Source organism: Macaca fascicularis, chromosome 6 (assembly GCF_037993035.2).
Source record: "Macaca fascicularis isolate 582-1 chromosome 6, T2T-MFA8v1.1".
Classification (NCBI taxonomy): Eukaryota; Metazoa; Chordata; class Mammalia; order Primates; family Cercopithecidae; genus Macaca; species Macaca fascicularis.
In genome coordinates this window covers 185,707,640-185,838,274 of record NC_088380.1, presented here as the reverse complement: position 1 = coordinate 185,838,274, position 130,635 = coordinate 185,707,640, and the positions used below count along the sequence as shown (strand labels likewise).

General features: G+C 44.1%; 3 protein-coding genes, 1 non-coding gene and 1 pseudogene across 52 annotated transcripts; 1 reads left to right on the top strand and 4 right to left on the bottom strand.

Moving 5' to 3' along the window:
* Window positions 1–10,534: 10,534 nt before the first annotated feature.
* ZNF454 (zinc finger protein 454) lies at window positions 10,535–37,245 on the bottom strand. Of its 8 annotated transcripts, none has more exons than XM_073994968.1 (5): window positions 36,993–37,245; window positions 35,663–35,802; window positions 30,470–30,596; window positions 29,968–30,057; window positions 10,535–12,544 (listed from the first exon to the last, which is right to left on the bottom strand). In XM_073994968.1, exons 2-5 carry the CDS (start codon window positions 35,693–35,695, stop codon window positions 11,214–11,216), a joined length of 1,581 nt encoding a protein of 526 aa, XP_073851069.1. In that variant the 5' UTR covers window positions 35,696–35,802; window positions 36,993–37,245; the 3' UTR covers window positions 10,535–11,213. The 8 variants fall into 8 exon arrangements, with proteins under 8 accessions (XP_073851069.1, XP_005558783.3, XP_005558782.3 ...); XM_005558726.5 differs by having other exon boundaries at window positions 35,663–35,799; XM_005558725.5 differs by having other exon boundaries at window positions 37,050–37,245.
* Window positions 37,246–44,434: 7,189 nt separating this feature from the next.
* ZFP2 (ZFP2 zinc finger protein) lies at window positions 44,435–96,590 on the bottom strand. 39 transcript variants are annotated; one of them, XM_073994930.1, is made up of 7 exons: window positions 94,853–96,590; window positions 93,311–93,430; window positions 91,224–91,389; window positions 78,490–78,583; window positions 64,694–64,829; window positions 64,292–64,387; window positions 44,435–46,686 (listed from the first exon to the last, which is right to left on the bottom strand). In XM_073994930.1, the coding sequence occupies exons 3-7, from the start codon at window positions 91,229–91,231 to the stop codon at window positions 45,224–45,226; spliced, it is 1,797 nt and encodes a 598-aa protein (XP_073851031.1). In that variant the 5' UTR covers window positions 91,232–91,389; window positions 93,311–93,430; window positions 94,853–96,590; the 3' UTR covers window positions 44,435–45,223. The 39 variants fall into 39 exon arrangements, with proteins under 39 accessions (XP_073851031.1, XP_073851032.1, XP_073851052.1 ...); XM_073994931.1 differs by having other exon boundaries at window positions 64,292–64,384; XM_073994951.1 differs by lacking the exons at window positions 91,224–91,389; window positions 93,311–93,430; window positions 94,853–96,590 and adding exons at window positions 59,183–59,325; window positions 81,231–81,315 and having other exon boundaries at window positions 64,292–64,546.
* Window positions 66,712–67,931, top strand: LOC102123961 (DCN1-like protein 3 pseudogene; annotated as a pseudogene).
* Window positions 90,869–115,143, bottom strand: ZNF354B (zinc finger protein 354B). 4 transcript variants are annotated; one of them, XM_073994928.1, is made up of 8 exons: window positions 114,975–115,143; window positions 114,050–114,132; window positions 112,464–112,554; window positions 108,668–108,794; window positions 107,888–107,983; window positions 94,853–96,657; window positions 93,311–93,430; window positions 90,869–91,401 (listed from the first exon to the last, which is right to left on the bottom strand). In XM_073994928.1, exons 4-6 carry the CDS (start codon window positions 108,699–108,701, stop codon window positions 95,075–95,077), a joined length of 1,713 nt encoding a protein of 570 aa, XP_073851029.1. In that variant the 5' UTR covers window positions 108,702–108,794; window positions 112,464–112,554; window positions 114,050–114,132; window positions 114,975–115,143; the 3' UTR covers window positions 90,869–91,401; window positions 93,311–93,430; window positions 94,853–95,074. The 4 variants fall into 4 exon arrangements, with proteins under 4 accessions (XP_073851029.1, XP_073851027.1, XP_073851028.1 ...); XM_073994926.1 differs by lacking the exon at window positions 112,464–112,554; XM_073994927.1 differs by lacking the exon at window positions 112,464–112,554 and having other exon boundaries at window positions 90,869–91,389.
* Window positions 94,181–94,344, bottom strand: LOC123574313 (U1 spliceosomal RNA). Its single transcript, XR_006699191.2, has one exon. It is a non-coding gene; the product is annotated as a U1 spliceosomal RNA (small nuclear RNA).
* Window positions 115,144–130,635: the final 15,492 nt, after the last annotated feature.

Below are 130,635 nucleotides of genomic sequence, written 5' to 3'. Positions count from 1 at the left end.
TGGTCTTGCTAATGAACTGTGAACTAATGGCCTGTGTGGTCTTGCTAATGAACTGTGAACTAATGCACTGTGTGGTCTTGCTAATGAACTGTGAACTAATGCACTGTGTGGTCTTGCTAATGAACTGTGAACTAATGAACTGTGTGGTCTTGCTAATGAACTGTGAACTAATGAACTGTGTGGTCTTGCTAATGAACTGTGAACTAATGAACTGTGTGGTCTTGCTAATGAACTGTGAACTAATGAACTGTGTGGTCTTGCTAATGAACTGTGAACTAATGAACTGTGTGGTCTTGCTAATGAACTGTGAACTAATGGCCTGTGTGGTCTTGCTAATGAACTGTGAACTAATGGCCTGTGTGGTCTTGCTAATGAACTGTGAACTAATGGCCTGTGTGGTCTTGCTAATGAACTGTGAACTAATGAACTGTGTGGTCTTGCTAATGAACTGTGAACTAATGGCCTGTGTGGTCTTGCTAATGAACTGTGAACTAATGGCCTGTGTGGTCTTGCTAATGAACTGTGAACTAATGGCCTGTGTGGTCTTGCTAATGAACTGTGAACTAATGCACTGTGTGGTCTTGCTAATGAACTGTGAACTAATGCACTGTGTGGTCTTGCTAATGAACTGTGAACTAATGAACTGTGTGGTCTTGCTAATGAACTGTGAACTAATGAACTGTGTGGTCTTGCTAATGAACTGTGAACTAATGGCCTGTGTGGTCTTGCTAATGAACTGTGAACTAATGGCCTGTGTGGTCTTGCTAATGAACTGTGAACTAATGAACTGTGTGGTCTTGCTAATGAACTGTGAACTAATGGCCTGTGTGGTCTTGCTAATGAACTGTGAACTAATGAACTGTGTGGTCTTGCTAATGAACTGTGAACTAATGAACTGTGTGGTCTTGCTAATGAACTGTGAACTAATGGCCTGTGTGGTCTTGCTAATGAACTGTGAACTAATGGCCTGTGTGGTCTTGCTAATGAACTGTGAACTAATGAACTGTGTGGTCTTGCTAATGAACTGTGAACTAATGAACTGTGTGGTCTTGCTAATGAACTGTGAACTAATGAACTGTGTGGTCTTGCTAATGAACTGTGAACTAATGGCCTGTGTGGTCTTGCTAATGAACTGTGAACTAATGAACTGTGTGGTCTTGCTAATGAACTGTGAACTAATGGCCTGTGTGGTCTTGCTAATGAACTGTGAACTAATGGCCTGTGTGGTCTTGCTAATGAACTGTGAACTAATGAACTGTGTGGTCTTGCTAATGAACTGTGAACTAATGGCCTGTGTGGTCTTGCTAATGAACTGTGAACTAATGAACTGTGTGGTCTTGCTAATGAACTGTGAACTAATGAACTGTGTGGTCTTGCTAATGAACTGTGAACTAATGAACTGTGTGGTCTTGCTAATGAACTGTGAACTAATGAACTGTGTGGTCTTGCTAATGAACTGTGAACTAATGAACTGTGTGGTCTTGCTAATGAACTGTGAACTAATGGCCTGTGTGGTCTTGCTAATGAACTGTGAACTAATGAACTGTGTGGTCTTGCTAATGAAGTGTGAACTAATGAACTGTGTGGTCTTGCTAATGAAGTGTGAACAAATGAACTGTGTGGTCTTGCTAATGAACTGTGAACAAATGAACTGTGTGGTCTTGCTAATGAACTGTGAACTAATGGCCTGTGTGGTCTTGCTAATGAACTGTGAACTAATGAACTGTGTGGTCTTGCTAATGAACTGTGAACTAATGAACTGTGTGGTCTTGCTAATGAACTGTGAACTAATGAACTGTGTGGTCTTGCTAATGAACTGTGAACTAATGAACTGTGTGGTCTTGCTAATGAACTGTGAACTAATGAACTGTGTGGTCTTGCTAATGAACTGTGAACTAATGAACTGTGTGGTCTTGCTAATGAACTGTGAACTAATGAACTGTGTGGTCTTGCTAATGAACTGTGAACTAATGAACTGTGTGGTCTTGCTAATGAACTGTGAACTAATGAACTGTGTGGTCTTGCTAATGAACTGTGAACTAATGGCCTGTGTGGTCTTGCTAATGAACTGTGAACTAATGGCCTGTGTGGTCTTGCTAATGAACTGTGAACTAATGGCCTGTGTGGTCTTGCTAATGAACTGTGAACTAATGAACTGTGTGGTCTTGCTAATGAACTGTGAACTAATGGCCTGTGTGGTCTTGCTAATGAACTGTGAACTAATGAACTGTGTGGTCTTGCTAATGAACTGTGAACTAATGAACTGTGTGGTCTTGCTAATGAACTGTGAACTAATGAACTGTGTGGTCTTGCTAATGAACTGTGAACTAATGAACTGTGTGGTCTTGCTAATGAACTGTGAACTAATGAACTGTGTGGTCTTGCTAATGAACTGTGAACTAATGGCCTGTGTGGTCTTGCTAATGAACTGTGAACTAATGGCCTGTGTGGTCTTGCTAATGAACTGTGAACTAATGGCCTGTGTGGTCTTGCTAATGAACTGTGAACTAATGGCCTGTGTGGTCTTGCTAATGAACTGTGAACTAATGGCCTGTGTGGTCTTGCTAATGAACTGTGAACTAATGAACTGTGTGGTCTTGCTAATGAACTGTGAACTAATGGCCTGTGTGGTCTTGCTAATGAACTGTGAACTAATGGCCTGTGTGGTCTTGCTAATGAACTGTGAACTAATGGCCTGTGTGGTCTTGCTAATGAACTGTGAACTAATGAACTGTGTGGTCTTGCTAATGAACTGTGAACTAATGAACTGTGTGGTCTTGCTAATGAACTGTGAACTAATGAACTGTGTGGTCTTGCTAATGAACTGTGAACTAATGAACTGTGTGGTCTTGCTAATGAACTGTGAACTAATGAACTGTGTGGTCTTGCTAATGAACTGTGAACTAATGGCCTGTGTGGTCTTGCTAATGAACTGTGAACTAATGGCCTGTGTGGTCTTGCTAATGAACTGTGAACTAATGGCCTGTGTGGTCTTGCTAATGAACTGTGAACTAATGGCCTGTGTGGTCTTGCTAATGAACTGTGAACTAATGGCCTGTGTGGTCTTGCTAATGAACTGTGAACTAATGGCCTGTGTGGTCTTGCTAATGAACTGTGAACTAATGGCCTGTGTGGTCTTGCTAATGAACTGTGAACTAATGAACTGTGTGGTCTTGCTAATGAACTGTGAACTAATGGCCTGTGTGGTCTTGCTAATGAACTGTGAACTAATGGCCTGTGTGGTCTTGCTAATGAACTGTGAACTAATGAACTGTGTGGTCTTGCTAATGAACTGTGAACTAATGGCCTGTGTGGTCTTGCTAATGAACTGTGAACTAATGAACTGTGTGGTCTTGCTAATGAACTGTGAACTAATGGCCTGTGTGGTCTTGCTAATGAACTGTGAACTAATGAACTGTGTGGTCTTGCTAATGAACTGTGAACTAATGGCCTGTGTGGTCTTGCTAATGAACTGTGAACTAATGGCCTGTGTGGTCTTGCTAATGAACTGTGAACTAATGAACTGTGTGGTCTTGCTAATGAACTGTGAACTAATGGCCTGTGTGGTCTTGCTAATGAACTGTGAACTAATGAACTGTGTGGTCTTGCTAATGAACTGTGAACTAATGAACTGTGTGGTCTTGCTAATGAACTGTGAACTAATGAACTGTGTGGTCTTGCTAATGAACTGTGAACTAATGAACTGTGTGGTCTTGCTAATGAACTGTGAACTAATGAACTGTGTGGTCTTTGCTGCTTCAGCTGACAGAAGAAAGGAAAGGAAGGCGAGGGGAGGGGAGGGGAGGGGAGGGAGAGAGAGGGAGAGAGAGAGGGAGGGGGTGAGGGGAGGGGAGGGGAAGGGAGAGACAGAGGTAGAGAGAGAAAAAGAAAGAGGAAGGAAGGAAGAAAGGGAGGGAGGGAAGAAAGAAGGAGAGAGGGAGGGAGAGAGGGAGGGAGAGAGGGAGGGAGAGAGGGAGGGAGAGAGGGAGGGAGGGAGGGAGGAAGGAGAGAGGGAAGGGAAGGGAAGGGAAGGGGAAGGGGAAGGGAAGGGGAAGGGAAGGGGAAGGGAAGGGGAAGGGGAAGGGGAAGGGGAAGGGGAAGGGGAGGAACTTCAGCCAGGTCTGCTTCAAGCCACCACTATCAGAAAGTCCTCTGGGTTTTATTCTCAAACTGCTGCCTTTCCAGGGAAACAGGTCCTCGGGGTCAGCACCCTGCATCTTCCCCCTGTTCCTGGTTCTCTCACCCCCACATGGCTCAGCCTCAGGCCTGGCCCAGAAAGTGTGGATCTGAGAAGGGGCTGAGCCGCCAAAGGCTGCAGCCTCAGCCTCAGCTGCGTCGGGCCTGGGGTCATCTGTGGTTTGCCTGCGTGGGACCTTTCCACATCCTGCCTTCTTTGGAGAAAGGCCCTGGGTGTTTCTTGTGGACCCCTCTCTCCCACTCTCGGCTCATGTGGTTGTGGACCCCTCTCTCCCACTCTCGGCTCATGTGGTTGTGGACCCCTCTCTCCCACTCTCCTCTCTCCCACTCTCGGCTCATGTGGTTGGGTGAACCCCACCTCCTTAGGCTCCAGGTGAGCACGTGGCCCCAGCCCTCCTCACCCACCAACCCCAGGCAGCGCCGACTTGTCCATTAGGGGCAGTAGGGACAGTGGCTGGGGCCCAGAGTGCCTCTAAGGGCTCATGGAAATGTTTTAAGTTCTCCCCAAATCAGAAGGAAAACATTTTGTCTTTATGCCAACACAGTTGTAAAATAGATGATAAAATGTGGTATAGCCATAAAATAGTTGTGAAATATATTGTGCATATACTTAAAATTTTTCTGTTTGTTATGTTTTAGCCAGGTGTGGTGGCTCACACCTGTAATCCCAGCACTTTGGGAGGCTAAGGTGGGCAGATCACTTGAGGTCAGGAGTTCGAGATCAGCCTGGACCGTATGGTGAAACCCCATCTCGACAAAAATACGAAAAATTAGCCAGGTGTGGTGGTGCATGCCTGTAATCCTACCTACTAGGTAGGCTGAGGCAAGATAATCACTTGAACTCGGGAGGCTGAGTTTGCAGTGAGCCAAGATTGCACCATTGCATTCCAGACTGGGTGACAGAGTGAGACTCCGTCTCAAAAAACAAACAAACAAAAAACCCTTTTGGCTGGGGACAGACAGAGCCTGCCCTTCCTGGGGCTGGCCAGTTCTTAAGCGACAGCGAAGACTGAGCTGGGCACGCTTTCGATACACAGCAACCAGCCAGAGCCGGGCCTCCTCTCTCAGTCCCACACACCCCAGGAGCGACATTCCTCTGCCTTCATCATCCCGGGGCCGAGCACCAGGCACCTAGGGAGCCCCTCTGCCCCCACTGTCCTTATAGCTTAGAGCCCACTGAAATTACACAAACGAGCCAGTCTAAACCATTCACCCTGCCCTGCCTTTCCCTCAGAAACCCAAAGAAAGGCTCTGGCTTCATGCTTCCCCCTACTCCCCGCCAACTCCTGTCTTCTGCCTCCTGAACACCCTGGTGCCTGGTCCACATGGCCCTGTGTGGCCTGGCCTGTCTCCTGTCTCTAGGAATAGTGAGTACATTTGTTATCCTGAGCCTCTCCTCTGCCTCTTTTGGCTCCATTTCATTGACTACCTCATAACAGAATACAAAACAGGATGGAAGTAACGGTTTCATGCAATTGTGAGGATTAAATGAAGGAATATATGTAAAGTTCTTACAATAGCATCTGGTACCAGGCATGCCCTCAGATGTGAACTGTTAGCCTCAGTGATGGGGGTACAGCTCTTGATATTCCACAGCATGAAGCCTCTGCTTTCGAGGAACACGTGGGGTTTCGATGGTCACTGTGGGGGGTTCAGGCCAGGCTGGCTACAGAGAGAAACACTTGGAATGCTTTGGGCCATGTATTAGTGTCATCTAATTAGATAACCAGGTGACAAAAATGCAACTTGTACATCTTAGAAACTGGGCACTTTTCTCATTTTATTTTCAGAAAGACACACTGATGAATAATTATTGTCAACATTTTTTTAAGGATAGTGATGTGGCTGAGGCAGATGGATCACGAGGTCAGGAGTTCAAGACCAGCCCGACCAACATGGTGAAACCCCGTCTCTACTAAAAATACAAAAATTAGCCGGGCGTGGTGGTGCGTGCCTGTAATCCCAGCTACTTGGGAGAATCGCTTGAACCCAGGAGGCAGAGGTTGCAGTCAGCCAAGATTGCGCCACTGCACTGCAGCCTGGGCCACAGAGTGAGACTCCATCAAAAAAAAAAAGAAAAGAAAGAAAAGAAGGAAAGAAGGAAGGAAGGAAGAAGAAAGAAAGCAAGAGAGAAAGCGAGAGAACGAGAAAGAAAGAAAGAAAGAAAGAAAGAAAGAAAGAAAGAAAGAAAGAAAGAAAGAAAGAAAGAAAGAAGAAAGAAAGAAAAGAAAAAGAAAGAAAGAAAGAAAGAAAGAAAGAAAAAGAAAGAAAGAAAGAAAGAAGAAAGAAAGAAAGAAAGAAAGAGAGAAAGAGAGAAAGGAAGGAAGGAAGGAAGGAAGGAAGGAAGGAGGGAGGGAAGGAAGGAAGGAAGGAAGGAAGGAAGGAAGGAAGGAAGGAGGGAAGGAAGGAAAGAAGGAAGGAAGGAGGGAAGGAAGGAAGAGAAAGAGAGAAAGAAAGAGAGAGAGTGGCATGTGGTACACAGGGTGGCAGATGGAACACGGGGAATATGAGTGCCACCCAGTGCTGGCACCTGCAGAGGATGACCATCAGCACCGCCAAGAGGTCCTTGAGTGATCAGAAACAACCAAGCTTGCATTCTTTTCCCTTCACAAACTGTTATAAAAATATTTAAATTGCCAAAAATATATTTAGCAGGCGTTGAGGTGTGCCAGGAAGCAGGGAGCCGTCCAACTGCAGGACAGAGGAAGGTGAGAGATGGAAGTCTCCATACTGTGCTGCTGACTAAGCCCGTGCTGTAGGGGAGGGTGGGGCAAAGTGCAAAGGAACAGGAAGGAAAGGAGAGGAATCAAACGGGGGGAGGCTATGGCGTTCTTGGATTCAGTTTGAATTACATTGTTTTCTCCACCAAAATCATTCAGTTTAAAGCAATTTTGTTCCAAGACTGAGACTCGGGCACAGTAACCTGGAAGGCTGAGTCTGCTGCAGGGACAAAGTGCTGTTCTAGAAGCAGTTAGTGAATATGGAGGAAGGTAACGTCTTAAGAGAGGCCACTGTCAAAACTGGGCAAACAGGCAGGCAGGGAGAAATAACCCAGACGACAAATCAGTCAGCTGGAGATGAGGGGCACCCAGCAGGAGATGGGCAGAGGAATCTGAAAGGGGAAATTTGAAGCAATTTTTTTTTTCTATAACGAGGAGGCAGTTTCAGTGGCTGTTCCCAGAAGCCCATAGAAATGAAGAACCTGTCAAAGTCTGGATGCTAATTCCCTCCTCAAACTGGGCAGAGTGGAGCTGGCACCGTGATGGCTCTCAGAAGGCTCCGAGATGGGAGAAGAGGCCAGGAGCTGCTTCCCAGGCTCTTACCTTTTTCTATGGCCCAGGTGAGGGGGCGGGGAGACTGGCCTCATGTGAAGGTCACGGTCGCGGTGTGTCAGAACAGTCTTGTGCACTGCATGAAGCAGGCGCAGGCTGGGCGTGTGAAGACGGAGCTGCTGAAGGTGGCACATCACCAGGTGGCCAAGGCTGTCCCTGAAGAGTCCCAAATCGTGGTCCTTCATCTTGCCACAGTTGGGTATGTCTGCGTGGCCATTAGGACTAGAAAAGCAAGGTATGAAATGAACTGCTTTTCCTAGGAAACACTGGCTGTTTGGGGATTAACCCAGCTGAAGGTGGGGTACGGAAAACTCCCTCTCAGTAGCTACTGAAATGTCTAACACTCCACAGATCAGCTGGTAGGAAAGACTGGCTGAAAAAGTCTTACTGCAGAGTCCTCAGAAATGCACTTTTAGGGGTTGAGCTGGGGCAGGTTAGAATGCCACATCATCCACGTGAGAAAAGTATGGCTAGGACCCAGGCAATGTCCACTCCCCTAGTTGAGAAGGCTACGTAGTGAGCTCATAATCCCACAGTATAATACAATAAAGCCACTGCCTGGCCAAGTACTAGTACCATAAATATATTCAAGTCAGCCTGGGCACATCTAATAGGCCAGTGACTTACTTTTTCCCTTCCTAGCCAGGGATAAGTGAACAGGCATCTCAGAGGACTAATTTCGTGAAAACCTAAGCCTGATGGCAGGTGAACTCAGGGAGAATGCAATGTCATCGCAGATGGGGGCCTTCAGGCTGCACTTAATGCTGCTGAATGCATAGTTCCTGGAGCCACGGCTGAGATGAATGAGATTCTTGATCTGGCTGCAGGCCTTGGCCCTGGCTCAACTGTAGGCACATACCAAGTACTGGTAGTTCTCATGCATTCATTAAAAATCAACCAACCAACCAACTCAGCTTAGAAACGTGCTTCTCAGAGATTCAAGGCAAGGGGGTAGTAGTTAAGACCTGGCACATTACATGGATAGGGGTGAAGGCAGACATCTGTAGCAGTGAACATGGTTTTTTCAGGTTTACTCTGGAATCTGAGGGTGTCAGCCGCGTGAAGCTGCAGATGAACTTCTGAGGGCATGGGACACAGGCAATCCCAAGAAACCTCTTGAAATACTGTTTCACATGCAGCTTAATAGGGGAGAAAGTCTGAGTTGCTGATCAGTTAACAGCAGATGCTGGCCCACAAAGGTGGCCTTTATTAGATGAAGGCTGAATTTAGATTACTTGGACTTTGAAGCTGCTGGAAGCTTCCAAGTCTGTGTTGCAACCCAGAGCCCACTGAGTTCTACCATGATATAGAATATCCTCTTCTGTAACATGGGGGTGAGGTGCTGCATTCTGAGGGGTCAGCAGGTTGCTTAACTTGAAGGACAGCACTTCCACAGACCAGGAACTTGCCACTTCACTTTCCAGAATAATTTGCTTGGCCTCCCATCTTCAATGCATGATATGTTCCAGCTTGCAGTGGTGCAGACTCCTCCATTCCTTGTGGTAGGGAAAGGGAGAGGGCCCCCAGAGGCTGTGTGTGTGTGTGTGTGTGTGTGTGTGTGTGTGTGTGTGTGTGTGTGTGATGGAGCACAGATGTTATTTATCTGTGTGATTTCTACTGAAAGCACTGAAGGATTAAAGACAGCGAAGGTGGCCGGGCACAGTGGCTCACACCTGTAATCCCAGCACTTTGGGAGGCCGAGGTGGGCGAATCACAAGGTCAGGAGTTTGAGACCAGCCTGGCTCACATAGTGAAACCCAATCTCTACTAAAAATACAAAAAATTAGTTGGGCATGGTGGTGGGTGCCTGTAGTCCCAGCTACTTGGGAGGCTGAGGCAGGAGAATCACTTGAACCCAGGAGGTGGAGGTTACAGTGAGCCGAGATCATGCCACTGCACTCCAGCCTGGGCGACAGTGCAAGACTCTGTCTCAAAAAAAAAAAAGATGGTAAAGGAACCATACCTGCAGGACTACTGTACCACTCAAACTTTTGAACATGGACATGGCCCTTGCCAGAGAATGTCAATGGAGCTAGTGACCTCTTCTTGACTCACGGAATTACTCAACATTTTTCTCACCACTGTCAGTATGAGTCTTTAAATAGTGGAAGGCCCAGATGGAGGAGAGGAAATGACCATTTCCAAATGCAAAAGCAGAAATTCAAAGTTGTCTGCTTTCCTATGAATATAGAATACCTCCAGAAACCTAGAAAAAGCAGGGGAAGGACCAGGATGCAGCAGTTTATCCCGGGAGCAGGAAATGTACTCTAATGCAGTGGACACAGTGGACTGTCCAGCTGGGGGAAGAGCGGGTCAGAGCATTCTGAGAACTGGCCTTGGGGCTTTCACCTCTTGTATCAATTGCACATAGGTAATGACAGAGGGAGGTGATTGGGAAAACTACAACTTAAGTGGGTGGGGTCATTGCACCTGAAGCTGAGCAAGTCCCTGACTGATGTGTAGAGTCACTAAGTACAGAAGAATTGGAGGGTGAAGGCGGCATAGGCAAAGCCCCTCCTTCAGGTACCATCCCAGGGTCAGTCAAGCTGAAGCCCAGAGGAAATGCGTAACTCAAGAATTTTGATCAAGTTGTGCCTTCTAGACAGAGATACCAAGTTCTGAAGGCTGGATTTGGGTGTGATATTCAAAATCATGGACTGTGACTGAGACCAGATCACCACGCTCCCCATGTGGGGCAGTGATAGGTGGCACCATGCAGACAGGAGTTGCTAAGTCAGAGAGGGTCATTTGGGGCAAATGAATCATCTCACAGGGATTCTACAGGGATTAAGCCAGCAGACACACAGACCAGAGAGATGTGACAAGGGATGGTTTGAAGCAGAAGGTGGGAAGCGTAATTTAAATAATTGGTGGTGGTGCATGGTGACTGTACTTTCTTTACACTGGGCGTCAGTGGTGCGGGTGAGGAGAGGACTAAGGTTTCCATTAAAGGTGGCAACTCTCTTATGGAAGAGAATCGAGTAGAGTGAAATGCTTGTAGGCCATTTTACCTTTTTGTTCCTTTGCTTTTCAACTTTAATTTTTACAATTCCACAGTTTCTCTAATAGTCAAAATGTAATTTGATAAACCAATTTTAATGCTGTTAATGAAGCTCCATTTTGGTTCTGATATTTGGTAATTCAGACAAATCAAACAGTACTGCTATTTGAAGCAGTATTAAATAATGAGGAGTTTGCCATTCTTCTTTTTCTTTTTTTTTTTTTTTTGAGATGGAGTCTCACTCTGTCACCCAAGCTGGAGTGCAGTGGTGTGCTCTCAGCTCACTGTAACCTCCACCTCCCGGGTTCACGCCATTCTCCTGCCTCAGCCTCCCTAGCAGCTGGGACTACAGGCACCTGCCACCACACCCAGCTGATTTTTAATATTTTTAGTAGAGAAGGGGTTTCACCATGTTAGCCAGGATGGTCTCGATCTCTTGACCTTGAGATCTGCCCACCTCGGCCTCCCAAAGTGCTGGGATTACAGGCGTGAGCCACCACACCTGGCTGAGTATTTGCCATTCTTAAGTGCCCAAACCCCATGACACTGTGAAAGTTGACCCTCAGTAAATAAAGTGACGATCTTGATGTAAGTTTTCATAGTTATCCTCTAGAATGGATTATCTTACATTCAATAATTAATCTACTCAGTCTCAAAGGTCTTCCAGACAAACTGTACTCATGTCACTTTTCTCCAATATGATGTCTCTGATGCTGAATGAGGTTTGCGGTCTGGTTAAACGCTTTCCCACATCTGTTGCATTTGTAGGGTTTCTCTCCTGTGTGAATCCTCTGATGTTGAGTAAGGTGGGTGCTTCGGATAAAGGCTTTCCCACAGATTTTACATGTGTACGGTTTTTCTCTGGTGTGAATTCTCTTGTGTTGGGTGAGGGCTGAATGGTCACTGAAGGCTTTTTCGCAGATGTTGCACATGTAAGGCTTCTCCCCGGTGTGAATCCTCTGATGCTGGGCTAGTGCCGATTGGTCCCTGAAGGCCTTCTCACACAAGCCACATCTGTACGGTTTCTCTCCAGTGTGGATTTTCCGATGTCGTGCAAAGGATGAATTATCCCTGAAAGCTTTCCCACATTCGTTACATTTGTAAGGTTTCTCTCCAGTATGAATTCTCTGATGTTCAGTAAGGGAAGAGTTCACCCTGAAGGCCTTCCCACATTCATTACATTCAAAGGGTTTCTCTCCAGTGTGGATTCTCTGATGCTGAAGAAAACTTGTGCTCTGATTAAAGGCTTTTCCACATTCGTTGCATTTATAGGGTTTCTCTCCACTATGGATATTCTGGTGTTTGGTAAGATGTGCCCTACACACAAAGGCTTTTTCACAAATGTTACATTTAAAAGGTTTCTCTCCAGTGTGTATTCTATGATGATGGGCAAGGTGTATATTTCGGATAAAAGCTTTTCCACATAAGTTGCATTCAAAAGGCTTCTCTCCAGTATGAATTTTCTGATGGTATGTAAGCGAGGAGCTCACTGAGAAGGCCTTGCCACATTCCTTACATTCATAGGGTTTCTCGCCGGTGTGAATTCTTTGGTGATGGATAAGGTGCGTACTCTGGTGAAAGGCTTTCCCACATTCTCTACATTCATATCTTTTCTCTTTCACATGAATTTTCTGATTTGGGTTTTTTCCAGTATGAATTTTCTGATGTTTATTAAGAGTTGAACTCTTAGAGAAGACTTTCCCACACTCACTACACTCAAAGGCATTTTTGCGAGGCTGGAATCCCTGACTTTGAGCACTGTGAGGAGATGAGCTCATAGTGCTGCCAGATTCATCCCATTCCTGTCCACCAATCCCAGACGGGGTGCTGGGGTGAGTGAGCACCGCTCGCTGCAAACTCATCTCCTGGCCTCCACACTGCCACCCCAGCAGGCTAGCACACTTCCAGTGACTGCTGCTGCGGAACCTTTCCTTCATTGTCCATTGGCCCAATTCTTCTTCAGGAATCGCCACCCTGAGGGTAGATTTCTTACTGGCAGGCAGAGTCATCCAGTCTGAAACACATCAAAAATAAAAATGTCCGTTTTACCCTAGTAAAGCATTTGGATGAGGTGAGATGATGAGCCTGCTCAGAATGCTAACAGGCAGGTTTCGAGTTTGAAGATTTTCTGAAGTAACAAGAAAGGACAGAAAAGAGGGGTGAACAGGGGACTATGGCAGAGGTTGACCTCATGTATAGTGTATGAGGCAGGAGAGCTTGGAAGCATGATCTTAGAAGTCACAGGCCTGGCTTAGAATTGAGTACAACACATATTTTCTTTGTGATAATAGGGAAGTTATTTGATTTTCTAAGCCTAAAACAAAAACAAAAACAAAAAATGGATAAAGACCACATGATGCTAACAGACAAGAAGAAAAGTGCCCTGTCCATTCAAATGAGATGGTTTTTAAAACAACACAGATGTGGCCTTAAGAAACCACTGAAAATAGCAGTGAACACTTGGTAGGAAAAAACCTTGACTCTAGAGTAAACTAAAATCAACATATAGGCTCATTTGAGCATTCAGATGAATAATAAAAAGCCAGGCTGCTGTACAGGCTGTGTGAAATGCTCATATCTACTAAAATAATAAGGACCTCCTATTGCTTGTGAGGAAGCAATGTCTCCAAACCCGGATGAATAACGTGACACCAGGGGAGGAAACTGTGCCATGAGACATTTTGTGGCAAAGTTATCTCAGGATAAACGCTGCAGCCGTAAGCACTGCTGGCAAGTATTCTCAGGGCAAACAGGAGAGGAGCTAAAATGTAATACTAAGGACTAGATTCTAAACACAGATGATGCAAAATTCATGAGAAATCCTATCAAGAACAAGCCATCCTTATTACCTCCTTTTCCCACTCACTCCAGAAAATCTTCTACAAAAAGGCACTCCTGGTATCTTTTTAGAATCAAAGAAACAAACTTCTTTACTTATTAGGAAAAGAAAGGTAAACAGGCATATTTCAAGACTAAAATCCTATTGAGCTCAGAATAATATATCCCTGTTCAAAACAAAGAATGGTCAAAGTTAAACATCAGTATTGCCAAATGTCAAAATGTTGAGGACTGACTTTCACTTCCGGCCCAAAGAGAGTAGCCCGTGGCAGACCAACATTTCTGCAGAAACAACTAGAAAATCTGAACTGAAAAAAGTTATCTGTCTGAAGGCATGAGATGTCACCCAGGCCGACTTTATAGTCTAATATTTGGGAGAGAATGAAAATATAGAGAGGGGATCCCAATACTCAGTGGCTTGTTACTCAAACATTTTATTGAATTCTTAAGGTTTACAGGGCAAAAGATTAAAGTTAAGCAGAAATCCAGAATTTTCCAGTCTTTCGGTACAACAGAACCGGGACCTTCCAAGGAGAGTCATGATAAACGTGAAGCTCTCAGCTGGGACTCCTGCCGGGCTACAAAACTAGCAGCACGGGCAAATGAGCAGTGACAAAGCTTTACAAATACTGTGACCAACCTCCAGCTATTCAGCCCTTGGCTGGAGGAGGATGGTTTACTTGCACTCTAGCTGCTCCTAGGGAAGTTAAATCTTCTCTGGAAGAACAACATCTAGAGCCTCTGCTCTCCCTCACACATGGTGTCAGGGACGCAATAAAAAAAGGCCGGCTGTGCTAAGAAATTGAATGAAGAGGGAAAAACAGACAATAGAAAAAGAACCTCAGAACACAGACACCAGAGTTATCAGATGTGAACCTTAAACAACTGCGATTCATGTGTTCAAGGAAACGGGAATGAGAATTACAACAAAGAATTGGAACAGAATAATCAAATGGAAATTCTAGAACTGAGAAATACAGTAACCGAAATGATGAATTCAGTATCTTTAACAAGATATCAAACACAGCAGAAGAGAGGAACAGTGAGCTACAAAAACACATAAGCAGAAAATATCCATAGTAACACACGGCTAAAAAGACAAACACTATTTAAAAAGAAAAAGGCTGAAAAATGAACTCTGAGAAGGGCTATAAACTCCAAGGGTAACTACAAAGAAAATTCACCTAGGCACTACTGAAAACCAAAGATTCACTTGAAAGTTGCTTGGAAAAAAAAATGATACATTACCTTTGAAAAAGCAAAATTAAGACTGGCAGTGTCTTAATGAAAACAATGGAACCCAGAAGACAATGAAGTAACATCTGAAGTGTTGAAAGAACCGAACTGTCGAGCTAGAATTCAACACACAGAGAAAATATCTCTAAAAATCAAGCATGAAGTAGATATTTCCATACAAACAAAAACAGAGATGGTGTCACCAGCAGATCTACATTAAAAGAAACACAGATGTGTTCCAGGTAGAAGAAAAATAATTCCAGGTGGAAATATGAAAATGTAAGAAGGCACGAAAAGCAATGGAAAAGTTAAATATGTGGATAAATAAAAATACAATTGATTATATGAGACAATAATTATAATGTCTTAATGGATTGCAAATATATGTGGAATTAAAATATATAGCAAAAATAAAGGTAGAAGGAAGAAAATGCTGTTAATTTTTTTTTTTTTTTTTTCTGAGACCGAGTCTCGCTCTGTTGCCCAGGCTGGAGTGCAGTGGTGATCTCAGCTCACTGCAACCTCTGCCTCCTGGATTCAAGTGATTCTCCTGCCTCAGCCTCCTGAGTAGCTGGGACTACAGGCGCACGCTGCCATGCCCAGCTAATTTTTTTTTTTTGTATTTTAGTAGAGACAGGGGTTCACTGTGTTGCCCAGGCTGGTTGCAAACTCCTGAGCTCACACAATCTGCCTGCCTTGACCTCCCAAAGTGCTGGGATTACAGGCATGAGCCACCGTGCCTGGCCAAAAATGGTGTTAATTTTTAAGATTGTACCACTGTCTGGGAATTATTAAAAGTAAAAATTTATTTTGGACAGTAATAAGCTGGTTTTATTTATTAGCATTAACAATAAAAGACTAAGTAAAGAAGGTTAATTAACAAACTAATACAGAGTAAAAATGGCACAATAAAAATATTTAATCCAATAGAAGGAAGGAAAAAAGGACAAGGGATTTAAAGCAAGTAAGTGAAATATAAAATAAATAATAGGATAGTAGATATAAAATCCCATACATAGTAACTTACCTAAGTTATTTTTAAAAACTAAGATTGTGGGCCAGGTGTGGTGGCTCTTGCCTGTAATCCCAGCACTTTGGGAGGCTGAGGCAGGCAGATCACGAGTTCAAGAGATCGAGACCATCCTGGCCAACATGGTGAAACCCCGTCTCTACTAAAAATACAAAAATTAGCTGGGTGTGGTGGCGGGTGCCTGTAATCCCAGCTACTCGGGAGGCTGAGGCAGAAGCATCGCTTGAACCTGGGAGGCAGAGGTTGCAGTGAGCTGAGATCATGCCACTGCATTCCAGCCTGGTGACAGAATGAGACTCCATCTCAAAAAAAAAAAAAAAAAAAGATTGTGAGACTGGATAAACAAATAAAACATAATTGAATATCACTTAGAAAAGAAATACCAAAAATATAGACACTGAAATAATAAAAGAATTAAAAAGGATATATCTTATAAAAGAAAGGTGCTATATCCATACTAATAACAGACAAATCACACAGTATTTGAGAAAATAGACTTTAAAGTATTTTATATAGACAAAAGGGTCAATTCTCCAGGAACATACAACAAATTTTCATTTGTATGCACACAACATAACTTTAAAAATGTATAAATGAAAAACAGAATAAAAAGGAAAAATAGATACAGCAATAATCACAGTGAAATATGTTCATATGGCACCCTCAATGATTCAGAAGTCAAACCATTAAAAAAAGGAATGGGCTGGCCAGGTGTGGTGGCTCACGCCTGTAATCCCAGCACTTTGGGAGGCCAAGGCAGGTGGATCACCTGAGGTCAGAAGTTTGAGACCAGCCTGACCAACAAGGAGAAACCCCACCTCTACTAAAAATACAAAATTAGCCAGGCGTGGTGGTGCATGCCTATAATCCCAACTACTCAGGAGGCTGAGGCAGGAGAATCACTTGAACCCAGGAGGTGGAAGTCGCGGTGAGCCAAGATCGTTCCATTGCACTCCAGCCTGGGCAACAAGAGTGAAACTACGTTTCAAAAAAAAAAAAAGAAAAGGAATGGGCTGGGCGTAATGGCTCATGCTTGTAATCCCAGTACTTTGGGAGGCCAAGGCAGGAGGACTACTTGAGTCTAGGAGTCCAAGACCTGCCTGGGCGATATGGTGAAACCTTATCTCTACAAAAAATTTTAAAAGTCAGCCAGGCGTGGTGATGTGTTCCTGTAGTCCCAGCTACTCAGGAGGCTGAGGCGGGAGGATCGCCTGAGCCCAGGAGTTCAAGGCTGCAGTAAACTATGATCACACCACTGCACTCCAGCCTGGGCAACAGAGCAAGAACTTGTCTCAAAAAAAAAAAAAAAAAAAAAAGAAAAGAAGAAAGAAAAGAAGAAAAAACAATAGTAAAAGAGAAAAAGGGGGCCAGGCGTTGTGGCTCACACCTGTAATCCCAGCACTTTGGGAGGCAGAGGCAGGTAGATCATGAGGTCAGGAGATCGAGACTATCCTGACTAACATGGTGAAAACCTGTCTCTACTAAAAATACAAAAAACTAGCCGGGCACGGTGGCGGCGACTGTAGTCTCAGCTACTCAGGAGGCTGAGGCAGGAGAATGGCGTGAACCCGGGAGGCGGAGCTTGCAGCGAGCTGAGATGACGTCACTGCACTCCAGCCTGGGTGACAGCGAGACTCTGTCTCAAAAAAAAAAAAAAAAAAAAATGGTCTCAACAACCCAATAAACACATTTGACTTCAAATTCTCAATTGTCCCCAATTAATCTACACTTTCAGCCCAATTCTTATCAAAATTCCAGCAGGAATTTTGTGAAAATTGAATAGCCAATTCTAAAATTCTAAGAGGAAAGGACAAAACTGGAGAATTTACATCAGCAAGTGTAAGGCTTATTATAATGCTAGAGTAATTAAAGCAATGTTGTGTTGGCACAAGATTAGATAGAAAGAATGAAAGACAATAGAGTCCACAACAAATGCGTACACAAACAGACCCATGGAACAGACTATAGAACCCAGAATCAGACCCACGGACATGCAGTCACCTCATATATGGCAGAGGTGACAGTGCAGTACGATGGGGGAAAGATGGGCTTTTCAGCAAATGATCCCGGGTCAACCGGACACCTCTACAGAAAACAATGAGTATCAATCTTCCATATAGACTGTAGACCTAAGTACTTAAGACAAAATACTGGAGCTACTACAGGAAAACAGATCTTCACGGGCTTAAGATGTCCTAAATAGAACACAGAAAGTGCTAACCATAGGCAGGAAAAGAAAAAGATCTCTGATGAATTCAGGTGTCTGAAAATTCAGAATTTGTATTTTTCAGATGGCGTCATTATCCAGAGTGGGAGACGCCATTTGCAATGCACATATATGACAGGATTCTACATTCTAATACCCAGGCCTGTAAGCCAGTAACAAAAGACCAGACAACAAAACAGAGAGTGGGCAAAGATGTATAGTTACTTTACAAGACAGGGCATCGAAATACTAAAAAGAAGAAGATCAACTTCAGTTATAACCATCCATCCTCTAGAATGGTAGAAAAAACATTGTAAAGATAATACTAAATGTATGAGAGATGATATGGAAACCCTGCATTTCGCTGGTAGGAGTATAAATTAGTATAACCACTTCGGAAAACCATGTGGTTATGTCTGTTAAAGTTTGCATATGCATAATCATAGTACTCCTAGCTATTTAATCAATGAAAACGTGTACCTAATATTTTCTAAAAGTTGCACAAGAAATGTTCATAATGGTACTATTTGTAATAGCTCTAAGCTAGAAATGAACCAAATGTCTAGCAACAGTAAAATGTACAAATAATGACAGGTTTATATGGCTAAACATTATACAGCAACGAGAATGAACCAACTATTGTTCCAAGTGACAACAAGGATGAATCTCAAACATACTGTTGAAAGCAAGAAACCAGACATGAAAGAGTACATACTGTATGATTTAAAGTTTACAAACAGGCACAACAAATCTGTCACCAGAGTAACTGTTACCTTTACGACAAAAGAAACTGCAAGGGGACTGGGTGGTTATAAGGGGTGCTGGTAATGTTATATTTCTTGATATGAGTGCTGACTATGCAGATATATTTAAACAGTAAGAATTCACTGAGTTGGACATTTATGATCTATGTACTTTTTGTATACAGATGTATACAGAAAACAGTTTCTGTATAAACTTCAAAAAAAGTTTGCTTTAAAAAATCTGGGAGATGGCTTTCAAAAATAATCAATAAAAACACCAGTTTCTAGCTTTCTTTTCTATCAGCTATTGGATACTGACATCTATTAAAACATAACGTCTATATATAAGAGAATACATGACTTAAAATATTTTTTGAGGGTAATTATTTGACTTTTTAAATATTTTATATTACATAATAACACTCATCTTCAAAAAGAGTTTATGAAGAGGGGCATCAAATGCATCCTCGTTTGACCACACTGAAAATTAATTGAGGTGTGAATTAATTCAGTTCAGTAAGACGGGACTTACTGGCACTGACCTAGCCTGCAGCACGAAAGAGCACTCTGCACTCTGGTGTGAGCAACTCAGGCACGCTCACTGGGGCCCAGGTCACTCCAGGGCAGGCTGAATTAAGGAGCCATATCCCTACCTGCACTGGTCCATATTAAAAAAAAAAAAAAAAAAAGATGGTGTTATAATACTTAATGTAGGGTTTGAAGTGGCATGCAAGTAATATGTTCCAAGCCTCCTTTATAATGTAGTCAAGAGGGTCACACCCAGGGAGGGACCAAACACTAGACCAATTCACTCCTCAATCACCCCAAGTTTCAAGAATTGGTCCCATCAATTTCATCTCGAAGTGGAAGTTAGGATGAATAAAATAAGAAAGATTGGGCCGGGCGTGGTGGCTCACACCTGTAATCCCAGCACTTTGGGAGGCTGAGGCAGGTGGATCACGAGGTCAAGAGATCGAGACCATCCTGGCCAACACAGTGAAACCCTGTCTCTACTAAAAACACAAAAATTAGCCGGGTGTAGTGGCAGGCACCTGTAGTCCCAGCTACTCGGGAGGCTGAGGCAGGAGAATGGCGTGAACCTGGGAGGCGGAGCTTGCAGTGAGCTGAGATCCGGCCACTGCACTCCAGCCTGGGCGACACAGCGAGACTCTGTCTCAAAAAAAATAAAATAAAATAAAATAAAAATAAATAAATAAAAATAAAGACTGCTTTAAGGTCAGTTTACCCTGCCCTTAGGTGCCCAGGTCCTCTTCCCAACTCAAGGGAACTGGGGGATTTGCCCTTTCTCAATGTGGCAAAAGACTAGAGGCTTGCTTTTTTTTTTTTTTTTTTTTTTTTTCAGGAGAGCAAAACAAAGTCGCTCTGGACTGAAGATGCTTGGGGTTGGAGAACTGTGTTGGAGCTGGAGAACTGTGTTGGGGCTGGAGAACTGTGTTGGGGCTGGAGAACTGTGTTGGGGCTGGAGAACTGTGTTGGGGCTGGAGAACTGTGTTGGGGCTGGAGAACTGTGTTGGGGCTGGAGAACTGTGTTGAAGACTGAAGCCCCACTTACCCAGAACTTCCAAAAAGGACATTAGTCTTCCCGCTGTCTAATTGGGTAGGCAATGAGGGATTACTAGCTAGCTGAGGAAAGCCTCTCACAAGAAAGAAATACCAAAAGCATCAAACAGAAAACTAGAGAAAATGGATCCAATGATGGGAGAAGAAAATGTTTTTGAAAATCATTCTCTTTAAATGTAAGATATTTTAGCTGTAAAACAGTAATAAGAGCTTATTTTTGAAAGAGGCAATATTCACAATATTCAGAGAAACAAGAGTTCTTGGAAATTAAAAATGATTAGAGAATTCAAAAACGAAATAGAGAGTTCCTTTTGTAAACAATTAGAAAACCAGAACAAAGTATGAAATGACTGTTTTAAGGTAAATGACAAATGGTGGTGGAGGACAGTGGTCCCTGAGAGAAGGGAAACAAGCTAGGTAAGACCTACGGATGCCCCAGTTTACTCCCTGGAGGCAGACTCCAGGTCACGGCACAGGACCCAAACAGAGCCCAGGGGTCTCGATAAATTGAGGGGACAGAGGTCAGGGTTTCAGAAGGCTGTGGCTACAGTCTGTGAGCCATCGAAGACAAGAAAGCCACAGAACCTGAATTTGCTGTTTAAAACTGTCCCACAAGTCTCTGCTCCTGGCCCAGAAGACTTCACTGGTTCTGCCAAATATTTAATAAAGAAATAACAGCATTTTGACACAAATTTTCCCAGAAAACAGAAGGAGAAATTTCCCAATTCATTTTGTAAGACTAATGTTACTCTGAGACCAGAGACAGAGAGGTTATAAGGAAAGGAAGCTATAGACTAATATCGCTCATGAATATCAATGCAAACTCTTTAACAAAATGTTCACAAATTCAATTCAGCAATACTTAAAAAGGATAAGTAAGTCAAAACTAAGTTATACTTGTCCCAGAAATACAACTTTGACTTGGTCCTTAAAAACCAATGTAATTCCTTTTATCAACGACAGCATCATCTTAAGGTTTGAGAAAAACGTTTGACAAAAATTTAGTATATTTTTGTGATAAAACTCTCACTTCAAACCAGAAATGGGCAGAAACTTCCTCAATCTGATGAAGAGCATCTACGAAAAGCCTAGTGCTAACATCATACTCAACGGTGAAAGGCTGAATGCTTTCCCACTAAGGGAAGAAGGCAAAGCCACCCCACTACAGCTGCTACTCAACTTTGTGCGGGAGGTCCTAACCAGTGCAATAAGAAACCAGATCCCATATACATAGCCATGGGAATACAAAATGGAATGGTCGCTTTGAAAATAGTTTCACAGTTTATGACAGAGTTAAACACACACTTAGTATACAACCAGCAATCCTACTCCTAGGCAACTACCCCAGTGAGAACATATGCCTACAAAAAAGCATGTCCACAGAAACTTACACAAGAATGTTCACAGTGGCTTTAGCCCAAAACGGAAAGCAACTCAAATCCTCACCAGTGATGAACGGACAAGCAAACCGTGGTACATCCATACAGTGGGAGGCTACTCAGCAACGGCAAGGAACTGCTGACATGTGAAACAACAGGAATGAACCTCAAAGACATCACGCCAGTGAAGAAGTCAGACAGAAAGAGCATGCACTGTGCAACTCCATTCACATGAAATCCTGGAGAGGGGCACTCGCAGTGGCAGTAAGTAGGTTAGTCACTGGCAGGAGCTGTGGGCAGGGGAGGGAATTAACAGCCAAGGAGTTAAGACAGAACTTTGGGGGATAAGAAAAATGTTATCGGCTGGGCGCAGTGGCTCACGCCTATAATCCCAGCACTTTGGGAGGCCGAGGCGGGTGGATCACGAGGTCAGGAGATCGAGACCATCCTGGCTAACACGGTGAAATCCCATCTCTACTAAAAATACAAAAAATTAGCTGGGCACAGTGGCGGGCACCTGTAGTCCCAGCTGCTGGGGAGGCTGAGGCAAGAGAATGGCGTGAACCCGGGAGGTGGAGCTTGCAGTGAGCCAAGATTGCATCACTGCACTCCAGCCTGGGCAACAGAGGGAGACTCCGTCTCAAAAAAAAAAAAAAAAAAAGAAAAAAGAAAAATGTTATTTTCCTTGACTTGGTGATGGGTACAAATTGTATAAATTTGTCGAAACTAATCAAATTTTACACTTCAAATTGGTGAATTTTATTCCATGTAATTGTAATTCGATGAAGCTGAGTAAGAATTATTTTTAAAAACCTCAGCAGAAGAGTTGGAAGACAAAGTTGTGGAAACCTGACAAAAAGCATGTACACAAAAGAGCATAAAAGATGAAAATTTCAATAATAAGAAAATTAGAGACCAGTCTAGGGTGTCCATTATTAGTATCAAGTATTCCGCAAAGAGAAAAAGAAAAAAAAACTGAAAGTGGAAATCAAACAATAATAGAGAAAATGTCCTAATGCCAATGGGCAGGAATTTTATTTTACTTATTTATTTTTATTTTTTGAGACGCAGCTTCACTCTGTTGCCCAACTGTTGTCCAGCCTGGCACTCCAGTCAGGCTGGAGTGCAGTGGTGCAATCTCAGCTCACTGCAACCACCGCCTCCCGGGTTCAAGCGATTCTTGTGCCTCAGCCTCCCGAGTAGCTGGGATTACAGGCTCCTGCCACCACACCCAGCTAATTTTTGTATTTTTAATAGAGATGGGGTTTCACCACATTGGCCAGGCTGGTGTCAAACTCCTGACTTCAAGTGATCCACCCGCCTCGGCCTCCCAAAGTGCTGGGATTATAGGTGTGAGCCACCATGCCTGGCTGGGTGGGAATTTTAGATGGAAAGTTTCACTAAATGCTCAGCCAAAGGCTCACCAATGCTTGGTGGATAAAAATAGATCCACGGCAGGGAACATCAGGAAATTTAAGATCACTGGAGTAAATGAGAAGATCTTGCAAGTTTTCAGAGAGGAAAAACAGGTTACAAATGATTAAGAAACAGAGCGATTTTGGATTTCTTTTTTTTTTTTTTTGAGACAGAATCTCACTTTGTCACCCAGGGTGGAGCGCAGTGGCGCGATCTCAGCTCACTGCAAGCTCCACCTCCCAGGTTTACGCCATTCTCCTGCCTCAGCCTCCCGAGTAGCTGTGATTACAGGCGCCGCCACCACGCCCGGCTAATTTTTTATATTTTTAGTAGAGACGGGGTTTCACCGTGTTAGCCAGGATGGTCTCGATCTCCTGACCTCGTGATCTGCCCATCTTGGCCTCCCAAAGTGCTGGGACTACAGGCGTGAGCCACCGAACCCGGCTGTGATTTTGGATTTCTTAACAGCAGCCTGAGGTCCAGAAAACAATGGAGTAAAGTGAAATTTCTGAAGGAAAATGATTCCCAGTGCTGAATTCTATCCAGTCAAATGATCCATAAAGTGTCAGGGAGAGAAAAAGACATCTACAGACAAGCTAATACGGTAGAAAACATGTATTTCCTCGCATTCTTCCTGAGGAAGCTACAAGGAGATGTGTGCCACCAAAAGGAGAGAGCAAACCATGAAAGAAGACACAGGACACAGTGAACAGCACAGTGAACGGCCCAGGATAGAAGGGGATTCTCAGGATGCCAGCTGGGCACCAGCTGCAGAAGGCCGAGCCGTCTAGAATGGAGGTCAGAAGGCTCCAGAAAAGATGAAGACAATGAGAGAAGGACTGAGATCAAATTAATGATCAATATAAACTCAACTAAGAACTAATGAACTCTAGGAATACGTTGCTTAGGAAAGCAGAAGTTGTCATAATTTCCTACACAGTTCAGTTATGACTAATGTTTAAGAATGTCAACACTGACTATTGACGAAGTCAAAGCTACACTACAACTGGGAGGACGGCGAATGGAAATCCAATAAGCAGGAGTTGTTGAAGGGGCCGGGGCCAAGTTTAAGCCTCACTTTGTATAGAAAGAATTCAATACATACTGTCTAAAACTGAAAAGTCAAGAGGTAGCAACACAAACATGTCACTTGGAGAAATGGAAGCAAATATATCAAATAATCAGCTAAAAAAAGAGAGAGTGGCTACTTCTAGAGAGGGCAAAAAGGGGAAGTGGGGGGAAGAGCCACCATTGTTCACTACAAACCTCATAGAGTTTCATTAAATGCCTGTATTACTTCAATTAAAAATAAATGCTTAAAAGAAAGAAAAAGGGGGAAAAACAGAATAAACTCCAAAAAGTTCAAGGAAACAGTGAAGAACAAAAATTAATAAAATAAATAAAAATAGAAAGGATCAGCAAAGTCACATGTTTATTCATTTAAAAGTCTATTAAAAAAGACAAACTTTTGACAACACACAGAAAAAAAAAAAAGAAAAAGGTAAAAATTATTAGAAATGAACTTATTCAGCAAATACATACTGAGACCTAGTATTGCCCAAGATACAAGAGCAAACAAGACAAAGTCCTTCCCTCATGGATCAAAGGGTAGAAAAGATGATTTAAACAGGACACAGAAAGCACTAAGAACAAATATCATAAAGACGAATACCGATATATTTTACTTCATCAGATAAGAACTTCTGTTCATAAAGAAAGAGACACGGTAAGCTATGGACTGGATAACGGACATTCACTGATTAACTGATAAAGCAGATTCCTAAATACAGACAGAGCTCCTATGAATGAATACAAAAAGAAACTGTCATAGAAAAATGGGCAAAGAATAGGAATGTGTAAGTCACAAAAAGTAAATAATCAGTAAGTATATGAAAAGCTGTTCAACCTCACTGGTAATGAAGGAAATGTAAATAAAAACCACAAGATACCATTTCTCAGGAATAAGACTAACAGAAGTTTTTAAAACTCTGATAGTTCCAAATTTGGGCAGGGATGTTAAGTAACAGTAATTTGCATCAACTGTTAGTATAATTTGGAACAACTAATTTGATGATCAATCTGCGAATATCTAGTAAAGTTGAAGGAGCATATACCCTTAAATCTAGTACCTCTACATCTATGAATACCCGCAAAGAAACTCCCAAACAAGGGCTGTGTATACATGATGTACAATATTCAAAATACATTTATTTTGGCCGGGCACGGTGGCTCACGCCTGTAATCCCAGCACTTTGGGAAGCTGAGGCGGGCGGATCAGGAGGTCAGGAGATCAGACCATCCTGGCTAACACAATGAAACTCCGTCTCTACTAAAAATACAAAAAATTAGCCGGGCGTGGTGGCGGGTGCCTGTAATCCCAGTTACTCAGGAGGCTGAGGCAGGAGAATGGTCTGAACCTGGGAGGCGGAGCTTGCAGTGAGCCGAGATTGCGCCACTGTACTCCAGCCTGGGTGACAGAGTGAGACTCCCTCTCAAAAAAAAAAAAAAAAAAAAAATTATTTTATAGTGAAACAAAGAAATGATAATGGTGTGTGTAGAAATTACATGTAAGAGCAATAAATAAGAAACAGCTCTTTAAGGCCAGGCGTGATGGCTCATGCCTGTAATCCCAGCACTTTGGGAGGCCGAGATGGGAGGATTACGAGGTCAGGAGATGGAGACCATCCTGGTCAACATGGTGAAACCCCATCTCTGCTAAAAATACAAAAATTAGCCGGGCGTGGTAGCACGCGCCTGTAATCCCAGCTACTCAGGAGGCTGAGGCAGAATTGCTTGAACCCAGGAGGCTGAGGTTGTAGTGAGCCAAGATCACGCCACTGCACTCCAGCCTGGGCGACAGAGTGAGACTCTGTCTCAAAAAAAAAAAAAGAAAAAAAAGAAATGGTTCTTTAAAAGAAATTCTAAGCAAATTTAAGAAAAAAAAGTTCAGATAAAATTGGAAATAAGAGGACATAATATACAATGTTAACATCATAGATAATACATAGTTGTAATCTAATACATTTTATAACTCAAAAAAGATAAAGCTAAACAGTAAAACATACAATTGATGTAGCAAAAATAAACCTCAACAGATTAATAAATAAGGAAGAAATTATAAAAGGTATTAGCTACTCCTCAATTAAGGAATCAGTTTTCTTTTTTATTTATTTATTTTTTTGAGACAGCGTCTCACTCTGTCGCCCAGGCTGGAGTGCAGTGGCTCCATCTCGGCTCACTGCAAGCTCCGCCTCCCGGGTTCACGCCATTCTCCTGCCTCAGCCTCCTGGGTAGCTGGGACACAGGCACCTGCCACCTCGCCCGGCTAGTTTTTTGTATTTTTAATAGAGATGAGGTTTCACTGTGTTAGCCAGGATGGTCTCAATCTCCTGACCTCATGATCCACCCGCATCAGCCTCCCAAAGTGCTAGGATTACAGGCGTGAGCCACTGCGCCTGGCCTTAAGGAATCAGTTTTCTGTACGTTTGGTGAGTAAACAATTTATATGTAATTAAAACAATTTTGGAGAAGGGAAGAAAGTGCAACACTTGAAGGGCTGGATGAGTCTCCTGCTGGCTTCATGCTAGCCCTGACTTGCCTCTTAATAGCAGCATTACGTCAGTCCAACTTCATTCAGCAGCTGAGGCTCCATTTTCTGCGAAGTGGAGTCAGTCATCCTTGCCTCACAGGTTGTAAGGATTAAAAGGGGAAGCGAACACAAATCCCTCCAAATTTCTCAGCAGGGTGCTGATCCACAGGTGCTCAAATGTCAGCTTTCTTCTCCCCTTCCCCTAGCTCATGGCACAGAGAATAGAAAAACTAAGAAGGAAAGGTATTTACCAAGGACTTTTTCTTAGTATGATTAAAAATAAGTGTCAGCCAGACACGGTGGCTCACACCTGTAATCCCAGAACTTTGGGAGGCTGAGGCTGGCGGATCACTTGAGCCCAGGAGTTCGAGACCAGCCTGGGCAACATACTGAGACCTTGTCTCCACACACACGAAAAGTGTGTATTCTAAACCATGACTAATTAGTGCAACAATGGAAAATTTCTAGATCAAATTCCTTGAAAACCTATTATCAGTGTTCTATGGTCTTTGATGTCTTAGCCAGTCATTAAGAAATGAAACAGAAGCCGGGCGCCGTGGCTCACGCCTGTAATCCCAGCACTTTGGGAGGCCGAGGTGGGTGAATCACGAGGTCAACAGATCAAGACCATCGTGGCCAAAAACATGGTGAAACCCCATCTCTACTAAAAATACAAAAATTAGCTGGGCATGGTGGTGCACACCTGTAATCCCAGCTACTTGGGAGGCTGAGGTAGGAGAATCGCTTGAACCCGGGAGGTAGTGGTTGCAGTGAACCGAGATCGTGCCACTGTACTCCAGCCTGGTGACAGAGCGAGACTCCATCTCAAACAACAACAACAACAAACAAACAAAAAGAAATGAAACAGAAATAAGAGAAAAAAACTAAAAATGAATCCAACAAATATTTTGAGAATGAATATGAATTAGGAAGTAACAATATGAACTAGGAACTGACAAGTGACAAGACTAGTTATTTGGAAATGACCAGCACTTCTTTACAGCAGAAACTCCCAGTGGACAAAAAACAAAATAGAAGATCTATTTTTTAAAAATATAACTTTATTAGGAGGCTGAGGCAGGAGATTGAAGTCCAGAGTTTGAGATCAGCCTGGGCAAAATACTAAAAAAAAAGACCAGGCACAGTGGCTCACACCTGTAATCCCAGCACTTTGGGAGGCTAAGGGGGGCGGATCACCTGAGGTCACGAGTTTGAGACCAGCCTGGCCAACATGACAAAACCTCATCTCTAGTAAAAATACAAAAAATTAGCTGGGCGAGATGGCGTGTGCCTGTAATCTCAGCTACTTGGGAGGCTGAGGCAGGAGAATCACTTGATCCTGGGAGACGGAGGTTGCAGTGAGCCGAGACTGCACCACTGCACTCCAGCCTGGGTGACATCTCAAATAAAATAAAAAATAAAAAATAAATAAAAAGTAGCCAGGCAGTGGTAGGCACCTATAGTCTCAGCTATTTAGGAGCCTGAGGCAAGAGAATCACTTGAGCCCAGGAGGTTCAGCGTTGCAGACAGCCATGATTACACCACTGCACTCCAGCCTGGTAACAGAAGGGGACTGTGTCTTAAAAAATATATATACACACATATAATTTATATAAATTATACATTAAATTTATTATTTAAATATAAATAAATTCACGGAATAATTTATATAAAATATATATTTAAATTTACATAAATTATATATACACATAAAATTTTAATAGGAAATGGAAAAGCTATAAAACTTTCTTGAGTCACAAATTAAGTCTTCTTTGATGTCTGACTGGCTAACTGCTAATCATCCTTCACAAACCAGCCTCAGTGCTGCATCTCCAGGAAACTCAGAAATCATGACTGTGGAAACAGAGTGTGGGGAGGGGCCCGGGTACACTCAACTGTCGCTGGCTGTACTTTCATGTCATCACCCACACCTGACTATGAAATCTCTGTAGGCACAAAAGTCTTCTTCACCTCCCTCCATACTCCTCTCTCAAGGGTGCAATGAAGAATCAGACTCCTTGAATCATGAATGAATGGATGATTGAATGATTTAGGTAAAAACAGTGATGCCAAGGTGGTAGAACTGTGGATGAATTTCTTTTAATTGCCTCCATTTTTGTTATAAGACTATTTGCATAATACAGAATAAAATATTTAAAATGCCTTAGTTTGGTAATGGAACATACAGATTCATAGATTATTCAGAATGCCATTGGATATATTTTAAAAAGTTTTTTGCCAAGTGAGTTTTAGAATTAAGATATTTAATTTCTGGCCAGGTGAGATGGTTCATGCCTGTAATCCCAGCACTCTGGGAGGCTGAGGTGGGTGGATCACTTGAGGTCAGGAATTCGAGACCAGCCTGGCCAACATGGTGGAACCCCATCTTTACTAAAAATACAAAAATTAGCCAGGCATGGTGGCGCAAGCCTGTAGTCCCAGCTACTCGGGAAGCTGAGGCAGGAGAATTGTTCGAACCCAAGCAGCAGAGGTTGCAGTGAGCTGAGATTGCACCACTGCACTCCAGCCTGGGCGACAGAGGGAGGCTCCGTCTCAAAAAAAAAAAAAGAAAAAAAAAAGAAATTTAATTTCCATAACAGATTGGGTTCTAGATATTCCAGGTACACAGTTATTTATTGTAGGATATAAATTCCTGCCTACTACACTGGGTTACTGTGGAAAATCTATAACAAAAGTTTTGTAAAAATACATGACACTCTGCAAAATGCTAGCTGATAGTGAAACGCTACAGTCTTGGGTAAGGCACTAAGCACTCTAGAATACTGGGGATTAAGGGAGCAAAACACATCACTGCCCTTAAGCCACCAGATACAATGAGCTCCTCAAGACAAGTAACCATCACCAAACTGTCATGTCTTTTGTCATGTCCCAGGCAACAAATCTGTGCTACTTACTAGGCCGGCAAAACGCAGAAGAGAAAGAATCCACGTGGGCAAACACATATGGAGGTAGCTGAGGAAAGTACAACGTGTAGCTGGAGGAGATACCTAGCAGGCACACGAACACTGGCTCCTAAGACCAGAAGCTGCCATGCTGTGGCTCCTCATGAGAGAGGGCAGGCACAGACTGCACTGTCAGATGCTGAACAGGACACCCAGGAATGGGCTGTGGGGAGAACTGCCCAGATGAAGTTGAGTCTTTTCTAGACCAGAGACTCTACTAATCTGTGCCAAAGAGGGAGAGAAGAAAAATCATTGCTGGGAGGGTCCAGGCCTGCTACATTTTGGCAGTGCAGGCTAGAACAAATGTAGTAACAAGGTATTAAGGTGAATAAAGGTGAAAGAGGCTCTTTTCTCAATTCACAGACTGGTGCATTTGCGAGCCTCACTGCCTTCCCTACGGAGCCTTCCCTGCCCAGCAGGGCTCCTCCCGGTGTCTCCCACACACATGATTCTTACCAAGACAGAAGCCTCCAGGGGTATCCTCTGGCATCCACACTTCCCTTTTTTCTAGCTGGGAAAACATATCTGGTTTGGGTCCTAAGAGTCCTGTTTTTAAGGGGAGACAAAAATAAACCACATCTGTTTATACAAGAGATAAAAATCATTGCAAAGACAAAGCCTGGTCCTCAGAACTTGCTGGAAAAGAGGACTTGATAGGAAAGCGCAGGGCCAGGTATGTTCCCAGTGGGAGGAAAAGACGACTGAGGCCTGACACAATCTGTTCCCATGTTCCTCTCCTTGCCAGAAAGAAAGCGTTTGACCCTAGTCACTTTTGAGGCATCCGCAGTGGACTCCAAAAGAGGCCTGTGCCCAGGACACCAAGGACAGGTAAGTATCAATAGCACCGTTGAAGACAGCGTCCTCAATTGGTCCAACCGAATCTTCTATATGGTGTCAATGGAAAGGTCCTAAAGAGATCCCCAAAAGTGAAGAGTAACCTTGCAGGGGTCCCACTTACCCAGTGAGACCAGGTTGCTGTAGTTCTCCAGCATCACGTCCCTGTACAGGGCCCTCTGGGCTGGGCTCAGCTGCCCCCACTCTTCCTGGGTGAAGAGTACAGCCACATCCTTGAAGGTCACCGATTCCTGCAACAGCAAATTCATTCTCCTTGACCAGGGGCTACCCATGCACATGGTTCTCTAGAAAAGAGACTGGCAGCCTCTAGAAGCTTGTGGAGATTTACAGGACTGCTGGCACACAGGGAGCTGGCGTTCTGTGGCAAGTTAGTCACTCTTCAGGGTCTCCTAGGGGCCTAGCTTTGGACTAGACGTTGCTCCCCACTCTGAAGAAACATATATGGTGGTGAAGATAGGCTTCCTCAGCACTGGGACTTCCAACTTGCCATCCATTCAGCCCAGAACATTTTCTCCATCTCCCTCACACCGCCTAGCCCTGCCTCTCCCCTCACCCCAGGGGACCAAATCCTATGCAGGTCTCAGCATAGACTGCTTGCTCAGCGCAGCCTTCCCTGACGGCTCCTGCAGTTGTCTATGAGGACCCATCAAGACACTGCCCCAATTTATTGTGATGTTTGGTTTACTCTGTCTCCCCCACGGGACTGTTAACTCCAAGATGTGGGCTGTCTGTCTCCACATCTCCTGGCCTTCCCCACATCTGGAACACGGCCCATGTACTCAACACCTATCTGCGGCTGCTCAGCAACTCCTGCTTTTCTTCAGGGTGTACATACACACAACACACACCCATACCCACACCCCCCCACAGAGACACACACACACACACACATACACACAACACACACCCATACACACACCCCCCCACAGAGACACACACACACATACACACACACACACAACACACACCCATACACACACCCCCCCACAGAGACACACACACACACACACATACACACAACACACACCCATACACACACACACCCATACCCACACCCCCCCACAGAGACACACACACACACACCCATACACACACATACCCATACCCACACTCCCCCACAGACACACACACCCCCATACCCTTCCACATACACACACACCCCCATACACACAACCCCCCCATACCCACACTCCCTCACAGAGACACACACACACACACACATACACACAACACACACCCATACACACACATACCCATACCCACACTCCCCCACAGAGACACACACACCCCATACCCTTCCACATACACACACACACACAACACACACCCATACACACAACACACACCCATACCCACACACATACCCATACCCACACCCCCCCACACACACACCCCATACCCTTCCACATACACACACACCCATACACACACATACCCATACCCACACTCCCCCACAGACACACACACCCCCATACCCTTCCACATACACACACACACAACACACACCCATACACACAACACACACCCATACCCACACCCCCCCACAGAGACACACACACACACACACACACACACATACCCATACCCACACTCCCCCACAGACACACACACACACACCCCCATACCCACACATACCCATACCCACACCCCCCCACAGAGACACACACACACACACACACCCATACACACACATACCCATACCCACACCCCCCCACAGAGACACACACACACACACACACCCATACACACACATACCCATACCCACACTCCCCCACAGACACACACACACACACACACACCCATACCCACACATACCCATACCCACACCCCCCCACAGAGACACACACACACACACACCCATACACACACATACCCATACCCACACCCCCCCACAGAGACACACACACACACACACATACACACAACACACACCCATACACACACCCCCCCACAGAGACACACACACACACATACACATACACACAACACACACCCATACACACACACACCCATACACACACCCCCCCACAGAGACACACACACACACACACATACACACACATACCCATACCCACACTCCCCCACAGACACACACACCCCCATACCCTTCCACATACACACACACACCCATACACACACATACCCATACCCACACTCCCCCACAGACACACACACACACACATATACACACAACACACACCCATACACACAACCCCCCCATACCCACACTCCCCCACAGACACACACACCCCCATACCCTTCCACATACACACACACAACACACACCCATACCCACACCCCCCCACAGAGACACACACACACACACACACACAACACACACCCATACACACAACACACACCCATACACACAACACACACCCATACCCACACCCCCCCACAGAGACACACACACACCCATTTCCTTCCACATACACACAAACACACATACACACAACACACACCCATACCCACACTCCCCCACAGAGACACACACCCACACCCTTCCACATACACACACACACACACAACACACACCCATACCCACAACACACACCCATACCCATACTCCCCCACAGAGACACACACACCCATACCCTTCCACACACACACACACACACCCATACCCACACTCCCCCAGAGACACACACACCCCCATACCCTTCCACATACACACACACACACATACACACAACACACACCCATACCCACACTCCCCCACAGAGACACACACCCACACCCTTCCACATACACAAACACACACACCCCCATGCCCACACTCCCCCAGAGACACACACACACCCACACCCTTCCACATACACACACACACAACACACACCCATACACACACACCCGAGACACATACACAAGCGTGCACACACACACCTACAAACACATACACACCCATACCCACACTCCCTACACACAAACACAAAGCACACACACACACCCCCATACCCCTCCACATACACACACAACACACACCCCCCACAACATTCACACACACACACAAGCGCACACACCCATATCCATACCCCCCCACATACAAACACACATAAACTCACACAGAGGCACACACAAACACAGAGACACACGTGCACACACACCCATATCCATACACCCACATACACACACAAACACCAACACACACAGACACACACAAGTGCACACACACATACACACAACACATACCCATACCCCCATATACAAACATAGAGACACACAGACACACAAACTCACATACAAAGACACACCCCTACACATCCCCCCACAGACCCTCAACACACACGACACACACGCAAGCACACACACACCCGAACACACCCAAACACATACACACACCCAAACACACACACACACACAAATACCCCCACACACCCTGTGACACACACCCTCAACAGACACACACACACACACGTGTGCATATGTGCATACACACATGGGTCCCATGGAACTAGTCATTCTACACAATAGGACCTTGTTCCTTCTGATTAGAACTAGTCCCTTTCATAGAAACTGTGAGATGGGGTCACAGAGGAAAGTCTCTGTCCTGACACACAGGTGTACCCGAAACCTGACCTAGCATGTAAAATCCAGTAGCTATTACAGCTCTTGTCTTCCCAGTTGGCTGAGAAGTTAAGGGAGCTGGTGTTCACTGAGAAAGAAGAGGTCAGCAGAAGCCCAGAGAAGGATCCAAAGGTCCGTGAGAAAGGACTCTCAGGTTATTGTAGACCCCACTTCCATAGTCAACATCCAGTTGTGTCTTTGCTTTTGCTTTTGAGGAAACACCTCCATATCTTTCCAATAAGTGCCTGCTTCTGCCTAAGGCAGTCTGAATTAGGTTTCTGTTACCTGCACCCAGATACTTGGCCCATGGCAGGCAGTCAAGAAACACTCTGATGGAAGCCATGAACCCATTTGTCAGGGACCATTTATCGTTCACTTTGTATTTGTAGCCCAGATCATAATTCCTGGCACATTTTACAGCTCTAACATATGTCTGTTGAATGGCAACAAAATTAAGGCAGCCTATAAACACAAGATAAATTGTATGACACCAACAGTGACTTTGAGGAAAAGGTTAGGGAAGGAAAATATCACAGCAGACTGGCACTGTGGGTGGAGACAGGTTTCACAGAAAAAGTGGTGCATGAGACAGGTCCCAAGTGACAAGTCAGAAGCCAAGAGGAGGGGAGCAGCCAGTGAGCTGTGCTATGTTGAACATGGCGCTCCCACCTAGCTGGTCATCCTTTCCAGTGATTCCTGCCACACATTCCAGTCCTTGGGGAGGTTTAAATGTGAAGGAATTAGAACAATTTAACCAAATCTATCAGAATGTATATGCCCAAATGAATGCTGTCTCCTTCAAAGCACAGTCCATATTCTTATTCTAAAGATGCTAGGACTGTTCAAGTGTTTTAGGAAATTATAGGACTTTTTGGAAGCATAGTCTTTTGAATAATTTCATTGGTAAAAAAGCCAAATTTCATAAAAGAAAAAGAGTCTAGTAAGTCACACCTCCTCAAAAAAGTGTTCCCACGATGCCCTTCTTTGAGCTCTGTGTGAGGTCCTGCCCTGATATGGTTTGGATGTATGTCCCTTCCAAATCTCCTATTGAAATGTGACCTCCAGTGTTGGAGGTGGGGCCTGGTGGGGGTGTTGGATCAAGGGGGTAGATCCCTCGTGAATGGCTTAGTGCCGTCCTCTTGGTGATGAGTGAATTCTCGCTCAGCTGGTTCACATGAGATCCAGTTGTTTGAGAGTCTAGGACCTCCCACTTCTCTCTCTTGCTCGCTCTCTCACCGTGTGATGCACCTGCTCCCCCTTCACCTTCTGCTATGATTGGAAGCTTTTAAAGGCCTCATCAGAAGTAGATGCTGACACCATGCTTCCTGTACAGCCTACAGAGCCGTGGGCCAATTAAAATTCTTTTCTTATCAATTACCCAGCCTCAGGTATTTCTTCAGAGTAAGGCAAAAAGGGACTAATACATGCCTTTACCACTTCAGACTCCTAATCTTACTTGCTAGTGAAAAGAGTACAGGTTTTGATTTCACAGGAACCTGGGTTCCAGTCTCAGCTGTGACATATATGTGACCTTTAGCAAGTTATACCCACACCCACCAGGATGAGCCAGATATGGGGTGAGGGTAGGGGGTGGGTGGTGGTTGGGGAGAGGCAACTGAGGTCAGTGTCTGGGTGGGACTGGATTGGGAGAAAAGCTCCTGATCTGAGGAAGGAAACATGCCACACTCTTCAAATCCAGAAAGCAATTTAGGGGGAAGAGACCCCCACTCACCTGGTCCATGGTTGGCAGGTGGCTGACAGCCATTCTTTCTTCTCCGATGAGCCCTCTTAGGGACAGGCAAAGTGCTATGGAAGCAGGTGTAGAGCTTCACACCTGCAGAACTCCTCAGGCTAGAAGGGTCTACACACCTGCTGTTAGGAGAGGACTGGGTCAAAAGCTCTCATACAGCAGTCCAGAGTGAGGCAGAGAGCGTTCACATCCTGGGAGGACACCAGGACCCCAGGCAGTGAGTGTTCTGGTTCCTGTTTGCTCCCCATTCTCTCTCCTATCATACACTGACTATTCCTTGCAGAAAGCCTGTTCCAGGCCCAGATCTCATGCCTTCCACCCATCCTCTGGTCTTTCCCTTCAGCCTCACTGGGCGATCTCAAGAGAATTTTTTTTTTTGAGACAGAGTCTCGCTCTGTCACCTAGGCTGGAGAGCAATGGCATGATCTTGGCTCACTGCAAGCTCCGCCTTCCGGGTTCAAGCGATTCTCCCGCCCCAGTCTCCTGAGTAGCTGGGATTACACGCACCCGCCACCACGCCCGATTAATTTTTATATTTTCAGTAGAGACCGGTATTTCACCATATTGGCCAGGCTGGTCTCGAACTGCTGACCTCAGGTGATCAGCTCGCCTCGGCCTCCCAAAGGGCTGGGATTACAGGCGTGAGCCACCGCACCCGGCCGAGAATTATCTCTTTAACAAGTTATTCAGCTCCAGAATCCACCAGGATGTACCCGAAAAGGTGGGAGCGATGGGCAGAGGCAACTGAGGGCAGAGTGTGGGTTCGATTGGATTGGAAGAGCGCTCCGCTCTCCCTCGGCGGCTTTGGAACAGCTGCCTTATCTGGGAGTGACAGGAGAAGAGGAAAAGGAGGGTCGTCGTCTTCCTCCTCAAAAAGGAGGCCAAGAAGGCTGGCTCTTCACTGTTGCAGCCTTTCAGGCAAACCCTTCTCTGGCCTCAGGGTTCTCACTCTCTGGGGCCCAGTTTGGGTGGCCTGGAGTCACAGGTGGGCAGAAGCGGCGTTTGTGTGAGTTGGGGGAGGGGAGAGGGAAGGGTCAGGAGCCCTAATCACACACAACCCCCTCCCGCCGCTGCCGCTTCGCCGGGTCCCTCGGGGGCTGCTGCACCGGCCGCCTCCGGCCTCGGAACCACGCCAGGCGCGTATCTACCACCTGAGCGGAAACCCGGGGCTTCTCAGAGTCCGCTCCAAGACACAGGCCAGAGGCCCTGGCTCCATCTCCTCCACAGGCACTCACAGACTCGACCCCAAGCCCAGGATGACCACCCCTGGCCGTCCTCCCTCTCTCTGTTTGGGATCAAATCTCAGACATACATTCCGGGAAGTTTGGGGCATTGGATCAGCGTCCTGCAGAAGGGACCACAACCGCACCTCCTCGGCTTTGCCTCCGCCCTTCTCCCCAGACGACCTCACGACCGCTCCCGCTCTCCCTCTGCGGCTTTGACCACCGTGCCTGGTCACCCCCGTGTCGCCCTTCGAGGAGCCTCTGCCGGCGGCGAGAGATCGCAAGCGCCACATCGCAGTCGGAACACAATGAGCTGGAGTCTGCAGCCGGGAGCTGAACTGCGCTTGCGCGTTGCCCTGGGAACCGTTGGGCCGAATTCCCACAAGTCTCAGGGCTGCTGCGGTTCCGCCGGCCAGACTCCACTTCCCAGAGGGAGAATCGGCGGAGACCGTGCTGCCTTGCGCTTGCGGGAACAGGGCCCCGCCCCCCGGCTTCAGGCGCGGAAACTACCTTTCCCAGAGGCCCCTTCGCGCCGACCTCGGCGCGCTCATCAGAATCTAGAACCTGGTGGATTCTGGAGCTGAATGAACTTACGGAATCGGTTCCGTTCCGTTCGCTTTAGAACCAGGTCTCTGCCTTGCACGAAGGCCCAGGAAGATGCAGACGAGCGAAAAGCTGCAGATGGGACAAGGGAGGTTAGTCCAGGGGAGCGACGCCCGATCGCCGACGAGAGAGGACGGGGAAGGTCCGGAAGACGGAGTAGGAGGCGACCGGGCGCGTTCCTGACGGGGACCGCGCGGAAAAGGCCTGGAAGGCGGCAGGTTTGCGCCTTGGCCTGGCAAGCGCCCGACGCTTCCAGCCTGGCCCCGCGGGCGGGCCAGTGCGTGCTGGGGTGGAGACGCCACAGCCGTTAACGCGTGTGCGGTGCGGGGGGACAGGATGTCGGGCAGGGATGTCCCGCTTGGCACCTCAGGACAGAGCCCATGGTGGCCGGCGGCCCCTGGAATGTTCGGGACGCAGAACACTTCGTGCCTGAGGACTTCTCAGAGGTGGGGAAGAGGGAGAGGAAGGAGCCTGGATACCAGGAAGTCTGCATCCTGGACAGCTGGGTGGTATTTAGAAGGTGGTATTTATTTTTGTTGACCATATTTTGCAGAGACTGGCAAGGATGAGATGATGCCTAAGAATATCCAACGGGAGATACTTGGTTGCTTTTGAATAGGTAATTTGCATGGCGCTCAGGAAGGAAAGATGAGAGGGTTTTAACTTTGTGGGTGGTGAAAAAAAATCAGGAACGTGACCCGTTTGTCACATTCGGAATCGTTGGCCACGTTTTAGGAAGCAGTGTCAGTGACTACAGCATTCTGTTTGGAGTTTTATTGAAGATTTCATTCTATAGACATTTTGGAGCACTTATGTGTCAAGTGCTTGGCAAGGCCAGGGGCAGCCCCTGTAGCAGTTCCCAGGGACCCCGTAAAACACCAGAGGGGATGTTGTGTGAGTATGGCTGGTAACCCTTCTCTCTCCCCTCCCTCGTGACTCCAGGTCACTCAAACTGGGCCCCGGAGAGTGAGAACCCAGAGTCCAGGGGCTGGAGAAATGGCTGTGAAACCCCTGCACTCATGGAGTTTTAATTGTACTAGAGGAGGGGTCAGACAAGTAGAAAATACTTATTGGATAGTGGTAACACTACTGTTAGGGGTCAGGGTGTGATGGGACGGAGAATTATTTCAAGCAGCAGTTTTGGAAGTTCTCTTTGAGGAGGTAACATCTGAACAGAGATGTGAATACAGTGAGGGAGGAAACGATGTGAACGTGTGGGTAAAGTGCCTTCTAAACGGAGGTAACAGAAATGCTGTCCAGAGAGAAGTGTGCTTGGTCAACTCCAGGCTTGGCAAGGTCAGTATGACTGGCGAGGGCCTAGTGAACAAGGAAGAGTGCGAGATGGTGTTGCAGGGGTAACTACAGGCCTTGAAGGAAGGAAATTTGGATTTATTCTGTGTGCCTGGAAATGAGTAGATTCGAAACTGAGTGACATGGCTGGGCACATTTTGATAGAAGCACCGGTCAGCTTCAAGGAGGGCAGACAGTGGTGGGGCTAGAGGGGATACAGAAAAACCAATGAGGCGGCGATGACCGCAGTCCACAATTACAAGTAGCCTCCCACAATTATATAACCTTTCTACAAGGCATTTGCTTTGAGAGCCTAATGATTCTAAGATACGGAAGGGTTCTGGGTGCTATGCTCAGGAGTTTGGATATTATTGTTTTCAGGAATATAATATGTATTGAGCACTAACTACATGTTGGGCAGGTTTTTTTGGGTTTTTTCTTGAGACACAGTTTCGTCTTGTTGCCCAGGCTGGAGTGCAATGGTGCAATCTTGGCTCACTGCAACCTCTGCCTCCCGGGTTCAAGCGATTCTCCTGCCTCAGCCTCCCCAGTAGCTGGGACTACAGGCGTGCACCACCACGCCTCACTCATTTTGTATTTTTAGTAGAGATGGGGTTTCTCCAGGTTGGTTAGGCTGGTCTTGATCTCCTGACCTCAGTTGATCCACCTGCATCGGCCTCCCAAAGTGCTGGGATTACAGGCATGAGCCACCGCGCCTGGCCATGTTGGGCACTTTTATAAGCACTTTACATTATCTAATGCAACCAAAAACTGAGGTTTGTCCTATTAATAAATGAGAAAACTGAGGCACTGATCTGTTAAGTGCCTTGCTCAGGTCCCATGTCCTTGGAACCAGGAGTCCTTCTCCTGTTGATGTTGGAAGGTTCAAAAGTGCTCTTATTACTTGTCACCCAGATGGCAAAGAACTGACATACAAAGGGCCAAGTCTTCCAGAACTGAAAACAGTAATAAAACCTTCATTTATCTGACCCGTTTGTCCTGGTGATGCTGTAGTCTGCTAGGAGTGCCCTTCCACAGGCAACTAAAACAAACAAAAACGCTATTCAAGCCGAAGAGCAGCAGTGACACCTGTGATACAATGCCTGACACACCCTTTGGCTTTAGCCAGGACTCACACACTATATTGTTCTGAGCGTTCACTGAGGAAGGCCCCGCTTCTGTCAAGGATTCTCATTAGGAACCAGTCTCCTCAGAGAAAGGAGGTGAAAATGTGGTCTGGAGAACCCCCTTCCCTTCTGCTCTATTAACTATGGATATGCAAATGAACACTTACATTTGACCAAGACCTGCATCACCAGACTGCTTCCTCTTCCCCAGGACAGTGGCTACTAGCCAGTAATTCCTGGGGTCCGTTTGCTAAGCCCTGTTAGGACCTTTGCAGTGTGATATAATAAGATCTTCCTTTAGCCTCATTTCTTCCCACTTCTTGACTTCTACTCTCTGCTTAAATCATACACCTCTTAGAATTTCCTGAATATACACTATGCTCTCTTAGCCTCTCTTGCCATTACTCCTATTCTTCCCTGCACCTTCTCATTTCCTCCCCTCTTCTGTTCACCCAACTAATTCACTCTATGGCACTATGTGCTAAGAGCTACTTGACAGCAGAGATCAGGCGTCATTTACCCTGAATTCATAGAAGCCGACTTATGCTAGGAGCTCAATGTTAGTTGCTTGAATGAACTCCACTATGAGTAGGAACAAGGTCTTACTCATCCTTGTCACAATAACATGCAGCACAGGCCAGTCACTTATGAGTCTCTTGACCACAGACCATCAGATAATGCCAATGTGTATACAGGCAGAGAAATAACCTACCTCAATTAAGTTCTCAGCATTCATAAATATTTCAGAGACCTTTCTCCTCCAGATTGTTGTGATATTTTTCAGGAGTCAGGCAGTTGGAAGCTATGCAGTATGTAGCAGAGGGGTACTGGCACCATATTCTGCAGCTCCACTTTTATTTGTCAGAGAACCCTGACTGGTAACCTCTTTAAACGCCCAGAGGCCCATTTCACAGAGCTCAAGTGGAGGGAATGGCCCTATTTGAGTCTTTTGGATGATGATCCAGCCAGAGAGGAAATACCTTGGTCACCCAATTCTCTATAGTTCCAGAGGGTGCTGTGTTTCTTGCTACCTAGTGCATCCGAACTCCTGGTTTATTTCAGACTTCCCTACCATGAGCTCCTTCTGAGGTCCAAATCACTAGCAGCTACTGAGTGGGTGCTCAGTAAAAACTCATGACATACGGGTCATATCTGTCAGTTCGCCGCACATAGGCTCGACTGCATGGCCAGTGATCACATGGAAGGCCTCCTCCCACCAGCTGACTGGATGGGTACTTAGCCAGAAAAGGTGACTTGTGAGGCTTGTCTTAAAAGGATGATCAGGACCAAATGGGTTTCTTTCATGGAATTTTAGAATTAGGACAAAGACACTTGGGTGTTAGAAGATGAAAGTTCACTAGATATGAGAGTTGATGCTGACATCTTGGGTCATGTGCAAATTTAGTTGTAAGCAAAGGAATCCAACCACCAGTGAGGCGATGGACAAAGCAGTAACAGAACCCATGTGGTGGTGGTGGCAGTGGCGAGGGGTGGGGGATGAAGACAGAGGGAGAGAGCAGACACACGTGCTTGGCTGCTGGTGGTTCCCAGGTGCCACAAGGCCTGGCTGTACTGCACTTTAAGTTACAAAAAATCCTCATATATTACTGAAACTTCAGTTCTCCCTGAGAACGGACACTGAAATGAAGGGCTTCGGCTTAACAGGATATGGTAACAAGGGTCCTCCCTCCCAGACTCTTATACTCCCAGAACTCCTCCCAGTTGGTTGGATTCCTTTGCTTACAATTAAATTTGTACATGACCCAAGATGTCAGCATCAGCTCTCCTATCTAGTGCTTTCATCTTCTAACACCCAAGTGTCTTTGTCCTAATTCTAACATTCCACGAAAGAAACCCAATCGGTCCAGATTATTACTGGAGGCTGGAGGAGGATGGGGCAAATAATTGACACTGATATTCTCCACTCTTCTGCCCCCGCCTCCTTCCACACACACAGTTCTCAACTCAGCATGCTGGGTCTCCTTGCCTATATTCAAATACAAACCATTGGAGTTAGAACAGGAAAGAAGGGGGAATAAAACATCAGACTAGCCGTATCCTTGGGAACTTAGATTTTTAATAATCTCTCTCTTCTGCAGGGTCTCCTCCTCTCCAGATTTTATTTATTTTTTTCTTGTTCCCCATATGATCTCAAGAGATAGAACTAGAGGGGAAGAAAGGAGGCAGACAAAAGAAATGGGTAGAAAATAGATGGAAATGATAAACACAGCAGCAAAATAAAGCTCAAAAGACAAGCACAGGACAAGAGAGAAAGGGGAAAATGAAAGATTTTGAAGCCTAGGATGGAGGCAACGACTCAAAATTGGCAAAATATTAACTCTGAGAGGTCACATAGCCCAGAGACTGGATGCTGAAGGTTTAAACAGTTAAGAGTTCACAGGAACTTACTCCATTGCCACCCACAAACATCTTCTGTGCCCATTGTTTGTGGATGCCCGTCTCTCCCAGTGGAAAGTTTCCTTCTCCTGTTCAAAGAGATCCCTACAGCCTCCGCCTGTGTTCCAGACCTTATTTTCCCACTTTGAGCTGCATGTCCCCTCCTTTCTGTACCTTCACTCTTCCACAGCTCTTTTTTCAGTTTTGAACATGCTCAATCCTACCTTAAATCATACAAACACTTCCTGGAGATTGTTGGATGGCTACATCAACACCATTCTCAACCCCCCTTTTTTGTGCCTGCCTCCTCTATAGAGGCTGGAAAGGTTAAATACTTCTTTCCACAGCCTTCCTTGTGCTAGGAGGTGGCCATGCAATACAGCTGTGGTCAATGAGCTGTAAGCAGGAGTCCACTGAGTGGCGTCGGGGAAAAACTTTCCTCATCAAAGGCACTGATGTTGCTGGTGCTCCCCTCCTCCTCCCTCCTGCCTTGAATGCAGACACTTTACTTGATGCTATGGCCATCATGATGTAACCATGATGGAAACCCCATTAAACTTAAGACACTGAATTGTTTTATCTGTGAACAAGTGACAGCCACCTCCAGATTTGTTATGTGAGAAAAATACATCTCTACTTTCTTACACCATCATGGACTGGGCTTTCCATTGTTTGCAGCCCACAGCTCTTCTGACATGCTCCAAGCCCCAGCCTCCCTCTAGTTGTCTTTCTGAGTCTCTCCCACCTCAGTAAAGCTGCTAAGTTCTTTTTAACACTTAACCACTCTTCAACCAACTCAAACAGGTTTTAAGCCATCTGCCTTAAACTGATAGCCCAAACAAAAGGACACAGTTCTACTTTTTATTTTTTTTGAGACAGAGTCTTGCTCTGTTGCCCAGGCTGGAGTGTAATGGCGCGATCTCAGTTCACTGCAAGCTCCACCTCCTGGGTTCACACCATTCTCCTGCCTCAGCCTCCCAAGTAGCTGGAACGACAGGTGTATGCCACCATGCCCAGCTAATTTTTTTGCATTTTTAGTAGAGATGAGGTTTCAGCATGTTAGCCAGGATGGTCTTGATCTCCTGGCCTCGCGATCTGCCTGCCTTGGCCTCTCAAAGTGCTGGGATTACAGGCGTGAGCCACTGCAACTGGCCGACATAGTTCTATTTTTATCTTACTTTGCCCTCCATAGCATTTTACAGTATTAAATATTCCTATCCCTGTGTTAAAACTATCTTTTTACCTTTGTGGCACCAACTTCTGATTTTTCTGTTTTTCTTTTTGCTGCTTTTTCCACTTAGCGTCTACTGCTTCTTCTTTTTCCCACCTACCCCATCAATGACAGTCCTGCAAGTGTGTCGTCTATCACTTTCTGCTGGCTATCAGGACTCTTCCCTCGGATGTCCCACAGACTCATGGAAATGTACCCAAAGTGAACTCATCATTGCCCCGCAAAATTGGGCAACTATAGGTGTTTTTAATTATGGCAACCTTATCTACCAAAGAAAGAACTCCAAGTCATCCTAGACTCTTCCTTCTCATTTAAGCAGCACATTTAGTCAGTTACCAAATTTCCTAAATTCTGCTTTGTGATTGCTTGTATTCTTCCTCTCCTATCATACTGACACTTTTTTAGTTTAACCCTTATAAACCAAAGAATATATCTTACTCATTTTGATTTTCTAATCATGTCTAACAAATATTTAGGACTTGGTAAATGTGTGAAATAAACAAAGCTATCTTAACTACCATAATAACTATAGATCTATAAAATCTTCCTATATTGTTTTGAGTATGTTTTTGAGTTGCAACGTTATTTTTGTTTTGAGACAAAGTTCTTATTCTGTTGCCTAGGCTGGAGTGCAGAGACAATGTCTCACTATGTTGCCCAGGCTGGTCTTGAGCTCCTGAAATCAAACAATCATCCTGCCTCAGCCTCCCAAAGTGCTAGGATTACAGGCATGAGCCACGTTGTCCAGCCTCAACATTTTGTTAATAGGTCAGATGGCTATGTCTTAGTGTTCAGTCCCTCTGTCTTTTCTTTTCCACTTTGATAGCCAGAATATGACACAAAGATTTGTATGTGATTCCTTTGTACTTATAGGACTATGTTATTTTCTAAATGATCATTTAATGACAGTTTAAGAACTATTAATTGAGAACTCAAAACAGCATGCTATTGCATTAAGATTTGCATACTTATTCCATTAATTTATGGAAACCAGACTGTAGTTAGGGGACAAAGTAACAATGCAGGGGAAGATTAGGGGCATGGAAGGGTACTAGGAATTGGTAAAGCTAAATAATTTTGATCAAAAACATCCAAGGAAACCAGACTGTGGAACAAGAGCATCTAGACAGCATACAGACAGCATAAGATTGTAAAAGAACAAAGATTTCCCAGCATTCATTATATTTATAGGGTTGTAACATTTTAGAGCTAACAGAGAACCTACAAGATTTCTAACTCCAAAATCATTCATTTACCAAATAAAGAACCATAACCTGGTGGAAGTAGGTGACTTGTCCAAGGCAGTGGCAAATTAGGACTACATACCAGGTCTCTGGGCTGTCCAGTTAAACACGCTCACATTTTTCTCTCCAGTGTAAAGTCTCTGATGGCCAAAGGAGAATGTGCAGTATGATATAACAGAACTTATCTTCAGCATGAGTCTTCATTGTTTATATTAGCCACTTAAACCTTTTGATATAAAGTAAGTTATACCTTCTGAATCAAGATTTCTCTACTTTTAGATGAATTCTCTGCAGTGGTATTATCTGATATATTATACTTCAACTGGAAAATTCCCACAATCATCACATTTATTAGGTTTCTACATGTATGTCTTATATGATTATTACTGAAGAGTTAAACATGATGTAGGGGCCAGTGGAAACATTCCTCACGTATGAGTTCTCTGATGTCGAGTAAGGTTTGTACTCCGGCTGAAGGCTTTTCCGCATTCATTACACTGATAGGGTTTCTCTCCTGTATGAGTTCTCTGATGCACTGTAAGGGATGAATTCTTAATGAAGGCTTTTCCACACTGATCACATTCATAGGGTTTCTCACCAGTATGAATTCTTTGATGTTCAATAAGGTAAGCACTCTGGCTGAATGCCTTTCCACATTCATTGCACTCATAAGGTTTCTCTCCAGTGTGAATAACCTGATGCACAGTAAGGGATGATCGTCCAGTGAAATGTTTTCCACATACCACACACTCATAAGGTTTCTCTCCAGTGTGAATTCTCCGATGTTGAGTTAGAGATGAATTCTTACTGAAAGCTTTTCCACACTGATTACATTCAAAAGGTTTCACTCCAGAATGAAGCCTCTGATGTTCTATAAGATATGTACTTTGGCTAAAGGATTTCTCGCATTTGTTACATTTGTAGGGTTTTTCTCCAGTGTGATTTCGCTGATGTAGGGTAAGAGTTGAGCTCTTACTAAAGGCTTTGCCACACTGCCTACACTCATAGGGTTTTTCTCCAGTATGGCTTCTCTGATGGACAATAAGATGCATGCTTTGACTGAAGGCTTTTCCACATTCATTACATTCATAGGGTTTTTCTCCTGTATGAGTTCTCTGATGGACTGTCAAATTCATGCTTTGGGTAAAAGCTTTCCCACATTCATTACATCTGTAGGGTTTCTCTCCAGTATGAATCCTTTCGTGTTGAATAAGAGATGAATTCTTATGGAAGGCTTTGCCACACTCTTTACACTGATACGGTTTCTTTCCAGTGTGAGTTCGTTGATGGACAGTAAGATTCATGCTCTGACTAAAGGCTTTCCCACATTCATTACATTTATAGGGTTTCTCTCCAGTATGAATTCTTTGATGTACATTAAGGGAGGAGCGTTCAATGAAGTGTTTCCCACATACATTACACTTAAAGGGTTTCTCCCCAGTATGAATCCTCTGGTGCTTAAGAAGGGATGAGCTCTGGCTGAAGGTTTTGCTGCACTGATTACATTCATATATCTTCTTTCCTACCAACATTCTTTGAGTTTTAACTAACTCAGAATTTTGCGTGGCATCTTCTCCATGTGAATTACAGTTATGGGGCCTTTTTACCATAGGAATGCTTTGTTGTGTATCAAGGATTGAATCCTGACTGGAACATCTTTCAAATTCATTACCTCCACATACTCTCCTCTCGGTGAAGGTTTTCTTAGGGGTAACTGCCACTTGGCTCAGATGACTATCCTGTTGTCCCTCTAACCAATTATTAGGTTCCCAGGTTTCCCCTACAGTAGAATGCCAGACACCTTCCCTTTCCATTAGTACCCCATGGCATAAATCTTCAGTAATATTGGGCTTCAGAGTTGGCGCTTTGGTTTCAAGTCTTGTCTCCCAGTCTGAGAAAAAAAAAAAAATTCAAGTGCACATTGGTTTCTATGCTGGGAGACTGGAAACTGCATAAGGTGGGAATGAGAGAATTAAACTAGCTATCAAACTAAAATAACTGTTGAGCACATTTGAGAGCTTTCAAAGATGCACCCAAAATAAGGTAGAGTAATAGGAAGAGAGAGAAAGAACACTGAACTGGTCCACAGATAACAGGGAAACTGAAAGCAGGGGATGGCAGATATACTGGGTAAGCAGAGAAAAGAGTGAGCCCTTTCAGGAGGGATGCACAGTGAAGGCACTGGCCACTGGAGTAGGTGCTACATAAAGAAGATGGAACGAAGGAAACAGATGCAGAAGAGCTGGGCTTGGGAAAGGCAGATCAGGAGACCCTGCACACTGTACCTGGTATTCCTAGCAGCAGTTTCTTTCCTCCTACAAGGCCACCTAGGAATCCTACACCAAATTAATCTTCCTAAAATGTCACAGTGTGACACAGTGTAAAGATTGCTGACCCAAAGTCAGACAAACTTGGATTCAAACCCTGGCTCTTAACATCATCTTAAGTAGTTACTTGTCTCACTGGGTCTGAGGGTCACAGATACAAAATGAGGATTAAGAAATATGGTCAAGGCTGGGCGCGGTGGCTCATGGCTGTAATCTCAGCACTTTGAGAGGCCAAGGCAGGCGGATCACTTGAGGTCAGGAGTTCAAGACCAGCCTGGCCAAAATGGTGGAATCCCATGTCTACTAAAAATACAAAAATTAGCTGGGCATGGTGGCAGGTGCCTGTAGTCTTAGCTACTTGGGAGGCTGAGATGGGAGGGTTGCTTGAACCCAGGAGGTGGAGGTTGCAGTGAGCTGAGGTAGTACCACCGCACTCCAGCCTGGGTGACAGAGTGAGACTCTGTCTCAAAAAAAAAAAAAAAAAAAAAAGGAAAAAAAAGAAATATGATACAGGAAGTAAATAAAATATGATAGGAAGTAAATAACAATCTATGTGGTATAGTTTGGATGTGTGTCCCCACCAAAATTTCATATTGAAATGTAATCCCCGGTGTTGGAGGCGGGGCCTTATGGGAGGTGATTGTATCATGGGAGTGGTTTCTTATGAAAGGTTCAGCACCATCCCCCTTGGTACTGTCCTCTCGATCATGAATGAGTTCTTGTGAGATCTGGTTATTTACAAGAGTGTAGCACCTCCCTCCTCACTCTTGCTCTTGCTTTTGCCATTTGATGTGCCTGCTTCCCCTCACCTACTGCCATGATTGTAAGCTTCCTGAGGCCTCCCCAAAAGCAGATGCTGGCACTATGCTTCTTGTACAGGAACTGTGAGCCAGTTAAGCCTTTTTTCTTATAAATTACCCAGTCTGAGGTATTTCTTCATAACAATGTGAGAATTGACTAATACAGAAAATTGGTACTGGGAAGTGGAGAATTTCTATAAAGATACCTGAAAATGTGGAGGTGACTTTGGAATAATTGGGTAACAGACAAAGGTTGGAAGGGTTTGGAAGACCCAGAAGAAGACAGGAAGATAAGGGAGAGTTTGGAACATCTTAGAAACTGGTTAAATGGTTGTGACCAAAATGCCGATAGTGATAGGGACAGTGAAGTCTTGGTTAAGGTCTCAGATGGAAATGAGGAACTTACTGGGAATTGGAGGAAAGATCACTTTTGCTGTGTCTTAGCAAAGAACTTGGCTGCACTGTGCCCCTGCCCTAGGGATCTGTGGAACTTTGAACTTGAAAGTGGTGATTTAGGGTATCCGGTGGACGAAATTTCTAAGCAGCAAAGCACACAAGAGGTGGGTTGGCTGCTAACAATCTATGCTCAGATGTGAGAACAAAGAAATGACTTAAAACTGGAACTGATATTTAAAAGGGAATAAGTGGAAAATTTGCAGCCTGGCCATGTGGTAGAAAAGAAAAGCCCATTTTCAGAGAAGGAATTCAGGCAGGCTGCAGAAATTTACATGAGTAAAAAGGACCCAAGTACTAATAAGCCAAGACAATGGGGAAAAGACCTCAAAGGCATTTCAGAGAACTTCACAGCAGCCCCTCCCACCAGAGGCCTAGGATGACTGAATGGTTTCCTGGCCCAGGGCCCAGCACAGCCTTGGGACACTGCTCCCTGCATCCCAGCCACTCCAGATCCACCCATGGCTGAAAGGGGCCAGGTTACAGCTCAGGCTGCTGCTTCAGAGGGTACAAGCCGTAAGCCTTGGCAGCTCTGATATGGTATTAAAGCCTGTGGGTATACACAGTTCAACCGTTAATAAGGCTTGGGAACCTCTATCTAGATTTCAGAGGATGTATAGAAAAGCCTAGGTGTCCAGGTAGAAGCCTGCTGCAGGGGCAGAGGCCACACAGAGAACCGATCCTAGGGCAATGCAGAGGAGAAATGTGGCATTGGAGCCCCCATGTAGAATCCCCACTGGGGCACTGCCTAGTAGACCTGTGAGAAGAGGACTACACACTTAAAAGTGTGTAGCACCTCCCCCTGCCACTCTCTTGCTCCTGATTTTATCATTTGATGTGCCTGCTCCCCTTTGCCCTCCACTATGATTGTAATAAGCCTCCTGAGGCTTCCCTAGAAGCAGATACTGGCACTAATGCTTCCTATACAGCCTGTAGAACCATAAGCCAATTAAACTTTTCATATAAATTACCCAGTCTCAGCTGGGCATGGTGGCTCATGGCTGTAATCCCAGCACTTTGGGAGGCTGAGGTGGGTAGATCACCTGAGGTCAGGAGTTCAAGACCAACCTGGCCAACATAGCGAAACTCCATCTCTACTAAAAAAAAATACAAAAAAAAAAAAAAAATTAGCCGGGTGTGATGGTGTGCACCTGTAATCCCAGCTACTGAGAAGGCTGAGGCAGGAGAATCACTTGAACCCAGGAGGTAGAGGTTGCAGCGAGCCAAAATTGCGCCATCGCTCTCTAGCCTGGGTGACAAAAGTGAAACTACATCTCAAATAAATAAATAAATAAACAAACAAACAAATGAATAAATTACCTAGTCTCAGGTGTTTCTTTATAGCAATGTGAGGACAGACTAATACAGTATGTAAACTACCCTTTGGGAATATACTCCTCTGGAACATAAAGTACCAGAACATACATGAAACTTAAAGGGAGGATGACACAATCTAGAGGTTTCTTCCCCTTAAACTTTAAGCAGGCTGTAACTTATTCACAGGGGTAAGACAGTCCTAAAGGATCCTACTACTTCCTAAATATCCATTCCTTAAAGATGAGAACTGGTGGTAGGGACAGGCAAGGGCATCTGCTGAACTGTTTGAGAGGAGGCTGGAAAAGGACCTTGCAGCTACTCAGACTTCCATTTTCTTAGATCCTATTTCTTATCCCAGACAAAATAAGGGGTAGGGAACTGCAACCTGAGAATCAGCTTTTTGACTGCTGATCAAAGTCAACAGAGAGAGCTCAACACTGAACAAACCAACCAAAGGCCTATGGGCACAAGCTTTCCTGTGAAGCAAGAAATATGCATTAACCAGGCCTATTTCTTCCAACCTGATCTGCTTACGTGAAAAGAGAGAAAAAGTGGAAAATCCAGCAGGCCCCACCTCCAAAACCACCAAGTGACCCCAAACAGAGGACCTGTCAGACTCAGTATGAAAATACCAGCAGGTGGCCGGGCGTGGTGGCTCACGCCTGGAATCCCAGCACTTTGGGAGGCCAAGGCAGGCGGATCACGAGGTCAGGAGATTGAGACCATCCTGGCTAACACAGTGAAACCCCGTCTCTACTAAAAATACAAAAAATTAGCCAGGCATAGTGGCACACACCTATAGTCCCAGCTACTAGGAGGCTGAGGCAGGAGAATGGTGTGAACCTGGGAGGCGGAGCTTGCAGTGAGTCGAGATGGTGCCACTGCACTCTAGCCTGGGTGATAGAGCAAGATCCTGTCTCAAAATATAAAAATAAAAATAAAAGCTAAAAAAATAGAAACTACCTACTGGGAGAAAATATTTGCAACATATGACCCACAAAAAACTAGAATGGAGACTTGGAAAATAACGCTTATGAAACACCAAGCCCACTAGAAAAATGGGCAAAAGACTTGAATAAACACTTAAGGAAACCTGAATGGTCTGCAAACGTAAGCAAAGATGCCCAATCTCAACAGTAACCAAGGGAAAGCCGATTAAAGCTGCAACAAGATACCATTACCACATTCGCCCAAGTAATAAAACATAAAAATTCAAACTGACAGCTTCAGATTTTGGAAAGATGCAGTAATGGGAACTTCCACATACTCCTGGTGGAAATACAATCTGATTCAAGCATTTGAAAAATAGTTTAGTACAACCTAGAGCAAGCACATTGGCTGATTTAGCAAGTCTACTACTAGGTACATATACTTAGGTAACTCTACCTTGCAACAGTATGAGAATTCATGATTCTTCACGTAGCATTGTGTACAACAGCAAAAATTGGAAACAACACAAATGCCTGTCATCAAAAAATAGACAACAAGATTGTCAAGTGTTTATACAATGGAATAACTGACAACAGCGAATATTAATAAACTAAAGCTACACATATCAATATGAATGAATAAGCAAAGGCACATAATATATATGTGTGTGTGTGTGTGTGTGTGTGTGTGTACATATATATATATATAAAAGATTCAATTTAAAGTTTTAAAACAGACCAAAACCAAATATATTGTTTGCAGATTCAATGATAAATGGCAATACTATAAGGAGAGGGAAAGGAAGTATCACAAAGTTAGAATAATGGTTATATTTTGGATAGAGAGAGGTAAAAGGATGTGAATGAGGAGATGCACACCAAGCATTTCCATGGCACTAGCAATGTTCTGTTTCTTCACCTGGGCTCTGGTAACTAGATATCTGCTTTATTATTATTACTATGTATTATTGTTGTTGTTATTATTATTTTGAGATGGAGTTTCGCTCTTGTCACCCAGGCTGGAGTGCAATGGCTCTATCTTGGCTCACTGCAACCTCCGCCTCCTGGGTTCAGGTGATTCTCCTGCCTCAGCCTCCCAAGTAGCTGGGACTACAGGGACTACAGGCATGCACCACCATGCCTAATTGTGTCTTTTTAGTAGAGATGGGGTTTCACCATGTTGGCCAGGCTAATCTTGAACTCCTGACCTCAGGTGATCCACCCACCTTGGCCTCCCAAAGTGCTGGGATTACAGGTGCGAGCCCCTGTGCCTGGCCTGCTTTCTTTTTTCTTCATTTGTCTTTATCATTATTAACTAAAAAGAGAAGCAGAGAAACAGAAGGGTACAGTGGTTACAATAACACTAAGATGAAACTTTGGACTTTTGAGTTAATGAACTCAAAATGAACTCTGGAGCTCCACCACTATTAGCTGTGTGACTTTGGGCAGGTTTTTTTTTTTTTTCAGACAGAGTCTTGCTCTGTTGCCCAGACTGGAGTGCAGTTGCATGATCTTGGCTCACCGCAAGCTCTGCTTCCCGAGTTCACGCCCTTCTCCTGCCTCAGCCTCCCGAGTAGCTGGGACTATAGGCACCCGCCACCATGCCAGCTAATTTTTTGTATTTTTAGTAGAGACGGGGTTTCACCGTGTTAGCCAAGATGGTCTCGAGCTCCTGACCTCGTGACCCGCCCACCTTGGCCTCCCAAAGTGCTGGGATTACAGGCGCGAGCCACCGCACCTTGGGCAGGTTTCTTAACCTCTCTGTGCTCTATTGTCCAAATCTGTTAAATGGTACCTATCTTATAGTGCTGATGTAAGAACAAAAGTTAGTTAATATTTATAAAGGGCTTAGAAGAGTATGTAGGTTTTTGTTGAACAGTACAGATTTTACACATTCTTCTGTGTATTTCAAAAATCAAATTAGAAAAAGAGCAAAGTATTTGCTATTCTGGAAAATATTAATCACTTTAAGTTCAAACATATTTTTGTACTACAGAAAACTTAATAGTAGGATTCAGTATACCTTCATGGAATTTAGACTTAAAAGTTCTGAGGAGTTGATGCTTATGAAAAAAAAAAAAAAGATTAGCTACAAATTTTTTAAAAACTGGCAGAAGAGATTTTCTCAGGAACACAGGATGCTGAAAGACAATGGGGCCGTGCCTGCAAGAACCGAGGGCAGACTGACGTGACTCAAGAACTCCACGTGGTCAGCACTCCATACATGTGCAGAGAAATGCAAAACACAGTCTTAAATATGAAAGATTCAGTAACAACGGTACTCCTAAACCATTTTTGCTGTTATTTAGATATTCAATTTGAACAAAAAATAAACATGAGTGAGGAAGTTAGTTTGAGTATATAAAAACTGTCAGTGAAATGCTGAATCCACTTCAAGGATGAACCTTGAAGACATTATGCTAAGTGAAATAAGCCAGTCACAAAAAGACAAATATTGCATGATTCCACTTATGTGAGGTATCCAGAGTAGTCAAATTCATAGAGGCAGAAAGCAGAGGTTACCAGGGGCCGGAGGAAGTGGGGAATGGGATGCTACTGCTTAAAGGGTATACAGTTTTCATTAGGAAAGATGAAAAAGTTCTGGAGATGGATAGTGGTGCTGGTTCCACAACAATGTGAATGTATTTAAATGCCTCCAAAAAATTATACACTAAAAATGGCTAAAATGGCAAATCTTATGTTACGTATGTGGTACACACACACACAAACACAAAACATTACAATTTAAAAAAAAGACACCTAAAGAATTACATTTCAACTATTTGGGAAATCCTTATGTCTGAAAATTAAGCAGTGAATTTGTAAATTCTGACAGGTCAAAGAAGAAATCACAATGGAATGAGATAATATTTTATGTGTTATAGCCAAAGCAATGCTTAGAGGAAATTATATAGCTTTAAATGTTTTTACAGTAGATAAGAATGGCCCATAATCTGTGACCTTTGTTTCCACCTTAAGAAGTTAGACAAAGAAGATCAAATTAAAACCAAAGTGGCGGATCCTCTTCCTGATAAGGTGGAGTAGACCTGTTCCACCATGTCTCTTGCACTGATAAACCTGAACAGAAAGCATGAAGCAATTATCTGAGGGCCCTGAAAAGTAAACAGTAGCAGGTGAACTGGGGAGGAAGACCAAAATCTAAAGTACCACTGAACCAGTGGTGAGCTTACCTTTTTTTCCTCAGCTGTCTTCTGTATTAAACTTATACAGCAATCTGAAAACAGGCACTGAGGCAGGAGAAGGCAGAGGAGGTTCTCCAGGAAAAGCTCTAAGGCCGGTTCATGGAGCAAGAAAAGGACTTGTAATGTTTAGAGACAGCAGGGGGAATTGCCTATTTTCTTCCCTTTCTTTGTTCTGTTGCACCCCAGCACCTAAGCAATCCTCTGGTGGCTGCTGCAACAGCAGTGCCACTGCAAGCTGACAGGAGCCCAAAACCATGAGGAGAGGGTCCTTCTTCCCCAAGCAAGGGAGCTGTGGTCCCAAGAAGGGTAGTGAGAAGCCCTGCTTCATCTTCTCTTTGTCTTCCTGCTGCTTGGCTCTGCATAAGGACAGTCACTGGAAGTCACAGCAAAGTGGGGCAACTATAGGCCCCTGCACTGTAGCCAGAAGAGTAAAAAGGAGAGCCACAGGGAACCTGAAACTACTGCGGACATAGACAGGGAAGAATTTGGGAAAATCACCCTGGAAGTTATTTAAGAACTCCTGGGCTCAACTGTGAGATACATATGCCTGAATCTGACCCCCTAAGCAGCATACATGGACTCTGAGAATAAGAGGGTCTGCTGCTTAAATTCCATATTGGCCACAGAGTGACACACATGTGAGCAAGATTCAAGCAACAATGTGAAGTCTCTGACAACTAAACTGACATAGAAACCACAACCCACAGAAAGCTGTTTGGACTTGGTAGTCTGAGCTCAACCAGGTTGACTGCCTGCTAAAACAGAAATATCAACATTTTCTTTTGGATTTCAAGAAGTCATAGAGTTTTATAACATTACATCCTAAATGCTCATGATGCCTTTTGAAGTCACTGAGAATATAAAGACCCAGGAACATTTCAACTTACATGGGAAAAGATAACCAACAGACATCAAGTGAGATGATACCATGATCTTACAAGGACTTTAAAGCATCTGCCTTACTTGTTCCAACAAGTAGAGTGAACACACTCTAAAGAAATGGAAATAAAATCTCAGCAAAGAAAATGAGCATATAAAAAAGAACTAAGTGGAAATTCTGGAAGTGAAAAATATACAGGTTTTTTGTTTTGTTTTGTTTTGTTTTGTTTTTGAGATGAAGTCTCACTCTGTTGCCCAAGCTGCTGGAGTGCATTGGTGCAATCTCAGCTCACAGCAACCTCCACCTCCCGGGTTCAAGCGATTCTCCTACCTCAGCCTCCCGAGTAGCTGGGACTACAGGTGTGCACCACCATGCCCAGCTAATTTTTGTATTTTTAGTAAAGACGGGGTTTCACTATGTTGGTCAGGCTGGTCTTGATATCCCAACCTCATGACCCACCAGCCTCAGCCTCCCAAAGTGCTGGGATTCCAGGCGTGAGCCACTGCGCCCAACCCTACAGTATTTTTAATATATGAAGATTTATTTATTGATATGGAAAATAGAAATCTTGCTAAATAGGTTCAACAGCAGAAGGGTGAAAACAGGAAATAATTAACTTGAAGACAGATTAAAAGAAATTATTCAATCTGAACAACACAGAAAAGATCGAGAAAAAATACAGATGAAGAGCACCTCAGGGATGTATGGGGCAACAACAAAAGATCTAATATTTGTCTCACTGGAGTCCCACAGAAGGAGAAAATGTTTGGTGCTGAAAAAGTATTTGAAGAAATCATGGCTAAAAACTTATATTTGACACAAGACTTCAACCTATAGGTACAGGGTCAACCCAAAGAAATCCATGCCCAGATGCATCAAAATCAATTTTTTTTTTTTTTTTTTTTTTTTTTTTTGAGATAGAGTCCACTCTGTCGCCCAGGCTGAAGTGCAGTGGTACAACCTTGGCTCACTGCAACCTTCACCTCCTGGGTTCAAGTGATTCCCGTGCTTCAGCCTCTCAAGTAGCTGGGACTACAGGCATACACTACCACACCCAAGTAGTTTTGTATTTTTCGCAGAGAAAGGGTTTTGCTGTGTTCTGCCCAGGCCGGTCTCAAACTCCTGGCCTCAATTGATCCGCCTGCCTTCACCTTCCAAAGTGCTGAGATTACAGGCGTTCGTGAACCACCATGCCCAGCCATAAATAAATTCTAAAAATGGAAGTACAAAACAATCTTGAAAGCAACCAAGGAAAATTGATACACTACTATTTTGGGGCAAAAATATGAATAACTGAATTTCTCATCAGAAACCATGGATGCCAGAAGGAAGTGGACTAATTATTTCAAAGTGCTGAAAGAAAATAACCACAAACCTAGAGTTCTATATTAGCAAAAATCTTTCAGGAATGAAGGTGAAATAGAGACATTCTCATATGGAAGAAAACTAAGAGACTTTGTCACCAGGAGACCCACCCTGTTAAGTCATTGTAATATCAGAGCCAGAACTCTTAATGTTTTTAAACAATGCTGGTTGCTTAGACATCAAGAGTATAACTAGGACGAAGGATTTATCCAGGAAATAAAGAATGGTTCACTGTTAAGAATCTATTACTATCATATTAATAGGTCATAGGTCATATGATCAACCTGATAGATGCTTCAGAAGTATTCAATTGGTATCCTTCATCCATTCCTGATTCAAAAACAAAAATATTAGCATTGCACCAAGAATAAAAATAAAACCCTAGAAGAATTCTCTCTAGTAACAGAACCAAGGAAAAGGTGCTTACTATTACTACTACTATTTAATGTTATTTCAAAAGTGTGACCAATATGGCAACTGAGATGGGGGAAAAATTTTTTCCCAAATTATATAACTGTCTACCTACAAAATGAAAATCGTTAGGGTGGCTTTACTCAGAACTGATGAAGTGCTGTGGGCTTGGTTAGGGTGGCTTTACTCAGAACTGATGGAGTATTGTGGGCTTGGAACCTGAGCATTATAGGTCAGAAACTAGCTCTTCCAGGATTAAACAATGTTTCAGATCCTTGACATTTTACTATCTCATTGATACAGCACATAGCATTATGATTGGATGTAATAAAGATCCAGTGATTATTAGCTGTTATCATTACCATTATTAATATTTTACATTAAGCAACATACAGTTCTCTCTGCCTTTCCTTTTTGCCTAAACAAGACTTTTGAGTAATAATACTGAAAATACTCAATACTCCCTTAATGGCTTGGAATGTTTTTTCTGCCTTCCCTCATTAACTTACAGGATTTATATAACTTTGATACTCATCAAGACACGAACAAGCGTCTCCAGACCGAGGTGTCTGGTCTGTCACAGACCCCTTAGTACATATGGCTGGCACAAGCCAGAGCAGAGGCTGGGAGCTTGCACAGTATTGGTGTGTGGGATGGGACTGGGCAGCAAGCAGGTCCCATGCTTCCTGAAAAGGGCAAGTTGATTTATTTCTTTTCTCCTTTTATATTTCTTCCATCCTCTGGGTAACAGTTAAGCTACTCCTAACACCCAACTAGACTATTTCTATACCCATCTGTCTGGATTTTCTATTTAAACTCTTGCTACCCTACAATGCATTCTCTCCATATAGCAGTCAAACTGATTTTTTGAACATGATAAATCATTCATTCAATAAATACTTATCAAGCCCCAGGTACTGTTCTAGGTGTTCAGGATATAGCAATAAACAGAAAAAATGTCTGCCCTTATGAAACATATTTTAGCAAGAGAAAGGAAGATAGTAAGAAAATCCTTAGTATTTTAAGTGGTATACCTTAGAAAAACAATAAAAGCATTTAAATGGATATAGGGAACATGATGGGTGAGAGGAAAGGTCTGCAATTTTAAACTGGGTCATAAGGAAAGGCCTCACTGAAAAGGTGACATTTAAACCAAGACTTCGGGGGACTAAGAGAGGAAGTCATAGGACTATCTAAGGGAGAGCTTCCCAGACAGGGTAACAGCCAGTGCTGAGGCCCTGGGGCAGCAGTGGGCCTATCTTATTTAAGGAAGAATGACCTTTTTGAATACTTCTACACTCATTATAGTATTTTAGATCAGTTTTCCTAGTAATGGAAGCAAAGATATGTGTATATGTTAAACATCAGTGAGGCTCATGTGAGCATGCAGGTAGAGACTCTAACTATATAAATTCTCTGTGTGTGTTTCTATACGTGTATACACATATGTTTACATGGACACACACACATATACACAGAGGTAGTTACCCAGTACATCTCTGAAATGTTGCCCAGGCTGGAGTGCAGTGGTGTGATCTCGGCTTACTGCAACCTCCGCCTCCTGGGTTCAAGTGATTATTGTGCCTCAGCCTCCCAAGTAGCCGGAATTATAGATGTGTGCTACCATGCCTGGCAAATTTTTGTATTTTTAGTAGAGACGGGGTTTCACCATGTTAGCCAAACTGGTCTCGAACTCTTGACCTCAAGAGATCTGCCTGCCTCAGCCTCCCAAAGTGCTGGGATTACAGGTGTGAGCCACCACATCCGGCTGAAATTTTTTTTTTTTTTTGAGATGGAGTCTCACTCTGTCACCAGGCTAGAGTGCAATGGCGCGATCTGGGCTCACTGCAACCTCCACCTCCTAGGTTCAAGCAATTCTCTGCCTCAGCCTCCCAAGTAGCTGGGACTACAGGTGCACACCACCACCCCCAGCTAATTTTTTGTATTTCAGTAGAGGTGGGGTTTCACCATGTTGGTCAGGATGGTCTTGATCTTCTGTCCTCATGATCCACCCATCTGGGCCTCCCAAAGTGATGAAATTACAGGCGTGAGCCACCACACCTGCCCACATTTTTCAAAATCATGTGTGAAACACAGACAGCAGGCTCCCATGTTTAGGGATGGTTAGGGTGGCTTCCTGGAGAGCTAAAAAGATTCTAGAATCCCCAACTGTATTTTTACACATAATCTTTGATAGTAGGTTTCTAATACTTTATGCATGTTCTTAATTTTTGTTTCATTCATAACCGAACATCATTACATGATTTAAATCTAACTACCACTAATGAGAGGCTAAAAGTCACTGCTTTCCACATTACTAATAATTTCTATCTTTTCTCAACATTAGCTAGTTTACAATGATAATACTGGCACCAGGGACAGCACTTCTGGATTTGCAATTTCTATTCACCTTTTGTAAAACAGGAGCAAAAATCTAACAGAGCTTTCAACTGGACAAAACTTTAGTACAAAAAGAAGAAATTATGCTGAAAAGAAAATTAGGCCAGGATACAGAAGTTTCTAGTTTTACTAAATATAGTAGGAAATAAGAATTCACAGCAGGGCAAGGGAAGAAAGCAAGAATTACCATTAAACTCAAAGTAAAAAACCAACAAAACAAAAGATATGTGTTCAAATTCTGCCATGCTAGTTCACCTTTCAGAGCCAGTGTCTTCCACCATGAGAGGAGTAACAGTGCTTACCCACAGACGTTTTGTGTCAAGCGAGTGAGACGCTGGTTGCGGAAGAGCCGGGCACAGCACTCACTCAATACTTTCTCCTCTTGACTTGGACAGGATGAGAGGACTAAATGGCAGATTAATCTGGCGGCAATATCCAAGAAAATCTGGAAAGAACAAGATCCGGAGTTTGCAAATCATTGCGTTCTACAGGCTCCTTTCCATTCAACTTTTGCCTCTCTTTAGTTTCTCCCACTGCAGTGGACACCTGTCTGCTCTTTTAGATATACTCAAGTCTTTTTCTTGTTAAACCACAGGCTTCTTCTGAGTTCTTATTCTTTCTTTCTTTTCCTTCAAAGCTGACCTTGTTGAAACGACAGTCTGTACTTAAAAGTCTTCACTTGCTTGCTTCTCCTTCACTTCTCTGCTCACAGCATATTTCTCTCAGCACTAAATGGGCTCTTCCCTGGGTCCCAGGCCACCCCCTCATCACCAAGTCCAACAGGCATTTTCATTCCCTACTTGGCACTGTCATACTCTACCTTGGCTCTCCTCTTTCCCTTTGACCCTGTTCTCTCCTCCTCCTTGGACCCCTCACCTTTGCCAGAGCACCCTTGGGCCCCCTCAATATGTTACTGTACTGAGGGCTCTATCTTTGCTGTTTTGCCCTGCCCACTCATTCGCTCATCCCAATAATTATCCAATCTGTATTGATATGAATTTCACAAATTCAAATTTATATTTTCACGAGATTTATGAAAATTCTACTTGATGTCATTCAATATTCACTCAACAAATATTTAACTACTTAGATTTATGAAAATTCTACTTGATGTCATTCAATATTCACTCAACCAATATTTAACTACTTAAATATTGGTTTAAGTAGTTAAACCAATGTAGGCAATGTCGTAGGCAGGGAATATAAAGAAAAACATGTTCAATAACAATTTGGTGAACCTACACACTAGTGGGTATTGCTCTGTTGCCCAGGCTGGAGTGCAGTGGCACAATCTCGGCTTAATGCAACCTCTGCCTCCTGGGTTCAAGTGATTCTCCGTGCCTCAGCCTCCTAAGTAGCTGGGATTACAGGTGCACGCCACCATGCCCAGCTAAAAAGGCAGACATTCAAAATGATGAGTAAAATACAGTGTGACATGCAATAAAAAAAAAAAAATGGGCCAGGTGCGGTGTGGCTCACGCTGTTGTGGGAAGTCAGGGATCCCAAACAGAGGGACCTGCAGAAGCCATGATAGAAGAACATAAATTGTGAAGATTTCATGGACATTTATTAGTTCCCCAAATTAATACTTTTATAATTCCTTACGCCTGTCTTTACTGCAATCTCTAAACATAAATTGTAAAGATTTCATGGACATTTATCACTTCCCCAATCAATACTCTTATCATTTCCTATGCCTGTCTTTATTTTAATCTCTTAATCCCGTCATCTTTGTAAGCTGAGGATGTATGTCACCTCAGGACCCTGTGATGATTGTGTTAATTGCACAAATTGTTTGTGAAGCATGTGTGTTTGAACAATATGATATCTGGGCACCTTGAAAAAAGAACAGGATAACAGCCAGGTTCAGGGAACAAGGGAGATAACCATTAGGTCTGACTGCCTGGGAGCCGGGCAGGACAGAGTCATGTTTCTCTTATTGCCCAAAACAGGTAAGAGAAACATTGCTGAATTCTTTCCCCAGTAAGGAATATTAATAATTAACAGCCCTGGGAAAAGAACGCATTCCCAGGCAGAGGTCTCTAAAATGGCCGCTCGGAGAGTGTCTGCCTTATGCAGTTGTAGATAGGGATGAAACATGCCCTGGTCTTCTGCAGCACCCCCAGGCTTGCTACAATTAGGAAATTCCAGCCTGGCGAATTCCAGTCAGACCGGTTCTCTGCTCTCGAACCCTGTTTCCTGTTAAGATGTTTATCAATGACAATGCGTGCACAGTGGGGCATGAAACTTCATCAGCAATGCTAGTTTCATCCTGGCCTTGTGACCTTGCCCTGGCATTTGCCTTGTGATATTTTATTGCCTTTGAAGCATGTGATCTCTGTGACCCACACCCTATTCGTACACTCCCTCCCCTTTGAAAATCGCTAATAAAAACTTGCTGGTTTTGCGGCTCAGGGGGCATCACAGAACCTGCCAACATGTGATGTCACTCCCGGACACCTGGCTTTAAAATTTCTCACTTTTGTACTCTTTCCTTTTATTTCTCAGACCGGCCGACACTTAGGCAAAATAGAAAAGAACCTATGTTGAAATATTGGGGGCTGGTTTCCCCGCTATCATGCCTATAATCCTAGCACTTTTGGAGGCTGAGGTGGGCAGACTGCCTGAGCTCAGACCAGCCTGGACAACACAGTGAAACCCTGCTCTACTAAAATGCAAAAAATTAGCCAGGTGTGGCAGTGTGCACCTGTAGTTCCAGCTACTCAGGAGGTTGAGGCAGGAGATTTGCTTGAACCCGGGAGGTGGAGGTTGCAGTGAGCCAAGATTGCGCCACTGCACTCCAGCCTGACTGCATCTTCCAAAAAAAAAAAAAAAAAAAAAGTGAAAACCTTTAGGTTCTAACCTGGTGGGGGTAAAGAAGTGGGAGATGAAAACACAGTATCAAAATATATGTGTTTGCTTCTGCTGCTTCCAGAAAACCCACCAGAATGACAATAAGCAATGAAAATGGCATAAATAAAATAATCTAGGGAACACGGAAAAAACTGCTGCACATACATACCAGAGAACCAGAAACAAGAAAAACGAAACATTCTCAAACAGATGAGTGAAGTTAGTGCATGCATTAGAAAGACTGCCATTTAAGAAGAACACTGAGAGAATGAGAAAGTGGCTCACAGAAATTTTAAAAATGATAGTACAAACAGATCTTTTTACAGAAGGACTGAAAGATAAGGTTTACAAAAATCTTTGTATCTCTTAGCACTCTCCTCTTCAAACAATGCCACGCAATCTCCTACCTCAGGGCCTTCGCACCTGCTGTTCCCTAGGTCCTCAATGTTGTCCTACATGGCCCATCACTTTCAGTATTGTTCAAAAGTCACATTAAAGGAGAGGCCCTTCCTGACCAACCTGTAAAATCACACTCCAGTTAACTAATGTAGTTTCCTTATGCTGCTTTATTTTTCCACACCACACCTATTACTCTCTTATATTCAATTCCTCCCTTCCTGCCTCCTTTCCTTTCCCTTCTGTCCCTCCCTCCCTTCCTTCTTCCTTTATTAGTTTATTGTCTCCTCTATGAGCATATAAGCTCTTCAAAAACACTTTGCCTTCTGTGCTTATTGCTGTAGTCCCAGTGCTAAGAATAGTACTCAATAGATACATGAATACATAGGTTATTTACATAAGGACAAATACAAGTATCAATAGTAATAAAATCCATAGAAATCTATAATAAAAGTAACACTACCTTTCATTTTATAATAAAGAAATTATCATTCAACACAAAATAGTATCTAAAGCAGTACAATATGTAGCAAGGTCACAAAAAATGGATATATTTGGCCAGGCACAGTGGCTCACACCTGTAATCCCATCACTTTGGGAGGCCGAGGCAGGCGGATCACAAGGTCAGGAGATTGAGACCATCCTGGCTAACACGGTGAAACCTTGTCTCTACTAAAAATACAAAAAAAATTAGCCGGGTGTGGTGGCGGCGCCTATAGTCCCAGCTACTCGGGAGGCTGAGGCAGGAGAATGGCACGAACCCGGGAGGCAGAGCTTACAGTGAGCTGAGATCACACCACTGCCCTCCAGCCCGGGCGACAGAGCAAGACTCTGTCTCAAAAAAAAAAAAAAAAAAAAAAAAAAAAAGGATATATCCTTTGACCCAGTGATTTCTCTCCTAGAATCCCATTCTTTAAAAAACTTATGGGAAACCAGCAGTGATGGTTATGGGCAATGTTTTCCCTATAATTGTGTTCCTTTAATGATTTCTTTCATTGCTTTACCTTAGACAGCTTTATACTATCTAGAGATTAAATATTTGCCTATCTCTTTAATTTAAAAACATATATATAAAGAAATGATTGGGGCTGGGAACGGTGGCTCATGCCTGTAATCACAGCACTTTGGGAGGCCGAGACAGGCAGATCACGAGCTAAGGAGATCGAGACCATCCTGGCTAACACAGTGAAACCCCGTCTCTACTAAAAATACAAAAAATTAGCCGGGTGTGGTGGCGGGTGCCTGTAGTCCCAGCTACTCAGGAGGCTGATGCAGCAGAAGGGCGTGAACCCGGGAGGCAGAGCTTGCAGTGAGCTGAGATTGTACCACTGTACTCCAGCCTGGGCGACATAGCAAGACTCCATCTCAAGAAAAAAAAAAATACATGATTGGTACTTTTGCACATGGTAGAGAAGACAAAGATGTAAAATGCATTTTTTTTTTTTTTGCAGAGAAAAGTCAGTAATAACACCTAAAACAGAAACTTAAGTTCTGATGAGGATTAGAAACCAGATAACAAAGATAAAGCAGCATTCAACATTTTGAGGTAAATGGCATTGAATGGGTAGTAATGCAGATTGGAATTCTGGGAATGAGAAAGAAAATATATACAATGTAAGGCTGCTAGAAATGAAAACAAGGCTAACATCATTTTTCATGTTTTTAAATGAAGACTGTATAAAACTCTCTCACATAACGCAGAGGAAGAGAAATGTTAGTTTCCTTTGAAGGAGAAAAAGCTGACAAATATTTATATGAATGAAGGAAAGGAAGCTATGCATATATGTTATGGTTGAGAGGAAACACTCATGAAAGAGAGTACAAGCCCAGAGAAGCTGTGTAAAGACAGGGATTGTATTCAGAGTGCAGAGGAAGACAGAAGAGGACATAGTGGTTGCTAACATTTACCAAATGCTCAGTATGTTCCAGGCAGTGGGTAACTGCCATCAATGTAACAACTCATTTACTCCTCATAATCCACCACCTCCCTGCAAGATGACATAAGGGAGCCCTAGAGAAATGAGGCCCATTAGTAATGCGGAGGTGTCACCTGAGAACACACATCCAGCAGCTCTAGTCTCTCCAGAGACCCAACAATCTCTGAAGTGATTTTCCTCCAGGAGACACACGCATGTAACAAGTCTGTGCAGCCTGGCACTTACCTGGAAAGCCACCGTCAGGCAGTTCTGTTTTCATCAGGCTCAGTTCTTCTCGGTCCAGCTGGGAAGTCACACTGGGTTTGGAAAGGTGATTTCCTGCTTGAGAGGAAAGACATTAACTTTGGGTTCTGAACTGAGTCTAAAAACCAATCCTGGCACAGTTCTGATCCTTTCTCCTTCATGGCTTCTGAAACAAGGAAGGTGTGGCTTATGAAGTTCCCCATTTTCCATTCTCTACAGAAAATTTCAGTCTTCCACCTTGAAAGAGAGGACACCAAGCAAACACCCTAAAACAATGCCTTATGATCAGGGATTTCGAGTCCAAATTCATAAATTTCAGAGGTCACACAGGATTGAGAGGGAAAGGTGTGAAGAGGTGGGTTTTGAGTTATAAGAAGTCCTTACCCGGTGAGAACAGGTTCCTGTAGTTCTCCAGCATCACCTCCCCATACATGGTCATCCTCTGAGAAGAATCTGCTTGAATCCACTCTTCCCAAGAGAAATCTATAGACACATCCTTGAAGGTCACTGACTCCTGAAACTAAAAATTCCTCCTCAATAAGCAATTATGCCAACAAAACCCTCTGAGGGAAGTGAAAAGTCCAGCAGCACTAAAAGGACAGGGCACGAAGATCTGTGTGAGAAAACATGTTGCCCTCCAAATGGAAGAAAATGTCTGCAACGAACCATGAAATAACCAGAGACATAATATAAAAAGTGTTTTGGGAGGTAAGGACAGGAAGATTAGGTATAAGTGAGAAAAAGGGAAAGGCATGAAAGGCTGCTCTAGATTCCCGTGGGAGAGGAGGGAGTGGTGTTGTGATAACCTCCTATTCACCCCACTGGTGAAGGAGGGAATCCCTGCCCTAAATGGTACATGATGACCAAACACAGGACACTTGACACGGAACAGATGAGGTCGATAGCAATTTATCAGCCACATACAGTCACAGTCCAGCCCTCGTTCCTTTTTTTTCTTTCCTTTCTCTTTCTTATTTTGTTGAGACCAATTTATCAGCCACATACAGTCACAGTCCAGCCCTCGTTCCTTTTGTTTCTTTCCTTTCTCTTATTTTTTTGAGACCAAGTCTTCCCTGTCGCCCAGGCTGGATGGAGCGCAGTGGCACATTCTCGGCTCACTGCAACCTCCCCTTCCTGGGTTCGAGAAATTCTTCTGCCTCAGCCTCCTGAGTAGCTGGGATTACAGGCGCCCACCACACCTGGCTAATTTTTGTATTTTTGGTAGAGATGGAGTTTCACCACGTTGGCCAGGCTGGTCTCAAACTCCTGACCTCAAGTGATCTGCCTGCCTCTGCCTCCCAAAGAGCTGGGATTACAGGAGTGAGCCACTGTGTCTGGCCAGATAAATTACTTAAAACTTTTTGTAAAGAAGATGAGAGACTATGGAAATAAGAATAGGTAATAGAAATAAAGCAATAGAAAAGGTTTTCATCATTTAAGGACAGAGAGCATTCTGATACGTAAATAAGGAAAAGGGAGAAAGTACAACTGACCCTTGAATACATGGGGGTTAGGGACACCAACCTCCCTCACAGTCTAAAATCCATGTATAACTTTTGACTCCCCCAAAACTTAACTCCTAATAGCCTGCTGTTGACTGGAAGCCTTACTAATAACGTAACAGTTATTTCACGTATACTCATTAAATGGAAGTGGATCATCACAAAGGTCTTTCTGTTCACATACAGAGGGCAGAGGAGGACGAAGAAGAGGAGAGGTTGGTCTTGCTGTCTCGGGTAGCAAAGGTACAGCAGGTGGCAGGAGAAGCAGGCACACTCATTGTAACTTTTATGGAAGAAATCCACATCAATGTGGGCCTATGTAGTTCAAACTTGTGTTATTTAAGGGTCAACTGCAGTGGAGAGAGGAGGACTGAATACGAGAGAGAGAGGGCACATCGATTTCCAAGAAATTTGTGTACTTCATATCCAAGACTAGGAACTCCAGAAAAAGTGTCAACACTCAAGGCACAGAGTTCATTGTCCTTCCTCCCTCCCTCCCTTCCTTTCTTATTATTTTCTCCCTAATTTTTATTTAATCAATATTTCAAAGTCACAAAAATATATAAAAAAATCACTGACAAGTATTTTCAGGAAAAGTGCAGAATTTTCATTTTATCCAAGGAGAAAGGGAACTAAGAAAATCATCAGATGTTCAACAAATGTAAAGAAAGGAGAATAAAGGAAATAAGATCACATAATAAGCATAAATAACCAGAAAAATACTTAACACACGTATAGTGACAAACATCAATGGTTCACTTTCCCTATTAAAAGGCAAAAACTTGGCAGATGAAGAGGAGGCGGTGGCAGTGGTGGAAGAAAAGGCAGCCGTGGCGGGGGTAAGGAGCCTGGAAACCCCAGTGGGAATGGTAGGTGGTTTGGACCCACCACGCCACTGTTGTTTCCAGAAAGGGTTCGACTGGAGGAACCTCTGGAGCAGCTGTTGGCTGGCTCCTCTGACTGATGGCATGTTGAGGTACATGGGCCAGCGGAAGCGAGGGTATCCGATCCAGAGGGGGCCACTCTAGAGGCCAGGCCACCAGCACCATGGGCCAGTGTGTAACCAAGCTTAAGAATCCCTCATCCACCCTGGGCAGCAAGAATGCAGACCATGACCCCAGCAACGAGTCACACAGTAGGTGGGTGCAGGCCACTGTGAGGAGCAAGTACCACTCTGTGGCAAGCCAAGTGGAGATAGCCTTGTCAACAGAACCAAGAAGGCCGAGGCTGCCACTGAGGCCTGCCAGCTGCTGACATCCCGGGAGTCCTCGGGAGATGCTGGGAGGGAGTCCAAGTCCAATGTTGAGGAGTCTTCCTTGCAGGGGTTGGAAGAACTGTTCAGGTGCTACAAGGATGAGCGGGACGATGCAATTTTGGAGGAAGGCATGGAGCGCTTTTGCAATGACCTGTGTGTCGACCCCACAGAATTTTGAGTGCTGCTCTTGGCTTGGAAGTTCCAGGCTGCAACCATGTGCAAATTCACCAGAAAGGAGTTTTTGATGGCTGCAAAGCATTAAGCGCAGACAGCAGTGACAGAATCTGCGCACGGTTCCCTAGCCTCTTAACAGAAGCCAAACTAGAGGATAAAGTCAAGGATCTCTACCAGTTTACATTTCAGTTTGGCCTGGACTCTGAAGAAGGGCAGTGGTCACTGCATCGGCAAATAACCATTGTCCTGTGGAAACTAGTCTCTACCCAGAACAATTCTCTGGTATTGGACCAATGGCTAAACTTCCTAACAGAGAACCCCTTGAGGATCAAGGCCATCTCCTGGGACAGTTGGAACATGTTCCTTAACTTCACTCAGGTGATTGGCCCTGACCTCAGCAACAACCACAGTGAAGATGAGGCCTGGCCAAGTCTCTTTGACACCTTTGTGGAGTGGGAAATGGAGCAAAGGAAAAGAGAAGAGGAAGGGAGAGGTGCACTCAGCTTAGGGCCCAAGGGCTTGTGTCCTGAGGAGCAGACTTAGTGGCTCTGTCCCAGGCACAGCAGCAAGGATCTGCCTGCTGCCCTGTGGCCGAGAAATTGAACCTTTTGGGAAACTACTGCAGATCTGGATATTTTCTACTTTACACCTCTGTTGGAGTGATCAGACTCAACCCCAGGCCGTGGGGGCTACGAAGTCTGGCGAAGTCAAAGGAATGAGAAAAGACAAGAGTGAAAGTGGGACCAGCGGGCCAACGCCAGTATGGAGGCTGCAAAGGCCCCGAGCTCTGGAAGCCGGCACTATTTACTGGAGATCAAACAAAGCAGGTGGTGAGGATGTAGGGGTTGGAAGAAAGTCGTTTATCAAGCACATGATCTACAGCTGAGACAGTTTAGCATTTTCTTTGAAGCATATGGAACATGTTCTGCTACTTGAGATAATGGGAAACATGTTCTTCTAGTTTAAGATACAATTGATCTATGAGCCTGGGAGTGCTAGAAGCAAGGAGCCAGCAAGTCTAGACACATTCCAGAGGCCACAAGGGGTTTTACGCCGAGCCCTGGATTCCATCCAAGCCACGAGGGGTTTTATGCCCTGGGCTTAGATTATGGTGCGGCAGGGCAGCCTTCCACCCTTTAGTACAGAGCTTGGTGTTCCAAAGGCCACAAGGGGTTTTAGACCCTGGACCCAGGACATGTTCCAAGACTCTTTTACACTGTGTCAGACATGCAAGCCCTGCCTCAGCATTTTTTCCCAACAGTCAGCTTTTCTCCCAATACACCTTTCTCTGCCTTGTATCTGAAAGGGCTCTAAAATGCTGTATCATGTTTTAGGCACTTTCTTCATTTTTTGGTTATTTTGATTATTTCTTTTTTGGGGGGAATCTCCCAAAGTATTTGAACCTGCCTACATGTTATCTTTTTTTGAAGCCTTCAGATAGAATAAGCCTGCCATTTCTTGCACAAATTAGACTTTTTTTTTTTGGTAGGGGAGGGCATAGAGCAGAGAGAGGGGATGGGACCGTTAGGGTGAATTAACATTATAAAATGATACAGTGCCAGATCTCAGTTTTGCATATTGTTTCTCAGGGCAGGTCTGTACTGTGTGTAGTGCTATTTACATGGTTGAAATTAGGTTGCAATAAAAAAATTTTTTTTTTGAGACAGAGTCTTGCTCTGTTGCCCAGGATGGAGTGCAGTGGCATGATCTTGGCTCACTGCAAGCTCCGCCTCCCAGGTTCATGCCATCCTTCTGCCTCAGCCTCCCGAGTAGCTGGGACTACAGGCGCCTACCACCACGCCTAGATAATTTTTTGTATTTTTAGTAGAGACGAGGTTTCACCATGTTAGTCATGATGGTCTCGATCTCCTGACCTCATGATCCACCTGCCTCGGCCTCCCAAAGTGCTAGGATTATAGACGTGAGCCACCACCCCCAGCCAGTAATAATTATTTTTAAATATCTACACAGATTTGAATAGGAGTGTTAACTTAATCACATTGCATTAATTTCCAGGCGATTTAGAGCTCTTGGAGAGCCAAGGCCAGCCAAGAGCATTTGTAGTCTGGTGACAACCCCCTTTTAAGCTAATCTATGCGGAACTCTGATTTCCCTCACTTCTTGCTCATTCCTTCTTTGACCGATTGCATTTCATGTTGACTTTATCCATCAACATGCTGCACCTGTCAGTCAAAGGAGCATTTTTTAAGAACACATACTGAGAACCACTCAAGCATTAAATGCAGAGAAAGCAGTGCTACCTCAGTTTTGCTGGAAGTAGACTTCTTTGATAGTTTTCTTTCTTTGATGAAGTTTCTGTATTTTCATGTTGTAAGTGGAAGTACTTTTTTTGGTTTGTTTCATTTGCCTTGGAGCCAAAGTTTCTGTTCCTGGTGGTTGAGAACTGCCTGCTGGCCAATGACTTGAAGGAAAACTGTGGTATGGAGCTCTGCTTGAATTTATATTTATTTATTTTTTTCTTTGAATATCATCAGCTTACTTGTCTGGCAAGGACAGAGCCTGGGGTTGGCCTGAACTCTGCCAAACAAATATCAAAGTATATTTAAGAGTTAAATTTGTGCCCTTTCCCTTCTTGCTGCATCCATGTTGTCACTTAACCCCCAGGAGTTACTGATTATCTCTTTGTTAAAGTCAGGCTCATTTGGGGTAATGTGATGACTGTTTAGGTTTACATGACCCTCGTCTCCTTTCCCTACTCTCAAATATGTATATATACATATATAAAATATGTATATGTTTTAACTGTATAAAATATATATGTACACATATATGTATCTATATTCCTTTGTTTCTTTGCCTGCTTATACTGGCCATAAAAGAGGGAGCTGCCTTCAACGTATAAAATATAAGAAGAGTGCCAGGGAATGCCATAATGGAGGCTTTTGGATTTGAATTTGGACCACTTTCACTAAAGAGAACATGAGCTTGCTCAGCCCTTTCCTCACAAGACGGCCCAGTTCCCCAGACTTCTCCACACGCTCGTTCCATAAGGCCAGCTTTGGCCGACTGCCCCAGGGGCTTGACGAGCTGACTCTGGTCCTACCTGGTTTCAGTTAGAGGGTCCTCCTGTTATCTTTCCATTTAAAATGTATGTCCTCAGAAAACTTTACTGGAATGATGAGTGGCAGGAACTTTGTATAGTTCAGCTTCCAACACTTTGGAACAGATTAAAAAGGGAATATTTTAAATAAAAACTTTAAAAAAAAAAAAAAAGACAGAAACTCAGCTGGGCATGGTGGCTCACGCCTGTAATCCCAGCACTTGGGAGGCTGAGGTGGGCAGATTGCTTGAGGTCAGGAGTTCAAGACCAGCTTGGCCAACACGGTGAAACCCCATCGCTACTAAAAAAACAAAAAAATTAGGCAGACATGGTGGCGGGCACCTGTAGTCCCAGCTACTTGGGAGGCTGAGACTGGAAAATCGCTTGAACCTGGGAGGCAGAGGTTGCAGTGAGCCGAGATTGCGCCACGGCGCTCCAGCCTGGGTGACAGAGCAACACTCTGTCTCAAAAAAAAAAAAAAAAAAAAGACAAAAACTCTAAAATTGATTTAAAATCCAGCTGTATGGTACCTACAAAAGATATATGTAAAACAGAAACCAAAGATCTTAAAATTTCACAAGAGGAGGGCAGAGACAGGATATGGCAGACAAATGCACATATAAATAAAGCAGCAAGAATAACATTATCAGATAAGGGAGAATATATGTGAAAACAAGAGTAAGCCTCTTTTTCGTGAAAGGCATCAAATCAGAAATACAAGATTCCCCTTCCAAAAATAATCCACTTTTTTTCTATAAATTACCTTGTTAGCTGAATACAGTAGGCAAAATAAAAGTCCAAATCCAGGTTGTTATGTGAGGATCTTCCTTGCTTCCCTAAACTCTTACCACCTTAAGTGCTGGCTCTGTGCCCAGCATGCACAGAGCTTCTACTGTGAAATGCACTGCAGATCCTTGTGCCAGCGGTGGGCTAGTAAAGTGCTGATTTAGGTAACTACAAAAGGCACCTTGAAAGGTGAACATGGCTGGACGTGGTGGCTCACACCTGTAATACCAGCACTTTGGGAGGCCAAGGCAGGTGGTGGATGGCTTGAGTTCAGGAGTTCGAGACCAGCCTGGGTAACATGACAAAATCCTGTCTCTATCAAAAAGAGAAAAATTAGCTGGGCGTGGCAGCGTGCACCTGTGGTCCCAGCTATTTGAGAGGCTGAGGTGGGAACATGACTTGAGCTCAGGAGGCGGAGGTTGCAGTGGGCTGAGATCACACCACTGTAGTCCAGTCTGGGCAATAGAGCCAGGCCTTGTCTCCAAAAAAAGAAAAGTGAACATGAAACTTAGTAGTACCATACATTTGTCATCAATCCCTTAAGATGTTTTGTTCCTTTCCTCTTTTCTATTTAGTATGACTCATTTTCCCCCTAGCACTACATTCAGTACAGGATAACTCATGGTGTTTAAGGAGCTTCATGGGTTTATCTTACTCATACAGAGGTTTTCTTAAACCTAAAGACAAAGGCCTTTTGATATTGTTTGAAAAAACTGCATATCAAATAGAATAAGGACATTATAAATGATGAAAGTATAATTTATAAAGAAAATATGATAGTGATGAAGTTTTAGGCACCAAAATGTTTTAGGCAGCAAAATGTCTTCAGATGCAATACTTAGCAATCCAAATTTCTTTCTTTACAAAATCACAATCATATTTAAACCCCAGTTACAACAGCAACAAAAAATGAAACACCTAAGAATACATTTAAGAGAAATATGCAAGACCTTCATGGTCGGTCTGTAGAGTGAACAAAGGCCATAATGAAAGATCTGAATAGAATAAAGTATCATCTTTTTTTTTTTTTAACTTAATATGAAGAATAAACATCGTAAAGATGGCAATCTTCCTCATATTGACTTACACACTTTGAAATTCAAATCAGAACTGCATAATTTTACTTTTTTACTATTACTGTTGGAACTTGATAATAAAATTTTACTAGAAGGATAAATATTATGAGAACAGTAACAAAACTTTTGAAAAGAAAAATGAGGCGAGAGTTGCTTTACGAAATAACAAAATAGGCCGGGCGTGGTGGCTCACGCCTGTAATCCCAGCACTTTGGGAGGCTGAGGCAGGCACATCACGAGGTCAGGAGATCGAGACCAGCCTGGCCAGCATGGTGAAACCCCGTCTCTACTAAAAATACAAAAAATTAACCAGTCGTGGTGGCACATGCCTATAGTCCCACCTACTCAGGAGGCTGAGGCAAGAGAATTCCTTGAACCCGGCAGGCGGAGGGTGCAGTGAGCCAAGATTACTCCATTGCACTCCAGCCTGGTGACAGCTCAAAAAAAAAAAAAAAAAAAGAATTCTGAGACAACAAATAAAATAATGTGGTATTACAACAGAAATAAAATGGAATAGAATCCAGAAAAACAAACTTATATATATAAATTTTTAAAATAAACATATATAAGTAAACTATATATATTATAAACTCTCATATAAATTTCATATATATGTGACAATTTGGCATATTTTAAAGGTTCCATTTCAAGTCCATGGAGAGTGAGCAGATTATTTCAGTAGATAACATCAGCTCCAGTGCCATCTCCTGAGAGGGGCCACTCCTCTGCTGAGCTAAAACAGCCCTGAGTGACACTCTACCATGTTGTCCTGCTGTCCTCATCACAGCACCTAACACTATCCTCAACAATATTTCCTCTTTATTGTCTGTATCCCCTATGGAAAGTAAGAGCTCAGAGAAGGACACTTTGCCTCTCTTATTCACTGCAATATTCCCAGTATCCAGAACACAGCACACCACATGGCAGAGTGGCGCTAAATATGTTTAACGAGTGGATGGATGGATGAAATGCTTCACCACATCATGTTAAATGAAGTTAGATCCCTACTTCACATCACAGACAATACATTCCAGATAGCTCAAGGATGTAAATTTAAAATTATAAAACTAATAGAAAACACTGAAAAATATTTATATTACCTTGGGGTACAGAAATATTTTCTTTTTTTTTTTTTTTTTTTTTGAGACGGAGTCTCACTCTATTGCCAGGCTGGAGTGCAGTGGCACAATCTTGGCTCACGACAACTTCCACCTCCTGGGTTCAACTGATTCTCCTGTCTCAGCCTCCCGAGTAGCTGGGACTACAGGCACGTGCCACCACGCCCAGCTAATTTTTGTATTTTTGTATTTTATTTTTGTAATTTTGTATTTTTAGTAGAGACGGGGTTTCACCATGTTGGCCAGGATGGTCTCGATCTCTTGACCTCGTGATTCACCCACCTTGGCCCCAGTGTTGGGATTACAGGCGTGAGCCACCGCGCCCGGCTCCTTTTCATAGCATGATCCCAAAGCCAAACAAAGAGAAAGGAAATTTAACTGCATAAAACTTCAAAACTTATTGTAACAAAAGACATTATAAACAAATTTAAAAGAAAAACGATGGAGAATATGGGCAACATATAGCAAAGGAATACTATCCACTTTATAGAAAATACCTCTTTTACATGTAAATAACCTGTATTAAAAATGGGCAAAGGGTGTAGAGAGGTATTTTAAAAGGCTGGAAGAATGTACGTCATAGTTGTTTCTGAGGATTGGAAACCTGGAATTCTCTCTCACAGCCTTTAAATTTTTAAAAATGGATAGTAGATATGATTAGTCCATATGCCCAATATTTATATTCAAAAAAAGATTAAATTTAAAGGCAAATAAAAGTAATACCTGGACAATTCATACTCACATCACTGGCCAATATGGGAAAGATGAAACTATGGAGAAAGATGAAAAAAGGAAAACAACTCTAATGTTGCACTGATGTGTCCCAAATCTATTACTGAACTTCATAACTGCATTTCATTTACAGGTTATAAACACGTCTGCACTTTTTTACACTTTACTTTATTTCTCAACATCTGAGTTACTCATTTCTCATTATCTACTGTACAGTTCCAAGTGATTGATCAGTAATTCAGAGAAGCAGCAACAGAAGTGAAGAAATGTCTGTCATCAGCTGCTATCAAGTGTCTAGACTAATGTCCCTTAAGGCAGACCGGTTAACTAAACTATGATATACCCACATAATCAAAGAAAGAAGCCTCCGATGTACTGATACAGACAGGTCTCCAAGATATATTGGGAAATGCAAAATAGCTAAAAATAGAACAGGTGGCCGGGTGCGGTGGCTCACGCCTGTAATCCCAGCACTTTGGGAGGCCGAGGTGGGCAGATCACGAGGTCAGGAGATGGAGACCATCCTGGCTAACACAGTGAAACCCTGTCTCTACTAAAAATACAAAAAATTAGCCGGGCGTGGTGGCAGGCACCTGTAGTCCCAGCTACTCGGAGACTGAGGCAGGAGAATGGGGTGAACCCGGGAGGTGGAGCTTGCAGTGACCAGAGATTGCACCACTGCACTCCAGCCTGGGCGACAGAGCGAGACTCCGTCTCAAAAAAAAAAAAAAAAAAACAAGAACAGGTGCAGACTCCTAAGTAAATATTATCTGTTACCAACTGGATTAAAAATTGGGGAAAATACATATATTTATGGGCTTTTGTAGTCATCTCTGGAAGGCTACCTAAGAAATGAGAATCATTACCTTTTTGGGGGGGGGTTATAGGGAGCTTGGAGACAAGGGTAGGAAGAAGACTTATTTTAAGTGAATGCTTATTTTTGAATTCTGAACACTGTGACTACATCAGCCATTCAAATTTTAATTAATCACAATCTGAATCAGATTAACAGCAAACATCAAACAAACCCACATTGGGGAGCATTCTATGAAATAACTGGCCTGTACTCTTCAAAAGTATCCAAGTCATTGAAGATCAATCCTGAACTATTCTAGATGAAAGGACACCAAGGAGATACGACAGCTAAATACAATGTGTCGTCTGGATTGGATTCTGCACCAGGTAAAGGACACTTCTAGGACAGGTGGCAAAATCCAAGTAAGGTTTGTAGATTGGCTAATAGTATTGTATCGATGTAAGTTTTCTCATTTTGATAACTGTATTTTTATCATGTATGATAACAAAGCACACACAGACACTTAAGAGTGAAATGGGCATGTCTGCAATTTATTCTCCAATGGTTCAGAAATATATTACACAAACGTGTGTGTGTATACAGGAAGAGAAAAATGGCAAAATGTTAATTCAGATGAAGACTATCCAGAAATTGTTTTATTTTTGCAGCATTTGTTGTTGCTGTTGTTTTAGATGGAGTCTCACTGTCTCCCAGGCTGGAGTGCAGTGGAGTGATCTCAGCTCACTGCAACCTCTGCCTCCTGAGTTCCAATGATTCTCCCACCTCAGCCTCCTGAGTAGCTGTGATTACAGGTGTGTGCCACCACACCTGGCTCATTTTTTTGTATTTTTAGTAGAGACGGGGTTTCACCATGTTGGCCAGGTTGGTCTTGAACTCCTGACCTCAAATGATTGACCTGCCGCGGCCTCCCAAAGTGCTGGGATTACAGGTGTGAGCCACCGTGCCCGGCCTTGCAGCAGTTTTTAAAGTCTGAAATTATTTCATAATAAAAGTTAAAAAAAACACATACACACACTCACACACAAGATACCATTTTCCACCCTTGAAAATAACTAAAATTTAAAAAGCTTATAATACCTAATGTTATAAACTGTGTCCCCCAAAAGAGATATGTTGAAGTCCCAACTTCTAGTACCTTGCAATATGGCCTTATCTGAAAATATGGTTGTCTCAAATTTAACTATTAAGATGAGGTCATAATAGAGTAGGGTGGGCCCCTATCCTTGTAAGAAAAATGGCTATTTGAAGACATCAACCCATAAGGATAACATCAGGTGACAAAGGAGATAGGGATTAGAGTGATGCAGCCATGCACCAAGGAACACCAAAGAGTCCCAGCAAACCACCAGAAGCTAGAAGCTAGGAAGAGGCAAGGAAGGATCCCCCACAAGTTTCAGAGAACATGGCCCTGCAGATGCCTTCATTTCTGACTTCTGGCCTCCAAAACCGTGAGACAATAAATTTCTATTGTTTTGAGCCACTCAATTTGTGGTACTTTATTACAGCAGCTCTTGGAAACAGATACACCAAGTATGGAAGAGCATGTGGAGCAACTGGAATTCTCAAATACTGTAGGAGGAAATGTACAATGGTACATATACTTTGGAAAATAGTTTAGCTGTTTGTTACAAAGTCAAATGTACACTTCACCTAGCAATTTCACTCCTAGGTATTTACCCAAGAGAAATGAAAGTATATATCCACAAACAGACTCATACATGAATGTTCAGAGCAGTTTTATTCCTAATAGCTAAAAACAGGAAACAAGTTGAACATGTCTGTTCACAAGTGAATGAACAAAAGGTGGTATATTCAACTGTGTGCTACTTAAGACATAAAACGAACAAACTATCACTACACACAATATCATGGATAGATCTGAAAAACACTACGCTGAGCAAAAAATGCCAGGCACAAAAGCATATATACTGTTTGATTTCATTTACATGAAGTTCTAGAAAGGGCAAGACTATACAGACAGAACTCAACCCAGTTACTTCCTGGGGTGGGGGACGTGGACTAGAAGTGGCATGAGGACACTGTCTGGGGGTGATGCAAATGTTCTGTACCTTGACTGAGGGGGTGGCTATGTTGGTGCATAAATTTGTCAAAACTCAATGCTTAAAATGGGTTATTTTATTAAGCTGTGCCTCAGAAAAAGCTGATTTAAAAATTAACACTATTTTGACTACACAAATTAAAATTAGGTTACTGAGAACCAAACCACAACTGTCATCAACCAAAATCTTCTGAATGCTTCCCCTTTCCACCTTTCCCTCTTCCAGAAACTCCCTTTCTCCAATACCCCCATTTTAAAAGTTATTTTGCCTTTTATAACTGAGTGTGATAATACTGAAGAAAGTAGTACAAATGGAAATCACAACAGTTTATACTAGCCTCCACGAAGCTTTCTTTAAACTGGTCTCTAATAAATAAACAAGTGATCCTAATAAATCAACGACCCCTAATATATAATTTTATGAAAAGAGAAAATGCCGTAAGTCTTCAATATTCCAGACAACAAGGCTAAGTTAGTTTAACCTTTAAAAGAAAGAAGTTAGGGTCAAGTCTTCTGATGCCTTATTTTCTTTTTCAGACAAGCCTAGAATCGTCACCTACCATCCCAGCTCCATGCTTCCCTCCATCTCATGGACACTACTTTTTCCTAGAAAAGCTTTGATCGTGCCAACTCCCTTATCAAAATTCCTCAGACTGACCTCCAACCCCATGGCCACCACCCCGCCAAACACACACACTCCTCCTTCCTGACACTTGGTCCTAAAGTTTTAATCCGATTTCTTCTACTCCAGCCAAGCATGTCTCACTATCAGTCACTGTCCCCTTCATTCCACCTCTAAAAGTCTATACACCAGGCTCTTGGCTGGGATGATACTAAGAATGCCTACAACTTGCTGAATAACTTCAACACTCCAGGAACCATGCCAGGCATTTTTTACTTTCATTATTTTATTTGAACTTTCAAGAGGCCTATGAAGTAGCTATTATTATTAAATGAAATGAGCCATGTGAAATTCTTAACAATTGCATCTGTATGGCAGACACTTAGTTAATGCTGTAACTCCTATTATGACCATGAGGAAATAATGTTTCAGGAAAGTCAAGCCTCTTGCCAAGACACTGTAGCTATGAAATGGTACAGTTGGGATTTAAACTGTGGACACACTGACTCCATTACAGCAAATCCTCTCCAGTTATCCCTTCCCAGCCCCTGAGATGGGCGAACACTACCTACTTCTCCTGGCCACCACCCTGATCCTCCCCTTCACTCAAGCTTGGAATACTGATCATGTGGGTCCCTAACGACACTTGTTCTTATTACCATATTCAGGTGCAATTATGACTGTATCCCATGCAGATGTGCCCTCTTTTATGATCCCTGAGAGCCCATAAGCCCTAAGCACCAGGACCAGCTTGCATATAATTTTTTTCCCTTTCTGACCCTTGAACAGCACCAAAAACACAGCAGGCCAGGGTATCCAGCTGAATAAGTGGCAGCTGGGAACAGAGGTCAGGAACACAGAGGGGGCTTTGTGAAAAATATCCAGCATTCTGCCATTTCAATAACCCGGTCCTCAGCAGTGAGGCCCACATGCAGTACAGGAGTAAGGGGGAGGTTTGAGAGAGAAAAATGAGCTCACCCCAGCTCCCAAAGGCAGAAGCCAAGCAGCCATTGCCTTCTCCTTCCTTCCTGTGTTTCTTCCTTGGGGAGGGACAAAACCAGAGGAGGCAGAGCTGAGGGAAGGGAAAGAAGCCATGAGAAACAAGACTCCTCCAACAGCAATGAAAATACCTATAAATAAACTAAACAAGACCTGAATAGTAGCTACATAAAGAAAATGATTTTCACGTATTAAGTTGACTTCATTATGCCTATTTAGCTATATAAAGATGAACAACAGAAGAGACATGACATGTTCTTGCACAAGACGTCTCAATATACAGGATGTCATTTCTTTAATTCATAAACTTAACACATTCCCAACCAAGTTATGCCTAAGTAACAATATTTTAAAGTTAATATGGGCCAAGCGCGGTGGCTCACGCCTGTAATCCCAGCACTTTGGGAGGCCAAGGTGGATCACTAGAGGCCAGGAGTTCGAGACCAGCCTGGCCAACATGGCGAAACCCTGTCTCTACTAAAAATACAAAAATTAGGGAGTGGTGGTGGGCGCCTGTGATCCCAACTACTCAGGAGGCTGAGGCAGAAGAATCACTTGAACTGGGGAGGTAGAGGTTGCAGTGTTGAGATCACACCACTGCACTCAAGCCTGGGTGACAGAGCAAGACTCCATCTCAAAAAAAAAAAAAAAAAGGTTCATTAATTATGGAAAAAATATTTAAGTTGTGCGTTACAACAGCTAAGATTTTTTTTAAAAAAGAATACTGATGAGAAACAACATGCCCGCCAGTATTCACAAAGCTACAAGAATTGGAACACAGTATTACTGACTTATTCACCAGATATACTGTTGACCACCTACTGCATACCAGGCACCATTGCATGGGGTAGGGGTGGATACAGCTGTCAATAAAACAGATAAACTCTCTGCCATAATGGATGTTATAGGCAAACAGGGAAAGGATCAATGGAACAAATTAAAATTCTACCAACCTAAATGGTTCAAATACACATGTATGTATATATGTGTGTGTGTGTGTGTATATATTTCATTCAAGATATGAAATAAATGACATTTCATATCACCAAAGAAAAAAATTACTAAGTAAACTGTAACAAAGGCTTACCATTTGAAAAAAAATGTAAATGTACACAAAACATGAAAGTACTAAGAGAAACTACATTTTTGTGATCTCGTGGGACAGACAGCTTCTCTGCCAATGATGTCAAACACCCAAGCGTGAAGAAAAGGTTTTCATGTCTGACCATACGAACCTGTGACATTTCTGCATAGTCAGGAAAGAAGCTTATTTATGTATGAGACACAACATTAAAATACAAAATGCAAACTGCATGAAAATATTCATTAGTGTTCAAAATGCAAATGTAAACAATCCCATCTTTTGCACCTCTCAGAAGTTCAAGAGAATACTAACATTCACAGTTGGTGTGGGTAAATCTCGCACTCTTACACTGCAAGTGTTTGTATAAACTGGAACTTTTCTGGAGGGAATAAGACAGGAAGTATCAAAAGCCTTACTGTACCCTTGACCTAGAAATTTCACTTTAAGAGACTTTTTTTTTTTTTTTTTAAGACGGAGTCTTGCTCTGTCGCACAGGCTGGAGTGCAGTGGCCAGATCTCAGCACTTTAAGAGATTTATAGAATAAGACAAAATGCAAAGATGTATGCAGCCAGATGGCCTATATTGTTTATAATACTGGGGGGGGGAAAAAAAAACCCTAACACAAAAACCTAAGGAGAGGATTAAATACGAGGATCCATACTTTCCCTCACACTCATTAAAACGACGACGTATTTAAAATCTGGTATAAGTAGATGGCGTCAACATATTGAAATGCTTTTTTTTCAGGTGTATTCTCTATCTTCATTGGATGTTTAGGCCAGTAAAAAACTATGAGGCTTAAGATTTGTGCACTTCAAACACCTTACCAAACGCATCTCATGACTCAATTCTAAAAGATAGATGGTGAAAAAGTTACTAATATTCATATTTGTTTAAAAACAAAGCGCAAAGTGTTTCTACGCTTATACACATATTCACGCTGCCATGCAGATTGATATATATTTTGAATGATTGTTTTAATCTGAATTTTCTAGTTGCGCTACAGTGAAATGGCTTAAGGGAAAAAAAAGATTCCGAGGTAGAAACCTGCACCACGTTGGCCTCCCAATTCTTATTGAGAGATGGGAGGTGAACCCACGCCAGCGCCCTCCAAATGAGAACCAGAGGGCGGGTCCCCAGACACGGTTTACACAAAGGGCAGATGCTGCGCAGGGAGACCCGGCCTTTCGCCCAGAATCCCCAGGATGTCTGCGGGGCAGGTTCGCTCCACGTTCGCAGCATCTGCCCTGTCCCAGGACAAAACCGCGCGGCTGGGGAAAGCCAAGGAGGAACCTGGCTCTGAGCGACTCCTGGAACCTTGGGCCCCTCCCTGACCCGTGGTGGCTGGTGTGGCCCTTGTTCGAGCCCCCATCCCCGCTGCTCCCGGGCTGTGATTCCTCCTTGGCGCCTGACCAGGACCGCGCTGGAGGTCGGCAGCCCGTGTGCTCCTGCCGCCAGCTCCTGGGGAAGAAGGAGCGCACCGGGAGCTGGAGGCCGCGCCCCCGGCCCATCTGCGGCGGGCCCGCCCCTCAGCCCTCAGGAGGCAGGGGCCTCGCCCAGCAGTGCGGAGCTCCTCCTGCGGGGGCCTACGAGACTCAGGCTGGCGCGCACCCCCGCCACCGGCCCTGCACTCACCCTCTCCCAGCAGGAGCGCAGGAGCGGGAGCAGTGGCGACCGACGCAGCCGCGCCCGGCGCTTACGGCCCGGAGCGCCGGACTACATTTCCCACAAGGCAGCGGGGCTGCAGCGCGAACAGGCCGTCGGAGTGCGCAGGCACGGGGGCCCAGAGGGCAAGGCTGTGCCAGTGGCCCACTGTGTGGCCGCTGCAGGTCATCGGTGTGTCCAGGCGGGGCGCGGGATTCCCAGGCGGCCCCTTACCCCGCCTAAAGAACTCTGTCTGGCCAGGTGTGGTGGCTCACGCCTGTAATCCCAGCACTTTGGTAGATGGTGGATCACCTGAGGTCAGGAGTTCGAGACCAGCCTGACCAAAATGGAGAAACCTTGTTTTCACTAAATATGCTTTAAAAAAAAAAGAAAAGAAAAAAAAAGGCCGGGCATGGTGACGCATGCCTGTACTCCCAGCTACTTGGGAGACAGGCAGAATTGCTTGAACCCGGGAGGTGGAGGTTGCACTGAGCTGAGATTGTGCATTGCACTCCAGCCTGGGCAACAAGAGTGAAACTCTGTCTCAAAACAGACAAGCAAAAAATTAGCTGGGCACGGTGATGTGCGCCTGTAATCCCAGCTACTCTGGAGGCTGAGGCAGGAGAATCGCTTGAACCCGGAAGGCAGAAGTTGCACTGAGCTGAGCTCGTGCCATTACACTCTAGCCTGGGCAACAGAGCAAGACTCCGTCTCAAAACAAAAAACAAAAAGAAAAGAAAAAGAGTCTCTCTTTGGAGTCTGTGGGCATCCACCCCATGGGGAGGGGAGGTGGCCTTGGCTAAGCCTCACTGTCCTCTGAAAGCATGGAACCCAGAGGTCCTCCTTACCAAGGAATAATGAAGAGATGAGGCTGCACAGTGCCGCACGTGTTGCGGGCCTCTCAGGAGTCACTACCACACCCCGTCCCCCAGCTCACTCACTGTCAGGCACTGCTCGGAGTGCTTCAGAATTATCAATGTACAGAATGTAGACAAAATCTCCATCAGTTAAATGTGTGGCCTATGTTTGGGTAATTTCAAATGGATCTGCCACTTTGGAACTTGGAGAAGTGCAGATCAACGTAGTAGCTTATATGGTAACACTTGGTTTTCTAAAGGTAGCTGCTAATTTCCTCTGCTTCTTTCACGGTGACAAAGACACTCTCCTTACCCAAACTTTAGGCCTCTAAGCCCCTCTTTTTAACCAGGCCTTGTCCTGGGCCTGCAAGTCCCTAGAATCCTGCTAGAGAGCCAATCCTCAATAGTTAGCCAAATTTCTCATCTGCCACCTTGAAGTCTTAAGTCCTTGACCTGCCTTTAGCGACAATCCCCATACCCTGATGTCTGCTTTTAGACATTTTTCACCCACTGACTCCTCACTGTGCTTGTACGCTTTATAAATCCCAGGCTGGCTTTGCTGTAATCAGAGTTGAGCTCAGCTTTACTGAAGCTGCTTTCCTCCACTGCAATACTTAATAAAATCTGTTTTACTGTCTTTAATACCTTTTTCTTTCACAACTGTCTGAACTATTTCAAAATACTGAAAAATACGAAAAACTTAACTATTCATATAGTCAACCTAAGGTAACCCAGATAGCCCCAAACATTATTAACTAAAAAATCTACTGCTGCACTAAGACGTATGGCTTGAACAAGTTGTCTCCAGAATCACAAGAACACTGTAACATGGAAACCTCCTAAACATATTCATCACAGTTGTTCTGGTAGAGAAATGGTCCTTCATCAACCTCCACAACATAGAGTGTGCAATTTCAAAAAGCAGGTAAAGAGGTTGGGGTGGAAGAGAGAAAATCAGAAAACTTGAAACAAACAATAAACAAGAAAATGATAGCAATAAATCCAAGTCTATCAATAATCACTACATAGACACATGGAATGAGCTTTCAAATGAAAAGAAAAGGCCAGGTGTGGTGGCTCACGCCTGTAATCCCAGCACTTTGGGAGGCTGAGGCAAGCAGATCACCTGAGGTCGGGAGTTCAGGATGAGCCTGACCAACATAAAGAAACCCCTTCTCTACTAAAAATAAAAAATTGGTCAGGCATGGTGGAGCATGCCTGTAATCCCAGGTACTCGGGAGGCTGAGGCAGGAGAACTGCTTGAAGCAGAGAGGCAGGCAAAGGTTGCAGTGGGCTGGGATTGCGTCATTTCATTCCAGACTGGACAACAGGAGTGAAACTCTGTCTCAAAAAAACAAAAAAAAAAACAAAAAAAAAAAACCTGTCAGAATAGATTTGTAAAAATCTAGCTATTAAAACATGAGGATAAACAAAGGTTGAAAGTCAAAGGTGGAAAAAGATAAAACAGGCAAATACTAAACATAGAAAGTTTATGTAGCTACATTTAGATCAAACAAAAACTTCAAGGTAAAAAATATTACTACAGGTAGAGAAGGTAATTACATAATGATAAAAGGATTAATTTAGCTAGGCACAGTGGCTCATGCCTATAATATTCTAGCACTTTGGGAGGCCGAGGCGGGTCAATCACCTGAGGTCAGGAATTCGAGACGAGCCTGCCAACATGGTGAAACCCCGTCTCTACTAAAACACAAAATTACCCAGGTGTGGTGGCGGCACCTGTAGTCCCAGCTACTCGGGAGGCTGAGGCAGGAGAATCACCTGAACCCGAGAAGCGGAGATTGCAGTGAGCTGGTATCAGGCCACCGCACTCCAGCCTGGGCAACAAGAGCGTGACTGTCTTTAAAAAAAAAAGGCATTAATTTATCAGGAAAGAAAATATTTTAAACTTTTATGTATTTAATAACTAAGATACAAAATACGTAAAGCAAACATGGGCAGAACCAAGAGTTCTGAGAAATCCACCACAGCAGGGAGTCAGTTTTAGTTTTGTTTCCTTTCTTTTTTGTAGGGATGGGATCTTACTTTGTTGCCCAGGCTGGTCTCAAGCAATCCTCCTGCCTTGGCCTCCCAAAATGCTGGGATTATAGGCCTCAGACACCACCCTGGCCTCAGAGTTTTTAACCTACCTTCTCAATAACTAGTAGAAAAGCTGACAAAAAGGTCACTATAGATATGAAATATATGAAAAGCAAAATTAGTTTTATATTAATGAATGGACATATAGGCTAGTCCATCCCAAAACTGAAGAAAACATGTAAAAGCATATATTTATTTACGAAAAGATCTCATACTAGTCTGTAAAGTAGCCTCAACACATTTCAAAGAATTGGTATCACATGAGACCATATTCTTTGACAATGTAATTAAGCTAGACATTTTTTAAAAGACTAGAAACTTTTTAGAAAAGATTTAGGTAAAGGGAATGTTGAGAGGAAATTTTGCAGCCTTCAAAGCATACAGTAAAGAAGAAAAGAAGGCAGACTGGGTAGAACACATCTAATTTTGTTCCCTCCCCATATGTATTGATGGAGTTCAGGACACACACTGCCAAAATATGGCACCTCATCATTTGAGAAAACAGCAGAAACAGGAAGGACTTTTCCACACATCTCCCACAAAGCAGGTTGTAAAACCTAGTACGAATTTACTAAACTTCCCCTGAAGCAGGTCGTAAGATTCTCATGTGAGATTTGCCCTCCCTGTACCTGGAGGAAAGTAACATCTTTATTGCTGAAGACACATAGTCACAGAGAAACCTCTGAACAAACAGGCCTTGCTAAGTTGCCCCCAGTGTATTACCATTAGATCATATCCTCTTTGTCCATTTATATTTCTCTGTGACTTCATCAAAGTTAGCATAAAAATACACAACTGTTTCTTTGGGACTTCTTTTCCTTATGTAGGCTGCTGTGTCATGTAAAACTTACATTAAACAAACTTGTATGTTTTGCTCTTGTTAATCTGTCTTTTGTCTTAGGGGTCTCAGCCACGAACATAGATGGCCAAGGAAAATGTATTTTGCCTCCTCTGTACCACTAAAAGCAAATGTAAAGGATTGTTTGAAAGCTTGTTAATTCACAAGGTCAGGTAGAACAAGTAAGGACACGCCAGCAACATTTTAAATCTTAGAAGCAGATGGATGTTATTTGCTTGGCAAACCTGAAATATTGCCAAATTCGACAGCTGTAGGAAAGGTAAAAGCCAGGCTGGGTACAGTGGCTCATGCCTGCAATCCCAGCACCCTGGGAAGCTGAAGTCGCGGGATCATTTGAGACCGCAAGTTCCAGGGCAGCGTGGGCAACATGGCAAGATGCTGTCTTTACAAAAAATAAAGGCAGGAAGGAATAGAGTATCTTTACTGTTTCGTGCAAAAGTAGTCAGAACTGCTGTTATGTATAACGCTGCTGACCTCCAAGCCTTGGAGGAAAAAGGTTAAGTACGAACTTTCCGTTCTTGGGCACACGACCAAAAGGCCTGGACAATGAGAAACTTTTTCTGGACTGGTTCCACTGATGCTTTTGTCCATGAAATCAGGAAGTACCTTGCCAGTAAGGGACTGCTCTTGAATTTCCTTTTGATATTGGACAATGACCCTGGTCATCCAGAATCCCATGAGTTCAATGTCAAAGGCACTAAAGTGGCCTACTGTATTAATATTAAATAATGTGGACTTTGTAGACAAAGAAAATTGAGAGAGGAAAATTACATAATGACAAAGGGCTAATCTACCAAAAAGGTATAGCAATCAGTTTTTAATATTTTAAAATGTTTCGTAGAGACAGGATCTACCTATGTTGGCCAGACTAGTATCGAACTCCTGGCCTCAAGTGATCCTCCCACCTCAGCCTCCCAAAGTGCTAGGATTACAGGCATATGTCACAATGCCCAGCTTTGGTCCGTCCCTCCCCCCGCTTTTTTTTTTTTTTTTTTTTAGACAGTCTCGCTTGTTGTCCAGGCTGGAGTGCAGTGGTGCAATCTCAGCTCACTGCAACCTCTACCTCCCAAGTTCAAGCAATTCTCCTAATTCATCCAAGTAGCTGGGATTACAGGCACCCGCCACTATGCTCAGATAATTTTTGTATTTTTAGTAGATACGGGGTTTCACCATGTTGATCAGGCTGGTCTCAAACTCCTGACCTCAAGTGATCCACTTGCCTCAGCCTCCGAACGTGTTGGGATTATAGGTGTGAGTCACTGCACCCAACCTAGCTTTGCTTTTTTCTTTCAAATTTTACAGCACGCTTAAAAATGGTTTATGTTCCAACATTACAATACTAAGGGATTCTGTATCTATGTATTTACCTTTATCAGAGCTTTATATTTTCATAGTTTCATGTTGTTACTACCTTTTATTTAAAGAATTCTCTTTAGCATCTTTTTGAGACAAGAGTCTCTGTTACCCAGGCTACAGTGCAGTGATGCGATCTTAGCTCACTGCAACCTCCACTTCCCAGGTTCAAGGGATTCTCATGCCTCAGCCTCCCATCTAACTGGGACTACAGACGCACGCCACTACACATGAATACTTTATGTATTTTTAGTAGAGATGGTTTTCACCATGTTGGCTAGGCTGGTCTCAAACTCCTGACCTCAAGTGATCCCCCTGCCTTGGCCTTCCAAAGTGCCGGGATTATAGGCATGAGCCACCTCGCCTGGCCAGATCTCCATTTCTTTAGGGTTGGTTTCTGGAGGTTAGTTTCTTTTTATTAGGACATGTTTCACTCTTTCTTTATAGCCTTGTGATCTTTTGTTGAGATGTGGCCATTTGAAAAAACAGTCCCCTCCAGGAGTCTTTGAGGATTGGCTTTGTATAAAAGAAGATCGTCATCATTTAGCATAACTAGAGATTCTGGGATTGTCTCAAACTTTTTCTGGGGATGCTACTTTCTCTGGGCTTGTGCATAGAGCGAGGTTTTCGCCTGCTTCTTCTTTAGAGATTGCAACCTCTTGTTCCTCTGACTGTTTGCAGTATTAGTCTCTCTGGTGATGTAACAAGCTCCAGTGCTCACCTTTGTCCTCAGCAGCCCCCAATCTAGCATCCAAACTACTAATTCCAGTCAGTACTCTGAGTCTCATGAGACAGAAACCATGCCCTTGGAAAGCACCATGAAAAGCTAAAACATTGGATGCACAGCCCACTCTTCCCTCCTGAGGGAAAACCTGAGGGCTGAGTGTTGTTTTCCTCATCACACCTTGCCATGCGAGGCAGCGGGAGTGGCTCGGGTGGGTGAAATGTCAAAAATTTTCTACCACTCTGATGTGTCTCTTCTCTGCGCTCACTTGGGGTGCTACAACCTCTTAAATAGTGTCTGCAATTCTCACAAAAGCAATTTGGTTTGTAATTTGATGTTTAGTTGATGTCTCTGTGGGAGAACAAGAGACTAGGGCTTCCTATTCTGCCAATGTCATTTCCCTGGGTTAAAAATTCTTTTATTTCAATACTTGAAAAACATTGTGCCTCTGTGGTTTCTGGTGAAAAATCTGTTTTCATTTGATTTTTATCCCTATAGGTAAGGTGTGATTTTTCTCTCTAGTCTCCAGATTTTTAGTTTTCCGAAGTTGAACTGTGATGTATTTTGGTGTGGATTCCTCGGTTTCATGCTTGTGGGGGTCTGGTCAGCTCGTTGAATGTATAGGTTCATACTTATTGCTAAACTTGTGAATTTTCAGCCATTAATACTTCAAAGATTTTCCAGGCCCACTCTTTCTTCTCTCTCTCCTGAACTGATTATATTGTTAGATCTTTTATTACAGTTCTACAGATTTCCTGAGTCTCTGCTTTTCTTCCAGTCTGTTTTCTCTCTGTATTTAAGACTGAGTAAATTCTATTATATCTTTAAATCCACTGATACTTTCCTCTGTTCTCTCAGTTCTGCTGTTGTGCCTATGAGGTGAGTTTTTAAATTTTTGGTTACTGTATTTTAGTTCTAAAATTTCCTTTTTTTTTTTTTGAGACAGAGTCTCACTCTATTGCCCAGGCCGGAGTGCAGTGGCATGATCTTGGCTCACTGCAGCCTCCACCTCCCGGGTTCAAGCGATTCTTCTGCATCAGCCTCCTAAGTAGCTGGGACTACAGGTGCCCACCACCACACCCGGCTAATTTTTACATTTTTAGTAGAGACAGAGTTTCACCATATTGGCCAGGCTGGTCTTGAACTCCTGACCTCATGATCTGCCCGCCTCGGCCTCGCAAAGTGCTGGGATTACAGGCATGAGCCACTGCGCCCAGCCTAAAATTTCCATTTTTTCTTTATCTCACTTCTTTGCTTAGAGTCTTTTTATTTCAAACATTTTCATAATTGCTCATTGAAACGTTTATGATGGCTACTTAACAATCTTTGTCACATAATTCTAACATGTCTATCATTAACTTGTTAGTGTCTACTGATTGTCATTTTTCATTCAAGTGATCTTCCTGGCTCTTGACATGACTTTTGTTGAAACTTGACCATTTTTGGTATTATGTGATAAAACTCTGAATCTTATTTGACCAGGTGGACTAGAAGTTCAGGTTCCTCATTTGACATCTCTGGATACCACACGATATTAAGGGTCTCCATTTTACTTCGTGTGGGTGAGATTTCCGGCAGCTCACTAGGCCTGCACTGATATAACTGTGGTTGGGAGGTACAAGCGTGCCTTAGTCCTGGCTCCCTATTTAGTTCCAGCAACACTGTGGGGCTGGAATGTGGTCTGATTACTGCTGGGCAGGGGCAAATGGTCTTACTCTGCACTAGGCCCACATTACACTAACCTAGCAGAAATGGGAAATTATGCCTTCTTCCCACGGGGTGGGGATGGAAGCCCTTCTGCACATGGTCCCCACTATTATTGCTGAGATGGGGCAGGTGCTCACTACCAGCCAGCGTGGATGAATAACCTAGCTCTTGGCCTCTGACACCACCCAGCAGGGGTTTTATGAGCCTTCTTTACATCCTAATAAGGGTGGAAGTTTAGACTTCCCACTTGGCTTTTGCTGGTGTGCATAGTCATGGGTGCAGCTTTATCTGGTTGTCTGACTAAAGTAGAGTGGCTGTCTAAAGTTTTCTGTCTTCCTAGACTGCCAAATTCCTGGTCCTTTGGGTAGAGACTTTTCTTAGAGCTTCTTTTTTTGGTGGGTCTCTGTCGGTGTTTCTGGGTTTCTACCTTCTTCAGCTCCAAGTCTGGGATATACGAGGTAAAAAGAATCACCACCGGCCAAGCATGGTGGCTCACACCTGTATCCCAGCACTTTGGGAGGCCAAGGTGGAAGGATCACTTGAGCCCAGGAGTTGGAGCCTGGGAAACGTATGGAAACCCATCCCTGCAAAAAAAATAGCCAGGCACAGTGATTGATGCATGGTACAGGACTGTGGTCCCAGCTATTTTGGAGGCTGGGGTAGGAGGATCACTTGGGCCCAGGAGGTCAAGACTGCAGTAAGCCGTGATCACATCATTGCATTCCATCCTGGGAACAGAACAAGACCCTGTCTTGAAGGAAAAAAAAAAAAAGAAAGAAAGAAAGAAAAGAATCACCAGAGTCTTATGGTTGTTTATAATATACAAGGTTTCAGATGTATGGGATAAATAAGGAAAGGTACATCTGTCTATTCCATCTTCCTGGAACAATCTGATTTTTAGGTTGAAAATTTAATTTGTAATACATAATTATTTTATTGAATGATATATACCAATATATTGTTTTATTGAACAATATATACCAACAGGAAAACAGTAAAATTTCTTTGTAGTTCTTTTTGTCCTCAGGTCAACTCATCTTGAAATCTCTACACAAAAATTCATATGATGAAAATTTAAAATTTTGAGTTGATCTATACCATATACCACTAAGAACCATAAAGCAGGATATTACATAATAATGTGGAATTTCTAGAGCTGAAAAGGCTAGACACTATGTAACTTGAAGCGGAATGGGGACTGGAAAACATACAAGTTTCTTGACTGTTCAATGCTCTCAAAGAAAGTTATGTAAGAAAATAAAATATTTTCATTTTTTATAGATCTTAGAAATTATATTACTGAAATAACTGACTTTACAGCCTGGAACAGACTGAACTATGTTACTAACAAAATATCTTCTGATCTTGAAAGACTAATTGCACCTTAATTTTTAAAAATATAACCATGTCAGCTTTAATTAAGAATTCTAGCATCTGTAGTATTTGGCAAAATACCAGAACAGTTTCAGACACCAAGAACAGAAATAACCTTTTTAGTTCTCCTTAAGAACTCTTCTTACAGACTCGCCCAAAGCCCTACTCCCAAGAATCAGTCCTTCAGTTTCTCAAGCCAGAAATGACTAAATAATCTTTGAATCATCTATTCTATCAGATAATTCTTCCTAAAATAGTCTTCAAATTGGTCATTTGCTCCTCAGAAATATACAGTGAATTAATATGTCCATCATCATATCCAAACTCCTGCAGTCTTAGACAGCATTCAAAGTCTCTGACAGGGTAACTACACCTTTCATTTCAAATATTTTTATTTTATCCTATCAGGAGCCCTCTACACCAGGTCCCTGCAAATACTAGATTTACTCTTCCTCTGAGCCTTTTGCTCCTGCATTACTCTTGGCCTTGCCTTCCAAGAGTACTTCATTTCCACGTATTATTACATCTCTCCTTGAGACTTGGATAATTTCTTTTTGCTCTAAGTTCTTAGAACACAACGTTGGGCACTTCATCAGTCTTCTGCTTACTACGGAAGAAACCTGATCTTATATACACATACACATACATCATGATATATCATGACTAAGTAGAATTTATTTCAGGAATGAAACATTGGGTAACACCAAAATTCAGACAATTATCTATTAAAAGAATGAAGAGAAAAACAAAATGATCATTTCAACCAATGCAGAAAATGGACATGACAAAATATCACTCCCTTTTATGATAAAAACTCACATCACACTAGGAATATGAGGGAATGTCCTTATTCTGGTAACAGGGATCCACAAACAATTTTTTTGGTGGGGGCAGGGGTGGGGGGCGTGCATGGGGGAGGCAGAGTCTTGCTCTTTCCCCAAGCTGGAGTGCAGTGGTGGGATCATAGCTCACTGCAGCTTCAACCTCCTGAGTTCAAGCAATTCTCTTACCTCAGCATCCCAAGTAGCTGGGACTACAGATGTGCACCACTATGCCTGGCTAATTTTGTTGCTGTTGTTGTTGCTCAGGCTGGTCTCGAACTCCTGGGCTCAAGCAATCTTCTTGTCTTGGACTCCCAAAGTGCTGGGATTACAGGTGTGAGCCACCATGCCCAGCCTGGAAAGAAAGCTAACATAATATTAAATAGAGAAATATACTTATCGTTTCTATTCAACAATGTACTGGCCTGTGCTAGTGCTATAACGTAAGAAAAATAAATAAAATGTATTATGATTGGAAAGGAGAAATAGAACGGAAATTATTTAGATGATCGTATGTGCAGAATATCCAAAAGAATCTACAAGCAAGCTATTAGAAATAAGTAAATTTAGCTAGGTTGCTGAATACAAGGTCAATATACAAAAACCAATTATACTTCTATATACTAGTAACAAACAGGAATGAAGTTTTAAAATACAATTTGCAATAATACCGTGAACACATCATGCCTCCTTGCCACTGAACAAGCTTTTCCCCAATTTGTAATGCCTTTCCATCTACCTCCACATGCCTGTTGAATTCTGACATTTCTTTCCAGTCTCTTCAGATTTACCACTTTTTAAAAAGCATTTTCTCTCCCTTCCTGAGTTTTCAAACTTTAATTCACAAGCAAATTTTTTTCTTATAATTAAAAATAACAACTATCAAATACATGAAACTGACAAACATGGTGATTTCTTATTGAAACAAGGGTAGGAAATAAAACTCAAGAGCCTTGACTTCCCAAGAAACCTCCAGGGCAAGGACTGAAACTCATTAAGCACCCAAATACCCAAATTGCGACTCTTAGCAACAACTTAAAAAATGAAGTCTTTCTCCTATCTTAGAGAACATGAGTCAGCAGGCAGAAAATTCCTTCACCTCCAAATCACTTACCTGTATTCCCATCTTTATGTGGGCTTTTCCCTCCCTGAAGTTAAGGTTAATTCCTCCACCTATGCTATGACTCGAATTTATTTCAGAAAAGTTGTTCCTCCCAGCGATGTCTTCTTTAATCCACCCTCAACAAGTATATACATTAAATCATTAATAGAAATGCTCCCTAAGTCATTCTTCCCTTCAATTATATTTGAAATACAGTCTTCAACAGTCTACTTGTTCACCCTCCTTCAATGAAATTTCTCTTGCCAAAGTCTACAATTATCTCCTTATTTACCAATTTACTCTCCTTATTACTTCATTTATAGCACCTGACACTACTGCCCATCTGAGATTCATTTATCCCTTGGGCTCAGTGACATCACTCTTCTGCCTTCTCTCCTACATAAAGGGCCATTCCTTTTCATCCTTGCACAATTCTTTCATCTACTTCTTGTATATTGATGTTTTCCTGGGTTGTACCCATGATCCCTTTCTCATTTCAATCTATACATTCTCATGGTCAATTTACATGTGCCAAGCTTTTCACTACTAACTATATCTTAAGTACTCCTAACTCAAGCCATCCAGCTCAAATTGACCTTTTGGGTTTGGATGACTAATTTAACATGTATAAAATCAAACTGTTTACCCCTATATTGCCTACAAGGCATATCACACCACCATCTATCCAGGTAACTAAGGCACAAACCTAGCAGTTAATCTACCCTGTGTGTCAATCACCTTCCCCAATTATTTGATTTCAAAAACTATGCCCTATCTATTCTTACTACATTAGCATGTGCAACATATTCTTCACTGACTATCCTTGCTTAAGCTTAGAGCCTCCTTCACTCATCACTGGAGGCTGAATTCTAGGCTTCAGTCTGTTCAGCAATCTTCAATCTCCTAAATTCATCTTCTACACATTCATGCAATACAGGTTCCATTACTTAAAATCGATACTTGGTACCCTAAATGTCAGAATAAAATTCAAATTCCTTAGTTTGGCAAGTAAGACCTTTTGTTACCTAGCCACTGCCTTCTTCTCAAGCTTTAGTATCTTTTTTCATTACTTCCTATATTGTCTACAAATGTAGTATGCTGTTACCCACCCATACTATACCTTCACATATGTGGTTCTCTCTATTTAGAATCTCACTTTATGAAGAATACCTACTATTCTTCCAAAACTGGGCTCAGACATCATGGTCTCTGGGACACTATTGCTGGTCTCTCCTGGTTTGCTTGGTTAGTCTTCCATATTTCTGCATCCCATGCAAATCTCTCCATTTGTATTCTGCAACACAGTATCATAGCTTAACTATTTACCTGTGAAAACCCCTTTAACACATAATAATTTGCTTACTCCCTTTAACCTTCTCGTCTCCATCCACTCAATTCGTGACTTAAGGTCTGTTTCTTTCTTCATTAAATTTCTAGAGCTCAGGATAATATCTGGCCCAAACTCGGGCATAAACAAACATTACTAAGTAAATCAGTTTTGAAATTTATAATTATTTCTAAAGCATTTCCTTTGCAGTCTGAAACCTTAAAAACCCTATGAGGAAAACAAACTTTTCTTTCATAAACTGATTCCTTTTGAAAATTGTCACAAGTGATAGGCTCTTTAAACAATTAGGATTTCATCTGCAGCCAACTAAAAAAATATTAATAGCTTTAACCTTGAAGTGATTGCCTCAACAAACAAAATGCTTCAACCTAAACTATCTAACATTACTGTTCAGAGCATAGCAAGTATGGTTTCATAATAAATATGACTTCAAGACAATAAAGAAAAACTTCTGAAAACAAAACTAGGAAATGTGTAGCAAATATGGGAGGCTATTAGATGTCTGGAAATGACTAGAACGAAGAAGGTAACAGATTTTTTTTTTTTTAATAAAAGTCATGCATGAAGTTTGACAATAGGTCAGGAAAAGGTAAATTCCAGACACTAAGAGGTCGTTCAGTTAGTTTTCATCTCTTATTTGGTCCTTTGCTCTAATACTGCGTGTGTGTGTGTGTGTGTGTGTATATATATATATATTAGGAGAAAGCGCGAATGTAGTCCCCCACTACCATAAATTATGCAGTCGAGCTTTCCACATTTTGGCAAACTGAAGGGGTCGGCACATCCAGAGGGCAATAGATAAGCCTTGCTCTGGGAAAACCACCTTCGTGATCATGGTGTCTCCCCTGCCAGGTAAGTATATATTGCATATATTTTTAAGACCAATTGTTTTGTTTGCTATGAAAATGTCTGCTGTAGGGCGGGGCGCGGTGGCTCAAGCCTGTAATCCCAGCACTTTGGGAGGCCGAGACGGGCGGATCACGAGGTCAGGAGATCGAGACCATCCTGGCTAACACGGTGAAACCCCGTCTCTATTAAAAAATACAAAAAACTAGCCGGGCGAGGTGGCGGCGCCTGTAGTCCCAGCTACTCGGGAGGCTGAGGCAGGAGAATGGCGGGAACCCGGGAGGCGGAACTTGCAGTGAGCTGAGATCTGGCCACTGCACTCCAGCCCGGGCAGCAGAGCGAGACTCCGTCTCAAAAAAAAAAAAAAAGAAAATGTCTGCTGTAATAAATATACTTATATTTATATAATAGTAGCTTACACAATTGTTTTTCTAATGAAAAATTCAGCACCTCCACACCCAGACTGTTCTCATTTTTGCATGTCATAGATAGCATATATTATATAGAGATTTATAAACATACCTTTTATCTTACAAATGGCCAATTTCAATGTCTGCAACAGTGAACTGTCTTGGGATATTTTAAAAACTGACAAGCATAAAAGCTTTCCCGATAGTTATTATATAGCTAAAGTTTATTCTTAAAACTTAGTATCTGGTGAGAAGTACACGTTTTCTCATAGTCATTATATTTAATAAATCACTCTCAAGCATGTATTCTCTGATGAGCTTTGGTTTAAGGTTTTCACACATGCATATCGGCTTTTAAGGAGTCCTCTTCAGTATGAATTTTATAATGATTCATGAGGGATGACCTCTGGCTAAAGAGTTTCCCACATGCATTACATTCATAAGGTTTCTCTCCAGTATGAATTCTTTGATGTGCAATAAGTGATGAGCTTTGTCTAAAAGTTTTTCCACATGTATTACACTTAAAGGGTTTTTCTCCTGTATGAATCCTCTGATGTTGAATCAGAGCTGCACTTTGGCCAAAAGACATCCCACATTCTACACATCGATATGGTTTCTCTCCAGTATGAATTCTCTGGTGATTACTAAGCGATGAGTTACACCTGAAAGTTTTCCCACACTCATTACATTTATAGGGTCTTTCTCCAGTATGCATTCTCTGATGCTGAATGAGAGCTGAACTCTGTCTGAAGGCTTTTCCACATACTTTACATTTACAGGGTTTCTCTCCGGTATGAATTCGCTCATGAATAATAAGTGTTGAGTGGGAACTTAAGGCTTTACCACATTCATTACAAGTATACAATTTCTCTCCAGTATGAATTATTCGGTGTCTATTAAGTCGTGAAATAGAAGTAAAGCCTTTCCCACATTCATTGCATCGATAGGGCTTTTCTCCAGTGTGAATTCTTTCATGTTGAATAAGAGATGCACTCTGGCTGAAGGCTCTCCCACATTCACTACATTTGAAAGGTTTCTCTCCTGTGTGAATTCTCTGATGATAACGAAGGGATGAGCTAGACTTAAAGGTGTTGCCACATTCATTACATAAGTAGGACTTCTTTCTGAGATGAATTTTCTGACTTCCAGAAAGGGATGTGCTGCAACTAGATGCCTTCCTACCTGGATTATATTTATTAGGATTTCCTTGAGCATGGATTTTTTGATGTATAAAAAGGCCTGACCTTCGGCTGAAGGATTTACCACATTCTTTACATCTATAGCATTTCTCCACAGTATGGGTTCTTAGATGCTTACAAAGGGATGCACTATGGCTGAAGGCTTTCCCACATTCTTTACATATATAGGGTTTCTCTCCTGTGTGAGTTCTTTGATGCTGAATCAGAGCAGAACTTTGGCTGAAAGCTTTTAAACATTCTTTACATTTAAATAATTTTTCTCCAGTGTGGTTTTTCTGATGTTTACGAAGGGATGAATTGTGAATGAAGGATTTTTCACATGTACTGCATTTATAGCGTTTCTCTGCTGTTTTGATTTTTGATTGGTTAAGTAAATTTGAATTCTGCTTGAAACTATTTCTTTGTATTTCACATTTTGATGGAGTTTTTTCTCTAGCAAATCTCTGTTGCTTAATGAAGACTGATTTCAGGTAGAAGTTTTGGCCAAATTCAACATTTTTATGGCTTCTATCTACAGTAAGGATTTTTGTATGGGCAACTGAAAATATTTGTAAATTTTCATTTTTGTCCTGCTGTTTCTTTAATTTCTCTTCATATATGCAAGGTCTTTCTGGTATGAAGTTCCAGGGTTCAACCCTTTTCAGTCTTTTCCTCATCTGCTCCTGAAATGAATCCTGAGTTTGAGTTGACTTTGTCATTTTAGGTGTGCTCTTACATCCTGAAAAAAGAAAAAAAGAAAGCAACAGCCCATGATTCATGTGATAGACTGAGACTAAATGTGTAGAAGGGATTAATGATATCTCAGTAAGGGTTTGCTATATGACTAAAAGAGGACAATATTTTTAAAAACACTATATAAAATAATGGATGACAGCTGAACTGCTAAGTGAACAAATGAATAAGGCAAACTCATTTAAGACAGGTGAATGTGTAAGAGTGACCAAGAGAATGGAGCAGAGGGATTAGAGAAGGAGGAGGCATATGAATTTAGGAAATATAATCTGGTACCCAAAGCCTATGATGGTCTCATATATTACCCCATTCCTGTAATTATTTATACTTCTGAATGTCTTCCCTCCTTTTCCTACATTCCAAACTCCTTTGTATCCCTCAGATTCAGTTCAAATGTTAACTCCTCTGTGTACCTTTTCCTAACTTTGAGTTCCAACAACTCACTCCCCTTATTATAGCACTTATTATAGTACATTAAATGCATATAAGGAATAATATACATCTAGAGATGCTGAGAAAATGTTCAACAAAATTCAGCACCACAGACAATAAAAACACTCAAGCAAAAATGAACTGAGGGATACTTCCTCAATATGATAAAATACATAGACCTTTGTCCTAAAGCTAGTACCTACTAAATACACTAGAGGTATTTCTGCAATGCTCAAGAACAAGGCAAAGACACCCATTATTTTCCCTACAATTTAACACTGTACTAGACATATTAACCAATGCAATCAGGCAATATAAATCAATTACATATGAGTAAAGAGAAAGTAAAACTACCTCTACTTGCAGATAATATAATACTAAAAAGTCCAGAGAATGGATCAAGACCATCCTGGCCAACATAATGAAACCCCATCTCTACTAAAAATACAAAAATTATCTGGGCATTGTGGCGCACACCTGTAATCCTAGCTACTCGGGAGGCAGAGGCAGGAGAATTGTTTGAACCTGGGAGGTGGAGGCTGCAGTGAGCCGAGATTGTGCCTGGGTGACAGAGCGAGACTCCATCTCAAAAAAACAGTCCAGCGAATGAATGATAAAACTCACTCAGTGAAGTAGCTGGATATAAAATTGACACATTAAAATCAATAGCCTTAACTTATACTAAGAATCAGAGTAGTAAATTTATAAGTAATACGAAAAACCTATACAAGGGAAATTTTATACCAGTCTTGAATGACATATCTGATGAATGACATTAAAGTACATCTGAACAAATAATCACTTCTCCTATTCTTGGATGTAATAACATTATAAAAATGTCAGTGCATTAAGACAAGATATAGATAAGGATTTCTCAACCTCAGATGACATTTTGGGCTAATTTTTTAGTTGTGTGGATAGTGTGGGCTGCCCTGTGCATTGTGGAATGATTAGCAACATACTTGATCTCCACCCAACAGAAATCAGTAGCACCTGCCCCTCACAATTCCTCCCTCCAGGACTGTGACAAGCAAAAATCTTTCAAGACATTGACAAATGACAAAATCAGTCCTGGTAGATAATCATTGGAACAGATGAAACAGAAATAATCATGAATTGGCACCTGGTAGATAATCACTAGATAATCACTGGAACAGATGAAACAGAAATGATCATGAATTGGCCGGGTGTGGTGGCTCACACCTGTAATCCCAGCACTTTGGGAGGCTGAGGCAGGTGGATTACCTGAGGTCAGGAGTTTGAGACCTGCCTGGAAAACATGGCGAAACCCCATCTATACTAAAAATAACGAATATTAGCTGGGCGTGGTGGCGGGCACCTGTAATGCTAACAACTCGGGAGGCTGAGGCAGGAAAATCACTTGAACCTAGTGGGCAGAGGTTGCAGTGAGCCAAGATCATGCCATTGCACTCCAGCCTGGGTAACAAGAGCAAAACTGCATCTCAAAAAAAAAAAAAAAAAATTGACCATGAGTTGACAACTGCTGAAATTGGGTGATGGGCTAGGTATAGTGGCTTCTCCCTGTAATCCCAGCAATTTGGGAGGCCAAGGAGAGCCCATGAGTTCGAGATCAGCCTGTGCAATACAGTAACATCAAACAAACAAACAAGCAAAATAAATTAGCTGGGCATAGTGGCACTCGTCTGCAGTCCTAGCTACACAAGAGGCTGACACAGGAGGATCACTTGAGCCCAGGAGGCTACAATAAGCCATGATTATGTAATTCCATCCAGCCTGGGTGACAAAGTAAGAGACCCTATCTTTAAAAAAAAAAAAGAGAGAAAAGAAAAAGAAAAAGAGGCCGGGTGCGGTGGCTCATACCTGTAATCCCAAAACTTTGGGAGGCCGAGGCAGGCAGATCATGAGGTCAAGAGATCGAGGCCATCCTGACCAACATAGTGAAACCCCGTCTCTACTGAAAATACAAAAATTAGCTGGGTGTGGTGGCATGCCCCTGTAGTCCCAGCTATTCAAGAGGCTGAGGCAGGAGAATCGCTTGAACCCAAGAGGCAGAGGTTGCAGTGAGCCAAGATGGCTCCACTGCACTCAAGCCTGGCAAGAGAGTGAGACTCTTAAAAAATAAAATAAAATAAAATAAAAAAAAGAAAAGAAAGAAATTGGATGATGAATACATGGGAAGTCATATTATATTACTTTATGACGGAGTCTCGCTTTGTCGCCCAGGCTGGAGTACAGTGGTGTGATCTCAACTCACTGCAACCTCCACCTCCCAGGTTCACGCCATCCTCTCACCTCAGCCTCCCTAGTCGCTGGGACTACAAGCACCCACCACTATGCCCGGCTAATTTTGTTTCTGTATTTTTAGTAGAGATGGGGTTTCACCATGTTAGCCAGGATGGTCTCAATCTCCTGACCTCGTGATCCACCCGCCTTGGCCTCCCGAAGTGCTGGGATTACAGGCGTGAGCCACCATGCCCAGCCTATTCTACTTTCATATATGCTCGAACTTTTCTACAACAAAACTAAAAATGAAGTTTTCTTCCACTTTCTGTCCTTCCTTGTAACAGGAGTGAGTGGGTTAATCTTTTTCCTTTTATAGCCCATACCTACTAAGAAAGATGTAATTTTAAAACTCTGGTTTCTGGGCCGGGCATGGCAGCTCATGCCTGTAATCCTAGCACTTTGGGAGGCCGATGCGGGCGGATCATGGGAGGTCAGGAGTTCAAGGCCATCCTGATCAACATGTTAAAACCCTGTCTCTTCTAAAACACAAAAATTAGCCGGGCATGATGGCGGATGCCTGTAATCCCACCTACTTGGGAGGCTGAGACAGGAGAATGGCTTGAACCTGGGAAATGGTGATTGCAGTGAGCCAAGATTGGGCCACCGCACTCCAGCCTGGGCAGCTGAGCAAGACTCTGTCTCAAAAAAAATACAAAAACAACAACAACAACAACAACAAAACCTCTCATTTCTGCAAAGAAATCAGCACACAGGCTGGGCACAGCGGCTCCCATCTGTAATCCTAGCACTTTGGGAGGCCAAGGCAGGCAGATCTCTTAAGGTCAGAAGTTTGAGACCAGCCTAGCCAACATGGTGAAACCCCATCTCTACTAAACACAAAAATTAGTTGTGTGTGGTGGCACACGCCTGTAATCCCAGCTACTCGGGAGGCTGAGAGGAAGAATCACTTGAACCTGGGAGGCAGAGGCTGAAATGAGCCGAGATGGCACCACTGCACTCCAGCCTGGGCAACAGAGCGAGACTCCAGCTCAAAAAAAAAAAAAAGCAGCACACACAGACAAGGTCCTAAAATATACATACTTTAAAAACATACTTTCAGCTGGGTGTAGTGGCTCACACCCATAATCTCAGCACTTTGGGAGGCCAAGGCAAGTGCATCATTTGAGGTCAGGAGTTCGAGACCAGCCTGACCAATATGGTGAAACCCCATCTCTACTAAAAATACAAAATTAGCCAGGTGTGGTAGTGCATGCCTGTAATCCCAGCTACTTGGGAGGCTAAGGCAGGAGAATCACTTGAACCCAAGAAGCAGAGGTTGCAGTGAGCCAAGATTGTGCCTCCCGCCTGGGTAACAGGAGCAAAACTCCATCTCAAAAACAAACAAACAAACAAACAAACAACAAAAAAAAACTTCCAAGTGGAAAATTTAAATATTTATCAAATGACAAAATGTATGTTTCTTTCTTTCTTTCCAGAGCAGGAGTGGAAGTTTATTTTAAAAGGCTTTAGAACAGAAAAGAAAGGCAAGTATGCTTGGAAGAGACCTAAATGGGCACTGAGGTTAAGTGCCATAAAATGTACATTTAAAGAGTAAATAACAAAGCCTTCTGGGGAGCTGAAGATAATGACGGATGTGTGACGAGCAACCTATCAAAATCTCTTCCCCAAATGATAAGAATTAACGTCATAACTGTGACTTTCATGCAAGACCTCATCCTCAGTATGCTACCCAGTAGACATCAGTAGCACTCCCCATCAAAACTCCAGATGGTGGCATACAACATACATACTTGAAGACAGAAAATGCCAAAAGGGCAAAATAAATGTAAGGTAAAAGAAAAAGTGGATGTCAGGGAAGATGGTAGACTAGGAAGCACCAAGGTTCTATCTATCCACCTAGACAACTGAGCTGTCACAATCTGTCTGATACAACTATTTTGAAACTCTGGAAACTATTTGAAGGCTTGTAAGCTTCTAGGGGAAGGCCTGGCCAGTTGAGTGAAATTAATTTCAGTTGGCAGCAGCTACCCATCTCCAATCTCTAAATCTCCTGGCTTCAAGCCGTACTAGCATCCCTAGATTGGCCTTTGGTGGCCAAAGTGGCAATAAAGACCTTGTTCTCCAATAACGGGGATCTGGGTTCTGACTGCAAATTACTGCTTTAAGTCACGGAGATGCAGACACAAATCCAGGCTGCATTTTTGCAATCCCCACTGACCTGATGTGGCTTCCAGAGGATTTAAGGAACAGTACCCACTTTTTTCCTCTTCTGTTCCCCTTTTTCTGCTTTGGGGAATCAGACATTTAAGGATAAGGACATTTGGCATGGTGGCTCACACCTGTAACCCCAGCACTTTGGAAGGCCGAGGTGGGCGGATCACTTGAGGTCAGGAGTTCGAGACCAGCCTGGCCAACATGCAGAAATCTTGTCTCTACTAAAAACATAAAAATTAGCCAGGTGTGGTGGCAGGTCCCTGTAATCCCAGCTACTCAGGAGGCTGAGGCAGAAGAATCGCTTAAACCCAAAAGGTGGAGGTTGCAGTAAGCTGAGATTGCGCCCCTGCACTCCAGCCTGGGCAGCAGAGCAAGACTCCATCTCAAAAACAAAACAAAACAAAACAAAAAGCAACTGCACACAGGGGGAATTTAGAAAGTCACTGCACAAGACCAGGGAAGACGTGGGCTCAGAAAAAAATGTGAGAAGACCTACAGTTTATACTTCAGGCTAATTCCTGGACTAGTGCCACCCTATAGCAACAAGAAAACAAAAACCAAACCAAAACAAAACCCAGCAAATCTTATGGAAGTGGGAAGATCTAATCCTGAGTTACAACATTGTAAGACAAAAAAAAAAAAAAAAAGGCATAAAAAAATAGGAAAGTATGGTTCAGTCAACAGAACAAAATAAACAGAAAACATCTGTGGAGAAGACCAGATGGTGGCATGCGACACAAAGACAACTATCATGAAGATGCTCAGAGCTAAAGGGAAACATGAACGACTCACGGAAATGATGAACAAATCCAACTATCAATACAAAGAAAACAACAAGAAACCAAGAGGAAATTCTAGGATTTCAAAGTATAACAACCGAAATGAAAATTTCACTAGGGAAATTCAAAAGGTTTAAGCAGGCCATAGGGAAAATCAACAAACTTTAAGATAGGACAATTAAAATTACTTGAGTCTAAGGAAGAAAAAGAAGAAAATATTTGAAAAGTGAGCAGAACTTAAGGGCCATGTAGGGATGCCATCAAGCAGGCCGAAATATGCATCGTCCTGGGACCCCAGCATGACCACAGCAGCCCTGCCTAGGCTCCGGGCCAGTAGCACTCTGTACTTCCCCAGGTCAGAGCTCCCAAAGGGAGAGGCAGGCTGCTACTTCTGCTGTGCCACAGCCCTCACTGCTGTTGCCCTCAGGCTCTGGAGGGTGCACAGTGATTAGGGACTGGAACAGAACTCCAAGAAGAACACAGCCTCCCCACAAAAAGTGGCCAGACTGCTTCCCACACAGGTCTCCATTTCCACTTCTCCTCACTGGACAGGGTCCCCCTGACCTGGGACTCCAGCACAACCATCAAGCCTACCTGAATGCTTCAGTTGGAGGTGGCTCTGCCTTTCTCTGAGGAGGAAATGTGAGAACCCACAGCCCCTCCACCACTGTAGCTGAAATGGTACCACTATCCACCCTTGGCTTGGGGAAGGAACCCAGGGCCCGGTCGCTACGCTGGTACCTCTGGTACACCACAGCCACCACGTGGAGATGAGCCCAGTCTCTCTACCTTGTGAGCTCCCATACCCAACTCCTCACCAGGCAGGGACCCTGGCTTTGGACAGCAGAACAGCCGTCCCTCCCCTGGCTGAGTACTCCCACTGGTAGCGGCTCTGTGCTTCCCTGAGGAAGGGCTCCCAGAGGCAAATGATAGCCCCTATGCCACTGCCACAGCGGCAGTCCTGCACCTGCTGCCCTCGGTCTGGGGAAGAAACAGTGAAGCCTTCACTTGCGCTTCCAGCATGCCACAGTCACCATACGGACGGGAGCTCAGTCTCCTCTCCCTGTGAGCACTAATCCCTGACTCTTCACCAGGCAGATCCCCCACCTCAGGCCGGCAGTGCAGCCACCTCACCCCTCGGTTGAAGATTCCCAGTAGCAGTGGCTCCATGTTTCTGAGGTGGAACTGACAGAGGCAATCGGAAGTCCCTCTGTCGCTGCCACTGCAGTGCTATTGCCCTTGCTACCCTTGGACTGGGGAAGGAACAAAAACCCTGAGTACTTTAGCTGTACCTCCAGGAAGCTGCAGTTGCCATAAGCAGCAGTCCGTCTGTCTTGCTGGTGACCTCCCTTCCCCTGCCAGCTCCTCCTGTTCCTCCCCAGGCAGGGCCTCCCTCCCCATCTTGGGCACCGGGCAGCCACCCACCCTGGGCCAACTGCACTGATGGACAGTGGTTCTGCATCTCTTTAGGGTAGAGAGGCCCACAGACAAGTGAAGGGCTCTCTGTCACAACCACCGCCAACCAAGTCCCTTCCCCTGTTGCCTCCAAGCTAGGGAGGGAACATAAACCGAGATCACCCCAGAGCTGTGGTGGGCAGCCTGGCAGTGCCAAGCTGAGATGTGCAGCCAGCACTCAAGTGGGAGAGGAGCCCACATTTTCAGAGCACTGAGGGACCTATAATCCCAGCATTTTGGGAGGCTGACATGGGAGGATGGCTTGAGGCCAAGAGTTCAAAAACAGCCTGGGCAGCATAGCAAGACCTCCATCTCTACAAACACAAGTAAAATGAAACAGGGCTTACAAGATGGTGGCCACACTTCCATCTTGTAAGCAGTCACTTTTTAAAACCATTCCAGGCCATGTGATAAGGGCTGCTGCTAAGCCCCACAGCATTCTGTGCAAATGAGGAAAAGACAGCCCTCCCTGAGTGCAGTCGCAGCTCCGGCAAACCTTGCTGAGCAACCCCTCCGCTCACCACCCCGCACAATTCAGCCTGCCCAAGATGGCTTCTCGCAGTAAGGAAACAAAGCAGGCCGGGCGTGGTGGCTCACACCTGTAATCCCAGCCCTTTGGGAGGCTGAGGCGGACAGATCACTTGGGGTCAGTTCGAGACCAGCCTGACCAACGTGGCAAAACCCAGTCTCTACTAAAAAAAAAGCCAGAAATTAGCCCGGCATGGTGGTGTGCGCCTGTAATCCCAGCTACTTGAGAGACTGAAGCACAAGAATCGCTTGAACCTGGGAGGAGGGCACTGCAGTGAGCTGAGATCACGCCAATGCACTCCAGCCTGGGCCACAGAGCAAGAGTCCAGCTCAAAAGAAAGTAACTTTGTACAAGTACATTTTGAGGCCACTGGAGGTTCCAGAGAATCCTATCACTGGGAGCACAAGTTTTTCCATCACTGGCTGTTCAAAGGGTAGGTTTTTGTCTAAAATATTTTCTTTCTATTTTAAAGTTACATAAACACAGACAGGGTCTATGTTACCAAGGTTGGTCTCGAAACTCCTGAGCTCAAGTGATCCTCCCACCTCAGCCTCCCAAAGTGCTGGAATTACAGGCATGAGCCACCACACCCAGCCTACAGGTTGAGTGTTTGGCTTGAGCTAGAGTTAATAATCTGAGATAATTCCAGGAACATCCCAGTCCTTCAACCACACTCTCAATGAAGTGAGCTCTCATGGGAAAAGGAAGCTGTCCTGAGGCAATCTTAGTCCAGGCATACAGGAGCCCCACCAGGGGTGCAGCAGAGATGCAAGCACATGTCAGCACCCTAGGAATGCCATCTGACTTCCATCTGACAAGAAGAGGAAGAAGGTCATCCCACCAAGAGGAACTGGGCAGAAAACAGCTCTGAAGTCCTTCCTTACTCAATAAACTGCTCACGGTTTTCCCGCAGGGCCATCCTCTCGAATCTGAAAAGGGACTGACTGACAACACTACCAGGTGCCCGGCATCCCTCTGGACAGCTCTGGACTCCAGTCATATTTTCAGTCTGTTAATACTTCTCTCTAGAGGAAAGACTTACTCAGCCATCAGATGCTCCCCAGTTAAGGGGGAAAGGAACAATTCTTTCTTCTCTTCCTCATCTTCCACACCAGATTCAGCCCACACATAATGGCCAGACTGACGCCCCTCTTAAATCTTACCTGGTTCCCTGCTGCTTGCATTCCGCTTACTTTGTGGTGGCTTCTGGCAGTTCATTAAATTTTAATTTAATAAAAAATTAAATAATAAATTAATTTAATAAAAATTAATTTAATAAAAAATTAGTGTATTTCTATCAAAGGAGATTAAAAACACAAGTGTGGTTCCCCTATTAAAAAAAAAAAAGTTCAAGCTATCATCACGAGGAAGCTCTCCCCAGCACAGGGCCATGGGGACCAAGGCTGCCCTGCAGCTCCTCACTGTAACTTGTTTTTCTTCACAGTTGCCCCAAACTGGAAACAAATGTCACACAACACAAATGTCCTTCCACGAGTGCGTAAACTGTGGTACATCTGTGCAATGGAATTCTAGTCAAGAGCAAAAAGGAATGAAATTTTGATATTTGTAACAACTAGGGAAAATCTTTTATTATTATCATTATTATTATTTTTTGAGACGGAATCTCGCTCTGTCGCCCAGGCTGGAGTGCAGTGGCACGATCTCGGCTCACTACAAGCTCCGCCTCCTGGGTTCACGCCATTCTCCTGCCTCAGCTTCCCGAGTAGCTGGTACTACAGGCACCCACCACCACGCCCAGCTAATTTTTTTTGTATTTTTAGTAGAGACAGGGTTTCACCATGTTAGCCAGGATGGTCTTGATCTCCTGACCTTGTGATCCAACCGCCTCAGCCTCCCAAAGTGCTGGGATCACAGGCATGAGCCACTGTGCCCGGCCATGAACCCCATTTGTTAGGCCTGGGGCAATTCTTCAGTCCTTTGATCCCAGGTCCTTCCTCAGGGAAGCCTTTGCTGGTGCCAACTGCCTGCTCTGCACTCTCAAAGCACCAAGTGTCTTTCCCACGTGGTCCTCACTGGAACGTGTCCTTCTGTGCCTTGTGTGCAATGAGTGTGTTCACCTTGTCCCCTACTAGATCGTGCACTCCAGAAGCGCAAGACCTGCATCCCTTTTTCTGCCCAGTGCTATACAAGGGACAACAAAGCTGTGGGCGAGGGTTCAACCTCGATCCCCCAGAGCCAGAGTCCCCCCAGCTCAACCGCTCTCAGTCCCCCAACCGCGCTCAGTCCCCCAACCGCGCTCAGTCCCCCAACCGCTCTCAGTCCCCCAACCGCGCTCAGTCCCCCACTGCCACAATGGCCCCTCCCCATTTCTCTCCTCTGATTACTTCTCGGGCTCTGTCAGATTCCTCCTGCTTAAGCACCTCACAAATGCTGTTTCCTGAAATTCGGGCCTCCACCCGGCCAGCTCCAGGTTTCCAATGCCCCTGTCACACTGATGGCTCCCTGACCTCTCTTGAGTCTCGGCCCTGTCACTTACACACCTGCCCACCAGCGATCTCCACCCGACTACTTCACTCACATCTCACGTGAGATCCATCACACACACACCTGCTCCTGTGCCCTGATCATGTGGGCACCTCCTCCTCCCCCCTCACAAACTCACGGCAAGTGCCGTCATCCAGACCCTCCCACCTCCTGCCTCCCTCCATGACTGCAATGACTCTGCAAGGCTTCCCGCCTCTAGTTTTGCCTCACTTTCAATCACAATACTCCCAAAGTGACCATCTGTATTAAGTTCGAATCACATGGCAACGTCATGAATATGTTCTCTTTGTGAAAATTTAAAACATTACATGTAAATAACATCTCCTTTCATGGACCCATTCTCAATCCTATTCCAAGTGTCACTAATGTCACCAGCTAAGGTGTGTCATCCTAACCTTTCTCTCCGGGCTTACATGCACATGACACATACACATAATTTTCACTGAACATAGATGGTGGTGTCCTAACAATGCTCTGTAACTTGCTGGGAGCTCTGTCCACGTCCCTGGACTCTTGTTTTCAGGGTGGTGATGCTCGCCAGAGTAAGGACACGCCGCAGGTCCCTTAGCTGTTCTTACACTGATGGAGACTCAACTGTTTCTGATTCAGACCAACTTTTCTAAGATACCAAGAACCATACGATTCCCTGCCCAAATCCTTCAATTATTTCCAGTGCTCCATGGGACAGTTTCCACCTCTTAGAACTGCGCCAAAGCTCTTACCACGCGGCCCTTTCCCAGCTTTCTATTTTCTTCCTCACCTCCTCCTTTCCCAAATACACACTGAGCTTCAGCCAGAGTGATTATTTGAAATTCCTTAAATATACTATGTTTGCTGACTGAATACATGAAAATACAGCCCCATTCTAAAACAACAGGAAAGAATAAGAAAAGAGATTCTGAGAGATTCATGGGGAAGTGATTACAAGGGAGTAATCGTAGTGGGCTTCCCCTTCCCCACCCCTTCTTGAGGTCTGAGAATCCTCAAAGGAGTTTCCCGACCAACACTCCTACCTCCTCTCATTAACCAGACCGCTGTCTGAGGCAATTCCCGAGCACCTTGGGCCACCCACTTACCCAGAGAGGAGTCGCCAGAACTGTCTTTCTCCACCTTCCAGGGATCTTCTCCTTGCTGCAACAGGGAGATCACTTTCGGTTTGGTAAATGGGAGCCCTGCACGTAGACAAAAAAAAAAAGTCTTGGTCTTGGTTTTGACACAACAAAGCATGCCCTGATTACTAGGGTACCGTGGCTTTTCTATAGAAGGAATGTTGCATGTATAGATGTAATTAAAACTTATAAACTGGCATCTATAGAATGATGTATCAAGTAACTTCTTTTATAATGAGAAAACATCATATGATTCCCTTTTTTTTTTTTTTTTTTTTTTTTTTTTTTTTTTTTTGAGACGGAGTCTCGCTCTGTCACCGGGCTGGAGTGCAGTGGCCGGACCTTTTGAAGGTGAATTTTACAAGATTCATCTGACTGGAAAAGAGAAGTGGGAAAGGCAATGGTAGGTGGATGAAGAAGGATGAGGTAAGCCCTCTGCTGAGAGATGAGCAAACAAACCACAGAACAATCAAAGCAGGAAAATACTACCTGAACTATGAGAGAATTTCTAATGTGAAATTGTGTAGCAGGAAGGGGATAATTATCAATACCCATCTGCCAACACACAGAACAATTCCATACTTATTAGGAGAAAGAAAGTTTTCAATGTTTATTTATAGAGATTTGATTTGTATAATACCTAAACTCAGCTCAAATTTTTCAGTGACCAACCACTTTTATTCAGGGAAGGAGGTGCTGAGCTATCTCAATTTTCGAATTCTGTTTCTACAGGGGAAACTTCCTTACCCAGTGAGACCAGGTTCCTGTAGTTCTCCAGCATCACATCCCGGTACAAGTTTCTCTGAGAAGGAGCCAGCTTTCTCCACTCATCCCGGGTAAAGAGCACGGCCACGTCCTCGAACGTCAGTGACACCTGTAAGGACAAGTTGTTCCAGCTCACCCAGGACCCCCCTCACAGAGTGGACGGGATGGCAGTGGGGAAGACAGGCTACCCATGATAACAGTTCTGATACTATTCAAGCTTCTGAAGGTTCCAGATCATTCCTTTAATGAACAATTTGCCAGTAACAAATATATACTGAGCGGCACACAGCGAGATTCAGGCCTTGTGCAGCCACTGTAAGAGATGGGTAGAGGGATTACGGCCATTAGTGGGAGTCTTAATTAGAATAATCTTTTGTTGGCAATTTGATAATAGGTAAAAAGTTAGAACTGTGTATAATCTTTAACTCACCAATTACTTTAAAAACAGTGCACAAAAATACCAGCACAGGGATACTTATCATGGTGTCAGTAGCAAAAAAAACTGGTAACAACCTAAATACTCACTGATAGAGGCTGGGTTAAATAACTTATGGCACTACCTGTGTGCTGATTCAAGCGTGAAGATAATGATGAAAATCAGAATACCTCTCTTTTAGTGAATGCTTTACATGGGCCAGACACTATATTTAGAGCTTTATATTAATCATTAGCATATACCTTATCTAACCTTCACAATTACCTTATGAAAAAGATAGTTATTGTTCCATTTTACATCAAAGAAAGCAAAGTCACTGAGAGGCTAAGAAATTTAAAGTTGGCTGGGTGTGGTGGCTCACGCCTATAATCCCAGCACTTTGGGAGGCAGAGGTGGGTGGATCACGAGGTCAAGAGATTCAGACCATCCTGGCCAACATGGTGAAACCCCATCTCTACTAAAAATAAAAACATTAGCCAGGCATGGTGGTGTGCACCTGTAGTCCCAGCTACTCGGGAGGCTGAGGCAGGAGAATTGCTTAAACCCAGGAGGCGGAGGATGCAGTGATCCAAGATCATGCCACTGCACTCCAGCCTGGAAACCGAAAGAGACTCCATCTCAAAAAAGAAAAAGAAAATGTGTTTAAAGTCACACAGCTGTTCAGTGGTATAGCTGGGATTCCAATCCAGGCAGATGTCTTAGGCTCCATTCAAAAGTACTCTAAAACTGCCTCTCAAAATCTACCACATAGTTAATAAGATAATCTGCACAATGCACTTAAAATCATATCGGGCTCACATTAAAGGTTCAAATGTTAGCTATTATCACATTAATACAAATAGTAGGCAATCATTAGAGCTGATGGCATAAATTGCTATTTGTTGACATAAAAAGACACCCATGAAAATGTTAAGTACAAAGTACGTTATGTATCACCGTTTCTGAGTTTGTCCTCATTCAAAAAAATGTTTCTGGCCGGGTGTGGTGGCTCATGCCTGTAATCCTAGCACTTTGGGAGGCCGAAGTGGGTGGATTACCTGAGCTCAGGAGTTCGAGACCAGCCTGGGCAACATGGTGAAATCCTGTCTCTACTAAAATACCAAAAATTAGCTGGGTGTGGTGGCAGGCGCCTGTAATCCCAGCTTCTCGGGAGGTTGAGGCAGGAGAACTGCTTGAACCCAGAAGACAGAACTTGCAGTGAGCCTAGATTGCGCCACTGCACTCCAGCCTGGGTGACAGAGTGAGACTCCCTCTCCAAAAAAAAAAAAAAAAAATTCTATATACATAGAAAATTATTGAGACATGCAATAAACTGAATGACAGTGATTATCTCCAGATGGTGGGGTTAAGGGTGATTTTATTTTCTGCTGTATATATGAAATACGTAGAGCATACAGTCATGTGTCACATTCGTGATGGAGGTACATTCTGAGAACACATTGTGAAGCCACTTCATCACTGTGGGAATATAAGAGACAAACCTGGGTAGAACGGCCTCCTACACACCCAGGCTATATATATGGTACAGCCTATTGCTCCTAGGCTGCAAACCTGTGCCACAGGTTACCAAACTGAACACTGTAGGGAACGGTAAGCCAACGCTAAGTGTCTGTGTATGTAAATATACTTAAACATAGAAAAGTCATGGTATGTAAATATACTTAAACATAGAAAAGGCATGGTAAACTACAGTATAAAAGAGAAGAAATGGTACACCTGTATAGGGCACTTGCCATGAATGGAGCGTGCAGGAATGGAAGTTGCCTGGCTGAGTGAGCGGTGAGTGAATGTGCAACTTAGGACACTACTGTGCAAGACGGTAGACATTTTAAACACTGCACGCTTAGGCTACACTACATTTATTGTAGACATTTTAAACACTGTACGCTTAGGCTACGCTAAATTTATTTTTCAAAAGTTTTCTTTAACAACAAATTATCCTTAGCTTACTGTAACTTTTACTTTCTCAACTTGTTAATTTTTTCAAACTTTGACTCTTTGGTAGTAACACTTATCTTAAACACATTGTCTAGCTGTACAAAAATATTTTCTTTCTTTATATCCTTATTCTACATGCTTTCTCCTATTTTAAAAGCTTTTATTTTTACTTTAAAAAATTTTTTGTTAAAAACTAGGACATAAATATGCACATCAGTCTAGGCCTACAGAGGATCAGCATCATCAACACCACTGTCTTCCACCTCTACATCCTGTCCCACTGGAAGGGCTTCAGGGGCAATGGCACACATGCAGCTGTCACCTCCTAGGAGAACAAAGCTTTCTTCTGGATACCTCCTGAAGAACCTGCCTGAGGCTGTTACACTTAACTTTTTAAAAACAAGCAAAAGGAAGACACTGTAAAATAACAAGAACAGTACAACAGATACATAAACCAGCAACACAGTCAGATATTATCAAGTATTACGAACTGCACAGTTGCATATGTTGTATACTTTCATAGGACTGGCAGGCTGCACGGTAGGTCTGTTTATACCAGCATCACCACAAAACAGAGCAAAGCCTTGCATTATAATGTGACAATGGCTACTAAGTCAATAGGAGACAAGAATCTTTCAGCTATGTTTTAAACTTAGGGGACTACTGTCACATTTATGGTCTTTCATTGACCAAAACATCATTACCAACACACGACTATATAAACATACACATAAGTATGCACATATATATACACATGTATTCATAAACATAAATATATACACACATCTACAAATGTATATATATAAAGGTATTACTCTCTAAAGTTTAGACCATGACCCTGCAATATTTTTATGGTGAGAAAGAGCATCAAATTATTTGCATGTTGGGGAAGAGTACAAGAAATGATCTGTGTTCTCAAAGAATGTATGATCTGACTGGCAGACTAGAAAATGCATGAAATAATGTGAACAATGAAAAACAACTGTGTAGCTGGATAGGGCCCTGAGACAAGAACACAAGGTCCAGGGCAGCCAAGATCCCAGGTCATGTGCTTTGCTAGAGGTAGTAGCAGGATCATAACTCCAGTTTTCTAATTGTGAACTCTGTACTCTCTCATTGGTCTTAAAATTCCCTTCACTGATTTTGACACACAGGTCTACACATTACTGACACATGGGCAGCAAGAATAGACAGGAAGGATGCCACAGAGACTCACTCAAACACAGGGATGGAGAAGGTTCTGCTCAGGAGAGCAGCTTGCCTCTGTGGGAACAGAATAGGAATACCTTGAAGGACAGAGAGCATCTCAAATGCACAACAGCCTGTTCTGGCCACGCCCTCAGATCACACTCCACTGTGCTGGCCAGTCTAAAAGATAATGCTGCCAGGCGTGGTGGCTCACACCTTTAATCCCAGCACTCTGGGAGGCGGAGGCTGGTGGATCACGAGGTGAGGAGATTGAGGCCATCCTGGTCAACATGGCGAAACCCCGTCTCTACTAAAATACAAAAAAAAAATTAGCCAGGCATGGTAGCATGTGCCTGTAGTCCTAGCTACTCAGGGGGCTGAGGCAGGGGAATCACTTGAACCTGGAAGGCAGAGGTTGGAGTGAGCCGAGGTCATGTCACTGCACTCCACTCCAGCCAGGCAACAGAGCAAGACTGCCTCTCAAAAAACAAAAACAAAAGCAAGAGAATGCCAGAGCGCAGAAGAACCCTGGTATCACGTGGCTGGATCTGCCCATACTCGGAAAGACACACCACAGGAACGATTTACTGGGTGGTCCGAGGGAACGCAGAGCCAGATGCACTTGGACTGTGCTCAGGTTACTTAACTTTTCTGAGCCTCAGTTTCCTCACATGTAAAACAAGAATTGTAATTGTCGTGTTACTGTGAGAGTGAAGGAACAAATGTAAAGACCTCAGCTCACTCCCTGGTGTGCTAGACACTCAGTGGACACTATTATTGTTAGACAAAAAAATGAATAAAGAATAACATCTTCTGGGTCCGAAACACATTGTACAGCGGTTTCTATCAACATTAACATGAATATGAATATATTAATGCGATAACGTCACTCTGCATCCATGACCACCACATACTGAGCAGTAACTACTCAGAGACCAGCCCTGATCCAAACACTTTCCATACACCAACTCATGTGATCCCCTCATCTATGCTGGGAGGTGGGCACAGTTGTTATTCCCATTTTATAGGTGAGAAAACTGAGGCACAGAGAGGTGAAGCCCAAGGCCCACAAACAGCAACAGAGGAGATGGGTTAAAACGCTGCCACCCGGCTTGACAGCCCTACTTCCTAACTACCACATACACTACCTCTGCACTACTGATGTCCCATGAAACCCTTCCTGCGGCTACCTGAGGGGTCTCCTCTCTGTCCTGGGAGCCAAGTGACCACTCCAACTCTGTTCACTCTTGTCTCACCTAGAAAAGGTGGCCTCCTCATTCCCACTACACAAAAATGAAAACGGTCTACATCAGCTTTCAAGAGAGTGATACAAGCAAAGAATATGATTCACAAAGTTGAGAGAGAAAAAACTAAAAACTATGCATTGGAGAAGCCTGGGGAAAGGGTGGTGTTATGAGGATTGTCAGGGGTGAAAAGAAAAAGTCTTTCTGCAAAGGCTAGGAAAGGAGACAAGGCTGAGTGAAGGAGGCAGGGATTTTTCCCAGGTGTGCACGTCTGTTCTGTCCCTAGTGATACAGAGACTTGTAGTATCTTACTTGTCAAATTAGTCACGCAATGGATTGAAATTTAGTGAACAAAATGTGTTAATTAAAAAAGAACCACTAGACATGGACGGGGAGGGCGGCAGGTCCTCCCTACAGAATCCACCACTCATGAGGGCGGACCAGCTCCTCCAAGGGAAAAGGACTTGGGCTCCATCCTGGCTGAAGATGGTCCCGGTGAAGAACTTCAGTCAGCGGGGAAAATCCACCCACGAGGATCTGGAAGGACAATGAGCTCACCTGGGGCCTCGCTTCCCGCCGCCCCGCAGCCATGTCCTCTCCGGGCTCTCCCCTGAGGACGGTGCAGTCTCCAGCAGGCAGATCTGAGAAGGAAAAGGGAGCCGGGAAGAAGCCCCTTATGCTTTCCAGCCCCGGAACCCGCAGCTCTGACACCCCGACTCCCGCCGAGAAAGACCCCGGGCGCTCGCACAGGGAGTCGGAGGAGCCGGGAGCCCGCGGACCGGAGCAGCGCCGGCCGCCGTCCAGGCCCAGGTCTCACGGGCTTGGGGCTCACGGAGGGGACGCCGGACCCGCAGCGGCAGCACGACCCGCCGAGCCCGCCAGGGCCAGGGCTGCCCCGCGCCGCTGAGTCCCTCGGCGCCAGCTGGCACTACCAGCACCCGCCGCACCGCTCGAGAAACTGAGGCAGCGCCGGGGCACCTGCTCCGTTCACGGCCCTGCGAGGCCGGCCGGGACTCCCACAGCCACGGCCCCGGGGACGACTTCCCTCCGCCTCACGCCTTTCCCACCGGTTCCTCTCTCTCCCGCCAAGGAATCCTCTCCTGACCGCACAGAAAGCGGCTTTGAAGAGGAAAGCGCTGCGTGTCCGGGGGCGGGAAGGGCGGCCGTCCCGGGGACGGACTCAGAAACCGGGGCCGGCTGCCTCCGCCCTGCGCTCGGGGTCCCGGCGCCCCGAGCCCCGAGTCCGCGAGGCCCCCACGGCGGGTCAGGGTGGGCCCGGGAGGAGACGCCGGCCCCTCGTTCACGGCCGGCGGCGGCGAGCCAGAGACAGGAGCATCGGCAGCGGTGCCAGAGCCGCCCGCCAGGGGCGACAGTCCAGGTCCCCGCGCGGGGGCCGGTGACAGACGCGGGGGTGCCCACCCGCGCCCACAAAGGCCCTCGGAGCCCCGGCGGCCGCAGGCCCTCAGCCAGCCACGCCGCTCACCTCCCCAGAATCTGGCGTGCCCGGGCCGCGCCTCCCCGGCCGCACTCCGCAGGCGGGAGGCTCCAGAACCGCCCGGCCGGACTCCAGCCTCGTGACCCGGCTCCTCCGACGCCTGGGCGACCTCAGGCCCCGCGCCGCTCACCCGGCGGCGAAAGCTCCGGGCGCGCCTGGGACCTAGAGGAGCAGGGCGGCCGCGAAGGCCTCTGGGAAATGGAGTCCACCGGAGGACGCTGGCATCCCGGGAAGTGTAGTTCCACGCCTTTGGGGCGGGGTCGCGCTGAACTGTTAGGCGCCCAGACGCTACCGGAGGGCCCGGGTGAGCTGTAGGGTCCCAGGTTCCTGGTTCTTCGGAAGAGAAGGGGAGGTTCCCGGAGGGCAGTAACTTGCAACTCTGTGTCCGTGTGAATTTCAGGATGGCGCGGGCCGCACGAACACAACTGCTACACAGTTGGGAAAGGATCGTCTCCCGCAAAAGATGTTGACAAAGCTGGATTTCCATATGCAAAAGATGAACCTGTACCTAACCTTATACCATACGTAAAAATTAACTCAAGATTGATTAAAAACCTAAATGTGGGGCCAAAAATTTTTATAAACTACTAAAGTAAAAGGGAAAACGTAAGGATGTTGGAGATGGCAATGATTTCTTGAATATGTCATCAGAAGCACAGATAACAGCAAAAATAGGCAAATGGGACTACATCAAACTTAAAAACTTTAGCTAATCAAAGGAAACAGGCAATCTACAGAATAGACGAAAATACTTACATAACATATATCTGATTTGAAATATATACTGGATTTATATGGAACTTTTACAACTCAACAACGACAAAACCAAAACCTGATTTTAAAATGGACAAACGACTTGAATAGGCAATTCTCCAATGAAGATATGCAAATGAGCAACAAGCATATAAAAAGATGGTAAGCATCTCTAGGTATAAGAGAAATATGAACCCAAACTCAAGAAATCACTGCACCCCCATGAGGATGGCCACTATCAAAAGAATGTAAATTGGTACAATCATTACAGAAAATGGTATAGAGGTTCCTCAAAAAATTATAACTAGAGCTATATTAGGATACACCAATCCCACTTCTTTTTTTTTTTTTTTTTTTTTTTTTTTTGAGGCGGAGTCTCGCTCTGTCGCCCAGGCTGGAGTGCAGTGGCGCGATCTGGGCTCACTGCAAGCTCCGCCTCCCGGGTTCCCGCCATTCTCCTGCCTCAGCCTCCCGAGTAGCTGGGACTACAGGCGCCCGCCACCTCGCCCGGCTAATTTTTTTGTATTTTTAGTGGAGACGGGGTTTCATTGTGTTAGCCAGGATGGTCTCGATCTCCTGACCTCGTGATCCGCCCATCTCGGCCTCCCAAAGTGCTGGGATTACAGGCTTGAGCCACCGCGCCCGGCCAAATCCCACTTCTGGCTATAGATCCGGAGGAAATGAAACTCCACAGGATGCCTGCACTCCAGTAGCAGCAACATTATTCACCATGGCCAAGATAAGGAAACAACTATCTGTTGATGGATGAATAAAGGACATTGTTTTGTTTGTTTGTTTGTTTGAGAAGGAGTCTCACTCTGTCACCCAGGCTGGAGGGCAATGGCACAACCTCCGACTTCCAGGTTCAAGCAATTCTCCGCCTCAGCCTCCCAAGTAGCTGGGATTACAGGCACACACACCACCACGCCCGGCTAATTTTTGTATTTTTAATAGAGAGAGGATTTCACTATCTTGGCCAGGTTGGTCTTGAACTCCTGACCTCGTGATTCACCCTCCTAGGCCTCCCAAACTGCTGTGATTACAGGCGTGAGACACCGAGCCCAGCCGCAAATGTGTTTATATACACAATGGAATATTATTCTGCCTTAAAAAAATAAAGAAATCCTGACATATGACAATATGAACGAACGTGGAGGACATTCTGTTAAGTGAAATAAAAAAGGCACAGAAATACAAATACTGCATGATTTCATTTACGTGTAGAATCTAAAATAGTCAAAATCATAGAGGAAGAAAGTAGCATGGTGATTTCCATGTGTGTTAAATACCAATCTTCCCATATAGGTAATTCCATGTGGCACAACTGCCCACCTGGATGCACAAGGAGTCATTCCCTTACTTGTAGAGCCACGCCCACCCTGTTGCCAGGAACTGCAGGTTTCTTTCCATGGTTGCTCGCCCAGTGCAAGGCCCTATTATCTCTCTCTACACTACTCTACGCTTCCACAAGCTGCTGCTTCTGTTTCTTATTTATTTATTTATTTAATTTATTTTATTTATTTATTTTATTTATTTAATGAGAGACGGGGTCTCATTATGTTGCCCAGGCTGGTCTCAAACTCCTGGGCTCAAGTGATCCTCTCACCTGGGCCTCCCAAAGTGCTGGGATTACAGGTGTGAGCCACCACGCCTGGCGCAAAAAAAGATTTTTTAACAAAAATGAGATGTTTTATTGTCTTCTCTTTGCAATTAGAGTGAAAGCCAGAATCCTTGTTGTGGGCCCTAAATCATATGGCTTTTGACTCCTTTTCCAGTATCTACTGTTTTTCTACTACACTCTGCTTCTCAGCACAAAAACAGCCAAACGTGTTGCTGTCTTCCATAAAAATCCTTCCTCCGGTCGGGTGTGGTGGTTCACACCTGTGATCCCAGCACTTTGAGAAGTTGAGGCAAGTGGATCACTTGAGGCCAGGAGTTTGAGACCAGCCTGGCCAACATGGCGAAACCCCATCTCTACTAAAAATACAAAAGCTAGGCAGGCGTGGTGGTGCATGCTTGTAATCCCAGCTACTCAGGAGGCTGAGGCAGGAGAATCTCTCGAACCCAGGGGGTGGAGGTTTCAGTGAGCTGAGATTGTGCCACTGCATTCTAGCCTGGGCGACAGAGCAAGACTCTGTCTCAAATAAATAAATAAATAAATAAATAAATAAATCCTTTCTCAGCCAGGCACAGTGGCTCACGCCTGTAACCCCAGCACTTTGGGAGGCCGAGGTGGGTGGATCACCTGAGGTCAGGAGTTCGAGACCAGACTGACCAACATGGTGAAACCCCATCTCTACTAAAAATACAAAATTAGCCAGGCGTGGGGGCACATGCCTATAATCCCAGCACTTTGGGAAGCTGAGGTGGGATGACTGCTTGAGCCCAGGAGTTTGAGATCAGCTTGGACAACATAGTGAGATCCTGTCTCTACAAACAAAACAAAACAAAACTCACAAAAACAAATTATGAAAATTAGCTGGGCATGATGACACGCTCCTGTAGTCCCAGCTACTCGGGAGGCTGAGACAGGAGGGGTGCTTGAGCCTGGGAGGAGAAGGTTGCAGTGAGCTGAGATTGTGCCACTGCACTCCAGCCGCCTGGGCAATAGAGCAAGACTCTGTCTCATATATATACATATATATACACACACACAAATATGTACATATACATATATACATATACATATATACATATACATACACACTACACACACACATATATATACACACACACACACACCCCAACCCTCAAAACCCAACAGCCAACAATGATGTAAAAAATTAAAAACTTGACTGGGTGCGGTGGCTCACGCCTGTAATCCCAGCACTTTGGGAGGCCGAGGCGGGCAGATCACGAGGTCAGGAGATTTATACCATCCTGGCTAACATGGCGAAACCCCGTCTCTACTAAAAATACAAAAAATTAGCTGGACGTGGTGGTGGGCACCTGTAGTCCCAGCTACTAAGGAGGCTGAGGCAGGAGAATGGCGTGAACCCAGGAGGCGGAGCTTGCAGTAAGCTGAGATCAGGCCATTGCACTCCAGCCTCGGCAACAGAGCAAGACTCCGTCTCAAACAAACAAAAAAAAAATTAAAAACTCAGCCTCAATAAAACATATCTATAGGCCACATTCAGACACCATGGACTGCCACCCCTGTTGGAGTCTCCACCTGCAACATCTCAATACATTTTGCTGATTTTAAGATGCGGTGGTCACTGAAACATGCCACAGGACAATTCGGGAAGAGCTGGAATTGGGAGTAGTTTTGCTCACTCCAATACTGGGGGGCATCAAGAGACCACAGCAGTCTAGACCCAGCGAATTTTAGAAACTGAGCCACCAGGGGAAAAAGAGATGTGGAAACCATGTAGCTATCTTGTAGTTCTGAATTTCGATTGGAAGCAGTATGAACTGGTAACATATTTTATCATATGTTATATGTGTGTATGCATATATGTATGTGTTTGCATATAGAAAGGCCCCACACACACACACCCACAACATTCAAAAAGAATCAACTCAGGAGTGAATAGTCTTAGCACCTACTCTGCACCGGTGCTGCTGCCATCCCATCATAAGTCTGACTTTGCTGACACCAACTTCCCTCCTGTCTTAACAGCTACAGTTGTCTTCCTGCAGGTTCATTTCCCTTTCCCTGGCCACAAAATGCCAGAGTTCCTCAATGCTAAGTCCCAGTTCTTTCTTTTTTTTTTTTTTTGAGACGGAGTCTCGCTCTGTCACCCAGGCTGGAGTGCGGTGGCCGGATCTCTGCTCACTGCAAGCTCCGCCTCCCGGGTTTACGCCATTCTCCTGGCTCAGCCTCCCGAGTAGCTGGGACTACAGGCGCCTGCCACCTCGCCCGGCTAGTTTTTTGTACTTTTTAGTAGAGACGGGGTTTCACCGTGTTAGCCAGGATGGTCTCGATCTCCTGACCTCGTGATCCGCCCGTCTTGGCCTCCCAAAGTGCTGGGATTACAGGCTTGAGCCACCGCGCCCGGCCAGTCCCAGTTCTTTCTTCCCCTCATTAAGTCTGAGCTTAATCCCTGGGGACCTCTTCCTCAACTGTTGTTTTAATTACCATATATTCCCCAGCATCTCCAAAATTTGTTTTGAGTTCCAATAACCCATACCCAACCAGCTACTTGATATCTCCACTTGAATACATAGGTAAACCAAAGACAGGTTGATTAATTCATTCAAAACCAAATTTAGGCCAGGCATGGTGGCTAGTGCCTATAATCCCAGCAATGTGGGAAGCGAAGGAGGGAGGACTTCACCCTGGGAGTTTTATGACAGCCTGGGCAACGTAACGAGACTACGTCTGTAGAAAAATAAAATAGCAGCCGGGCGCAGTGGCTCACGCCTGTAATCCCAGCACTTTGGGAGGCCAAGGCAGGCGGATCACTTGAGGTCAGGAGTTCGAGACCAGCCTGACCAACATGGAGAAAACCCATCTCTACTAAAAATGTAAAATTAGCTGGGCGTGGTGGCGCATGCCTGTAGCCGAACTACTCAGGAGGCTGAGGTGGGAGGATCGCCTGAGCCCAGGAGGTTGAGGCCGCAGTGAGCCATGATCATGCCATTACACCTTAGCCTAGGCAACAGAGTAAGACCCTGTCTCAAAAACAAAAAAAAACAACAAAAAACAAACAAACAAACAAAAACCCCACAAATTTGTACTTCTGCTCTGGGGAAAACAGACATATATTTCCCTATTATTTTCACTAAGCACACTACAAATCTTCAACATTGTATCTAAAACAAACATAAGAAAACTCTGAAAAGTAGAGAGAAGCAAGCCACTGGCAATGGCACCCAGTCAGACTCAAGTGACAACATGGTGGTGAGTTCTCTGGGTCTCTGTTGACCTCAGATATCCTACTCTTGGAACCAAGAAAGCTGGCAACTCAGAAATGCAAATGCGCACACAAAAAGCACCCCCCAAAAGTCTCCTCTCTCTAGCCAAAAGACTAGGAAAGGCACAGCCTATCACGACAGTACACAGTAACTGCTGTACTCCAGCCAGAACTGCAAAAACACCATGTCCACATCCCCACTATGCCAACAGAAATGGAAGAAGGGCCTAGACTTTCACCTCTGCCGGGAAGAAATAAGGGCAAATGCAATACGCTTCCTTTCTCCTCTTGAGGTTTCTAAATTGTGTGATAGTGGAGGCAAAAATTATAATCGTCCTATATGGTTCTAAATACATGTAGAGGGGCTGGGTGCAGTGGCTCACGTCTATAATCCCAGCACTTTGGGAGGCCGAGGTGGGCGGATCACTTGAGGTCAGGAGTTTGAGACCAGACTGACCAACATGGTGAAACCTTGTCTCTACTAAAAATACAAAAAGTAGCCAGGCGTGGTGGTGGGCCCCTGTAATCCCAGCTACTCGGGAGTCTGAGGCAGGAGAATCACTTGAACCTGGGAGGTGGAGGTTGCAGTAAGCTGAGATCAGGCCACTGCACTCCAGCCTGGGCATCGCAGCGAGACTCCGTCTCAAAAAAAAAAAAAAAAAAGCACTCTGGGTTCTGCTTCTGGTCTGGCATGTAAGAAGCTTAGAAATCTCCACTTCTGACCAGATATGTGGCTCACGCCTGTAATCCCAGCACTTTGGGAGGCCCAGGTGGGTGGATTGCCTGAGCTCAGGAGTTCGGGACCAGCCTGGGAAACACGGTGAAACCCCATCTCTACTAAAATACAAAAAACTAGCTGGGCGTGGCAGTGGGCGCCTGTAATCCCAGCTACTCGGGAGGCTGAGGCAGGAGAATCGTTTGAACCTGAGAGGTGTGAGTTGCAGTGAGTCGAGATCACACCACTGCACTCCAGCCTGGGTGACAGAGCGAAAGTCCGTCTCCAAAAAAAATTTAAAAACTTAAAAAAAGAAACCCCCTTGGCCGGGCGCGGTGGCTCAAGCCTGTAATCCCAGCACTTTGGGAGGCCGAGACGGGTGGATCACGAGGTCAGGAGATCGAGACCATCCTGGATAACACGGTGAAACCCCGTCTCTACTAAGAAATACAAAAAACTAGCCGGGCGAGGTGGCGGGTGCCTGTAGTCCCAGCTACTCGGGAGGCTGAGGCCGGAGAATGGCGTGAACCCGGGAGGCGGAGCTTGCAGTGAGCTGAGATCGGGCCACTGCACTCCAGCCTGGGCTACAGAGCGAGACTCCGTCTCAAAAAAAAAAAAAAAAAAAAAAAAAAGAAACCCCCACTCCTGAAAGATAGATTAAGATCATCAACTCTTCTGAAATAGATTTGTAAGAGATGTAAGGATACAGGGCCCCTCACTGCCCTCTCCAAACTGAAGAGAGGCCAGGTGAATACAGAGAGCCACAATTTACTGGAACAGAAATTTAGGAGCGGAAACCTTCTGGGGAACCTGTGCCAAGCAAGGAAACCAGAACTGTAATTAACGACCTGCTGGAGGCTTAGTGTGGACCAATCTGAGATGAAAACTCCAGGAGGACCCAGGTACTGGGGGTCCCTACGCTTTTGTGAATTTTACCTGCTGGAGCTCAGCCAGGTTCTCACAGTGAATATCTGAGAAAATATCCCAGATTTTTGTGCGTCTGGCAGGGAGGAGGGAAATAAACATTTTGAAATACACCATCATTTTGAAATAAATATAAGCATTCTGCTCTTAACAAGATCTTCCCCGAGGAGCAACTATTAGACTCATGCCAGTATCCCAGCACTTTGGGGGGGCAAGGTGGGAGGATTGCTTAAAGGCAGAAGTTCGAGACCTGCCTGGGCAACAAAGCAAGATCTCATCTCTACAAAAAATTGTTTGTTTTCAGTTAGCCAGGTGTGGTGCTGCATGCCTGTACTCCCAGCTACTTGGGGGTGCTGAGGTAGGAGGATGGCTTGAGCCTGGGAGTTCAAGGCTGCAGTAAGCTGTAATGGCACCACTGCACTCCAGACTGGGCAACAGGGAGACCCAGCACTCTCCTACTAACATAAACAGCTTAAGCAGAGACCAACCTAATGAGGTTTCCTCAGAGCCTAACTGACCTGGGCAAAAAGAAACAATTTAACCCTTCAGAGCCTAACTGCCTTAGGCGAAGGAAAATACCCACCTTCAGTTCCCTGAAGCCATCCCATCCTCTCCCACGTGAGAACTTGGGTGGGGTGGAGGGGAACAACCTGAGAAGCATTGTGAAGTTCAGTCTAGGGGCACAGGCTCGCTCACTACAAGACAAACCTACCTACTCACAGGCTGATCGCACGCTTCCCTGGCCCCACGCCTTACCAGCTTCCCTGGCCCCACGCCTTACCAGCTTCCCTGGCCCCACGCCTTACCAGCTTCCCTGACCCCACACCTACCACCACGTCACTAAAGGCTTGTGCACTGCCGTTCCCCAGCCAGCATACCACGCCCCATTTTCAAGAAACAAAATAACAAGACATACTCAAAGGCGAAAAACAGTTTAAAGAGAGAGAGAACACGAATCAGAACCAGACTCAGACAGCAGGGACATTGGAATTATCAGACAGGGAGTTTCAAACCACTGCGATTCGTCTCTATTGAAAATACAAAATTAGCCGGGCAGGGTGGCGCATGCCTGTAATCCCAGCTACTCAGGAGGCTGAGGCAGGAGAATCACTTGAACCCAGGAGGTGGAGGTTGCAGTGAACCAAGATCATGCCACTGCACTCCAGCCTGGCCAACAAAAGCGAAACTCCGCCTCAAAAAAAAAAAAAAAAAAGAGAGCGAGAGAGAGAAGGAAATTACATAATGATAAAAAGTTTAATCCACCAAGAAGGCATAGCAATCCTAAATGTGTAGGCGCTAAGAAACAGAGCTATAAAAATATGCAAAACAAAAGGTGGAAAAAAATGAATAGAGAAATAGACAATTAGACAAGTGCACAATTGTAGTCGGAGGCTTCAACATTCCTCCCTCAACAACAGGACACAACGAGGCAGGATATCTGCAAGGAAATAGAATGATTCAGCACCACCAACAGAGGGTCTAACAGACCTTCGTCAAACACGTCGACCGACAACAGCATACGTTCCTCTCAAGTGCTCAGAGAACGTACACCCAACAGACCAATTTCCGGAGCATAAAACAAACTTCAACACATTTAGAAGAATTTTATCATACAGAATGTGTTCTCTGACCACGATGGAATCAAACTGGAAACAATAACAGAAAAACAACATAAAAAACTTTTATACTTGGAAAATCAGTAACACAATTCTACACAATCCATAGGTCCATAGGAAGTCTTAAGGGAAATCAAAATGCATGGAAGGAATGAAGATGAAAATGCAACATATCGAAACGTGTGGGGCACAGTTCTAAAGCAGGGCCGAGAAAGAACCAACCCAACAGGAATTCTTGCTGAGAAGCAAGACTTGGGGGGAAAAAAGGAACGTGACATAATTTGTCAGTATCAGTAATGAAACAAGGGCTCTTACCACAAATCAGATCCTGCAGACATCAAAAAGAGAATACTCCATAAACAAAAAATTTGACAACTTCAATGAAATATGCCAGTTCCTCAAAAAAAAAAAAAAAAAAAGCCACAGACTGCCACAAATCACCTATAGAAAATAAATAATTTGAATAGTCCTATACTATTAAACAAATTGAAATCAGCCAGAAGTGGTGGCTCACGCCTGTACTCCCAGCACTTTGGGAGGCTGAGGCAGGTGGATCACCAGTTAAGAGTTCGAGACCAGCCTGGCCAACATGGCAAAACCCTGTCTCTACTAAAAATACAAAAATTAGCCAGTGGCGGGGGCCTGTAATCCCAGCTAGTCGGGAGGCTGAGGCAGGAGAATTGCTTGAACCTGGGAGGCAGAGGTTGCAGTGAGAGGAGATTGCGCCACTGCACTCCAGCCCGGGTGACAGAGCGAGATGCTGTCTCAAAAGAAAAAGAAAAGAAAAGAAATTGAAATCATAATTTTAAAACTTTAAGAAATTGAAATCATAATTTTAAGACTAAAAAAAAGAAAAAATATTTTAGGCCCAGATGCTTTCAGTGGAGAATTCTATCAAGTGTTTAAAGCAAAATTAACTCCAAAATTAACACGACACCTTTCAGAAAATAGAAGAGGGGTCTGCAGGAACTCAGTCTGAGCTGCTGGAATACAGTGAGTCGGGGGTTCCTGAGTGTGGAAATGTATTTGCTCCTCTCTTCTTCTGGCAGCCTCCAAAGCTCACGAGAGTCCTCCTGCTATCAAATCCTTGCATGTGATGGAGTCTGACCGTCTGAATCAGAGTCTTCTGATTACATTCTTTTTTTTTTTTTTTTTTTTTTGAGACCTCAAAAAAATCAAGCAGAAGAATCACTTGAATCCAGGAGGCAGAGATTGCAGCGAGCCGAGATTGCACCACTGCACTCCAGCCTGGCCGCAGAGTGAGACTGTGTCTCACATAAAGAAAGAAATTATTCTTGGCTGCCAAGATCAACAATAAGGGTGATACCGGGCTGCGTCTGGACAGGCAGCTGCTGGGCAGATGTACCTGCAGAAGGGTCTTGCTTGCATGTGTCTTGCTCTGTCGCCCAGGCTGGAGTGCAGTGGTGTGATCTCGGCTCACTGCCACGTCTGCCTCCTGGGTTCAAGTGATTTTCCTGCTTCCGCCATCCGAGTAGCTGGGACTACAGGCGCCCACAACCACAACTGGCTAATTTTTGTATTTTCAGTAGAGACAGGGTTTCACCATGTTGTCCAGGCTGGCCCCAAACGCCTAACCTCAAGTGATCCGCCCACCTCAGCCTCCCAAAGTGCTGGGTTAATAGATGGAAGAACTAATGGTGGGAAAAAGCAGAACAGGGCTGTACAGAGGGTGCTCAAGAATGCTGGGACTTCGCTGCTGAGATCATTTTTTGGCTTCAGAATCTCAGTTGCAGGCCTGGGTGCCCTCATGGCCCCCACTCAGAATGAAACTGGAATCTCAGGCACCATTCAGTTCACTCCACCCAATCCTTCAGAATCATACCTTCATGTCAAGGTGGAGTATGGGTGAACAGACAGCAAGGGGCTGTGTACCTTCTTAAGTCACTTCAAACTGATTGTCATTGGCCCAAGTGTAATCCTTCTTTTTTTTTCTTTTTTTTTTTTTGGAGATAGAGTCTCACTCTGTCACCTAGGCCGGAGTGCAAAATGTTGCAATCTCGGTTAACTGCAACCTCCGCCTCCTGGGTTCAAGCAATTCTTCTGCCTCAGCCTCCTGAGTAGCTGGGATTACAGGTGCTGCCACAACACCCAGCTAATTTTTGTATTTTTAGTAGAGATGGGGTTTCATCATGTTGGCCAGGCTGGTCTCGAACTCCTGACCTCAAGTGATCCTCCCACCTTGGCCTCTCAAAGTGCTGGGATTACAGGCATGAGCCACTGCACCTGGCAATCCTTGATTCTTTTCATGTCACCTAAAAAGATCACATTCTCTTCATTTCCATAGTCAAATTTCAGGCCTCTTTCTCAATACCCTTGAAAATTGTCACAATCAAAATGGAGTCACTGAGGTTAAGAAAATCCTGACAAAGAAAGCCAGGGAAGGCTATGAAGAGAAGGTTCTCACACTTTTATGCCTGAGAATGAAAAAGACTCTACAAAAACCACAACCTTGCACAAAGGCCATCACAACCTTACAAAAAAAAACACTTCTGCAAGTATATCTGCCCAGCAACTGCCCATCCAAACGCAGCCAAGTATCACCCTTATTGTTGATCTTTGTAGCCAAGGATAATTTTTTTTTTCTTTTTTGTGAGACGCAGTCTCACTCTGCTGCCAGGCTGGAGTGCAGTGGTGCAATCTCGGTTCGCTGCAATCTCCGCCTCCCGGGTTCAAGTGATTCTCCTGCCTCAGCCTCCCAAGTAGCTGGGACTACAGGCGGGTGCCACCATGTCCAGCTAATTTCTGTATTTTTAATAGGGGTGGGGTTTCACCCTGTTGGACAGGATGGTCTTGATCTCTTGACCTTGTGATCCGCCCACCTTGGCATCCCAAAGTGGTGGGATTACAGGTGTGAGCCACCATGCCCAGCTGGATAATTATTTCAAAAACAATTATGTAATCCTCCTCACTTTTCCCTTAAAAACTTTTGTCTTCCCTGAATATGCATATACTTTAACTACAGTATTTCCTGTTGCAATGTCCTATTCCCCAGTAAACAGTTCTTTTAGACAGCCTCTCTCTGTTTGTCATTTAGGTTGACAACCCTAAATGGGCTCTGTGCTTTCCACTTTAAGATCATGCAGGCTGGGCACAGTGGCTCACACCTGCAATCCCAGCACTCTGGGAGGCCAAGGCAAGCAGATCACTTGAGGTCAGGAGTTCATAACCAGGTCGGCCAACATGGTGACATTACAGGCTGGGATTACAGGCGCACACCAGCATGCCTGGCTAATTCTTGTAGTTTTAGTAGAGACGGATTTTCACCATATTGGTCAGGCTAGTCTCGAATTCCTGACCTCAGGTGATCCGCCCACCTTGGCCAACCAAAAAACAATCCCCTAAAGCAAGAATGTTTCCAAGTAACTTCATAGCAAAGAGCAAAACCCATCCTTTGTTAAAGGAACACATAATACCCAGACCCCCAAAATATAAAATGCACAATGCTGGTGTTAGCCGAAGAACATGAGATCCATGGAAGAAGGAAAGACTTTCTCTTCAGAGGGAGAAGCAATTCTGAGACTGGGGAACGCGGCTTCCAGGGAAATCGAAAGGGCATGCTTGGCAGAGGGAGAGGAAGCTGGTATCTAGGTCTTCTAGGGTTAACCTTACATACAGATTGAGCAGGGTTGGAGAAATCTATGAATATTCACGAGGGAAGGCAGGCGCATGTGCAGTGGGTAAACATATCTAACATGCCATATTTACTTTGGGGTGGGGTTTTAGCATTAAAATGATGTGGATTTTGTCTCTTTATGCAGAAGGTGAACTGTAACCAGGCACGGTGACTCACGCCTGCAATCCCAGCTCTTTAGGAGGTCAAAGTGGGTGGATTACTTGAGGCCAGGAGTTCAAGACCAGCCTGACCAACATGGCCAAACCCATCTCTACTAAAAATACAAAAATTAGCCAGGCATGGTGGCGGGCACCTGTAATCTCAGCTACTCAGGACGCTGAGGCAGGAGAATCACTTCAGCCCAGGAGGCAGAGGTTGCAGGGAGCCAAGGTCGCGCCACTGCACTCCAGCCTGTGGGACAGAGCAAGACTCCGTTTAAAAAAAAAAAAAAAAAAAAAGTAGTGAACTGTAGTGCACAAAGACAGTGCATAGTCTCTAGAATGGTCAAAACTGGCCTGAGGTTAGGGGCTATTTACTGGTAAAGAATGCTTTTTTGGCTGGTCCTCTGTCCAATTAGAGTTGTGTTGGGACCATCAGGGAGGCTCAGTCAGCTGGGGTCAGGCAATGTCTTAGGGTCATTGGGAAGTTTCCAGCTGTAGTTGTTTTGGCAATGCTTTTCAGGACTTGGTTTCTGCTTAATTACAGGAAAGAACCTTATGGCAATTAACGCAGAAATACGTGCCTGACTCACCCTCCTGGCCATGAGATTCTGTTTTGGGTGTGTCCCACCCACAGTGGGACTCTGATGAAGTCCCACTTCATCTGTATGTTGGGAAATGTTTTAACACTGATATTGGGACTCAGACATTGAAACCTCAAATACTGGCTCTATGACATGCTGAGAAGCCTTAGGAGCAGCCTCAGAATCAAGGCCCTTCTCATCTTATTTTGTTCCTCTGCCAGCAGCAGGGAGGGACGCTAGAATTTAGAAAGCTCCTCCAAAAGAAACGCAATGGTCTTGAGACTCCCTCCCTCGGGATCTCAAAAACCAGGAAAGATTAACCACCAGAGAGAAGAACGGGGAGTGATCACCACATTCAGTCTTTTCCTCTGTTCTTCTTAGGGCAGCTCCAAGAGGTTACCTAAGAAACTTCACCTGCATAACATGACAGTCTTTGTCGTGTGAACCATTGTCACACCAATTGTGAACCAACGTTCCTGTAAACCAGTGTATGAGCACTGGACCTATTCATTCCATTTCTCCTTCCCCTATGACTTGGACATTTAAGTCTCAATCATCTGCCCCTCTTTGAGTTCATATTTTGTGTGGATCCCATGGGCACGTGTGCATGTAACAAATTTACTATGCTTTTCTCTTGTTAACCAGTTTTGTGTCAGCTGTGATCCTTTACAACGGCGAGGAAAGGGATCACCCCCTTTCTGGCCCCACACTGGTCTTCTACCGAAAATTACCAGGCATGCAACGAAAGGGAGCTAGAATTCACCTCTAGCGGAGAGAATAAAAAAGACTCAGATTGACGCAGATAATGACGAAAAGCTTTAAAACAGCTATTACAATTAGACTGCCTATGGTCAAGCGTGTAGAGGAAGCAGGAGTATAAGATCATCAATGGACGAGAACTGCAAAATACAGTGACTGAAAAAAAAAAATCAGTGAAGTCACACTATCCCGTTAAACCCAGGAATTCTAAAGCAATAGCACATCAAGCCCTTTAGTATATTTCTAAGAGTGAAATGAGAAAGGTCACAGGTGAAGTCTCACCCATTTCCCCACGTGAAGTACAAATGCTCATGTATATACAGTTTACACACATCACTAGTAAGACTAGGATGACATTTCATGTCAAACAGGATTAAAATCAAAGCAACAGTCCCCAAACAGTTGATGTTCAAACACCAGAGCCACTCCCAAACCATCTGTACAAAATAAGGCTGTTTTTAATGCCACTATGCCACCTTGTTCAAGAAGCATTAGACAGCCGGGCGTGGTGGCTCACGCCTGTAATCTCAGCACTTTGGGATGCCAAGGCAGGCGGATCACCTGAGATCAGGAGTTCAAGACCAGCCTGGCCAACACTGTGAAATCCTGTCTCTACTAAAAATACAAAAAAATTAACCGGGCGTGGTGGTGAGGCTACTCCACCCCAGGTCCCTCTGTGGTTGCGGAGTAGTCACTGAGTATGCAAAAAACTCACTCAAAGGGTATTGAAATAAAGTAAAATGTGTGCTTCTGTTGCGGGAAGTCAGGCACCCTGAATGGAGGGACCGGCTGAAGCCACGGCAGAAGAACATAAATTGTGAAGATTTCATGGACATTTATTCGTTCCCCAAATTAATATTTTTATAATTTCTTATGCCTGTATTTACTTTAATCTCTTAATCCTGTCATCGTCATCTTCTTCGTAAGCTGAGGAGGATGAATGTCACCTCAGGACCCTGTGATGATTGTGTCAACTGCACAGATTGTTTGTAGAGCATCTGTGTTTGAACAATATGAAATCTGGGCATCTTAAAAAAAGAACAGGATAACAGCGATGTTCAGGGAACAAGAGAGGTAACTTGGAACTGGCCGCCGGTGAGCTGGATAGAACAGAGCTATATTTCTCCTCTTTCAAAAGCAAACAGGAGAAATATCGCTGAATTCTTTTTCTCAGCAAGGAACATCGCTGAGAAAGAGAATGTGCCCTGAAGGTAGGCTTATAGACTGCCCCTTTAAGGCGTGCCGCCTTTTAAGGTTGAAGCCCAAGGGATGAAATAAGCCCTGGTCTCCCGTAGTGCTCCCAGGATTATTAGGATGAGGAAAATTCCCGCCTAATAAATTTTGGTCAGACCAGTTGTCTGCTGTCAAACCCTGTTTCCTGATAAGATGTTATCAATGACAATGCGTGCCTGAAATTTCATTAGCAATTTTAATTTCACCTTATCGGGTGGGTCCTGTGATCTCGCCCTGCCTCCATTTGCTTTGTGATATTTTATTACCTTGTGAAGTATGTGATCTCTGTGACCCACACCCTATTTGTGCACTCCCTCCCCTTTTGAAAATCGCTAATAAAAAACTTACTGGTTTTAAGGCTCAGGGAACATCATGGATCCTGCCGACATGTGATGTCTCCCGTGGACACCCAGC

What these genes read in the sequence shown, in the direction of transcription:
- ZNF454 (XM_073994968.1), bottom strand. Translation starts at nt 35,695, where the DNA reads ATGGCTGTCAGCCACCTGCCAACCATGGACCAG. An exon ending in ACCTGCCAACCATGGACCAG is followed by an intron (nt 30,597 to 35,662) that starts GTGAGTGGGGGT and finishes TTGCTGTTGCAG; the next exon opens with GAATCGGTGACCTTCAAGGA. An exon ending in CCCTGGAGGCTTCTGTCTTG is followed by an intron (nt 12,545 to 29,967) that starts GTAAGAATCATG and finishes GATGTGTTTCAG; the next exon opens with ACTGGATGACTCTGCCTGCC.
- ZFP2 (XM_073994930.1), bottom strand. An exon ending in TTCTGCCTTTGGGAGCTGGG is followed by an intron (nt 64,830 to 78,489) that starts GTGAGCTCATTT and finishes AGGAATTTTTAG; the next exon opens with TTTCAGGAGTCAGTGACCTT. An exon ending in CAGGAACCTGTTCTCACCGG is followed by an intron (nt 64,388 to 64,693) that starts GTAAGGACTTCT and finishes TTTCCTCTCAAG; the next exon opens with CAGGAAATCACCTTTCCAAA.
- ZNF354B (XM_073994926.1), bottom strand. Translation starts at nt 114,082, where the DNA reads ATGGCTGCGGGGCGGCGGGAAGCGAGGCCCCAG. An exon ending in GGCGGGAAGCGAGGCCCCAG is followed by an intron (nt 108,795 to 114,049) that starts GTGAGCTCATTG and finishes TTGTCCTTACAG; the next exon opens with GTGTCACTGACGTTCGAGGA. An exon ending in CAGGAACCTGGTCTCACTGG is followed by an intron (nt 107,984 to 108,667) that starts GTAAGGAAGTTT and finishes GTCTACGTGCAG; the next exon opens with GGCTCCCATTTACCAAACCG.